This window comes from Bufo bufo, chromosome 4 (assembly GCF_905171765.1).
Source record: "Bufo bufo chromosome 4, aBufBuf1.1, whole genome shotgun sequence".
NCBI classification, from domain to species: Eukaryota; Metazoa; Chordata; class Amphibia; order Anura; family Bufonidae; genus Bufo; species Bufo bufo.
The window spans coordinates 2,101,171-2,245,349 of record NC_053392.1 but is presented as its reverse complement, the minus strand read 5'-3'; the positions used below and the strand labels follow the sequence as shown (position 1 = coordinate 2,245,349).

The following is a 144,179-nucleotide window of genomic DNA, read 5'->3' as shown; positions in this document are numbered from 1 at the left end:
CTGAACCGGCAGACGTACAGGGAGCAGATTCTGCAGATATTACCGAACAGAGTGTAAGACCCAAACGTACAATAAAACCAACACAGAAACTCAGAGAAAACTATGAAGCCACTAGAGATGAGTTCTCCAGTAATGTGTCAGAGCTCTGGGACAGAACCTCACACCGCATGTCAGTTTTGTCACACTAATGATCAACCAGCTGAAATAAGAGACTCTATAAATCACCTATTTGCTGTGTATGTACGCTACCATCAGCTGTCTGCAAAATACTCAGCCTTCTTGCAGGACACTAATATAGAGGATTCTTCAGCAGAACTGACCAGGACTGATGCACTGAACCAACAAAGGGATCTCGCAGTGCAAAATGCTAAGCTTAAGGCAGAACTCCGCATTACTCAACTGCAGGAGACCAGATCTCACAGATCCACCACAACCAAGCGCACTGCACTTTCTTCCAGATCCTCTTGTTCCAGAAGATCAACATTAAGCAACAAGTTAATAGAGGCCGCCCGCGCTGATGCAGAATCAAAAAAGGCGCAAAGCTCCTTTACCAGAAAGCAATCAGAGATGGAAGCTCAAATGGCAGCTCAGCATGCAGAGATAGAAGCTCAAAGGGCAGCTTAGCAAGCAGAAATGGAAGCTCAAAGGGCAGCTTAGCAAGCAGAAATGGAAGCTCAAAGGGCAGCTCAGCAAGCAGAGATGGAAGCTCAAATGGCAGTTTATCAAGCCAAAATGGAAGCTCAAAGCAAAGCTCTCCAAGCAGAGGCAGATTCACAAATAAAGATTCTGCAAATGGAAGGGGAGGAAGCAGCTTCCCTAGCAAGGCTGAAAGTCCTTGAACAAGCAATGGGACAAAGTACTAATTCAGACTGCCTTATCCCAGTAGAACTGGAAGATCCAGCTGAACGCACCAGTGAATACGTTCTAAAGCATAACATCTGCAAAGATACAGAGTCATCTCCTGTACCTCCTACTAACGACACTCTTCTGACTCCAAACACAGAGACCTCTCAGCTCTATATGCCTAAGCCTCTTCAAGTCTACAACGCAAGTACATCTATGCAGCAAACCGGATCAACTCATGTCAACAACAATATGACTTCCGGTAATAAGCCGCAGCTGAAACCAAAGCCAGCACAAGCCTTAGAGACTACACCACAGTTAAACGCTCATGCAACATCATTTTACCCTGGTAAACCTCACCCTACATCACCAGAGAACTTTCACACCCAAGGGGTTCCATAAGTTACTTTGACACCAAGGAGTGAGAGACCAGACATGAATGACTTTGCCAGATACATGGTACGCCGTGAGCTCATTAACACCAGCCTCTCAAGGTTTGACGACTGTCCAGAGAGCTACAGGGCCTGGAGATCAACCTTCAAGGCTACTATTGCCGATCTCAACCTTATTGCTAAGGAAGAACTTGATTTGCTCATAAAGTGGCTGGGACCAGAATATGCAGGTCGTGTTAAAAGACTCAGAAGAGTACATGTTGACCACCCAGATGCAGGTCTTGCTGCATGGGCAAGACTTGAGCAAGCCTATGGTAGCTCTGAAGCCATAGAAAGCGCTCTATTCAAGAGACTGCAAAACTTCCCAAAAATAGGGAACAAAGACTATCGCAAGCTCCAAGATCTAAGTGATCTCCTTATGGAGCTAGAATTGGCAAAGAATGACCCATGTCTACCTGGACTAACCTTCCTGGACACCGCTCATGGTGTCAACCCAGTGGTGTCTAAACTGCCATACGGCCTACAAGAGAAATGGGCACAACAGGGCTCCAGATACAAAATAGACAATAATGTATCCTTTCCTCCATTCTCATACTTCTGTAGGTTCATCAGTGATCAAGCCTGGATGAGAAACGATTTCAGCTTCAGTGAACCCAACCTGCCTGCTTCATCCTCACTATCATCAATGTATGATAACACAGCAGCTAAAAGTAGAGACTTAAATAGAGCTATATCTGTTGAAAGGACAGACATCTCACCCTCCACAACCTCAACTACTGATCAGGGCATTGTGGACGCCAGAGATAAAGACCCTAATTATCAGTGTCCTATTCACAAGAAGCCTCACCAAATGTAGTGGGCTTAGGGCAAAGACTTTACAAGAGCGCAGGGAGATTCTCCGGAAACTTGGCATATGCTACAAGTGCTGTGCTTCTTATAGCAATTTTGCTAAAGACTGTAAAGTTGTCATCAAGTGCACAGAATGCGGTAGCGACAGACATGTTACAGCCATGCATCCTACTCCACTTCCAGACAACCCACAGCAGCTTCCTACCTCCACTCCCGTCTCAAATCATGGCGGGGAGCATCAAGGTCATGCTCCTACCAAAGATAATGTCTTTTCTTCATGTACAGAAGTCTGTGGAGAAGGCAAGGACCACAAATGCTGTGCCAAGATATGCCTAGTCAAGATATACCCAAAGAGTCATCCTGAGAAAGCTGCAAGGATGTATGCCATAATAGATGAACAGAGCAATAGATCCCTGGTTAAGCCTAAATTTTTTGAGATCTTTGGCATAGAGGGTCATGCAACACCATATACTCTCAGAAGCTGTTCTGGTCGTATAGAGACCTTCGGCAGAAGGGTAGATGGGTTCATGGTCTCTCATATCAACGAGGAAGAGGGCATACCCCTACCAACGTTTGTCGAGTGCGACCAGATACCAGATGAAAGGGAAGAGATTCCCACTCCAAAGCTGCGTATCAACATCCTCATTTAAGGCACCTCGTAGATGAGATTCCTGCAATGGACAAGAATGCTGAAATCTTAGTCCTGTTAGGAAGGAACATTCTCAGAGTACATAAAGTACGCGGTCAGTGCGATGGGCCTGACGACGCCCCTTATGCACAAAGACTTGACCTAGGCTGGGTAATAGTGGGCGATGTATGCTTGGACAGGATGTGTACGCCATCTGAGATCCACTCCTTCAAGACTTAGGTGTTGGGAAACAGACATGCATCCCACTTCAAACAGTGCCCTCACCATTATGAAGTAAAGGAGAAGCTTCTTGACATCATCCAAGTACCTGATGTTACTCCTGTCCATTGTGATGACAACCTAGGTACCACAGTGTTTTGTACTACAAGTGAGGACAACAAAATAGCCTTGTCAGTTGAAGACAGAGAATTCATCAAAATAATGGATAAGGAATTCTTTCAGGATGAGTCTAATAGTTGGGTTGCACCATTACCTCTTCGTGCTACAAGAAGGGCCAAACTACCAACCAATCGTGAACAGGCTTTATCCAGATTCAACTCACTTCAACGAACACTAAGGAACAGGCCTGAAATGAAGGATCATTTAATCGCCTTTATGAAAAGGATCTTTTGACAATGATCACGCCGAACCAGCGCCACCACTTCAAAGACACGATGAGTGCTGGTATCTACCTTTCTTCGGAGTGTATCATCCACGTAAGCCAAAACAAATCAGGATAGTATTTGAATCCAGTGCCAAGCATTAAGGTGTATCCCTAAACAATGTTCTTCTCCCTGGCCTGAGTCTAACCAACAACCTTGTAGGCGTACTTATGAGATTTAGAAGAGAACCAGTTGCCATAACTGCTGATATTGAACAGATGTTTCATTGCTTCATTGTACGTGAAGACCATAGGAACTTCCTAAGGTTTCTGTGGCACCGCGACAACTACATGGACAATGAGATTATTAAATACTGCATGAAAGTGCATGTTTTCGGAAATAGTCCCTCACCCGCTGTTGCAACATACGGTTTACGAAGGACTGCCATTGATGGAGAAAAGGAGTATGGCACGGATGCTCTACACTTCATTGAGAGAGACTTTTATGTTGACAATGGACTTAAGTCTTTACCTACAGACGAAGAAGCCATAGACCTGCTCCAAAGGACACAAGGTATGCTTTCTGAGGCTAACCTGAGACCACACAAAATTGCCTCAAATAGTGTTGCTGTTATGAAAGCCTTTCAACGGGGTGATCATGCCACAGGGTTTAAGGACTTAAATCTGGGAATAGACATGCCACTTCTACAGAGAAGTCTGGGCCTACAGTGGGACTTATTAAAAGACACTTTCAGCTTTCAATTCAGCTCTACAAACAAGCCATTCACCAAGCGTGGTGTTCTGTCAGTGGTAAACAGCCTATACGATCCAATGGGATTTGTGGCTCCCATCACCATACAAGGTAAAGCCTTACTTAGGCAGCTCTCAGAGTCTATTAAAGATTGGGATGCTCCACTGCCATCTGACAAGCTTTCAAAGTGGGAGTCCTGGAAGCAATCTCTACACGCCTTAGATGGAATCCATATACCCCGCTGCTACACCTCAGCTTCCCTTGCTACGAGCCAGAGAAAAGAGCTTCACATCTTCTCAGATGCATCTACTGAGGCCATAGCGGCTGTTGCCTACCTCAAGGTGAGAGACTCTTCTAATCAAACCCACATAGGGATTCTGTTTGGGAAAGCTAAGTTAGCACCTAAGCCTGAGCACACAATTCTTAGGCTTGAACTTTGTGGGACTGTGCTAGACATTCAGATAGATGACACCAAATTCTACACAGACAGTAAGGTTGTTCTGGGCTACATATACAACCAGACTAAACGTTTCTATGTCTACGTCAGCAGCCGTGTAGAAAGAATCAGGAAATCATCTAAACCTGAACAATGGCATTATGTCCCATCTGAAATTAATCCTGCAGATCATGCTACTAGGCCTGTGTCTGCAAGTGTATTTGCCAATTCTTCCTCGTTAACAGGTCCGTAATTCCTGCTGCATCACACAGAAGAGACCACGGCTGACATCTTCGGTTTTCTAGAACCTGACAAGGATCCAGAGATTCGTCCTAAAGTTACAACCCTCGCCACCAGAACTGAACAAAGACTCTTCTTGGGCTGTCAATGCTTTCAACGATTTTCCAAGTGGATAAGGCTTGTACGCACCATCGCAAGGTTAGTCCATATCGCACACTGCTTTCACACAAAGCCCACGGATGTTCAATGTCAAGGTTGGCACGCGTGTCAAACGCCTCTTTCTGCAAAGGAGAAGGTGAAATGATCATAATACGCAGTGTACAACAGGATGTCTTTGGCTCTGAAATGAAATGTATCCGTGACAAGAGGAACATTCCAAAAAACAGTCCAATTGCTAACCTGAACCCATTCATTGACAATGATGAGATGTTAAGAGTTGGTGGACGTTTAAACAAGGCTGAATTGGGAGAACAAGAACAGAATCCTCTCGTCATACCTGCTCGCCACCATATCACCACACTGCTCATACGGCAATACCATGAAAGGGGCAAGGAACGCAAGGTGGAGGTGAAAGTTGCAAGACAAGGGACTGTAAAGACTTTCATCAGGCCTATCACGGAGCTTGTTCTGCTCTTGCCCTTTGGAGAGTGAACTTATTGCCTAGGCTGCTGAATCCTGCCTGAAACTTCAAGGAAGAAGTGTTTGAACTTTACTTGTTACACTTGAAGCCTTAATGTTAGTTGTTGCATTATATGCCTGTTCTCTTTATGTTTTTCAGGTCCTCGGACATCAAGCAATTACTGTTGTTTATTTGCAATTATGTAACTACCGTTATGTTTAAATAGTGGCATTTCCGATGCCAGACGGGGAGTGTGCTGCTACGCAGATAAATCTATATAGTTTTGTTTTGTTGAACTATTCATATATTCTATATGTTGTCATATGCTCCCTTCTAGTGGCCATTTTTGGTAATGCACTTGTTTTTCTTGTTGGTGATATATCTGTCATTCCTTTCCTTGCTCCACCCCTTCTTCTGTGACCTCACTTCCTGTCTTCTCATTCTGCTCCTGGGATTCACAGGTACACTTGTACTTCATGCTAGCTTGCAAAAGCATCATCTTTGGACCACATACAACACCGCACAACTACAAAAATCCATCTGTTTCTGCTGTAATCTGTATCTGGGCTACAGAATAAAGCAACCTACTTGGATAAACTCGGTGTTGGCGAGTTCAAGCTATCTGATAAGGATTGTCCGCAGTGATTATATCTGCTCATACAGGCCAGGCATAGAGGTCTTACAAGGGATAAATCGCTATTACAACAATCTGGGTCAGAATAGCCCAGTTGCTTTAAGACTTCCAGGCATCATTGAAGCCCTAGAAAAAGTAATTTCACCCCAAAGACTTTCAGGTGAGGATCATTCTAAAGCGATGGGACTGAAAGATTATTTTTTTTATCTTTTAAGGCTATGATACTTGCAACTTACTGGTTAAAAGTTCGGCAGCGTTTCGAAGAGAGAAACAAGATTCTCCAAGCCAGATCTATTTCAATAGATATCGGAAGAGAAAATATGAAATCCCTTTCCCTGGAAATGCAGGCACTTCGTGAGATCGGTGGACAGATCTACTTTCTGTGGCAGAAGAAATGGGGATACCGAAGATCCTGACAGCACCAAGGCGGCTGAATAGGTCAAGAAAGCAGCAGCCAGATGTACAGTACAGACCAAAAGTTTGGACACACCTTCTCATTCAAAGAGTTTTCTTTATTTTCATGACTATGAAGGCATCAAAACTATGAATTAACACATGTGGAATTATATACATAACAAACAAGTGTGAAACAACTGAAAATATGTCATATTCTAGGTTCTTCAAAGTAGCCACCTTTTGCTTTGATTACTGCTTTGCACACTCTTGGCATTCTCTTGATGAGCTTCAAGAGGTAGTCCCCTGAAATGGTCTTCCAACAGTCTTGAAGGAGTTCCCAGAGATGCTTAGCACTTGTTGGCCCTTTTGCCTTCACTCTGCGGTCCAGCTCACCCCAAACCATCTCGATTGGGTTCAGGTCCGGTGACTGTGGAGGCCAGGTCATCTGGCGCAGCACCCCATCACTCTCCTTCATGGTCAAATAGCCCTTACTTTCAAGGTTTTCCCAATTTTTCGGCTGACTGACTGACCTTCATTTCTTAGCGTAATTATGGCCACTCGTTTTTTTTTACTTAGCTGCTTTTTTCTTGCCATAATACAAATTCTAACATTCTATTCAGTAGGACTATCAGCTGTGTATCCACCTGACTTCTCCTCAACGCCACTGATGGTCCCAACCCCATTTATAAGGCAAGAAATCCCACTTATTAAACCTGACAGGGCACACCTGTGAAGTGAAAACCATTTCAGGGGACTACCTCTTGAAGCTCATCAAGAGAATGCCAAGAGTGTGCAAAGCAGTAATCAAAGCAAAAGGTGGCTACTTTGAAGAACCTAGAATATGACATATTTTCAGTTGTTTCACACTTGTTTGTTATGTATATAATTCCACATGTGTTAATTCATAGTTTTGATGTCTTCATAGTCATGAAAATAAAGAAAACTCTTTGAATGAGAAGGTGTGTCCAAACTTTTGGTCTGTACTGTATGTATTGAACCAGAAGAAGCTGAAATGGAATTCAAGATCAACGTTTTCTTTGTGGCACTTGATTCTATAATTAGTGGGTTGAACCAGCGGTTTCAATCAATGGAAAAGGTTTGCTGCCTGTTTACTCCCATTTTGAAATGAAGAACCCTTTCAGATGCGGAATTGGCAAGCTCCACAGAAAACCTGATCTCTTACTGCTCTGACGATCTCTCAACTCTCTAGTAGGCGAACTTCAGCATCTTCGCAAGGTATATGATGCCACATTTACAAGAGACTTAGCCCCTCTTGACTTGCTGAACTCCACACATAAATTACAGCTTGAAGGAATATTTGGAGAAATATCTATTGCTCTCAGAATTGTCACCACAATTCCACTCTCTGTTGCTGAAGGAGAGCATTTAGCAAGCTATCTTTAATTAAAAACTATCTGCGGCCAACAATGAGTGAGCAACGTCTGAAAAGTCTTGCACTTCTCTCCATTGAGCATGAACTTGCACGTAAACTGAGTTTTAAGGATTTGATTGAAGACTTTGCAAGCCTATAACTGAGGAGATGGTCAACTCACCCTAGTTAAAGGGGTTCTGCACTTTGTTTTAACTGATGATCTATCCTCTGGATAGATCATCAGCATCTGATCGGCGGGGGTCCGACACCCGGGACCCCCGCCAATCAGCTGTTTGAGAAGACAGTTTACCGCTGGGCCAGTGATGTCACGACTAGTATCAACTTGCCTGGGCGGGGCTAATCTCTGTTCACTTGAATGGAGCTCAGCCCCTCCCAGGCCAGTAATGCCAGTCGGTGTTCCGTTAGATTTCCCTACACTCGTCACTTCCGGCGCACAACGACGGGGTAGGGAAATTTCACAGCAGAGTTAGCTGGACACCGGCTGACACTGTGCATGCGCCGGGAGCCTCTCCAGCGGTTAGGGTAGGGAAAAAGCACTGGCCCGTAATTTTTCCCTTCCCTAACCACAGGTGAGGCTCCCAGCGCATGCGCAGTGTTGGCCGGTGTCCAGCTGAGAACATCCATCCGATCACCGCGCCTTCGCACTAGCCCGTAATTTTTCCCTACCCTAACCGCTTGTGAGGCTCCCGGCACATGCGCAGTGTCGGCCGGTGTCCAGCTAACTCTGCTGTGAAATTTCCCTACCCCATCATTGTGCGCCTGCACGGCGCGGCACACCTCCGGCTCACCTCCTCATGTCATGTCCTGTGCGGCCGGAAGTGACGAGGGTAGGGAAATCTAATGGTACACCGGCGGTAAACAGTGAGAAGGCCGCAGCGCTGCTGGAGCGCCGCAGCCTTCTCAAACAGCTGATCAGGACCCCCGCCGGTCAGATGCGGATAGATCATCAGTTTAAACAAAGTGCAGAACCCCTTTAACCTCTTCAGGACACATGACGTACCGGTGCGTCATGTGTTGTTCCGATCACTGCCGCCCGGCCGGCGGTGATCGGAACAAGGTGCCTGCTCAAATCATTGAGCAGGCACCTCGGCTAAATGCGCGGGGGGGTCCCGTGACCCCCCCGTGTCGGCGATCACAGCAAAGCGCAGGTCAATTCAGACCTGCTGCTTTGCTGAGCTTTCTGCAGTTTCTGATCCGCAGGGCTCAGAAACTTTACCATGCCCAAAATGTAGATTTTCACCCCCCCTGCACCCCTGAGTGATTTTATGGCAGCGGGTGGTGCAGGTGGGGTTGCGGGCGGTGCGGCAGGCGGGATTGCGATCCCCCGCCTGCCTCCTCTTGAATATTCATTGGTGGCCAGTGGGTATACCAGGGTGCAAGCACATTGCTGACACTCTGTTATAAACGGCTGACATCTGTGATGTGATGCCAGCCGTTTAACCCTTTCCATACGGACCGCGGTATGGAAGAGCAGAGGTTAACAGTCGGGAGCTCCCTCCCTCTCCCATCGGGGGGCTGCTGTGCCTTTGCAGCCCCCCGACAGGATGGGGTGACAGAGGGAGGGAGCCCCAGTCCTTACCCTTCCCCGTCTGCGCAGTTGTGGCCAGTACTGAGCAGATGGGAAAGGTTCCCATGGAAACAGGACGCCTTCTCAGGCATCCTGCTGTCCATGGTGCTGAACAGATCTGTGCTGAAGGCACAAATACCCATCTTTTCAGGCAAAAACCGACTATTCCCCGAGAAACCTCTCCCCCGCCCGCTAACTCCTCGGCCTGAACTCCATCTGAGTCCGACAGCCGGCATCACTGCTTTTAGTACAAAGATGGCTTGACTACCTGATGTGTCTCCCCCAATTCTTCATAGATTGTAAGCTCTTGTGAGCAGGGCCCCGACTCCTAGTGTCTCAGTTGTATATTAGCCGGTTACGTTATGATGTCTTTTGTTTTGTACATGAAGCCCCCGACTGTACAGCGCCGCGGAATATGGTGGCGGCATAGAAATAATGATTATTATTAGAGGACATTACAGGAGGAGGTAGGAGAGGACTACAACTCCCAGCATGTCCAGCCTGTTACTATGTGATATCAGAGGACATTACAGGAGGAGGTAGGAGAGGATTACAACTCCCAGCATGTCCAGCCCGTTATTATGTGATATCAGAGGACATTACAGGAGGAGGTAGGAGAGGACTACAACTCCCAGCATGTCCAGCCTGTTATTATGTGATATCAGAGGACATTACAGGAGGAGGGAGGAGAGGACTACAACTCCCAGCATGTCCAGCCTGTTATTATGTGATATTAGAGGACATTACAGGAGGAGGTAGGAGAGGACTACAACTCCCAGCATGTCCAGCCTGTTATTATGTGATATCAGAGGACATTACAGGAGGAGGTAGGAGAGGACTACAACTCCCAGCATGTCCAGCCTGTTATTATGTGATACCAGAGGACATTACAGGAGGAGGTAGGAGAGGACTACAACTCCCAGCATGTCCAGCCTGTTATTATGTGATATCAGAGGACATTACAGGAGGAGGTAGGAGAGGACTACAACTCCCAGCATGTCCAGCCTGTTATTATGTGATACCAGAGGACATTACAGGAGGAGGTAGGAGAGGACTACAACTCCCAGCATGTCCAGCCTGTTATTATGTGATATCAGAGGACATTACAGGAGGAGGTAGGAGAGGACTACAACTCCCAGCATGTCCAGCCTGTTATTATGTGATATCAGAGGACATTACAGGAGAAGGTAGGAGAGGACTACAACTCCCAGCATGTCCAGCCTGTTATTATGTGATATCAGAGGACATTACAGGAGGAGGTAGGAGAGGACTACAACTCCCAGCATGTCCAGCCTGTTATTATGTGATATCAGAGGACATTACAGGAGGAGGTAGGAGAGGACTACAACTCCCAGCATGTCCAGCCTGTTATTAGTGATACCAGAGGACATTACAGGAGGAGGTAGGAGAGGACTACAACTCCCAGCATGTCCAGCCTGTTATTATGTGATATCAGAGGACATTACAGGAGGAGGTAGGAGAGGACTACAACTCCCAGCATGTCCAGCCTGTTATTAGTGATATCAGAGGACATTACAGGAGGAGGTAGGAGAGGACTACAACTCCCAGCATGTCCAGCCTGTTATTATGTGATATCAGAGGACATTACAGGAGGAGGTAGGAGAGGACTACAACTCCCAGCATGTCCAGCCTGTTATTATGTGATATCAGAGGACATTACAGGAGGAGGTAGGAGAGGACTACAACTCCCAGCATGTCCAGCCTGTTATTATGTGATACCAGAGGACATTACAGGAGGAGGGAGGAGAGGACTACAACTCCCAGCATGTCCAGCCTGTTATTATGTGATATCAGAGGACATTACAGGAGGAGGTAGGAGAGGACTACAACTCCCAGCATGTCCAGCCTGTTATTAGTGATACCAGAGGACATTACAGGAGGAGGTAGGAGAGGACTACAACTCCCAGCATGTCCAGCCTGTTATTATGTGATATCAGAGGACATTACAGGAGGAGGTAGGAGAGGACTACAACTCCCAGCATGTCCAGCCTGTTATTATGTGATATCAGAGGACATTACAGGAGGAGGTAGGAGAGGACTACAACTCCCAGCATGTCCAGCCTGTTATTATGTGATACCAGAGGACATTACAGGAGGAGGGAGGAGAGGACTACAACTCCCAGCATGTCCAGCCTGTTATTATGTGATATCAGAGGACATTACAGGAGGAGGTAGGAGAGGACTACAACTCCCAGCATGTCCAGCCTGTTATTAGTGATACCAGAGGACATTACAGGAGGAGGTAGGAGAGGACTACAACTCCCAGCATGTCCAGCCTGTTATTATGTGATATCAGAGGACATTACAGGAGGAGGTAGGAGAGGACTACAACTCCCAGCATGTCCAGCCTGTTATTATGTGATACCAGAGGACATTACAGGAGGAGGGAGGAGAGGACTACAACTCCCAGCATGTCCAGCCTGTTATTATGTGATATCAGAGGACATTACAGGAGGAGGTAGGAGAGGACTACAACTCCCAGCATGTCCAGCCTGTTATTAGTGATACCAGAGGACATTACAGGAGGAGGTAGGAGAGGACTACAACTCCCAGCATGTCCAGCCTGTTATTATGTGATATCAGAGGACATTACAGGAGGAGGTAGGAGAGGACTACAACTCCCAGCATGTCCAGCCTGTTATTAGTGATATCAGAGGACATTACAGGAGGAGGTAGGAGAGGACTACAACTCCCAGCATGTCCAGCCTGTTATTATGTGATATCAGAGGACATTACAGGAGGAGGTAGGAGAGGACTACAACTCCCAGCATGTCCAGCCTGTTATTATGTGATATCAGAGGACATTACAGGAGGAGGTAGGAGAGGACTACAACTCCCAGCATGTCCAGCCTGTTATTATGTGATACCAGAGGACATTACAGGAGGAGGGAGGAGAGGACTACAACTCCCAGCATGTCCAGCCTGTTATTATGTGATATCAGAGGACATTACAGGAGGAGGTAGGAGAGGACTACAACTCCCAGCATGTCCAGCCTGTTATTAGTGATACCAGAGGACATTACAGGAGGAGGTAGGAGAGGACTACAACTCCCAGCATGTCCAGCCTGTTATTATGTGATATCAGAGGACATTACAGGAGGAGGTAGGAGAGGACTACAACTCCCAGCATGTCCAGCCTGTTATTATGTGATATCAGAGGACATTACAGGAGGAGGGAGGAGAGGACTACAACTCCCAGCATGTCCAGCCTGTTATTATGTGATATCAGAGGACATTACAGGAGGAGGTAGGAGAGGACTACAACTCCCAGCATGTCCAGCCTGTTATTATGTGATATCAGAGGACATTACAGGAGGAGGTAGAAGAGGACTACAACTCCCAGCATGTCCAGCCTGTTATTATGTGATATCAGAGGACATTACAGGAGGAGGTAGGAGAGGACTACAACTCCCAGCATGTCCAGCCTGTTATTATGTGATATCAGAGGACATTACAGGAGGAGGTAGAAGAGGACTACAACTCCCAGCATGTCCAGCCTGTTATTATGTGACATCAGAGGACATTACAGGAGGAGGTAGGAGAGGACTACAACTCCCAGCATGTCCAGCCTGTTATTATATAATATCAGAGGACATTACAGGAGGAGGTAGGAGAGGACTACAACTCCCAGCATGTCCAGCCTGTTATTAGGTGATATCAGAGGACATTACAGGAGGAGGTAGGAGAGGACTACAACTCCCAGCATGTCCAGCCTGTTATTATGTGATATCAGAGGACATTACAGGAGGAGGTAGAAGAGGACTACAACTCCCAGCATGTCCAGCCTGTTATTATGTGACATCAGAGGACATTACAGGAGGAGGTAGGAGAGGACTACAACTCCCAGCATGTCCAGCCTGTTATTAGGTGATATCAGAGGACATTACAGGAGGAGGTAGGAGAGGACTACAACTCCCAGCATGTCCAGCCTGTTATTATGTGATATCAGAGGACATTACAGGAGGAGGTAGGAGAGGACTACAACTCCCAGCATGTCCAGCCTGTTATTAGTGATATCAGAGGACATTACAGGGGGAGGTAGGAGAGGACTACAACTCCCAGCATGTCCAGCCCGTTATTATGTGATATCAGAGGACATTACAGGAGGAGGTAGGAGAGGACTACAACTCCCAGCATGTCCAGCCTGTTATTATGTGATATCAGAGGACATTACAGAGGAGGTAGGAGAGGACTACAACTCCCAGCATGTCCAGCCTGTTATTATGTGATATCAGAGGACATTACAGGAGGAGGTAGGAGAGGACTACAACTCCCAGCATGTCCAGCCTGTTATTATGTGATACCAGAGGACATTACAGGAGGAGGTAGGAGAGGACTACAACTCCCAGCATGTCCAGCCTGTTATTATGTGATATCAGAGGACATTACAGGAGGAGGTAGGAGAGGACTACAACTCCCAGCATGTCCAGCCTGTTATTATGTGATACCAGAGGACATTACAGGAGGAGGTAGGAGAGGACTACAACTCCCAGCATGTCCAGCCTGTTATTATGTGATACCAGAGGACATTACAGGAGGAGGTAGGAGAGGACTACAACTCCCAGCATGTCCAGCCTGTTATTATGTGATATCAGAGGACATTACAGGAGGAGGTAGGAGAGGACTACAACTCCCAGCATGTCCAGCCTGTTATTATGTGATACCAGAGGACATTACAGGAGGAGGTAGGAGAGGACTACAACTCCCAGCATGTCCAGCCTGTTATTATGTGATATCAGAGGACATTACAGGAGGAGGTAGAAGAGGACTACAACTCCCAGCATGTCCAGCCTGTTATTATGTGATATCAGAGGACATTACAGGAGGAGGTAGGAGAGGACTACAACTCCCAGCATGTCCAGCCTGTTATTATGTGATACCAGAGGACATTACAGGAGGAGGGAGGAGAGGACTACAACTCCCAGCATGTCCAGCCTGTTATTATGTGATATCAGAGGACATTACAGGAGGAGGTAGGAGAGGACTACAACTCCCAGCATGTCCAGCCTGTTATTAGTGATACCAGAGGACATTACAGGAGGAGGTAGGAGAGGACTACAACTCCCAGCATGTCCAGCCTGTTATTATGTGATATCAGAGGACATTACAGGAGGAGGTAGGAGAGGACTACAACTCCCAGCATGTCCAGCCTGTTATTAGTGATATCAGAGGACATTACAGGAGGAGGTAGGAGAGGACTACAACTCCCAGCATGTCCAGCCTGTTATTATGTGATATCAGAGGACATTACAGGAGGAGGGAGGAGAGGACTACAACTCCCAGCATGTCCAGCCTGTTATTATGTGATATCAGAGGACATTACAGGAGGAGGTAGGAGAGGACTACAACTCCCAGCATGTCCAGCCTGTTATTATGTGATATCAGAGGACATTACAGGAGGAGGTAGAAGAGGACTACAACTCCCAGCATGTCCAGCCTGTTATTATGTGATATCAGAGGACATTACAGGAGGAGGTAGGAGAGGACTACAACTCCCAGCATGTCCAGCCTGTTATTATGTGATATCAGAGGACATTACAGGAGGAGGTAGAAGAGGACTACAACTCCCAGCATGTCCAGCCTGTTATTATGTGACATCAGAGGACATTACAGGAGGAGGTAGGAGAGGACTACAACTCCCAGCATGTCCAGCCTGTTATTAGGTGATATCAGAGGACATTACAGGAGGAGGTAGGAGAGGACTACAACTCCCAGCATGTCCAGCCTGTTATTATGTGATATCAGAGGACATTACAGGAGGAGGTAGAAGAGGACTACAACTCCCAGCATGTCCAGCCTGTTATTATGTGACATCAGAGGACATTACAGGAGGAGGTAGGAGAGGACTACAACTCCCAGCATGTCCAGCCTGTTATTAGGTGATATCAGAGGACATTACAGGAGGAGGTAGGAGAGGACTACAACTCCCAGCATGTCCAGCCTGTTATTATGTGATATCAGAGGACATTACAGGAGGAGGTAGAAGAGGACTACAACTCCCAGCATGTCCAGCCTGTTATTATGTGATATCAGAGGACATTACAGGAGGAGGTAGGAGAGGACTACAACTCCCAGCATGTCCAGCCTGTTATTAGGTGATATCAGAGGACATTACAGGAGGAGGTAGGAGAGGACTACAACTCCCAGCATGTCCAGCCTGTTATTATGTGATATCAGAGGACATTACAGGAGGAGGTAGGAGAGGACTACAACTCCCAGCATGTCCAGCCTGTTATTAGGTGATATCAGAGGACATTACAGGAGGAGGTAGGAGAGGACTACAACTCCCAGCATGTCCAGCCTGTTATTATGTGATATCAGAGGACATTACAGGAGGAGGTAGGAGAGGACTACAACTCCCAGCATGTCCAGCCTGTTATTATGTGATATCAGAGGACATTACAGGAGGAGGTAGGAGAGGACTACAACTCTCAGCATGTCCAGCCTGTTATTATGTGATATCAGAGGACATTACAGGAGGAGGTAGGAGAGGACTACAACTCCCAGCATGTCCAGCCTGTTATTATGTGATATCAGAGGACATTACAGGAGGAGGTAGGAGAGGACTACAACTCCCAGCATGTCCAGCCTGTTATTATGTGATATCAGAGGACATTACAGGAGGAGGTAGGAGAGGACTACAACTCCCAGCATGTCCAGCCTGTTATTATGTGATATCAGAGGACATTACAGGAGGAGGTAGGAGAGGACTACAACTCCCAGCATGTCCAGCCTGTTATTATGTGATATCAGAGGACATTACAGGAGGAGGGAGGAGAGGACTACAACTCCCAGCATGTCCAGCCTGTTATTATGTGATATCAGAGGACATTACAGGAGGAGGTAGGAGAGGACTACAACTCCCAGCATGTCCAGCCTGTTATTATGTGATATCAGAGGACATTACAGGAGGAGGTAGAAGAGGACTACAACTCCCAGCATGTCCAGCCTGTTATTATGGGATATCAGAGGACATTACAGGAGGAGGTAGGAGAGGACTACAACTCCCAGCATGTCCAGCCTGTTATTATGGGATATCAGAGGACATTACAGGAGGAGGTAGGAGAGGACTACAACTCCCAGCATGTCCAGCCTGTTATTATGTGATATCAGAGGACATTACAGGAGGAGGTAGGAGAGGAGAGGACTACAACTCCCAGCATTTCTTTGTAAGTCAAGCAGTCCATCACTTCCACAGGTTCTCATCCTCTATGATAGGGGTCAGAAAACTTCGGCACTCCAACTGTTGTGAAACTACAACCCCCAGCATGCCCCGTTCACTTCTATGGGAGTTCTGAGAACAGTCAAGCAAGTGTGCATGCTGGGAGTTGTAGTTTCACCACACCTGAAGCGGCAAAGTTTTCTGATCCCTGTTCTTTTAGAAGCTCAGCCCCTCCCCATTGATCACATGGCTGTGACGTCATTACAGGTCTTTCCTCCCATGTCTACACTGCTGAGCTCCGCCCTCTTCTCCATTGATCACATGACTGTGACGTCATCACAGGTCTTTCCTCCCTCGTTTACTCTGCTGAGCTCCGCCCCCTACTCCATTGGTCACATGACTGTGACGTCATCATAGGTCTTTCCTCATGTCTACTCTTCTGAGCTCCGCCCCTTCTCCATTGGTCACATGACTGTGACGTCATCACAGGGCTTTCTGCCCTCGTTTACTCTGCTAAGCTCCGCCCCTTTCTCCATTGATCACATGACTGTGACGTCATCACAGGTCTTTCCTCCCACGTCTACTCTTCTGAGCTCCGCCCCCTACTCCATGATCACATGACTGTGACGTCATCACATGTCTTTCCTCTCATGTCTTCTCTTCTGAGCTCCGCCCCTTCTCCATTGATCACATGACTGTGACGTCATCACAGGTCTTTCCTCTCATGTCTTCTCTTCTGAGCTCCGCCCCCTTCTCCATTGATCACATGACTGTGACGTCATCATAGGTCTTTCCTCTAATGTCTTCCCTTCTGAGCTCCGCCCCCTTCTCCATTGATCACATGATTGTGACGTCATCACAGGTCTTTCCTCTCATGTCTTCCCTTCTGAGCTCCGCCCCTACTCCATTGATCACATGATTGTGACGTCATCACAGGTCTTTCCTCTCATGTCTTCCCTTCTGAGCTCCGCCCCTACTCCATTGATCACATGATTGTGACGTCATCACAGGTCTTTCCTCTCATGTCTTCCCTTCTGAGCTCCGCCCCTTCTCCATTGATCACATGACTGTGACGTCATCACAGGTCCTTCCACAAGGTGTTCTGCTCTCGGGGCTGTGGCTGGGGTGAGGTTCTCTCCCTACATTGTAGGTACCAGCAGCCCATGGAGCGCCGCAGAGGAGAAGAGGAGGAGCTGCCCCCGGCCGCCAAGATGGAGGCGCCTCTCCCAGGTAACAGGAGCTGTGGATGTGAATGTAATGCGAGTGAGTGGAGACTGACACAGTATAAGCGGCTCATGGTGCTCGGTCACAGATCACTCGTGTTGAGCGCGAATATTCGAATAACGATTTTTAGTTGCGAATATCAGCACTTCGAGAATCTATGTTTTCGTTTTTTAGAATAGTCGTCATTTTTCCCACCTGACCAGCTGACTCCTCCCCGCTTCTTGCTTGTGGCTGATGACGTCATCACGTGTTCACTTCAGATGGAAAAAAGGACGAATATTCTAAAACACGAATACATAGCGCTATATTCTACATTGCTATATATTAATTTCTGACCCGCGCCTGTATTGAGCGCCTAATATTCACATATTGCGCGATCATTACCTTGACGATTTCTGCGGAAAAAACAAATAATGTAGAAGCCTAGAATGTGTCGGCAGATAAGAACCATTTGGCCCATCTAGTCTGCCCAATATACTGAATACTATGGATAGCCCCCGGCCCTATCTTATATGAAGGATGGCCTTATGCCTATCCCATGCATGCTTAACCTCCTCCACTGTATTTGCAGCTACCACTTCTGCAGGAAGGCTATTCCATGCATCCACTACTCTCTCAGTAAAGTAATACTTCCTTATATTACTGTTAAACCTTTGCCCCTCTAATTTAACCCTATGTCCTCTTGTAGCAGTTTTCCTTCTTGTAAATCTTCTCTCCTCTTTTACCTTGTTGATTCCCTTTATGTATTTAGCAGTTTCTCTCATCTCCCCTCTGTCTCGTCTTTCTTCCAAGCTATACATGTTAATCTTTCCTGGTAAGTTTTATCCTGCAATCCATGGACCAGTTTAGTAGCTCTTCTCTGAACTCTCTCCAAAGTATCAATATCCTTCTGGAGATATGGTCTCCAGTACTGCGCACAATACTCCAGATGAGGTCTCATTAGTGCTCTGTAGAGCGGCATGAGCGCCTCCCTCTGTCTACTGGTAATGCCTCTCCCTATACACCCCAGCATTCTGCTAGCATCTCCTGCTGCTCTATGACATGGTCTGCCTACCTTTAAGTCTTCTGTAATAATGACCCCTAAACCCCTTTCCTCAGATACTGAGGTTAGGACTGTATCACTGATTGTATATTCTGCTCTTGGGTTTTTACGCCCCAGGTGCATTATCTTGCACTTATCAACATTACATTTCAGTTGCCAGAGTTCTGACCATTCCTCTAGTTTTCCTAAGGCTGGGTTCACACTTGAGCGTTTTACAGCGCGTTCAAACGCGCTGTAAAACGTTCAACACATGAAAACCAATGCTTCCCTATGGCCCTGGTTCTCACTTGAGCGTTTTACAGCGCGTTTGAACGCGCTTAAAAAACGCCCTACGCTTAAACAAGTTCTTGAGCTTCTTTGGGGCGTTTTGACGCGCGTTTGTGGCCATAGGACACTGCAGTCAATCACACAAACGCGTGTCAAATGCGCGTTTACTATTGCAAAAAACGCACATAAAAACGCGCGACAAAAACGCGCGTTAAACGCGCATATCAAATACGCTCAGGTCTGAACCCAGCCTAAATCCTTTTCCATTTGGCGTTTCCCTCCAGGAACATCAACCCTGTTACATATCTTTGTGTCATCAGCAAAAAGACAAACCTTACCAGCGAGGCCTTTTGCAATATCACTTATGAAGATATTAAACAAAATCGGTCCCAGTACAGATCCCTGTTGAACCCCACTGGTAACATGACCTTGTTTTGAATGTTCTCCATTGACTACAACCCTCTGTTGTCTGTCACTCAGCCACTGCCTAATCCACTCAACAATATGGGAGTCCATGCTCAATGACTGCAGTTTATTGATAAGTCTTCTATGTGGGACAGTGTCAAAAGCCTTACTAAGGTCTAGATATGCGATGTCTACTGCACCTCCGCCATCTATTATTTTATTCACCCAATCAAAAAAATCTATAAGATTAGTTTGACATGATCTCCCTGAAGTAAACCCATGTTGTTTTTCATCTTTCAATCCATGGGATTTTAGATGTTCCACAATCCTATCCTTTAATATTCGAATGCGTGAAAATATGATGAATATTCTACAAAATATTTGTGAAATATTACGAATTCTAATCTGAGCCCCTCCCCAGTACTGGTCACACGAGGTGGGGCCCCTTTTCTGTTCTGCAGCAGGGTGTCCGGGGGGGGGGCACATTAATACTGGGGGGCACAGGGCACGTTACTACTGGGGGGCACGTTACTACTGGGGGGCACGTTACTACTGGGGGGCACGTTACTACTGAAGGGCACATTAATACTGGAGGGCACGTTAATACTGGGGGGCACGTTAATACTAGGGGGCACGTTAATACTGGGGGGGCACGTTACTACTGGGGGGGCACGTTACTACTGGGGGGCACGTTACTACTGGGGGGCACGTTACTACTGGGGGGCACGTTACTACTGGGGGGCATGTTAATACTGGAGGGCACGTTAATACTGGGGGGCACGTTAATACTGGGGGGCACGTTAATACTGGGGGGCACGTTACTACTGGGGGGCACGTTACTACTGGGGGGCACGTTACTACTGAAGGGCACATTAATACTGGAGGGCACAGGGCACGTTAATACTGGGGGGCACGTTAATACTGGGGGGCACGTTAATACTGGGGGGGCACGTTAATACTGGGGGGGCACGTTACTACTGGGGGGCACGTTACTACTGGGGGGCACGTTAATACTGGGGGGCACGTTAATACTGGGGGGCACGTTAATACTGGGGGGGCACGTTAATACTGGGGGGGCACGTTACTACTGGGGGGCACGTTACTACTGGGGGGCACGTTACTACTGGGGGGCACATTAATACTGGGGGGCACGTTAATACTGGGGGGCACGTTAATACTGGAGGGCACAGGGCACATTAATACTGGGGGGCACATTAATACTGGGGGGCACGTTAACACTGGAGGGCACGTTAATACTGGAGGGCACAGGGCACATTAATACTGGGGGGCACGTTACTACTGGGGGGCACGTTACTACTGGGGGGCACGTTACTACTGGAGGGCACGTTAATACTGGGGGGCACGTTAATACTGGGGGGCACGTTAATACTGGGGGGCACGTTAATACTGGGGGGCTTCTCCCCCCTTCTCTATGACGATGCGGATGGACGAGCGCCCGGAGAGCGGACACAGACACTGAATCAGACTCTCAGACATCTTTATAACACTACAGATAATCCTATCCGGCCTCCGCCAAAGGGGTGAAGAAACGAGTGATTTGATTGGTTATTCTTAGAAGGCAATACTTCCGCACCATAGTAACAGGATTTTTAATGGTTAAAACCTTCTGCAGCGTCTTATCTTCTTTGGCAGCGCATCCCGAAGCAAAGAGAGAACATCACTCTCTTCCATGTCAGACTCTGATGAGGGAGCGGCTATCTTGGCCTTGTAGATAGATCTCCCCACATCCTGCCAACTGGTTTAGTAATGGTCCACATATGCACAAGATGGAGGAAATACTTATACAAAATGGATTCTCATCCCTCACACCCCTATGGCATGGTGGAGGTCCTACAGATGCTGGATATCCTCCTGTGGTGGAGGTCCTACAGATGCTGGATATCCTCCTGTGGTGGAGGTCATACAGATGCTTGATATCCTCCTGTGGTGGAGGTCATACAGATGCTGGATATCCTCCTGTGGAGGAGGTCATACAGATGCTGGATATCCTCCTGTGGTGGAGGTCATACAGATGCTGGATATCCTCCTGTGGTGGAGGTCATACAGATGCTGGATATCCTCCTGTGGTGGTGGTGGTCATACCCATGCTGGATATCCTCCTGTGGTGGTGGTGGTCATACCCATGCTGGATATCCTCCTGTGGTGGTGGTCATACCCATGCTGGATATCCTCCTGTGGTGGTGGTGGTGGTCATACCCATGCTGGATATCCTCCTGTGGTGGTGGTGGTGGTCATATCCATGCTGGATATCCTCCTGTGGTGGTGGTGGTGGTCATATCCATGCTGGATATCCTCCTGTGGTGGTGGTGGTGGTCATATCCATGCTGGATATCCTCCTGTGGTGGTGGTGGTGGTGGTGGTGGTGGTGGTGGTCATATCCATGCTGGATATCCTCCTGTGGTGGTGGTGGTGGTCATATCCATGCTGGATATCCTCCTGTGGTGGTGGTGGTGGTGGTCATATCCATGCTGGATATCCTCCTGTGGTGGTGGTGGTGGTGGTGGTGGTCATATCCATGCTGGATATCCTCCTGTGGTGGTGGTCATATCCATGCTGGATATCCTCCTGTGGTGGTGGTGGTGGTGGTGGTGGTGGTGGTCATATCCATTCAGGTGTCTTCCCTGTCCATCTTAGCCTGAAGCGTTCAGATGTCTTCTCTGTCCATTTTAGCCTGAAGCGTTCAGGTGTCTTCCCTGTCCATCTTAGCCTGAAACGTTCAGATGTCTTCTCTGTCCATTTTAGCCTGAAGCGTTCAGGTGTCTTCCCTGTCCTTCTTAGCCTAAAGTATTCAGACGACGTTGCTATCTTTAGCCTGAAGCGTTCAGGTAACATAACTCATCCTCTCAACCTGAAGCGTTCAGGTAAAACCTCTCTACTCGGCCTGAAACGTCCAGGTCTCCTTCTCGCCTCTGTAACCATGACTCCTCCTCCTGGCACCCTAGACACCCTTCTGCACCTTACTTTCCTCCCTAGCTGTGTGTCCGCTCTGCTCACGGGAGCCTCTTCTGGGTTTCCTGCCTTACTCATCTAACGTCACTCTGCTTCTCATGTCAAACCAGCACGTCGGTGCGTCCATCCTCTCGTCCATCAACGTCTCAACTGGTTGTTATATCCTGCCCCGCATAAATCACTCACGTCGGCTCCTAACTTTTCCAGTCCCCAGGGCGAGTCGGGTCTGATCCGTCTAGCTTCAAGCTGTAAGGCAAGGGTATCGGGTCCACAGACACAGGTCTTACGTAAGGTCACTTCAAGGTCTTCCGAGCCATGTCGCAGGTATCGGACGTGGGCGACGCATTGTCCCTCCCGGGTACCTCGGTCTCTCTGGTCAAGGCGGCCCAGAATCCCTCAGGAGGTGGACCGTACCAAGGCTCGTCGCGGAATTGAACAGAAGGGGCATCAGGCATCCAGCGTCAGCAAGAAAGGCCGAACTATACAGGCTGTTAATGTCGGAACCCGGTCCTTCAGAAGGGGAAGATTCGTCCCCATCCATTCAGCAATCTCTGGTGCAGTTGCAGGCCACCATGGATTCCCTCGCCTCTTCCGTGGCTGACATCAGGGCCAGGGTGGTGGACTTGGAATCTAGAACCCTCTCGTCATCCCAGGCGGTGGTCCCACTCACCGACCCCTCTTCATATCAGCTACCGGCACCAGGTACGGCTCCAGCAGTTCCAGTGGTAGCACCAGCACACTTCGTGCCGGACAATATTAAAAAAGACATCTTGGCAGGAAAGGATGTGAACCTGGCTTCTATTCTTATAGCATCCCATGATGCTGCTGACAACAAGACCTTTGATTGCGGGGAAATCTCGGTTGTTCTTAGGGCCAAGGATGCCCGTCTTAACCGCAAGCTCTCCGTCCCGGAGTTCGTTTTGGCCTTTAGCCTGTATAGAGACGTGATCTGCTCCGCCTACCCATTCCGGAGGGAGGAGCTGGATACGTATCTTTACAGAGTCACTGATCTTGGGCACAAGTACGGCGGTACGGCCTTCTACGATTACCACCGCTCCTTCTCAGCTAAGGCCGCCGCTGCGCTGACTCAATTTCAGTTTTCCGTTAACTGGGCCACTCTTGATATGGAGTTGTTCTGCCGGCATTTCGCCGGCCTCCGGGCTCCCTCCTGTTTGACTTGCCAGTCGATCTTTCATTCCACGGAGTGGTGCCCCCAAGCAGCCACGGCTCAACCAGACAGGGTCACCCCCGGCCCCTCCGGGGTCTCCCGCAGCCCCTCCTCCACAGACAAGTTAGGTAGACCCATTGTCTATCTTGGCAACAGCCAAGTCTGTAATAATTTTAACTTTGGCACTTGTCTCTTCAGTGGCTTCAGGGCCCTGCACATCTGCACCATTTGCTTCCGGGCTCACCCCAGGTCCACATGTCCGAAGAGCTTTTCCAAACAGCCGTGACTAGCCGACTGTAATATTGATCTCCTGGCTTTTCTGTTGTGGGAACATCCGGTTCCGGGATTTGTGGACTCCCTGATTTCCGGCCTCTGCTTTGGCTTTGACACTGGTATGGTGGCGCTCCCCCACTCTAACTGGGTGTGCGACAATCTTCAGTCGGCCAGGTCGGATCCCGCCGCTGTCCAGGAGCTCCTGAACTCAGAGGTTGAGAAAGGGTTCCTTTTGGGCCCTTTCAACCTTATTCCATTTTCTCGTTGGCGGATCAGCCCCATAGGAGTTGTATCAAAAAAAGAATCCAATAAAAAACGCTTGATCTACGACCTCTCAGCCCCTCATGATTCCGTCATCCCTAGTATCAACTCATTAATTCCATCCGAAGAGTTTGCCATGAGGTATGCGTCCATTGATGAGGCCATTGCTCTCATCCTCAGGGCTGGGAAAGGCGCCTGGTTGTCTAAAACCGACATCGCAGACGCATTCAAGCTACTACCAATCGCACCACATTTATGGCAATTCTATGGCATACAATGGGAGAGCAGGTTTTATTTTGCTAATCGTTTGACCTTCTGCTCAAAAAGCAGCCCATGGTTGTTCGACCAACTGGCTCAGGCGTTACACTCTGATCCAACACTGCAGTACTCCATGGGTCATCCACTACTTGGACGACTTTCTCCTCATAGAATAACCACAATGCCACCCGTCAGGGCTTCACTCCCTCCTGGAGCTTTTTTCCTCCTTACGCATTCCTATATCGCAGGGCAAGACCTCTGGTCCTGCCACCTCCATCACCTTCCTGGGCATTATCCTGGATTCCGACAGGATGGAAGCCAGGCTACCGGAAGTCAAGTTGGCCCAAATCCGCGAAGTCGTTTCCGGGGCTCTAGCATCTTCCCAGTTGACCAAGGTAGAGTTACAGTCCCTCCTGGGTAGATTAAATTTCGCTTTAAGGGTGATGCCCCAGGGTAGGGCCTTCATTTCACGTCTGCTCTCGCTCCTCCCAGCAGCCCCAGAACCCAATAGCATTGTTTACTTAGACAGGGCAGCCATGGCAGACTTACGCATGTGGAACAACTTCCTTTCAGCATGGAACGGGGTTAGCCTGTTCGTCCCATCCTGGACCCAATCTTCAGCTAGGGTGTTTTCCGATGCCGCGGCTTCCCAGGGGTTCGCAGCAATCTTCGGGTCCCACTGGTTAGCTGGACCATGGCCGCCTCAGATCAGTACTGACCCTCAGGCCCTCAGTTCTTCCCCGTTTCTGGAATTTTATCCCATCGTGGCAGCACCCACGACCTGGGGTCACCTATGGGCCAATTCCAGTGTCATGTTCATATCAGACAGTCAAGACTTGGTGGACATCATTACCAAGGGTCGAGCCAAGTCTTCAAAAATCATGTCCCTTCTGCGCAAACTGGTCTGGCTGTCCATGATTAACAACTTTCACTTTTCATGTTCCCACATTTCAGGTGTTAGCAACACTGCGGCCGATGCATTATCTCGCTTTAATTTTCACACGTTTTTTCAGGCATGTCCAGAAGCCGACCAGACCGGGGCACGGATTCCCAGATTCAGCGACCTAATGTTGGATTAGGGTCACTACTGGCAACGGCCAAGGACCTCATGCACCGATCCCTCTCCGTCAACACGGCCCGCAATTATCGCACCGGTTGGAATCTTTTTTCAAAATTCACCATAGATCATCCCCAACTGGATACAGCTTTTACACCCTATATCATGGCTTTCATGGCCCATTGTCATGTCAATCTTAAACTGGCTCCCAACACCATCCGCTTGTACCTTGCCGGGGCGCAGCATTTCTTGGTACTACAGAATCCGGAACATCGCTCTGCGTTCACGTCTCAAGCCGTCAAAGCCACACTCAGGGGCATTGAGAAGAGCAGTAGGGACACGACTCCTTCTCGACGGCCGGTCTCCGGCGAACTTTTTAGGCAGCTATCAGCAATCCTAGATGGAAACCCTTTTGGCCCTTCCTTCAGTCTGGTTATCAAGGCCGCAATGTATTTAAGCTTCTACGGCTTCCTGCGCCCCGGAGAGTTCTCCGTTACTTCCCTAAGGGCGACCTTAGGGAAGTAACAAGAGGAAACAACTATCCTGGAACCAGGATCACCTCGTTTTAAGCCTTCCTTCCACGAAGACGTCTCAGACCGGACCCCCAACACAGATTCGCTTCTTTGAGTCCAAGAACGCCTGGTGTCCGGTTCTTGTACTCCGGCATTTCTTGAACACCATACTATCTCCGGACCCTGAATCACCTCTACTTCCGTTCCAAGGGAAACCCCTATCCACGCTGCAGTTCGTATCCCACATCAGATCCCTGGTCGCAGGGTTGGGGGTAGACCCCAAAAGGATATCCGGTCATTCTTTCCGCATCGGAGCGGCATCTGCAGCCTCCAAGCACGGGACACCTCCGCACATCATACGTCATATGGGTAGGTGGAGATCTGCCTGTTTTTCCCGGTACATTCCGGAAATGCAATCAGAAACTCGTGAAGTGTTCCGTTCTTTGGCTTTGTAAGGTATATTAAATAACTTTTGTTTTCCCTACTCAGTGTCTTTTTGGCCCTCTTTTAGGCCTGCCCACGTGCCGTGGCTCCTGGCACACATCAGCCATTGTTAGGGTCTCTTCCCTTCATGCTACGGACCGTGGCCCGGGACACAAGTGGTTAAGTCTGCGTGCAGCCTGTATTTGTGGGCGGGGCCAGGTCACCCCTTTTAAACCCCGCTCCTTGGCTATTCTCGCCACGTACGCTGTTTCTACCACCCCTCCCCCCCTTTTTTCTTTCCTGTCCTTTTTACTCTACCTAGGGTGGGCCCTCTTTTAGGCCTGCCCACGTGCCGTGGCTCCTGGCACACATCAGCCATTGTTAGGGTCTCTTCCCTTCATGCTACGGACCGTGGCCCCGGACACAACTTGTAATATGCAAGTAGATGAAGATGTTTAGAATAACAACTTTTCCTATTAGTTTGATTCGGTTGATTCTGTATTCATAGGTTTGTAGAAGTTCGGATTAAGGTCTTTTTCTCCGCTCTGTTCATGTTCTAACATTTTTGCTGTGAAGAAGAGGCCTGTGATCTCTGCTGAGTCAAATTCAGTTTTGAGAACTGCAAAAGTAAACCAAGCATCTGTGATAATATCTTGTAGGCAGAGAAACTGCCCAATAATCTTACAAAAACCTCTGGAAGAGCCGGACATTGTGAATGGATTCATGGAATTTATTTACCCAAAAAATGACACATATACAGTGGTCCCTCAAGTTATAATATTGATTGGTTCCAGGACGACCATTGTATGTTGAAACCATTGTAAGTTGAGTAATCGGTTCCACAGCCCCAAAATGTCATCCAAGATAAGAGAAAATGAAGATTTAAGAAAAATAAGCAGATAACTGAGACAGATAGAACAAGTCTTTACATATAACAGTCTGGAATAGCTGCTAACTAGCTTCTAATCCAGCTATGTACCAGAGAAGTGGACAGGATTCGTTGGGTCCGAGTCTGAGACATTGTATGTTGGTTTCACCTTCCGATGGGTCAGAAAAGACCATTGTATGTTGAAAATATTGTATCCTGAGGTCATTGTATCCTGAGGGATCACTGCACAGCCTTATTCTACATAATTAAAAAACTCATCTTTATTTCATGATGGAATAACCTTTGGATGGTAATATGTTTTCCTCAAAAAGCAAAAAGCATTTTATATTAAAAAAAAATCTGATTTAAATAAAAAAAAAATTTTTTTTAAATCATTGATTTTTATCCACTCTGTTTATGACAGACCCTTGTGTCCCACCAGACAGGGAGGATCTGTTATCTGAGGACCTTCCCCATCCAGAATGTTCTCCTTACAGCTTGGAATTGGAGCAGCCAGTCTAAAGGGAGGATTGTCTGATATGGTGATATCTACTTTGCTAACTACCAGAAAGAAGGGAGCGTCACACAGTACCTTAGAATTAGAGATGTCTTCAGCTTCTCCAAAGAGTTCAGATCTTGAGTTGTTCTGTTATCCAGAATATTCTAGATTATTGTACAGAAAGATCTGTAAAGCCAGTCGTATTAATGTTCAGATTAGATTTTCCTGATGAAGGAGTGAAAGTCAAGTCTCTGGATGGAAGAACAGCTCCAAACCTTGGATTTCCATGTGGGTGACTGGATTAGCTTGAGGTTCAGCTGGTGAGCAACAACGTTTATTTAGGCCCTGATCACTAACCCTAGAAGTGATGGAGCTGAGAGAAGTGTCTGATCTATAGACAGATCTACAGGAGGCCATGTATTCAGTCACTGTGTGCTTGTGTCTCCACAGATGGATCCAGGAGGAGAAGTCCCCCCGAGAGATGTCCCCGTCCTCTGTATTCCCAGGACTGTCCAGAGGAGAAGCCCCCAGAGAACCATCAGGTAGATGGAGCTGAAGTCTCCCCAGAATCTGACCAGAAAGGGACTGAACCAAAGACCATTTTACATTTCTCTTCTTCAGGATGAAAATCTGATGGATATTAAGATTGAGGTTAAAGATGAAGAAGAAGAGGAGACGGATTTATGGGGCGATCAGCAGGGTAAGGAGGGGGGCTGTAGAGGGATTTATGGGGCGATCAGCAGGGTAAGGAGGGGGGCTGTAGAGGGATTTATGGGGCGATCAGCAGAGTAAGGAGGGGGGCTGTAGAGGGATTTATGGGGGGATCAGCAGGGTAAGGAGGGGGGCTGTAGAGGGATTTATGGGGCGATCAGCAGGGTAAGGAGGGGGGCTGTAGAGGGATTTATGGGGCGATCAGCAGGGTAAGGAGGGGGGCTGTAGAGGGATTTATGGGGCGATCAGCAGAGTAAGGAGGGGGGCTGTAGAGGGATTTATGGGGGGATCAGCAGGGTAAGGAGGGGGGCTGTAGAGGGATTTATGGGGCGATCAGCAGGGTAAGGAGGTGGCTGTAGAGGGATTTATGGGGCGATCAGCAGGGTAAGGAGGGGGGGCTGTAGATGGATTTATGGGGCGATCAGCAGTGTAAGGAGGAGGGCTGTAGATGGATTTATGGGGCGATCAGCAGGGTAAGGAGGGGGGCTGTAGATGGATTTATGGGGCGATCAGCAGGGTAAGGAGGGGGGCTGTAGATGGATTTATGGGGCGATCAGCAGGGTAAGGAGGGGGGGCTGTAGAGGTATTTATGGGGCGATCAGCAGGGTAAGGAGGGGGGCTGTAGATGGATTTATGGGGCGATCAGCAGGGTAAGGAGGGGGGGCTGTAGAGGTATTTATGGGGCGATCAGCAGGGTAAGGAGGGGGGCTGTAGAGGTATTTATAAGGGGATCAGCAGGGTAAGGAGGGGGGGCTGTAGAGGGATTTATGGGGCGATCAGCAGGGTAAGGAGGGGGCTGTAGATGGATTTATGGGGCGATCAGCAGGGTAAGGAGGGGGGCTGTAGAGGGATTTATGGGGCGATCAGCAGGGTAAGGAGGGGGGCTGTAGATGGATTTATGGGGCGATCAGCAGGGTAAGGAGGAGGCTGTAGAGGGATTTATGGGGCGATCAGCAGGGTAAGGAGGGGGGGCTGTAGAGGGATTTATGGGGCGATCAGCAGGGTAAGGAGGAGGGGCTGTAGATGGATTTATGGGGCGATCAGCAGGGTAAGGAGGAGGCTGTAGAGGGATTTATGGGGCGATCAGCAGGGTAAGGAGGGGGGCTGTAGAGGGATTTATGGGGCGATCAGCAGGGTAAGGAGGGGGCTGTAGATGGATTTATGGAGCGATCAGCAGGGTAAGGAGGGGGGCTGTAGAGGGATTTATGGGGCGATCAGCAGGGTAAGGAGGGGGCTGTAGAGGGATTTATGGGGCGATCAGCAGGGTAAGGAGGGGGGGGCTGTAGAGGGATTTATGGGGCGATCAGCAGGGTAAGGAGGGGGCTGTAGATGGATTTATGGGGCGATCAGCAGGGTAAGGAGGAGGCTGTAGAGGGATTTATGGGGCGATCAGCAGGGTAAGGAGGGGGGGCTATAGAGGGATTTATGGGGCGATCAGCAGGGTAAGGAGGGGGGCTGTAGAGGGATTTATGGGGCGATCAGCAGGGTAAGGAGGGGGGCTGTAGATGGATTTATGGGGCGATCAGGGTAAGGAGGGGGGGCTGTAGATGGATTTATGGGGCGATCAGCAGGCTAAGGAGGGGGGGCTGTAGAGGGATTTATGGGGTGATCAGCAGGGTAAGGAGGAGGCTGTAGAGGGATTTATGGGGCGATCAGCAGGGTAAGGAGGGGGGGCTGTAGAGGGATTTATGGGGCGATCAGCAGGGTAAGGAGGGGGCTGTAGATGGATTTATGGAGCAATCAGCAGTGTAAGGAGGGGGGGCTGTAGAGGGATTTATGGGGCGATCAGCAGGGTAAGGAGGGGGGGCTGTAGAGGGATTTATGGAGCAATCAGCAGTGTAAGGAGGGGGGGCTGTAGATGGATTTATGGGGCGATCAGCAGGGTAAGGAGGGGGGCTGTAGATGGATTTATGGGGCGATCAGGGTAAGGAGGGGGGCTGTAGAGAGATTTATGGGGCGATCAGCAGGGTAAGGAGGGGGGCTGTAGATGGATTTATGGGGCGATCAGGGTAAGGAGGGGGGGGGGTGTAGATGGATTTATGGGGCGATCAGCAGGGTAAGGAGGGGGGGCTGTAGAGGGATTTATGGGGCGATCAGCAGGGTAAGGAGGGGGGGCTGTAGATGGATTTATGGGGCGATCAGCAGGTAAGAAGGGGGGGCTGTAGAGGGATTTATGGGGCGATCAGCAGGGTAAGGAGGGGGCTGTAGATGGATTTATGGTGCGATCAGCAGGGTAAGGAGGGGGGGGCTGTAGAGGGATTTATGGGGCGATCAGCAGGGTAAGGGGGGGGCTGTAGAGGGATTTATGGGGCGATCAGCAGGGTAAGGAGGGGGGCTGTAGATGGATTTATGGGGCGATCAGGGTAAGGAGGGGGGCTGTAGAGGGATTTATGGGGCGATCAGCAGGGTAAGGGGGGGGGCTGTAGATGGATTTATGGGGCGATCAGCAGGGTAAGGAGGGGGGGGCTGTAGATAGATTTATGGGGCGATCAGCAGGGTAAGGAGGGGGGGGCTGTAGAGGGATTTATGGGGCGATCAGCAGGGTAAGGAGGGGGCTGTAGAGGGATTTATGGGGCGATCAGCAGGGTAAGGAGGGGGGGCTGTAGAGGGATTTATGGGGCGATCAGCAGGGTAAGGAGGGGGGCTGTAGAGGGATTTATGGTGCGATCAGCAGGGTAAGGAGGGGGGGCTGTAGATGGATTTATGGGGCGATCAGCAGGGTAAGGGGGAAGAGGCTGTCATGGCTGTTTTGATGGACGCCTGGATACTACTCTCATCATCACATGCAAACAATTTTTCTCATTCATGTCTTGGGGGGGGGGGGCAGCCATAAGTCTAGGTATAGCAGCTGCCATTAGGAGGCGGGCACTAAGTAAATCAGATTAGCTCCTCCCACCATCAGTATCCTTCCTGCAGTGACTATGCTAAACAGTTGTAGGTTATTGTCTGTAGGAGGCAGGAGACATACCTGCTTGTCGGGTCTGCAAAACCGTTTTTGCTTTTGTTGCTTGTTCTTTACCTCTGGAAGGTAAGGAGGGATGGCTGGTCACCAAATCTGCTGTCACCCCCCAGTGATCTTTATTACCAATTGGTGGCTTTTCCCTTTCAGTTGGCCACTTCCCCAAATATCTTCATCAAGGTGTTTGCTTTGTTCAGGCTCTCCTTCATTCTTGGGGGGGGGGGGGGGGGGGGAATAGTGGTTATTGCTTTTCGGGACATTTTTTAACATTTTTATTAATAAAACCAAAATGTACATAACTTAAACAATGTACAAAGAGGGTAAAGAGATGGGTAAAGCTGGTGGGTTAAAGGAAAATATCCCTAAGGACATCAAGTTATTGATGTCCAATGTTAAGGGCTGATTCTCCGACCATATCTTCCATTTGTAATAAAAAAAAAATCATAAATACCTCTAGGGAATATTAACGATTAACCCTTCTGATTAATTCCTCTGTTGAGGGAATTCTGTCTCTCTTCCAGTTGCTTTGCTACTAAAGTCCTGGCAGCAACAAAAATCTTATTAATTGCCCATCTGTATCTTCGAGAAATACTCTCCATGAAGAGATCTAGCAGAGCTAGCTCAGCGCTATGGAAGACTGGCCACTTGAGTGTTGGGCGGTGGTACCAGATATGTATCTCACGACCTTCTGAGCCGCCCTTCCGCCAGCATCAATCTATATTGTTTGAGTCATATCTATTTGGTCTAGATGGGGTAATATACATCCCCTCTCAGTATGGTTTATGCAGTGGCAGTATTGCATGGCTCTATGCCATTCTGGTCTCGAAATGTCCTTCCCCAAACCCTGATCCCATCTACACATATGAGGAGGCTTACCACTAACTAGAGACAGAAGCTCCCGCTATATAATAGATCTCCCCCTCGCAGGGGTTTATCTGAGAGCAGAAACCTACCTATCTTTGGGACCCGTTGTGGAAGTGCTCCCAAAGTATTTAGTAATTTATGGGTATTAATAAAGGACTGAACCCTAATATACTGGAAGAGTAAGTTCTTTGGTAGACAAAATTCCTCTACTAAGGCATCAAAAGATTTCAGCTTCTCTCCAGTACATGAATCTTCCAGAGCCGATATACCAACCTGTTTCAGAGGCAGTGATCCGTGATCCGGATACCTTTCATCTTGATGACCCTTTGTTTTCCTTCTAGAAGGGAGCTCTTGACTGAACCTAATGACGGAGCTTGAGGCTCATCCCACCCCGGAGCAGACAAAAATCTCTTTCATTAATTTAATACCAAAAATAATGGCAAAAAGTGCATATATAATGTGTCCTAAGGAATCCATGTCTATAGTCCATATGTAAGGACCGCATACTTGGCGCATCCTAGCACCAATGCTCTTATCCTCCATTTGATGTAATACATAAATATAATCTATCTATTTAGATGTGAACCCAAAGGCTCGTCCCAGTCAAACAGCCATAAAAAAACAATACCCCACAAAAATTAAAAAACACATTACAGAAAAGATTTGAAGCTTACCGCCTCATTACTCATTAGTCCCAATGTATTAGACATCTCAATGTCTCAATAGAAATTGATGAATCTACATGTTTGACATAGACCCCCAATCCCTGATACTATAGGCCTCCCGGGTGGACAAGAAGAAGAATTATTTTTTGCACTTTTGGGAGCAGATGGAATGTGGGAATAACAGGCCATTCAGTGATCAATCCATCTAATGTTTTCAAACTGCTAATTTCTTCAGCCTTCTTCAACATGTCATCCAGCTCATTCTTCTACTGTTCCAGAGGGTTACTTGCCAATTGAGAAGAAGATTGTTTATCCTTCAGTTGATGGAAGGCCTCCTCCTCGTACATATGAAATCACAACATTGCCCCCCTTATCCGCTGGTTTGTGAACCATCTGTTATAGATTTCTCAGTTCCTTGAGGGCTTTCTTCTGATCCTTGTCAAGGTTATCATTAAACTTACCCTCCCTTATTCTCTTAACATTATCTTCGACTAACCTTACAAAAATATCCACAGCTGGACGAAGTGACAATAGGGGACGATGCTGTGAGCAACGGGGCAGATGTGCAGGGAAACTGGAGGCACTCTCCACCTCTCTCCATAGAATGTGATATCGATACTGATCTGGACCAATTCCTTACATGGTTCCACCAACAGATCTTGTTAGCTTTGAAATCCAACCAAATCTCTTTGGAATTTCTTGACCTTAAGACCCTGAATTTCCTTTCCCACTTCAATAATTCCACCTCCAACTCCCCATCGAAGCTCCCACGAGCCTCTGGAGATAGAGATTGTGCAATCTGTTCTCTAATACGATCAATTTCCTTTTCAATCTGCTCAAGTGATTTCTGATCAGCACCAATACAGAATTAAATCCAAGTATGAGGCATTTATGTCACCACCAGGATTTAGGATTTGGCATCGTTCACCTTCTAATGCGGCACTAGAGAGTTTTCACGTATTGTTATATTTAAATCTTCTAATGATAACCGGAAGATTTTGTGTGACTATAATATCATCTGCATACCTGATGGTCATGTTCCTTCCATCATTAATACCCTGTGTCCTCTCATTAGGTCAGGTTAAATAACAGGGGAGACAAGGGACATCCCTGTCCAGTGCCATTAGCCAGCTTAATCTCCCTGCAGCTAATACCCGTGCTCCCAGTACAAGCTGTCGGGTGCGAATACCCCTACAAGCCGTCTGTATTAAGTGTGGTCGACAGGAACCCCGGTGGAACTGATGAAAAGCAGGCACAAGAAATGCTGCAGGGGAACCTACCACTTGTAATAAGTCCATAATCCAGCGAGTAGCATCACGGGTTTGCTTAAATGGCATAAAGCCCAGTTGGTCAGTTAAGGCCAGATCTTCCATGACTAATCCTAGTCTATCAGCAAGGATTGCTGCAGATATCTTCATATCCATACTGATAAGAGTTCTATAGCCAGATCACAGTGAAGAATCCGTCCCCGGTTTTATCTTGGCTTCTAACATTTCTTTCGTCGGTTCTGTCGGCCGTTACAATACTGATTAAATAAGGGCTAAAATATCTGCGAATTGCTGGAAGGATTCTGCCAGGAAACCATCTGGCCCGAAGCCGTCCTGGTGCATAGCCGTTTATGATCGGCAGATTGAGTTGGCATCTCTGGCTGTTGTTTACTGTAGGTAAATTGATTTAGATTTACATAATTATTACTAGAACTTTTATAGACGGTTAATAAGTCCCTTGGTCTTTGATCAGATTGTGAATCTTGTAGAAATACTGTAATCATTAGACATCTCAGTGATCCTATTCTGAGAAGCACATGTACCTAACCTGTGATGAAGCACTCTACCCGCTTTGTCTCCTGGGACGTAAATCAATGCTTTATCTTTCTTGAAATGGGACCAGCACATTGCTGATTAAATACAAGCCTTAGCTGAGATCAAGATCCTGGATTTGTGTGAGTGTCGAGCACTAAGGGTTTCTCTTATGTTCTTGTTCCAGAGTTTTTAGGTGAGATAATAATGTCTCCACATTCTGCTCCTCCTGCCTCTTTAAATTAGTTTGGGGCTTTATGAAGAACCCCCTCAGAACCGCTTCACGAGTTTACCATGATACCCAGGGTGAAATATTCTCTGAATAATTACATTGAAAAAAAAAGTCAATCAAGGTTCTCCTAGCTTCTTGTAGGCAAAATCTCAACTGATCTTTACTTCCGAAAGTAGGATCCAGTCAGTAAAAAAATAAAATAAATCTATACGGAAATCTGACTGATGTGGAATAGAAAAAAATAGAAATCCCGTTCACCCCATGTATATAATGTCATCATTTTGATCAAGCCCCCAAGCATGAGGATCGTCTTGGATACTCTGTGCCATTTTGGATAGCTCCTCATTTGGTCCAAAATGCCTTTCTCCATTTCAAAGTCTCATTTTTCTGGGAATGTTTTTGGACACCCGTCAGGCCAGTGTCCTTCTTCTGGCAGAAAACCATTGCTTTTTTAACAAAATCTTTGCCTTCTTTTGTGACTGCTCCCAACTCCAATCCAACTGTATATTAGATCCAGGGTCTTATGGTCTCAGTCATCGTGTTGGTTCTCTACCCTCCGTTTCACACCCGTCCTCTTCAATGGTCCATTTTATCCATGTGGAAAAATACTCTAGCACCCCTAGAGTATTCAGTTTGTCCGTCTCAGAGATGGTAGATCTCCTTCTCCTTGTTGATGATGGGACATTTCTTTGTTCTTGTCCATTGGTTGGCTGTCATAACGGATGCCATTCTCTGCATATCTGACAGAGAAATATGACAATAAAGGAGGAGATGTCCCTTGAAGAATCCTCTCTTATGATCAACATTCTGGAATTGAAAGTCTTGGTTTGCTGTGCATCATTAGACAAATTGTCTAATCAGATCAGCCTATTCAGATGCAAACAGACAGTTCAACGATGGTGGCGTACCTCCATCATCAGGGCAGAAACCAGAGTCTGGCAGTTATGGCGGAGATAACTTGCATTCCCTAGTGGGCAGAACAAAAAGTTCCAGCACTATCGGGTGACCCCACTGTCCCTATGTGGACAACTGGCTTGCACATTTCCTCAGCAGGGAGTGAATAGACTCTGGCGAATGAGCCCTTCATACCCAGGTTCTTCAGGACATCTGCAACCGATGGAGGCCAGATAGATATGGCCCTTATGGTGTCTCATGTCAATCGGAAACTTCAGTCATTTGTCACTTGGTCCCAGATTCCGCTAGCTCTAGCAGTCTTAGTCATTTTGTAGAGTAATTTCATGTTTCCTTACTTGTTCCCTCGTCCTGCCATGTCTCCTCATGAATATAAGGGCTGAGGACCTGCCCATGATTCCCATAGCCACAAGTTGGCCTCATTGATTTTGGTACACCTCTCTGATCGCTCTACTCACTGGTGACCTTCAGGAGGATCTACTCTCTCAGACCCCTCTTTTTCACCCGAATGCATATGGGCATGGCTGTTGAAGAAGCCATTCTAAGGGCTTGTGGTTTTTTGGAGTCTGTGATTCAGACGGAAGCTGTCTTCCTCAGAAATATTACAGAATGCAGAAATCCTTTTTTCGTTCGTTGTTTTCACCTATGTTCTCACCAGGATTTCGTCTTTTCTTCAATCTGGCTCTGAAATGGGCCTAGGTCTCAGTTTCCTTGAAGGCAAGTTTTAGTGCTTTCTATACTCTTTCAGTGCACTCTAGCTTCAAACTCTGCAGTTTGCACTTTTTTGACGGGGGTAGCCCCTTACCAACTCCTTTAACGCCTTGAGATTTCAATCTCGTGCTTGATGCCCATCAACCTTACCCCTCTGTGCCTTGGCAAGATGTTTGCCTATGTTTTCTTTCCTACAAAGTGGTCCTTTTGGTGACGGTTACTTCCATTTGCAGGGTTTCGGAGTTTGCTTTCCTGCCGAATTCATCAGGATAAGGCAGTCCTTTGGCCGGTTCTTACTTGTTGCCATCATCCCCTGCCCATTGTTAGAAGCGAGTTCTTCATAAACGGGGGTTTCAAGTCTTCAGTTGTTTAGAGGACCTGTCACCAAAGCACAAAAACTGCTAGTTAGTATATTCTAACTAGCCCCTTCAAACCCGGGCCTGTTTTCACCTTCCTGCCCAGGCCATTATTTGCAAATCTGACCAGTGTCACTTTATGTGGTAATAACTTTAAAACGCTTTTACTTATCCAGGCCGTTCTGAGACTGTTTTCTTGTCACATATCGTACTTCATGACAGTAGTAAAAATGAGTAAAAAAAAAAATCATTTATTTGTAAAAACAAAATACCAAATTTACCCAAAATTTTGAAAAATTAGGACATTTACAAATTTCTATTTCTCTACTTTTATAATAGATAGTAAAACCTCAAAAAATAGTTAATGTTAAATAATAATAGTTAATAATAGTTAATAGTTAAATTAATTTACATTCCCCATATGTCTACTTCATGTTTGGATCATTTTGAAAATTACATTTAATTTTTTGGGACGTTAGAAGGCTTCGAAGTTTGGAAGCAAATCTTGAAATTTTTTTGAAAATTTCCAAAACCCACTTTTTAAGGGCCAGTTCATGTGATATAGAGCTAGTTGTTACGGACGTGGCGATACCTAATATGTATATATATATTTTTTTTATGCGTCTTATGGGGCGAATGCTGCCATTCTGCAATGTATCAGCTGGAGGGGGAGGGAGGATGGGCCGGTGTCATGCAAATGCGGCGGGGTGGTGCAGTCACTGTTCTCCGGCCCCGCCTCTCACTCTTTTCCTTAATGCCTAAACCTTTTATAATAATAACTTTAATTGAAGTTCCGATTCCCAGCCCCATCTGTACTACTTACTAAATGTCCTGTAGCAGGCAGAGCAAGGCGGGCGGCCGGCCGTAACTCACTGACGTCACGTGCCTGCGCCGCCTACTTCATTCATAAAGTAGGCGGCACAGGCACGTGACGTCAGTGAGTTACGGCCGGCTGGCCGGCCGCCCTGTTCTGCCTGCTCCAGGACATTTATTAATGTACAGATGGGGTTGGGGATCGGAACTTCAATTAAAGTTATTATTATAAAAGGTTTAGGCATTAAGGAAGGGAGTGAGCGGTGGGACCGTAGTACAGTGACCGCACCGGCCCCGCTGCATTTGCATGCCCCCGGCCCATCCTCCCTCCCACAGGTTTAGCTCCGGTATATTAGGGCATCTGTGGATGCCACTATTATGGGGTGGGGGATATGTGGATTGCACTGTTATGGGGTGGGGGATCTGTGGGTGACACATATATAGCAGTGCCATCCACAGATCTCCCCCCCCCCTCCATAACAGTGCCATCCACAGATCTCCCCCCCCCATAACAGTGCCATCCACAGATCACCCCCCCCATAACAGTGCCATCCACAGATCACCCCCCCCCCCCAAAAAAACAGTGCCATCCACAGATCCCCCCATAACAGTGCCATCCACAGATCCCCCCAATAACAGTGCCATCCACAGATCCCCCCAATAACAGTGCCATCCACAGATCCCCCCAATAACAGTGCCATCCACAGATCCCCCCAATAACAGTGCCATCCACAGATCCCCCCAATAACAGTGCCATCCACAGATCCCCCCAATAACAGTGCCATCCACAGATCCCCCCAATAACAGTGCCATCCACAGATCCCCCCAATAACAGTGCCATCCACAGATCCCCCCAATAACAGTGCCATCCACAGATCCCCCCAATAACAGTGCCATCCACAGATCCCCCCAATAACAGTGCCATCCACAGATCCCCCCAATAACAGTGCCATCCGCAGATCCCCCCAATAACAGTGCCATCCGCAGATCCCCCCCAATAAAAGTGCCATCCGCAGATCCCCCCAATAACAGTGCCATCCGCAGATCCCCCCAATAACAGTGCCATCCACAGATCCCCCCAATAACAGTGGGTGACACATATATAGATCCCCCCCAGTAACAGTGCCATCCACAGATCCCCCCCCATAACAGTGCCATCCACAGATCCCCCCATAACAGTGCCATCCACAGATCCCCCCATAACAGTGCCATCCACAGATCCCCCCATCACAGTGCCATCCACAGATCCCCCCATAACAGTGCCATCCGCAGACCCCCCCCCCATAACAGTGCCATCCACAGATCCCCCCATACCAGTGCCATCCACAGATCCCCCAATAACAGTGCCATCCACAGATCCCCCCCAATAACAGTGCCACCCACAGATCCCCCCCAATAACAGTGCCACCCACAGATCCCCCCCATAACAGTGCCATCCACAGATCCCCCCTATAACAGTGCCATCCACAGATCCCCCCATCACAGTGCCATCCACAGATCCCCCCATCACAGTGCCATCCACAGATCCCCCCATAACAGTGCCATCCGCAGACCCCCCCCCCATAACAGTGCCATCCACAGATCCCCCCATACCAGTGCCATCCACAGATCCCCCCATACCAGTGCCATCCACAGATCCCCCCCAATAACAGTGCCATCCACAGATCCCCCCCAATAACAGTGCCATCCACAGATCCCTCATAGTAGTGTCATGCACAGACCACCATTAGTTCAAAACCCACCAAAACACACCTTTTGGTTAAAAATATTTTTTTTCTTATTTTCCTCCTCAAAAACCTAGGTGCGTCTTATCGGGCGTAAAATACGTTATTTCACTTTAGCACAATAATAGCAGTTTTGAAACAAAAAAAATGATGTTTTAGGCGCAGACCGCGGCATAGAAGGGGTTAATCCGCCGGCATTGGTTTTTACAGCTTTGCTGGCGGACACAGCAGGAGCCCAGCTACTAGGGACTGCTGGGCCCCTGCAGTGATCGTGTGCGCACCACTCCGGTGCCCGCGCGATCACTATTACGTCAAACTGTGGGAACGCAGTGGTTTCTATGACGTAGTAGTACGTCAAAGGTCGGGAAGGGGTTAACCACAGTTCTTTGAGTATGGCATACTTTACTCTAAGTTCCTGCACCCCCAGTTCTTCAGTTATACCCCCACCCCATAATTTCCAGCACCACACATGTTAATCTGGTGTGACTGACCACTTTGCTTCTTCCCGCTGTGACACTCTCCATTACACACAGCCTCCAGCTGCAGGGTGATCTCTTGGCGGCGACATCTCACTCTGACCGAAGTCTCCTCTCGTTGGCACTGGCTCTGGCCTTCTCTCAGTGGTGACATCTCACTCTGGCCAATGAGACGCTGTCTCGGTGGGAGATAGTATGCAGCATAGTGAGAATTAGCAAGTCTCACAACATCACGCTTCTTGTTATTTAGTTCTGGGGCCTTACGTGGTAACTTTAATGATCTGTTCCTGTGATTGTGCTTCTTCAACTGCCCTTATACAAACTGTTTGGTCCTTGGTCCCTCTAGGAAGGTATAGATGGTGGCAGGAGCTAATACTTTTTACTTGGTGTCCACCTTCAGGTGTATCCAATAATGAAAGCAAGAGAATAAAATATCTGTTTATTCCATCCCTGTGTGTTTTCTACAGATGGACTTATAGAAAGAAGTCCCCCTGAGAGATGTCCCCGTCCTCTGTATTCCCAGGACTGTCCAGAGGAGAAGCTCCCAGAGAACCATCAGGTAGATGGAGCTGAGGTCTCACCAGAATCTGACCAGAAAGGGATTGAACCAAAGACCATTTTACATTTCTCTTCTTTAGGATGAAAATCTGATGGATATTAAGATTGAGGTTAAAGATGAAGCAGAAGAGGAGACGGATTTATGGGGCGATCAGCAGGGTAAGGAGGGGGCTGTCATGGGTCACCTGGATACTACTCCCATCATCTCATCATCACATGTAATAATCTCTCCTGTCCCTGTGTGTTTCCTACAGATGGACTCATAGAAGGAAATCCCCCCGAGAGATGTCCCCGGCCTCTGTATTCCCAGGACTGTCCAGATGAGAAGCTCCCAGAGAACCATCAGGTAGATGGAGCTGAGCCCTATACACATCTATATAGGGGGGTCCTGCAGTCATAGAGGGGTCATAGATGGTGGGGGTCTCTTATGTGGATCTGTTAGATTTCCCACCTGTCTGCTGTATTGTCCTGAATTGTTACAGATGACAAATCAGGGGGAAGATCTGACTGATATTAAAGTGGAGGATGAAGAAGAGCGGATGATGGGCGATCCCCCGTGTAAGAGTGAGGTGGAGGAGGACATTCCAGTCCATGTGACCACAGGTATGGAATCATGAATAGAGGAAGGGAATTGGGAGGTTTCTTCAGGTGAGGCTCCACCTTAGAGCTGCAGTAAAGGAGCACTCCGGGCAGTGACCCCTGTGTTATGTGCAGGAGCGGAGGAAGATGTGACTGCACATAGACATCCTCTCCAGGATCTTCTCTCCATCCTCTCATGGTCCAGGCTGGACACTCGGCTCAGCACCAGATTTTGGGGGGCACCCGCTACGATGATCGGCCGCTCTAATGGCTGAGGTGTGAGAAAACTCAGTTTAACCATTTAAGCTCCACATTCCATGGTGATAGGGGGCCGCCTGTGACACCTGTCTTCGAGCCCTAACCCTCCAGGCCCCTGATCAGTTTAGTCGCTCTCCTCTGTACTCTCTCCAGCTCCAGGGCATCCTTTCTATGGACTGGTGTCCAGAACTGATCTGCATATTCCAGATGAGGCCGCACCGGCGCTTTGTAATATTACATCCCTGCCCCGCAAGTCCATGTGACAAAATGCCTCTTTATAGCGGTCACTAAGAGGCCTTAGGCTAGCCCACCGCCGTTATATGGTGGCCAAGGCTAAGTGCTGCACGGATCTCAGCTCTCATATGTGAGCTGGGCTCCTGCTCTATAGACTCTGTAGAAAGAAAAAGAAAAAAAAGTTATGGGTCTTGGGATGTGGCGATGCAAAAATATATATATATTTGTTTTAAAGGTTTATATTGCGTAAAAATAGTAATTATAAAAAACGATATATATTTGGTATCGCTATAATCGTACTGACCCAGGAAATCAAATTATCAATTTATGCCAAAAAATGAGCACCACAAAATATACAACTTAAAAACAGTGGCGGTGTTGCCGTTTTCTCCCTATCCACCCCCCACAGAGTTAAAAGTTAAAGGGGTATTCCGGTAAGTGCCAACAAACAGTGGATCCAGCGAAAAAAAGTAATAAAGTCTTTATTTCTTCAGTGTAAAATGTATAAACAAAGGAGATCCCTCCTGTAAAAAAGCTGCCGCGCTTCAAGCCATACAAGTCGTATGAATGCATGACCAAACTGGCCTGCCCCGCAAATCCCGCGTCTGCGCCGTCCATTTTAGTATCAGGCGCAGCGCAGTGAGTGAAGGACGGCAGCAGACGAGCGTCCTTCACTCACTGCCGCCTAATACTAAAATGGACGGCGCGGTATTTGCGGGGCTCGCAGGAGACCGAGGATGTCAATCATCTTTACAAGGGCGTGCCAAACGGTGAGAGGACGGAGCCTCTAGGTGCCGCAGCGACGCCCCACTGGCACCTGGAGGCTCATTTGCATATTATTAAAGTCATTATTTAGCGCGGCCGGCAGGGCGTTATAAGTCAGACAGTTCTGTTCTGCTGACATCGGCACACCGCAAATCTCGGCCAGATACAGAACCATTTGTCTGATGACAGAAACCCTTTAATCTCTAGTCCTTTCCGTTTCTTGTATTACTTACACATTTGTGCTTTTTATGATCCCGCATGGCCAGCTGTGGCATTGTAATAGTTGGCTGCACTGGGGGAGGGGATTATTGAGATTCTGCACCCCACATCTCATCTACGGACAGTTTGGTCATGCATTCATACGACTTGTATGGCTTGAAACGCGGCAGCTTTTTTACATGAGGGATCTCATTTGTTTATATTTTTTACACTGACGAAATAAAGACTTTATTGCTTTTATTCGCTGGATCCACTTAGTTTTTTGGCATGTTTGGAGGGTGTGAATACAGGCCGGATCCGTGCTGAATTGGTCAACTGACCTCTCACAAGGTATCCACAGCTGGGACCCCCATTGATCACGAGAACCCCCTGCAGGCCCCCTGCTGCTCCCCTGAAATGACCGGCCGCTCCATTCATCTTTATGGGAGTTCCGGAGGTAGGTGAGCGCTCTACTCGCCTATCTCTGGAGCTCCCACAGAAATGAATGGAGCGACCGCGCACTTGTGCAACCAGCAAGGGGCCTGCAGGGTGTACAGGTCCCCCGTTCTGGTGATCGGTGGGGGTCCCAGCAGTAGGATCCCCACTGATCCTGTGGATAGGGGATAACTTGTACCTACCAGAATACCCCTTTAAGTAAGTTACCTGTACCCCAATTTAGTGCCATTAAAAACTACAAATTGTCCCAAAAAAAAACTGTCCCCCATGCAGCTACATCAACGGAAAAAATTATATAAAAGGTAAAGCTCTTGGAATAAGACATTTAAAAAAGCAGCTGATTGACACTGCGTGCTCTTATTTAACCCCTTCCTGACGCAGCAATTTTCCGTTTTCATATTCTGACCCCACATAACTTTTTTTATAGTTATGTCTACAAGATGTGTGAGGGCTCATATTTTGCTTATTAAATTCTTTTGGGAAGTAAAATGATGAAAGAACGGCAAATCGGCCATTTTAGTTTTTTTCCATTCCGCCATTCACAGAATAGAATAAAATATTTTAATAATGTTTTCACAGTTGGTGATGCCCTTGATTATTTTGATATTGGGTGATTTGAATATATATACAGTACAGACCAAAAGTTTGGACACACCTTCTTATTCAAAGAGTTTTCTTTATTTTCATGACTATGAAGGCATCAAAACTATGAATTAACACATGTGGAATTATATACATAACAAACAAGTGTGAAACAGCTGAAAATATGTCATATTCTAGGTTCTTCAAAGTAGCCACCTTTTGCTTTGATTACTGCTTTGCACACTCTTGGCATTCTCTTGATGAGCTTCAAGAGGTAGTCCCCTGAAATGGTCTTCCAACAGTCTTGAAGGAGTTCCCAGAGATGCTTAGCACTTGTTGGCCCTTTTGCCTTCACTCTGCGGTCCAGCTCACCCCAAACCATCTCGATTGGGTTCAGGTCCGGTGACTGTGGAGGCCAGGTCATCTGGCGCAGCACCCCATCACTCTCCTTCATGGTCAAATAGCCCTTACTTTCAAAGTTTTCCCAATTTTTCGGCTGACTGACTGACCTTCATTTCTTAAAGTAATGATGGCCACTCGTTTTTCTTTACTTAGCTGCTTTTTTCTTGCCATAATACAAATTCTAACAGTCTATTCAGTAGGACTATCAGCTGTGTATCCACCTGACTTCTCCTCAACGCCACTGATGGTCCCAACCCCATTTATAAGGCAAGAAATCCCACTTATTAAACCTGACAGGGCACACCTGTGAAGTGAAGACCATTTCAGGGGTCTACCTCTTGAAGCTAATCAAGAGAATGCCAAGAGTGTGCAAAGCAGTAATCAAAGCAAAAGGTGGCTACTTTGAAGAACCTAGAATATGACATATTTTCAGTTGTTTCACACTTGTTTGTTATGTATATAATTCCACATGTGTTAATTCATAGTTTTGATGCCTTCATAGTCATGAAAATAAAGAAAACTCTTTGAATGAGAAGGTGTGTCTAAACTTTTGGTCTGTACTGTATATATAATGTGTATATATATTATTAACGGTATTATATTATATATAGTTTTTTTTTTAGGTCTCCAAATGGACCACGCCTTGCAATTTTCTCCATTATTCTATATAGAAATCGCTATATTACAGTTCAGTGCTGCCACCTGCTGACCTGAACTGGGATATTCTAATAATGAGCCTGGAAGCCTAGTATAGGTTCAGGCTCATTTCTGTAAAGGAACGTCTTCCCCGATCTCAGCCAGGGAAAGGTGGTCCTGACCCAGAAGCATGCGCTTCCGGGTGTTAGCCCTCTCAGACGTTGTGGTCACATTTGACCACGGCATCTGAGGGCTTAAATGTCCACAGGCAAAATTACTGCCGATTGCGGACATTAGCTGCGGGTGTCTGCTGTATGAAACAGCAGGCACTCGCTAGCTATGGCATTGCTCTGCTTTGCAGCAAACGTCATCTTTAAAGGCCCGACATATGCCGTATATGTTCGGCGCGTTTCGGTAAGGGGTTAATCAGTGATCACCCAAATCCTTTTAATAGAAGTTATCACTAAGTGTAGAGCAATGGATTTGGCTCAAAAACTGCATGTGCGATTCCACCATAAAATGACTGTTCTAAATCTATGGCTTGAAAAAAAAAAAAATCACGAAATCTATTTTTAATCCTAACAGGAAATCCCAGAAAGAAGTCTGAGGGAAACGTCATGTTATCACGATATTATAAAGAAGAAAATAAAGATATCATGCAGCGCTCTTCAGGAGGAAACCTCATTACCTGTAATGCACATCCAGGACCTCACAGTGCAGATCTATCAAATAATCTGCCTAATCATGAAGAACCTCCTCTTGACCGATCACAGATTGTTACCACAACTACTGGGCAGAAAAGGGGTAAAAGGTTTCAGTGTGAGGAATGTGGTAAAGAGTTTACAAAAAACTTAGGCCTTGTTATACATAGGAGAATTCACACAGGAGAGAAGCCATACTCATGTTCAGAATGTGGGAAATCCTTTACAAACAAATCACATCTTGTGAGACATCAGAGAAGTCACACAGGAGAGAAGCCGTATTCGTGTTCAGTATGTGGGAAATATTTTATCCAGAAATCATGTCTTGTACAACATGAGAGAGTTCACACAGGAGAGAAGCCGTATTCCTGTTCAGAATGTGGAAAATGTTTTACTCAAAAATCAAGCCTTGATCAGCATAAAAGAAATCACACAGGGGAGAAGCCATATTCCTGTTCAGAATGTGGGAAAAGCTTTACCCAAAAATCAGTCCTTGATCAACATAAGCGAAGTCACACAGGAGAGAGGCCGTATTCATGTTCACAATGTGGGAAATGCTTCATAGAGAAATCACATCTCGTTACACATCAGAGAATTCACACAGGAGAGAAGCCGTATTCATGTTCAGAATGTGGGAAATGTTTTACAAATAAATCACATCTTGCTATGCACAAGAGCAGTCACACAGAGGAGAAGCCATATTCATGTTCAGAATGTGGGAAATGTTTTAAAGATAAATCACATCTTGCTGTGCACCAGAGAAGACACACAAAGGAGAAACCTTATTCATGTTCAGAATGTGGGAAATGTTTTAAACATAAATCATATCTTGGAAAACATGAGAGAATTCACACAGGAGTGAAGCCGTATTCATGTTCAGTATGTGGGAAATGCTTCACCGATCAATCAAATCTTATTGTACATCAGAGAATTCACACAGGAGAGAGGCCGTATTCATGTTCACAATGTGAAAAGTGTTTTACAAATAGATCAGAACTAGTTACACATGAGAGAATTCACACTGGAGAGAGGCCATATTCTTGTGCAGAATGTAGAAAATGTTTTAGAAGTAAATCAGATCTAATTAAACATGAAAGGAGCCGTATTCATGTTCAGAATTTAGGAAATGCTTTAGAAGTAAATCAAATATAATTAAACATGAGAGAAACCAAATTCATGTTCAGAGTGTAGGAAATGTGGACATAAATCATATTTTGTTAAGCACTGGAGAATTTTCACAAGAGAAAAGTGGTATTCATATTCAGAATGTGGGAAGTGGAGACCGTGCTCCTGTTGGGAATGTGAGAAATGCTATGCCTCTAGTCACAGACATTAAATAGCCAATAAGGTGTTATTTTTTTCGGTGGAATCAGACTAGATCTGAAAAACACAGGAGATAAACAGTGACCAAGATCCAAGGAGGAAAAGTATTGTGGAAATGAGGAATAAAAGTAGAACCTTGTGCAGTGATAATGGATTGTCCCCATGAACCTTCCTCGTATGGCGGATTTATGTGGGACTATTATCAGGCTGATTATCAGAAACGAATGTTCCTTCATTGCTGATCGCCGAATGAACGAGCAAACACTTGTTTATCCGGAGAATTAATCCTTCATACAGCACCATGAATCATCGTTCATGAGCAGCAGATCCCGCTGGGTAAATGGTGACCTGCTGCCCAGAAACAATCAGTATGGAGTCATTGCTGGTCCTCATCCAGTGGAGTAAATGCAGCTCTCACCTCCAGTTAATTACCTGCCCAGTCGGCACATTCCGCAGGAGAATCCAAACTGATTATAGTGGGACAGGAGAGAACATCCCAGGGAAACTTTTATGTAACAAATGCTGGAAGAAATTTTCCAAAGTTCGTAACGAATCGGTTTTCTCATCTCTAATACACAGTGATTGCCATAGGGAGAGAAGCCAGATACGGATGGATATGAGCTCAGCTTCTCTGTGTAATAGCTCGCAATAGCTCATTTATTTTATGAAAATATTATACAAAAAGTAACCAGACCTCATTATACCCTTTTTGTGGCAGAACTATAGCCAATCACAATGACATGGTTAATTTAACATGCAGATATTTCAGCTACATATGAATATATATATATAGTGATATGAATAGACTGAAGAGCAGGCCTTTGTGTGCTTTATCTTTTACTCATGCCCCCTCCATTGGATACCAAAATAAACTAGTGTTTTCTGAGCCGATCTGTCCCTTTCCTCTGACAAAATGTACTAAAGTGACCTAACTTTTTTACAGGCACAGTCACTTTAAAAAAACTCCTTCTGGTAAATTGGAAACACCCTGTAGTTCAGCATAATATCACTCCACCGTCACCTATGAGCGGTATTATTGTAAAGTGGAAGGAACCACAGCAGCTCAGCCATGAAGTGGAGTTACAGAGTAGGGTCGCCGAGTTCATAAAAGTCACCAACGCTCTGCTGACTCCATAACTGCAGAGTCCAGACCTCCTCTGCCATTAACATCAGCACAAAAACTGTGCCAGGAGCTTCATGGCATGGGTGCCCATGGCCACTGCATGCCAGCCTTTCATCAGCAAGCACAAGGCCAGTGGCTGGGTTTGTTGCGGCCCCAACGCTACACTAGGTCCCCCGGACACCGTCGTGGTGTCACCATATGTTGCTGCTCTCGATAGTAGGACAAGATGAAGGAGCAAGTGGTTGTTGTTTTTAATCACCCACAAGTCAGAAAAGATGCAGAAAGTGGTCCCCGTTCAAGTCCCTGCATCTTTGGACAGGTCGGACTCTGTCAGCTGATACTGCTTGCAGCTCTTCAGCAGTGACTCTGCGGATGGTGTTTGTGATGTTCTCCTTGAGTTCATCCAGGGAATGTGGATTGTTAGCGGACACTCTCTTCTCCCATGTAGACAAATCTGGGGAACGTGGCGGCCATAACCTCTCGCTCACAGTTCACTCCTCTGTAAACAGTTCATGAACCCGTCCAGTGAGCTCCGTGAGGTGCGACATGTCGCCCCATCTTGTTGGAAAAAAGCAGGACATTTTTTCTTCTGCAACATCGCTACTGTAGAGTTGTAGGCATTATCAGCCAACAGAATCCGACCTGCCCAAAGACACAGAGACCAGAACGGGGATCACTTCCTCCAGAATTTCTGATTTAAAAATAAACAATCCACGTGCTCGTTCATCTTGTCATACTGTCGCTGGAGGTGGGCTGCTTTGTCGTGGGCCACTCTGTACATTGTAACACTTTCTGTCTTTCATAGACTCAGATCAGAGCTTCAGTGATACTCAATGGCAATGACACAGCAGGTTTTCCAGACAAAAACAAGTTTCCAGACATAAAAAAAAAAAATATCAAAGGGACCCCGCGCTGCCTTATTTATTGAAACAGAATGTAATATAAGGTACACTGAATGACACTCCTGGGAGTGTGCCGCTGCAGGTCTATAATAGGGGGAAAAAAATGCCTAAACCCTAAAGAAAGTGAGTCAAGTCAAAAAACAATGTAATGAATAGACCGCGTTGACTGTCCAGTGTACAATCGTAACTGGTGATCAATCTGTCAATACGTAGAGCATAAGGTGGTTGCTATGTCCACCTTAGCTTACAAGATAGTGATCGGAGTTACTATCAGTAGAATATCCCAGTATGTCTTCAATTTCTATAGATGAAGAGGAGTATGTGTGTATATAGTAACTTGCCTGTATTACGCTGGCTTTAAGAACTCCTTCCTGATCTTCCTGGTGCTTGTATTGGAGGGTGGTTGTGACGGCTGTATCTTCAGGTTTCCTCTTACAAACGCGCGCGGTCCTGGCCGGTGACTCGTGCACGTGAGGGAAACCCAGGCTGGTGATCCACGAGGACGCTGCTTCCGTGTGACGTCACACTGAGTATGGATGCTCTCTCGGACCAAAACACTACCAACGCGTTTCGAAATTACAGAATTTCTTCATCAGGGATGAGTATTGGTTGATCTCTCGTCGAGTAAATAGGTGTCCGTCTCCATGGTCACCAGTTAACCCATCACTCCCCACATCATAGTGTACCAGCACGTACAAAAACTTTCATTTTGACATCTCTACTGTTAGAGTCAGTTAGGGGCTTCAAAGAATAAGATGATATACTGTATTATAAATGAAGATGCAATTTCAGAAAGTGTAGATTATATTAACCCTAGAGTTATCATTATAAATTATTATATATATTTTCAATGATTATTATATAATCGTGAGTACTATGAAAAGGCAAACAATTCAATCTCTTGATTGAGTCCCGCTGGTGCGAGGGTGTTCAAATTGAAAATCCACTTCGTTTAATTTCTGGACATTGTTTTAATGTAATCTCCGCCTCGTTGGTCAGGCTTAATGTGTTCCAACGCACCAAACGTAGATCCTCTAAAAATTCCTCCATGTTTTTCAGCAAAATGTCGGGATAATGGGTGACCGTCAAATTTTTTCTTTATATTGGCAATATATTCCTTTATCCTGGTTTGCAAGGTCCTTTTGGTCCTCCCCACATATAATTTTGTGCATGGACATTTGATAAAGTAGATCACCCCACTGGTGTGACAGGTGAGGTGACCCTCTATCCCAAATGTCCTCTGCGCACCCTTTATGGTGTTTATTGGTTTGGTCTGACTTGTTATGTGGCAGGCTTTACAAATTTTGCATGGAAAGAAACCAGAATTAGGGTTGTGAGTCGTTATTATGGTGTTCTTAATCCTAGATGTTATTTTTGTGTTTTTCTTTATTGTTTTGACAGACGGGGCTAATAAATTACCCAAATTTTTGGCCTTCTTGAATACAAAGCATGGGTATTTGGATATTTTTTCCCCTATTACTTTGTCTTGTTTGAGGATATCCCAATGACATTTGACAATTCTTTTAAAAGCGTTCTCTTTTTCGCTATATTGTGTTATAATAGGGATTTTAATGGAGTCGATTTCATTCTCTGGTTGATCTTTTTTTATGTTGTCCTCCCTTTTAGCCTTTTTATGTATAAGTGACTTCCTGTCAATTAATGCTATTTCTGACTTTATTTTCTCCAATTCGGCAGTCTTATAGCCCTTCTCCTCAAATTTACTTAATAATACCTTGGCCTCCTTATCAAACTGCTCTAGCAGTGTGCAGTTTCTTCTTAATCTGATAAATTGGCTCCGTGGCACGTTGGTTAGCCAAGTTGGTAGATGGCAGCTCTCCAATGAGATGTAGCTGTTACTGTCGGTGGGTTTTGAATAGGTTTCAGTCAGTATTGAATCATTCTGGATGGTAATGGTGAGATCTAGGAAGTGTATCCGATCTGTACTGGAAGTTGGGGTAAATTTTAGATAAAACTCATTTTTATAAATTTCCATAAAAAAATTTTGGAGTGACTCTTGCCCACCCTTCCAAATACAATGAAACGATGCCAGAGGACCAGATTCGCGCGGAGTTCGCCACCTGGGTAGATGGTAAGCTCCTCCCACCTTCCCATATATAAATTAGCGAAACTCGGCGCGAATCTGGTCCCCATGGCGGTGCCCCACGTTTGTAGGAAAAAGCTGTCTTCAAATTAAAAATAATTATGTTTTAAGATAAATAAAATACATTCCCCAATGAACTCGATTTGTTCCAATGGTAGTGTGTTATCTTTCTTTAAAAAATATTCGGCAGCTTCTCTACCCTTCTCGTTTTCGATAATGGTATAGAGTGAGGAAACATCAAGGGTACCTAGAATATATCCTGGTTTCCATTATACTCTCTCCAAAATTTCCAAAATATGCTGTGTATCTTTCAAATACGCTGGAAGTTTTTGGACATGCTGCTGTAAAATCACATCAACATATTTGGACAGGTTTGATGTAAGGCTTCCTATACCTGATATTATGGGCCTCCCTGGTGGATCAGTGGTGCTCTTATGAATTTTGGGCAGGTAATAAAATATGGCTATACGTGGGAATCGGATATTAATAAATTCAGCTTCCTCTTTGGTGATAATACACTTTTTTCTCCCTCTTTGTATCAGCCTAGTCATCTCTTGTTTATATTGAAAAATGGGATTAAAGTTAAGTAATTGATAAGTTTTTGTATCCCCCAAAAGTCTCATAGATTCATTATAGTATTGTGAATAGTCCAATACAACGATGCCCCCGCCCTTGTCAGCCGGGCGGATGATGATGGCATTGTTACTTTGAAGTGATTTTATACTCGCTTGTTCGTCGCGACTTAGATTGTGTTTGTGTCTTTTTCGATTTGGGTTTATTTTTCGCAAATCTCTTAAACGCTTCAGAATATTCATTCAGGGGATTAAAGTTGGACTTGTTCTTTAAAAAAGTGTTAAGATACACCACTTTGTTATTTGGTGAGACTTCATCTATCAGTTGAGTTTCGATGTTATCCTCATTCTCCACTATTGTGGTTTTTCCTATATTTGTTTTATTAGCTTTCATATATACTTTCTTATTATTTATATAATTCTTCGTGGTGATGCTTTTGATTTTATTTTTGCTTTTATTTTTCATGGTTGATGTAGTCATATCATTCATTGTATTTTGGTGATCCTTTTTCCAAAAATATTTTTTGAGGGCCAGATTGCGTAAAAAAATTTTTAAACCCACAAAAGCATTAAAGGGGTTAAAAAGAGAAGATGGTGCATATTTCAGACCCTTTTGTAATAATTTTTGGTCACCGGTAGTAAGATCATATTTACTCAAATTGTATATTTCTTTGTCCATTTGGTTTACTTATTTTCTTGGAGAATTTCTTCCCCCTTTTTCCCCTTTTGGTTTGTTGTTTTCTTTTTGTTGTTTTCATGACGGACGTGCTTGAAAAAAATCCTTTTTGACACTTTTCCTCATTGTTTTGTTTTTAGTTATAGTTGTGTTTTGTATTAGCTTCTGATATTGGTGTGTTTTTTGGTGCATTTTTTGTATATTTTGTAGATCTAGTATTTTTTGGAGTATGATTTCTAGATAATGATATACAATCCTTCTTTGTAGTGTTGCTTTTAACTGCAGCACTATAGCTTCTATTGTAGTTTCCTAATGAGGAGGGTTCCGTGCAGTCTTGTATACCTGTCTAGGAGTCCTCCAGTGGACTAAATCTATTAGACACGGACAGGGGGCTGGTTTCTGGTCTATTTAGATGTTTCTCCTTTGGATCTATATAATGGTGAGATTTAATCTGTACCATTGGAGTGAGGGGCACCTGGTTCCTGGGTGAATTGTGCATAGGGGAAATATCAGGACTTGTTTCATGGGTTGTAAAATTTCTGCTATCGAGCATATTGTCATCACAGACATAACAACCGCCAGACATAACAACAGAGCTAAAAGCAGACATTCAGAAGGTCAGTCTGTCTGGTTTTGGTGGTAAACAGCGTCTGGATTTTTCCCTCCAAAACATGTTCTTCTTTAAACTCTGTCAGCTGTGGAAAATTACCAACTTCTTATTCAAAGTCCCAAAAGTCTATGTGTTCATTTACCCTTTTCTTTGTTTTTTATTATTTTTTATTCATATACAAAGAGACAGAAAATACATGCTTATATAAAACAACCAAACATTTTCAAATTTTTCCTGTTTTTAACCTACCTCCCCACACCCACCCTATCCCTAAGAGAGAGAGAGAGAGAGAGAAAAAAAACTTTCTTAATCATTTTCACACTCATAATCTATTATCTCATACATAATTATTTAACCAACTTTCCAAAAATTATCAAAATAATCCTTCTTTCCCCTATTATTATGAATTATACTCTATCTTTATCATATTCTCTACGATCTCTTCCAATCTGCTACCAAGGGTGGGTCCTTTTCAATCCACTTTTTAGTTATAATAACTCTTGCCTGAAATAGGAGTTTACAGAGTGCCCTCATCCATTTTTGAAAGTCGAAATTGTACTGTGCCTCCTAGTACACACGCCACTGGATCTCCTTCTATTTGTACTCTCATAATTTTTTTTATAATATCCGCTATCCCTGACCAATAACGAAACAATCTCGGACATCTCCAAACTAAATGGTAGAGTCCTGTTTGTTCCGTACCACATCTAGGACATTCATCCTTTTGAGCAGCACTGGAGAGTGGTCCAATCTATGAATAAAGAAAAACTGGGAAACCCCATGAGAGGCCCTCATTGAGACAAAAGACCTATTCCTTAACACATCTTCCCCTTGTTCCTCCAATAACCCTCCAATATCTTTCTTCCATTTCTCTTTAGCCAGTATTTTAATCTTGCGTTGTTTCATTTTCAATAACCTATACGTCTTGAAATGCTACCTCGCTCTTTTCTACTATCCAATAAATGCTTTATATTTTCCATAGGCGTCATTTTATATTTTTTAGAATCTTCCTGAGATGAACTAATTGCATCTCTCAACTGCAAGTATTTAAAAAAATGTTTATTCACAATCCCAAACTCTTGCCTCTGTGTTCCAAAATCTTTCAACACATCCCCTTCAAACAATTGTGACAACAAACAAAGTCCCTTACTTTCCCAGTTCACATAATACTTAATTTTCTGAACTTCTCTCAAATTAATATTACTCCATATAGGTGTAAAATCCATATATCCCTCTCATATTTCTCTCCAAATGTGATACATTAAATTAAGAATACAATTCTTATTTCTTGTGATCCCCAATACTCCAGACTCTAAACCCTCTATCAAACCAGAATAATAACCATATTTTCCAATTATGCCCACTACTCTGGCCAACTGTAAACCTGTATCAGCCAAAAACAATAAGATATCATCTGCATACAACATTATTTTCTCCCTTACATTTCCATATTGAAAACCCTTAATGCTTTCATTCTCTCTTATTCCCACTCCATGCAATCAAATGCTTTGGTTGCATCCAGCGACAATATTGCTTTTTTAAGGTTTTTACTTTTATTTCCTTCTATATTCATAAAGAGTCTCCTAACATTAGAGTATATCAATCGCCCAGGAATAAAGCCGTTCTGATCTTCATTAATTATTGTTTTTATTACTTTTGTAACCCTATCTGCCAATACCCTGGCCAACTACTTAATATCAGTATTTAACAAAGAAAAGGGTCTATATGACTCTGGCTTTAGTAAATCCTTGTCAGCTTCAGGAATCAGGACAATGATGGCCTCCTCCATAAAAGCAGGCAGTTTTTTGACTGTCTTGGCCACCATCAGGGTCTCCATTAATTCCGGAAGTAGCTCCTGGCCAAACTCCTTATATATTTAAAATTGTAACCCATCCTCTTACGGGGATTTTTTGTCGTTAGTTGAATTCAAAGCTCTCACCAATTTCTCCAATTGTATATTTTCCTCAAGATAATTTTTTTGCTCCTCAGTAAGTCTCCTAAAGGGAATACCACCCAAGTATTGACACAGAACTTTGGGTTTATACAGCTCCTGATAATATTCCCCAAATGCATTCCTGATCTGTTCTGGAGACCTGACTATATGTCCTCATTCTGTATTGCATTTATCCAGTTTCACTTTTTTTGTTGATTTATATACTATATTTGCCAGAAGCTTACCCTCTCTCTCCCCCTCAGCAAAACGCCTAGCTCCCTGAAAAAGCAGTGATGTTTGAGATCTCTCCATTTATATTTCATCAACTCTTCCATGTTCTTCTTCCCACTTTCTCAGATTTTCTGATGAGGGGTCTTCTACACACTGTTTTTTAACTTCTTTTAACCTCTGTTCTTCAAGCTGACTTTTACTATTTACCTGTTTTTTCCAGTTACTCACTTGCTTGTATAGTATTCCCCTCAAAAATGCCTTTGCTGCATCCCACACCACGTTTCTATTAGCGGAATCTCTATTAACAGAAAAAAAAATATTCAATTCTTCCGTAACATATTCCTGACCTTTTGGCCTCTTTCACACAGGCGTGTGCGCCCCGTGGTCGTGCTGCGGGCCGCAATGCACAAGCACAGTCCGTGGGGCAGCTGCATCGGATTGCGTACCCAGTCACTTGAATGGGTTTGGGATCTGGCCGTTCCGCAAAAAGATAGGACATGTTCTATCTTTTTGCGAAACTGAAGTACTCTGTAGTGTTCCGTTCCGCACCATTCAGCATCTCCGGATTTGCAGACCCATTGAAGTGAATGGGTCCGCATCCATGATGCGGAATGCCCACTGAACGGCGCCCGTGTATTGCAGATCCGCAAATGCGGTCCGCAATACGGCAACGGGGCACACACACCGTTGGGAAAGAGGCCTTAAGCAATTTGAACCAATGGGGATTAAATCTGAATACCATAGGAGCCTGTTTAATCAAGGACGCCATCTCCAATACCACTGCACTGTGATCCGTCATAACCATAGGTACATCCTTCATACATGTTATATTTTTATCTTACAACTTCCTGTTACCAAAAATCATATCAATCCTTGACCATGTTTGGTGTTTCTTTGAGTAACAAGAAAAAACCTTATCATCAGGATTATATAGCCGCCAGACATCCACCCAACCAAACTCGGTTATCAACCTAGCCAAACTCGTATTGCAATACCTTGTCTTACTCTTGGACTTTCTTTCTCTACTTGGGTCCATCACTGCGTTATAATCCCCAACCGCAATCAATATACATTCTTGTCTCTCCATCATATATTCCTGTAACTCATAAAGTACATCGGGTTTATACGGAGGTGGAATGTATATTATTTGCTATTACCATCGCTATATCATTCATTCTACACTGGAGGAAGAGATACCTGCCGCAGTCATCCGCCTTAAGTGCGACATACTCGGATTTGATTTCATTATGCACTAGAATAGACGCCCCTCTTGAGTATGACGTATATATTGAGTGATAACGTGCACCTTTCCATCTTTTTTCTACACAATTTAAAAATTCCCTATCTAAATGTGTTTCCTGTGGGCAGACGATAGCGGGCAAGTACCTCCCCATCCAGTCTCTCTCTTAACCCTCGTACATTAATTGAAACAATTCTTAACATTTAATGGACAATATGAACACCTCCAGACTGGGAAGAGGGGGAAAAAAACAAAACCCTTTTTCTCACAAGGGAACCCTATCCGCCCCCCCCCCCCCCCAAAAAAAAACCCCACCATGTTGTTCCCTATTCTATATTAATAGAGAGCCCTCTAGCCATGCCTGACAAGCTCCTCACCCGCCGCCTTCAATTACTACAGGCCCTTCAACTCTGCCCATTTGTTTACTTATTTTGGGGACTAAAACAACAACAACACTTTTTCTTGATATACCTCACGCAATTTAGCTGGAAAAACCAAATGATATTTAACCCCGGCCTGCCTCAACCTCCTTTTTATATCATCATATTTCTTCCTTTGAACACTAGTTGCCACTGAATAGTCCGGATAAGCTCTTATTTTTGTCCCATCAATTACAAATTTCTCAGAGGCTCTGACTTCTTTGAGGACTGTCTCCAGGTCTCTATTACATGCAAACTTGGTCAAGATTGTCCTTGGATACTCTCCTGGTTTTCTTTTTTGAGTTGGAACCCTATGCGCTCTCTCTATTGCGAAAGAATTGGACAGTATCCTGGATTTACAGTTCTCCATAATCCATTTTTCCATGAAATCAACACAGTCCAATCCCTCCTTTTCCTCAGGTATTCCATCCCATCTCAAGTTCACTCTTCTGGACCTATCCTCCAGGTCCATTATTTTATTCTCCATATTTAGGCTAGTCTGTTTAATAATTGCAATATCTTTCTCAAGTTTACTTAGTAAATCCTCTAGTGGTGATATTCTATCCTCCATCTCTTGCATACGATCCCGCAATTTCACCAAAACATCTCTGATTAGACTCACATCTGTTTGGATCCCTTCTATCTGATTTACCACCTTCCCCAACATACCTTCCAACCTTGTAACTGCACCCAAAATTTATTTCACCATTCTTGGCTCAAAATCACGTTTCTCTTCAAGGGTGCCCACTTTTCCTTCTAGACATGCTTCCATCCCCTCCTCCACCTCTTTTCCTTGATTAAGGGTTCTTGATGGAGAGGTTGTAGATGTTAAACATTTACTCCACACATTTTATTTTTGTCTTGTTTCCAAACCAGCACCCCCAGCTGAGCGTCTATCGACATTGGAACCGTGCTGCTTGTCTCTTTTTTTCTTTGGCATTGTAACAGATATGGTTAATTACTGAGATCACAGATTATACAAGAGTTCCTTAGTTAATAGCTTGTCTAATAGGAGCTTTTTGGATAGAAGTGAGTCTCTGTTAGGCACTGTTAGTGTTAATATGATGACACAAACTGTTGGTTAGAGAGGAGCAGTCCAAAATCCAGTTTAATGGATCCAGAATTAGAAAGAGTTTGAGATGTTACACAATCCAAACACATGAATTGATTAGAGGACGCTGAGTAGTTTAGTGCAATAAGAATCTTATAAACCTTATAAAGGGTATCTTTCAGAAGTACTTCTTCTCCAGTAATACCTCCAGTACTCTCCTCTTCCAGACTTCTACTCCTTCTCCAAAACTTCCTCTCTGCCCCTCTCAGAAATTACACCAACAACAGACAGAGCGTGCCAAGCGCCACCGACCCGCTCTTACCGGGTCCAAGCTCACGTCATACATACAGTGCAGCTTCGTTTTAACTGGCAAATTCCTTCCCCACATCGCCTTCAGCGCGAGCGTGCCACAAATTGATAGCCACCTTACTTTACCACTGCGTGAGTGGGCTCCAGGAAGCAGAGCCAGTCAGGGGAAGCGAGGAACGCCAAACCGGACTCCACGTGTGGTGTCTCTTCCAGCCACAGCTCCAAAGCCTGCACACATGGGGCCGTCGGCTCCGGATCAAGCACCACGTCCGTTATTTTATTCTCCATATTTAGGTTAGTCTGTTTAAGATCGGCTCCGGATCAGGAAGGGGGGGGGGGGGGGCGGAGCTCAGCATTACGCATCCGACGATCGCATGCTCATTCCCCTGCTCTAGATGTTCATTAACCCTTTTCACAGAGCCTCACAAATACAGTGATAATGAACAGGATATTTATCACAACATACATATAACATGAAGTTACGCCGTAATAAACAGTATACGTCAATGCAAGTTACCCTTTTAAAGTGAAATAAAGTGAGAAGTTGATGAATTTGTATAGGGGAAACTCCAGGGCACTACACCAGGCGTGGGATGGAGGGTGTAAAGCACACGACCACTGGACTCTGGAGCAGTGGAGATGTCTTCTGTGCAGTGACCAATCACACATCTGATGGACGAGTCTGGTGAATGCCAGGAGAACGTTACCTGCCTGCATTGTGCCAGCTGTAAAATTCGGTGGAGGAGGGTAATACTATGGGGGTCTTCAGGGGTCAGTGGAGGACGGTAATGCTATGGGGGGTCTTGAGTCGGGTGGAGGAGGGTAATGCTATGGGGGGTCTTCATAGGTCAGTGGAGGAGGGTAATACTATTTGTCTTGAGTCGGTGGAGTTGGGTAATGCTATGGGGGGTCTTCAGGGGTCAGTGGAAAGGGTAATGCTATAGGGTCTTCAGGGGTCAGTGGAGGAGGGTAAAGCTATGAGGGTCTTCAGGGGTCAGTGGAGGAGGGTAATGCTATGGGGGTCTTCAGGGGTCAGTGGAGGAGGGTAGTACTATGGGAGTCTTCGGGGTCAGTAGAGAAGGGTAATGATATGGGGGGGTCTTCATAGGTCAGTGGAGGAGGGTAATACTATTTGTCTTGAGTCGGTGGAGTTGGGTAAAGCTATGGGGGGTCTTCAGGTGTCAGTGGAAAGGGTAATGCTATAGGGTCTTCAGGGGTCAGTGGAGTAAGGTAATGCTATGGGGGGTCTTCAGGGGTCAGTGGAGGAGGGTAATGTTATGGGGTGTCTTCAGGGGTCAGTGAAGGAGGGTAATGCTATGGGGGTCTTCAGGGGTCAGTGGAGGAGGGTAATGCTATGGGGGGGTCTTCAGGGGTCAGTGGAGGAGGGTAATACTATGGGGGTCTTCAGGGGTCAGTGGACGAGGGGTAATGCTATGGGGGTCTTCAGGGGTCAGTGGAGGAGGGTAATACTATGGGGGTCTTCAGGGGTCAGTGGAGGAGGGGTAATGCTGTGGGGGGTCTTCAGGGGTCAGTGGAGGAGAGTAATGCTATGGGGGGTCTTGAGTCGGTTGAGTAATGCTATGAGGGGGTTTTCAGTAGTCGGCCTCTTATTTCCAGTGAAGGGAAATCTTAATTCTTCAGCAGAAGAGACATTGTGGACAGATGTATGGTGACAGCTTTGTGGGAACAGTTTGTGGAATGCCCTTTCCTGCTCCTCCATGACGGCACCCCAGCGCACCAGCTCCATAAAGACAGACAAAGTTGAAGGAGCCTGGAAGAATCTGGGACCCGGGCCCTCTCCTCCAAGATGAGGGTCTGACCTCACCAATGATCTTCTAGAGGAAGGTACAAAAAATCCCCACAGACAACCTCCAAAATCTTATAGAGCCTTCCAGAAGGGCAGAGGGGAAGCAGCTCTATAATAATGTCTATGGATTAAGAATGAGACGTTATATATCATTGTTATTTTTAGAGAACTACAACTCCCAGTATGTCTAGGCCGTTACTGTGATATCAGAGGACATTACAGGAGGAGGAAGAAGAGAAGAGGACTACAACTCCCAGCATGTCCAGCCTGTTATTATATAATATCAGAGGACACTACAGGAGGAGGTAGGAGAGGACTACAACTCCCAGCATGTCCAGCCCGTTATTATATAATATCAGAGGACATTACAGGAGGAGGTAGGAGAGGACTACAACTCCCAGCATGTCCAGCCTGTTATTATGTGATATCACTGGACAATACAGGGGAGGTAGAAGAGGAGAGGACTACAACTCCCAGCATGTCCAGCCTGTTATTATGTGATATCAGAGGAAATTACAGGAGGAGGTAGGAGAGGAGAGGACTACAACTCCCAGCATGTCCAGCCTGTTATTATGTGATATCAGAGGACATTACAGGAGGAAGAGAAGAGGACTACAACTCCCAGTATGTCCAGCCTGCTATTATGTGATATCAGAGGACAATACAGGAGGAGTTAGAAGAGGAGAGGACTACAACTCCCAGTATGTCCAGCCTGTTATTATGTGATATCAGAGGACAATACAGGAGGAGGTAGAAGAGGAGAGGACCACAACTCCGAGCATGTCGAGCCCGTTATGTGATATCAGATGTATAATAGGAGAGGACTACAACTGCATTGAAGCTAACTGCTGCACCCAGCTTTTTCAGAGTCTGATATTGTCCACCAGTGATGGCCAGTTCGCCCACGAACACATGCGATCTGCCATCTTAACTGACAAGTCCGGCGATGCACAGGTAAGTCCTTACCTTTGCTGTGCGTGAGCCGGTCTGAAATGTAATGCCGTCTCCGGGTGCAGGCAGTTCCGAGAACAGCCCGATGAAGGCCCCGGGCCCGGTGACCACATTTCATTTCAGACCGGCTCGCGCACAGGCAAAGGTAAGGACTTACCTGTGCATCGCCAGACTTGTCAGTTAAGATGGCAGCTCGCATGTGTTCGTGGGCGAACGCGGCGAACTGGCCATCACTGTTGTCCACACCCCTCAACCTTCTTTCCTTCTCATTCCCTGGTATGTTTCCATTGAGCTTTAATGTCTCTTTCTCTGCTGGATTTATTGAGTATTTGTTTACATTGACTATTTCACCCCTGTATCTGGTCCTCCCTTGATTAGGCCAAATGTAGCCCCCTCCTCTCTTGGTCACACCTGACTGAACACCGAGTGGTATAAATCTAAGTCCTTAGGTCTTTCAGACCTTGGTCTTTCCAAATGCAGCTCTTTAAGTGCACATTCTGAATTATACCAGAAGGGGACTGTAGAGGGACGTCAGGTGGGTGTATATATATATATACACTCACCTAAAGAATTATTAGGAACACCTGTTCTATTTCTCATTAATGCAATTCTCTAGTCAACCAATCACATGGCAGTTGCTTCGATGCATTTAGGGGGGTGCTCCTGGTCAAGACAATCTCCTGAACTCCAAACTGAATGTCAGAATGGGAAAGAAAGGTGATTTAAGCAGTTTTGAGCGTGGCATGGTTGTTGGTGCCAGACGGGCCGGTCTGAGTATTTCACAATCTGCTCAGTTACTGGGATTTTCACGCACAACCATTTCTAGGGTTTACAAAGAATTGTGTGAAAAGGGAAAAACATCCAGTATGCGGCCGTCCTGTGGGCGACAATGCCTTGTGGATGCTAGAGGTCAGAGGAGAATGGGCCGACTGATTCAAGCTGATAGAAGAGCAACGTTGGCTGAAATAACCACTCGTTACCACTGAGGTCTGCAGCAAAGCATTTGTGAAGCCACAACACGCACAACCTTGAGGCGGATGGGCTACAACAGCAGAAGACCCCCCCGGGTACCACTCATCTCCACTACAAATAGGAACAAGAGGCTACAATTTGCACGAGCTCACCAACATTGGACTGTTGAAGACTGGAAAAATGTTGCCTGGTCTGATGAGTCTCGATTTCTGTTGAGACATTCAAATGGTAGAGTCCGAATTTGGGGTAAACAGAATGAGAACATGTCTCCATCCTCTGATGGCTACTTCCAGCAGGATAATGCACCATGTCACAAAGCTCCAATCATTTCACATTGGTTTCTTGAACATGACAATGAGTTCACTGCACTAAAATGGCCCCACAGTCACCAGATCTCAACCCAATAGAGCATCTTTGGGATGTGGTGGAACGGGAGCTTCGTGCCCTGGATGTGCATCCCTCAAATCTCCATCAACTGCAAGATGCTGTCCTATCACTATGGGCCAACATTTCTAAAGAATGCTATCAGCACCTTGTGGAATCAATGCCACGTAGAATGAAGGCAGTTCTGAAGGCAAAAGGGGGTCCAACACCGTATTAGTATGGGGGCACTAATAATTCTTTAGGTGAGTGTATGTATATATGTATCTGCCCCTTCATTGATATGTGTATAGATGTATATATATGGGCCCCTTTATATGGCCAATAGAGATATATATTCCCTGTATGGCCATGTATATATTGGCCATTATGGGCCCAGGTATGGGTAGATATATATATACAGTACACACCAAAAGTTTGGACACACCTTCTCATTCAAAGAGTTTTCTTTATTTTCATGACTATGAAAATTGTAGATTCACACTGAAGGCATCAAAACTATGAATTAACACATGTGGAATTATATACATAACAAACAAGTGTGAAACAACGGAAAATATGTCATATTCTAGGTTCTTCAAAGTAGCCACCTTTTGCTTTGATTACTTCTTTGCACACTCTTGGCATTCTCTTGATGAGCTTCAAGAGGTCGTCCCCTGAAATGGTTTTCACTTCACAGGTGTGCCCTGTCAGGTTTAATAAGTGGGATTTCTTGCCTTATAAATGGGGTTGGGACCATCAGTTGTGTTGAGGAGAAGTCAGGTGGATACACAGCTGATAGTCCTACTGAATAGACTGTTAGAATTTGTATTATGGCAAGAAAAAAGCAGCTAAGTAAAGAAAAACGAGTGGCCATCATTACTTTAAGAAATGAAGGTCAGTCAGTCAGCCGAAAAATTGGGAAAACGTTGAAAGTAAGGGCTATTTCACCATGAAGGAGAGTGATGGGGTGCTGCGCCAGATGACCTGGCCTCCACAGTCACCGGACCTGAACCCAATCGAGATGGTTTGGGGTGAGCTGGACCGCAGAGTGAAGGCAAAAGGGCCAACAAGTGCTAAGCATCTCTGGGAACTCCTTCAAGACTGTTGGAAGACCATTTCAGGGGACTACCTCTTAAAGCTCATCAAGAGAATGCCAAGAGTGTGCAAAGCAGTAATCAAAGCAAAAGGTGGCTACTTTGAAGAACCTAGAATATGACATATTTTCAGTTGTTTCACACTTGTTTGTTATGTATATAATTCCACATGTGTTAATTCATAGTTTTGATGCCTTCATAGTCATGAAAATAAAGAAAACTCTTTGAATGAGAAGGTGTGTCCAAACTTTTGGTCTGTACTGTATATATGTATGTGGATGTGCCCCAAGCATCTATATATATATACACACACACTCACCTAAAGAATTATTAGTGCCACCATATTAATACGGTGTTGGACCCCCTTTTGCCTTCAGAACTGCCTTAATTCTATGTGGCATTGATTCAACGTATCAAGTCTCCCACTACTCTTCATGGGTGTCTGACAACCTGATTAATTTGGCGACAACACCGCAGACGCGGTACGGCAGGAATCTGCCTCCATAGTCACAAGGGTGAGAGATTGTGCACATCTCTTTGCCCCCTCTAATTGACTAACAAACATGTTCACCAGTGGAGTGATGACTGTGTTTTTAACATTCCTGTAGCTTTTTTGTTTCCTTGTCTGTGATTATTCAAGTAGTGTATCACGTACACATTCAGTGTCAGGTTTTAATAATATTTTTCGTAATAAAAGTGAAGTAATAATTTTCACCTGGGCCAAGATAGGTTCTATAGCCTGTTCAGGCATCTGTAAATAAACTTGTGAAATAACCTTACCCAGGTTAGGTCCTGAATTTATATACTCTTATGCTGACGACACACAAATCTACCTCTCTGGTCCAGACATCACCACCTTACTATCCAGAATCCCACAATGTCTATCTTCCATATCATCCTTCTTCTCCTCTCGCTTTTTAAAACTTAACATGGATAAAACAGAATTCATCATCTTTCCCCCATCTTGTTTAACCCCCCCAACAGACCTATCTATCACGATCAATGGCTGCACACTCTCCCCGGTCAACCAAGTCCGCTGCCTCGGAGTGACCTTGGATTCTGCCCTCTCCTTCCGACCGCACATCCAAGCCCTTTCCACCGCCTCCAACTCAAAAACATCTCCCGCATCCACGCTTTCCTTAACTTTGAATCTGCGAAAACTCTTGTACATGTCCTCATCATCTCCCGCCTAGACTACTGCAACACTCTCCTCTGTGGCCTTCCATCTAGCACTCTCGCACCCCTCAAATCTATCCTCAACTCTGCTGCCCGACTAATCCACCTCTCACCCTGTTACTCCTCTGCCTCCCCCTCTGCCAATCCCTTCACTGACTCCCCATTTCCCAGCGAATTCAGTTCAAAATACTAACAAATACATACAAGGCCGTCCACAACCTGTCCCCCACTACATCTCTAAGCTACTTTCCCGATACACCCCCACACGCACTCTCCGATCCTCACAAAACCTGCTTCTCTGCTCTCCTCAACTCTTCCCACAATCTCCTCCAGGATTTCTCCTGTGCATCCCCCACACTCTGGAACTCTACCCCAACATATCAGACTCTCACCTACAGTGGAGACCATCAGGAAGAACCTGAAAACCCACCCCTTCAGACAAGCCTACAACCAGTGACCCTGCTGCCTCTATACCGCCATGACCAGCTTCACCCGCACCTACTGTGTCCTTCTCCCATACCTTGTAGATTGTAAGCCTTGCGGGCAGGGCCCTCTCTCCTTCTGTACCAGTCTGTAACTCGTCTTGTTTATGCTTATTACAGTTATCTGTATTATGTATGTGCACCGCTTATCATATGTACAGCGCTATGGAATGAATGGCGCTTTAATAATAAATAATAATAACTCCCAGCATTTCTCTGGCTTTTATCTCTCACTCTTCTCCCTTTTCGTCTCTCCTTAAAAAGCTCCATCCCCTTATGTCACATGATGGTGACGTCATCACAGGCCCTACGTCACCACTTCTCGCCTCTGCTGCGCTCCGCCTCTCCTGATCACATGGCAGTGATGTCACCACAGGTCCTACATTACCACTGCTCAGCTCCGCCCCTCCTAATCACATGGCGGTGATGTCATCACAGGTCCTACATTACCTCTTCTCCCCACTGCTGAGCACCGCCCCTCCTGATCACATGGCGGTGATGTCATCACAGGTCCTACATCACCTCTTCTCCCCACTGCTGAGCACCGCCCCTCCTGATCACATGATGGTGACGTCATCACAGGTCCTGCAGCCCTTGCAGTGCACAGATACAGAGCAGGTCCTGGTCTGTAGTCACTTCTGTGGGGTCTCTCTTCTTCTCTCCAGAATCCACCTTTATCCCCGGGCTCTCTCCTTGTCCTGGAGGATCTCCTCCAGCTCCTCCACCAAGGATGGACAGGAAGGAGATCAGCAGAAGAATATTAGACCTCACCTTGGAGATCATCTCCCTGCTGAGCGGAGAGGTAAACCTTTCTAGATTTCTCTCCTCTTTATTGTATTCTGGAGAATCCATCATAGGAAGTGATAGGAAGAGGCTCCTGGAGAACGGCCTCCAGACCTTCCAAGGGACGGAGAAGCTGAAGATCGGCCACCGCGGAGCCATGAGGAGGGAAGTAGGCAGGTTGTCCCCAGTGTGGCCTGGAGGGAGGATTTCTACCACTAGTCTGACATCTAGATGATACTAGAAGAAGGAGGCCTCCACTACGTCTAGAGGAAAGAAGCCTTCTCCACAACATAGAGGAGGAGTCTTTACTGTAAGAGCAGGGGGACTATGGAGCTCTCTGCCAGAGGAGGGGGATGGGGGATTCTCTAGAAGAGTCCAGAAGGGGCTGGAGGGGAAGGATATTCCAGCTTCTAGGGACTAGATTACTGGAGATGGGGCCATGATCCCGGGAGGGATTCTGAGGGGAGATCTGGAGTCAGTGTCTCTCTCCATCCACAGGATTACACCCTAGTGAAGAATACATTAGGGGGGGGGGGGCACTATAACTATAATAATAGATAATATATCCACAATAGTCACTGTTGATCACACATGGAGATTACACTTGAAGGTCTAGTCCTTCAGGCCTCATACACATTAAGCAGTAGTCCCTCAGTCCCAGGGTTTTCTGCCCTTTTTGTCCCTTTATTTGTAAGACTCATCTTCCGATATTCTGTGACCGGTTTTAGTTTAGTGAGTTTCAGAAATCCAGGTGTTTGTGGACTTTTCTATGGAGCGCTTCGCTTTTGAGGTCATTTTTCATATGGAGGGTCTCAGTGTGTGGAGGAGATAATACGTCTGGGGGGATAGTGTCTCCTGTGATTTATCTCCTGTTCTTCGTCATCTTCATTAATTTACTTTTATTGTCCTCTGTTGATAAATCAGGGCCATAATACATAAAAGGGGAGAATCACCCTGACCTGAGGGAGCTCCGACATTAGCTGGTTGCCTTCTTCAGGGGCCCTAAATGATCTGACATGTGTCTCCTATGTACCCCCATAACTCCTGTCTACAATTTCTCTAAACTTCCATTATCTGGGTGTTGTCTGAATATCTGGTACCTGTAGAAGACATGGCTACCACAACCCGGGACGCCAGACGTGTCACATGACATCACCCCTTGTGTGGCAGCGAAATTAGCAATGCCCTGTCCACACAACCGGGGGCCATAGTAACAAACTGCCGTATCGGACTCACGGTATCTCATCAGCCTCCACACAGGCAGTGCCCCCAACCCCCCCTCCATTATGGTATGTATATAAAATCATATTGAGAAATAACCTGACAACGAGAGTAACTGGAGCCCCGCACTGGAGCCCCGCACTGGAGCCCCGCACAGGAGCCCCGCACAGGAGCCCCACACAGGAGCCCCACACAGGAGCCCCACACAGGAGCCCCCGCACAGGAGCCCCCGCACTGGAGCCCCGCACTGGAGCCCCGCACTAGAGCCCCGCACAGGAGCCCCCGCACAGGAGCCCCCGCACAGGAGCCCCCGCACAGGAGCCCCCGCACAGGAGCCCCCGCACTGGAGCCCCGCACTGGAGTCCCCGCACTGAAGCCCCCACACTGAAGCCCCCGCACTGAAGCCCCCGCACTGAAGCCCCCGCACTGGAGCCCTGCACTGGAGCGTGTCTGCAGAGGAGAACGGACGCAGTCTAGGAATGAGCAGGATACCGGGAAACTGAGATATAAATACTGTAAATGTGCAGTGAAGGAAAACATATAAAAAATGCATGAAAAACGCCTGTGTGTGTGAATCGTGACTAGAAAGTTATATACAGTGCCTTAAATAGTATTCACACCCCTGGCCTTGACCTATTCCACATTTTTTCACGTTACACCCACAAACTTCAGTCTACAGTGGGGAAATAAGGATTTGATGCTCTGGAGATTTTGCAGGTTTTCCGACCTACAGAGAATGGAGAGGTCTGTAATTTGTATCGTAGGTTCACTTCAACTGGGAGAGGCAGAATAAAAAAAAATCCAGAAAATCACATTGTATGATTTGTAAATAATTAATTTGCATTTTATCACATGAAATAAGTATCTGATCACCTACCAACCAGCAGGAATTCTGCTCTCGCAGACCTGTTAGTGTTTCTTTAAGAAGTCCTCCTAGAAAATGGAAGAAACACAAGATGACTGTCAATCTTCCTCGGTCTGGGGGTCCATGCAAGATCTTGCCTCGTGGGGTAAGGATGATTTTGAGAAAGGTGAGGAATCAGCCCAGAACTACACGGGAGGACCTGGTCAATGACCTGAAGACTGGGACCACAGTCTGAAAGATTACCGTTAGTAACACACTACACCGTCATGGATAAAACTCCTGCAGGTCACACAAGGTCCTCCTGCTCACACCAGCACATGTCCAGGCCAGTACAATTAGTAATAGATGGTCGACTCTTTATCAAATATAAACGAAAAATACAAATGTGATAGCACTCTACATCCAGCACTCTGCCCTCCATGCTGGATGAGGCATTGGTGTACATTTTGGCCAAAGCGTAGTAAGCCACTCACCGCGTCAAGGTCGCCTCTATTTGAGTGGTCCCTAACTCTAGTTCCTACCTGTTCATGGGCCATGACAGCCACACAAAATCCAGGGAATGCAGGTCAGCGTGCACGCCAAGCACACTCTGCGTTTAACCCCGTCCGGTGCCATTACAGCTTTCATCGGATCCAGGGATGCAAGTACCAAATATATGTATCCACATTTATTGTTACCTTCTAGATTCATATAAAATATACATAAAACACAATATTCTGTATAGAAACACAATAAAAATATAATAAAAATAAGCCTAAAATAATATACAGTCACGGTCCCTCTATTAACAGACAGTGCGGAGCTCACCCACTACTCCAAAATAAATACGTTCCACAGCAGTGTTAGGAGGAGTTGGTAAAGTCTCCTGATGATACAAACTTTTTCGCTGTTCTTAATTAATTTGCAATCCAGACATTGTGGCCATTAGATGCATCCAAATGTAGTAATTCTGTATCCTCCCATGAAATCCATTCTTGTTTAGTGTTTTGCGTATCGTAGATTCGCTAACAGGGATGTCAGCATATGCCAGAGACTTCTGTAAGTCTTTAGCTGACACTGTAGGATTCTTCTTCACCTCATTGAGCAGTCTGCGCTGTGCTCTTGCAGTCATCTTTACAGGACGGCCGCTCCTAGGGAGAGTAGCAGCAGTGCTGAACCTTCTCCATTTATAGACAATTTGTCTTACCGTGGACTGATGAACAGCAAGGCTTTTGGAGATACTTTTATAACCCTTTCCAGCTTTATGCAAGTCAACAATTCTTAATCGTAGGTCTTCTGAGAGCTCTTTTGTGCGAGGCATCATTCACATCAGGCAATGCTTCTTGTGAAAAGCAAACCCAGAACTGGTGTGTGTTTTTTATAGGGCAGGGCAGCTGTAACCAACACCTCCAATCTCATCTCATTGATTGGACTCCAGTTGGCTGACACCTCACTCCAATTAGCTCTTGGAGATGTCATTAGTCTAGGGGTTCACATACTTTTTCCACCTGCACTGTGAACGTTTACATGGTGTGTTCAATAAAAACATGATAACATTTAACTCTTTGTGTGTTATTAGTTTAAGCAGACTGTGATTGTCTATTGTTGTGACTTAGATGAAGATCAGATCACATTTTATGACCAATTTGTGCAGAAATCCAGATCATTCCAAAGGGTTCACATACTTTTTCTTGCAACTGTATAGTATTTAAACCTAACGATTCATGTTTAAAACTTTATGTATATTCGTATAAACCACAAAGTTTGTATTCAGCAGCCTTCCATATGATGCACTCCCATATTACATGGGACCTATATTTAAATCTTGTTCAGACCTTGCCTTTTTCACTCTGTTACACATGATATAGATATAAAAAAATAGGAAACATCATATATATGAAGAAAAAATGCAAAAATTACAAGCGATAATAATAAACAATAAAAAATAAAGTAAAAATAAAAAAATAAAAATTAAAAGAATAAAAATAAGAAAAAGAAAACATGAACTGGGGATTAGTAGTGGCTTGGGTCGTTATAGGGCTAGTGGGAGGATGCAGGACATGTCGCCGCACTAGTCAAACAGCCGGGCAGCGACGTGTCGTGTAAGCCTGTCACCAACCCTATTCTAGGAAGCCAAAAATCTCCATTTCTGAATTGAGTCCTGAAGGTGCCATTGATCCAAGTTCATCAATCATCCTGGATTCATATCTTGACATTTTTGAGATGAAATATCCCCCCCCCCCCCCTCCAGTCTTTCCTTACTGATTGTATTGCTGCATATTTTAAGCCTGTTGGATTCCTGGTGAGATGTAATCTATAATGCTGTGATAAAGTATGCTTTTCATATCCTTTTTTAATATTGTTGATATGTTCTGAAATTCTAGTCTTCTATACTCTTCCCGTACGTCCTAGATATTGTTTAGCGCATGGGCACTCCACAATATATATTACTGCCTCACTATTACATGTTAGCGTTTCCTTCATTTCCCACTTAAATGTATTGGCCTTAGATATTACGGTAGTTGTTTTCCTGTCAAAACTTGGTAATTTTGCAATTACTACATAGTCCACACTGTAGAATCCTCTGCGATTCCCCCAAGGTGTGGTTATGGACCTCTCTCTTTGACTTCTTATTGTAGGGGCTATTTGTAAACCCAGATTGGGAGCCCCAGTATATACAATAGGTGGTCTGTTTGGGAGAGTTGTCGCCAGCACTTTGTCTTCTTGTAATAGCTGCCGGTGTTTGCTTAGAATATTAGATATTTTTTATACTCTACATTGAAGGGTATCATTAGTTTAGATGAGTGTTCCACTTCCTTACCTAGTTTCTCCGTTGTTTGAAAAAACATTTGTCTTTTTAGTTTTCTTTCTCCATTCAATGAATCATTTAAAAGAGATAAGGGTATTTTTTCTCAAAAAATTGGACCTTCATGGATTCTGCTTCGATTTCAAATTGGTCCTCCTGTGTACAGTTTATTTTAAGTCGATGAAACTGACTAAATGGCACATTTAGAAGCCAATGGAGCAGATGACAGCTGGTATTGAGTATAAAACTGTTTTTCGCTACTGATTTTGAATCCAGAGGGAAAAAAAAGTAGGCTGGTTTGAGATCTGCAGTTCTACAAGCCGGCAAACAACGCGAGTTTGTGAGCTTTCACGTGTTTCATTTCTAAGTGTGTGTTTGTATTAAGTGTGTGACTGTAGATTACGTGACTTCAGATTGAGGGACTTTAGGAGGGTCTACAGTCAGTTAGATTCTTATCACTGCACTGTATTGTATTTTTCTCTTTTCTTGTGTTCCCCCATTAGTCTGTGTCCGTTATTGACAGCACCGTCCAGTGCACGTCTTGTCTGATGTCTACAGTCCTGGAGCAGACATTTTCATATCTGTGTTCAAAATGTGAGCAAATTACCAGTTTGGAATCGTACATCGAGTATCTAACCGGATGAGTTTCTACACTGAGAAGCGTTGACAATTTGGAAAAGAGTTTGCTGCTCACTGAGCAAGCGCTCTATGGGGTAGAAGTGGGGGAGGGTGGAAGCGAGGAGGCTGAAGAAAGTGAAGTAGCTAGCTGGGTAACAGAAAGCAGGGTAGAGGGAGGAGTGCATGGAGGCTAGCCCTGATCTGATACAAGGTTGTCAGATTAGAGGGATGTCAGTCCAGGGACAGCACTGCTGCAGCCGGACCCTTCCTCTGCCAGTCAGGGGAATGTCAGCTCCAGTAAGCAGGGGACCAGGAGAGCAGGGCAGACCAGACGGGTGCTGGTAGTAGGAGACTACATTAGGGCTGTGACTAAAAAGCAGTTTGATTATTTTCATCTAATTTCCATGTATTTTGGTGTTTGGGTTTTTAACCAAATTTAAAGTCCAAATTTATATTAAATAATTCACATATAAGTGCATTTAAGATATAAAATGCCAAAAAAAACTTAAAGGGGTTGTCTGAGTTATGTAAAAAAAAAATATAGCACTGTAAATCTGATAATCAGCAATATATACATAACCTAAGCAAGTTTTAGGAAAAAAAAAATCTATTTCCTCATTTCCCTAGTTCTCTTTTTGGCCCTTTGTTGTTATTTGCAGGTAAACAATCTCTGCCCCCCCCCCCCCCCCCCCCCCCCCCGCAAAGGGGGTGAATACAAGTGCTGCTCTGAGTAACATGTCTGACTACTGGGATACTCAGCAGCATGCTGTATGTGTAAGCCTCAGCCCTAATGGTAGAAAGGGTTAATCTTTCCTGAAGAATCCAGTGGGAGGGAGACACAGGGCAGATAGCAGCAGCTCCGGTCAGTGCAGGGGGCAGCACTGTGACGTCTCGTGTACAGACACAGAGCTGCTCTCTCCTGCAATAATCAAACAGCTTTTTAGTCACAGCCCTAATGTAGTCTCCTACTACCAGCACTTGTGCACAAATCATCATCAGGTTCCTGGTTCTAGGCTGTTCACACTTTTTCGCCGCAGTTCGTGTTAGCTCGTCATTCTTCAACCGTTATGGCTCCGCGAAAGTGTATTAATTCGCCAGACAGTTTCTGTTTCATCTGTGGTGAATATACAGAGTTGAAGCAACAGCAGAATATTACAGACTTTGGAGATCAAGATATAGTTTGGGCACCTCATATAGTGTGCAAACGGTGTGTTGAGGACCTCCGAAACTGGTTCAAGGGTAAGAAAAAATCTTTCCGTTATGGGGTTCCTATGGTATGGCGAGAGCAAAAGAACCATAGTGACAACTGTTACTTTTGTTCATGCGATGTGAAAGGGTTTAATTCCAAATGGAAGCATTCCATTTCATACCCCAATCTTCACTCAATTCGTCCCATCCCCCATGGCACAGATATACCAGTACCCATGCCCCCTGCTACCTTGAAAGAGATACCTAGCTCCGATGAAGGTGAAGTCATACCTGAACCAGATGACGAATAAAGTTCTGACTTTGAAGATAATACAAGACCAAAATTGTTTTCTCAGGAGGAGATGAATTATTTGGTAAGAGACTTGAATATTCCCAAAGTTGCCGCTGAGTTACTCGGATCAAGGCTGAAAAGCAGGAATTTTTTGTTGCCAGGAGTGTCATCTTCATGGTTCAGACATTGTGAAATGGAGTTCGTTCCTTACTTCGCCCAGGAAGACAAGTTGGTTTATTGCATCGATGTCGAAGGTCTGATGGGTCAATTTAAAATCCAATATGATTGAAAGCAATGGCGTCTTCTTATAGATTCCACCACAATGGTGGTTTTTACACTTCCATACCTGTAGGTCATTCCGTACACTTGAAGGAAACCTACGAGAACTTGGAATTGGTTCTTCGTAAACTTAAATACTGTATGAAGACCATGGTTGGCAAGTGTGTGGGGACTTGAAGGTCTTGTGCATGCTGCTCGGGCAACAAGCTGGGTATACCAAATACCCTTGTTTTCTGTGTCTATGGGACAGTCGAGACCGACAAAATCACTGGACCAAGAGGAGTTGGCAGCCGAGGGTGCTAACAGTCGGTGAAAAAAATGTCCTCCGAGAAACTTTGGTACTTTCCCATAAAGTTCTTCTACCACCTCTCCACATAATATTGGGATTGATGAAGCAATTTGTAAAATCACTTCCAAGAGATGGAGAATGCTTCAAATTCTTGGTCACCAAGTTTCCAGGCTGGTCGGAGGCAAAATTGAAGGAAGGTGTGTTCGTCGGACCAGACATTAGAAGGCTTATAGTTGATCAAGAGTTTGTCAATACCATGACGGATCCTCAAAAAGAAGGGTGGATTGCATTTAAAGAAGTCGTACAGAAATATTTAGGCAATAACAAAGATCCTCACTACAAAAAGATCGTCAGACTAATGCTGAAAGCATTTCAAGCTTTAGGTTGCCGGATGAGTTTGAAAGTGCATTTCCTCCAGTCCCACCTTGACTACTTTTCTGAAAATTTGGAAGCTGTGAGTGAGGAACAAGGTGAACGATTCCACCAAGACATTAAAGAGATGTAAAGGAGATACCATGAAAAATGGAGCATTACAATGATGGCAGACTACTGTTGGATGCTTCAGAGAGACATTCCAGATACTACTCACAAGCGTAAATGCACCAAGAGGAGCCTCACAGGGAAAAATAATCGAGTTTAGTGTGAAAAAAGGATTTTCATGAAAAAATCTTCCTGGCGCTCGAGTTTGATATATTGCGGATCGGGTTGACAGATTACTGGGAAGGGCTGGAGAAGATCCAGCGGTCATGGTCCATATCGGAACCATTGAGAAAGTTAGAGGAAGATGGAGCTTCCTTAAAAATGATTTTAGGGATTTAGATCAAAAGCTTAGGGCAAGGAGCTCAAAGGTAGTGTTTTCCGAAATACTGCCTGTACCACGAGCCACACAAGAAAGGCAGCGGGAGATTAGGGAGGGGAACTGTAATGGGGTGCCGAAGGCACACTCGGTCTCCCATCAGCCGCAGACCTGCTGCTTAGCTTCGGGAGCGAGGATCTGTGTGTGACCTAGTTCCCAGGGGGGCTTTGCTAGCTGGGAGGCTTTGAGCGCCGAGCTGATCACTCGGTGCTCGACTGGTCGGTCTGTCGGTCATGTGACGCTGGCCACGTCACATGACCCTCACTCCCCACTATAAATACAGGCAGCCTGCTGGCCACAGGTTGCCTGTTAATTTAGGTTCCTGGCAGTTGTTGGATACCTGTGTACTTACCTGATCCTGTTCCCTGACGATCCTTTGCCTGCTCCTCCTGTACTGCGCATCCTTCCTGGTATATTGACCTCGGCTTCCACCTGACTATTCTTTGCGGACTCCTTTGGTACTTCTCGACTCTCCTGGTATTTATGACCCCGGCTTCTCCTGACCTTTCTTTGCTTATCCCTCTGTACTGCGTTGTCCTCTTGGTTTTGACCCGGTCTGTTCACTATCCTTTATTTGTCTTGTCTGTCCTTCCCGCACGTATACTAAGTTAGGGACTGCCGTCCAGTTGTCCCCTGTCATCAAGACTCGTGAGGCAAGTAGGCAGGGACAGGGGTGAGGGTGGAGCGCAGTGGTCACTATCCTCCCCCTGTGTGTGTGTGTGTACAGTACAGACCAAAAGTTTGGACACACCTTCTCATTCAAAGAGTTTTCTTTATTTTCATGACTATGAAGGCATCAAAACTATGAATTAACACATGTGGAATTATATACATAACAAACAAGTGTGAAACAACTGAAAATATGTCATATTCTAGGTTCTTCAAAGTAGCCACCTTTTGCTTTGATTACTGCTTTGCACACTCTTGGCATTCTCTTGATGAGCTTCAAGAGGTAGTCACCTGAAATGGTCTTCCAACAGTCTTGAAGGAGTTCCCAGAGATGCTTAGCACTTGTTGGTCCTTTTGCCTTCACTCTGTGGTCCAGCTCACCCTAAACCATCTCGATTGGGTTCAGGTCCGGTGACTGTGGAGGCCAGGTCATCTGGCGCAGCACCCCATCACTCTCCTTCATGGTCAAATAGCCCTTACTTTCAAAGTTTTCCCAATTTTTCGCCTGACTGACTGACCTTCATTTCTTAAAGTAATGATGGCCACTCGTTTTTCTTTACTTAGCTGCTTTTTTCTTGCCATAATACAAATTCTAACAGTCTATTCAGTAGGACTATCAGCTGTGTATCCACCTGACTTCTCCTCAACGCCACTGATGGTCCCAACCCCATTTATAAGGCAAGAAATCCCACTTATTAAACCTGACAGGGCACACCTGTGAAGTGAAAACCATTTCAGGGGACTACCTCTTGAAGCTCATCAAGAGAATGCCAAGAGTGTGCAAAGCAGTAATCAAAGCAAAAGGTGGCTACTTTGAAGAACCTAGAATATGACATATTTTCAGTTGTATCACATTTGTTTGTTATGTACAGTACAGACCAAAAGTTTGGACACACCTTCTCATTCAAAGAGTTTTCTTTATTTTCATGACTATGAAGGCATCAAAACTATGAATTAACAGGTGGAATTATATACATAACAAACAAGTGTGAAACAACTGAAAATATGTCATATTCTAGGTTCTTCAAAGTAGCCACCTTTTGCTTGATTACTGCTTTGCACACTCTTGGCATTCTCTTGATGAGCTTCAAGAGGTAGTCACCTGAAATGGTCTTCCAACAGTCTTGAAGGAGTTCCCAGAGATGCTTAGCACTTGTTGGTCCTTTTGCCTTCACTCTGTGGTCCAGCTCACCCTAAACCATCTCGATTGGGTTCAGGTCCGGTGACTGTGGAGGCCAGGTCATCTGGCGCAGCACCCCATCACTCTCCTTCATGGTCAAATAGCCCTTACTTTCAAAGTTTTCCCAATTTTTCGCCTGACTGACTGACCTTCATTTCTTAAAGTAATGATGGCCACTCGTTTTTCTTTACTTAGCTGCTTTTTTCTTGCCATAATACAAATTCTAACAGTCTATTCAGTAGGACTATCAGCTGTGTATCCACCTGACTTCTCCTCAACGCCACTGATGGTCCCAACCCCATTTATAAGGCAAGAAATCCCACTTATTAAACCTGACAGGGCACACCTGTGAAGTGAAAACCATTTCAGGGGACTACCTCTTGAAGCTCATCAAGAGAATGCCAAGAGTGTGCAAAGCAGTAATCAAAGCAAAAGGTGGCTACTTTGAAGAATCTAGAATATGAAATATTTTCAGTTGTTTCACACTTGTTTGTTATGTATATAATTCCACATCTGTTAATTCATAGTTTTGATGCCTTCAGTGTGAATCTACAATTTTCATAGTCATGAAAATAAAGAAAACTCTTTGAATGAGAAGGTGTGTCCAAACTTTTGGTCTGTACTGTACGTGACCGTTACAGGAACAAGTGGCTCCAGAACTGGTGTGACTTGTAGTATTGCCGCAGGTGACGTCACCGACCCGGTTTCTAGGACAACCAAAGTAACCAGCCACCTCGCAGAGCGCTTGCTTCCGGCCGGGGCAGCGCTCACGCTAGAAGGTGAAAGAAGAACCCACGCCAACTCAGAAGGAAGTTTTCTACCTAGAACACTCCGCAGAAGCAGGATAGGAAAGAAGGTTCCATTAACCGCAAGCAGTACGCACACCAGAGCCAACCCCCTTTTCAGGTAGGAATTATACTGGTATCATTCACATGCTCCCAACCTTAGTAGTCTCACCTCATACCCCTTTATTGAGACAGCCGGTGGACGCTGCACTTTGCCGGTAACTGTCTCTCCTCCCCCCACTCTGATCGCGTCCTCAGTCCATCTAGTTCTCTCACCCAGCATCAGTAGCCGCTTAGACTGTATTTCCTGCGCTTGTGTCCAGTACCACCCACGGGTTACACATTGATTTTCACTCTTAATGTACAGGGTTACAGTCTGTTTATAAAGGATCGCAAAAATCGGAGAGGGGAGGTCTGCCTTTATTTAAAGTCCTGTCTAAAGCCCACAGTCCGAGAAGATATAAGTGAGGGACATGAACATGTGGAGTCTCTGTGGGTAGAAATACATGGAGGCAAAAACAACAATAAATTACTAATAGGAGTTTACTATAAACCACCTAATATACCAGAGTCCACAGAATATCTACTACTAGACGAGATAGACGAGGCGGCAAATCATAATGAGGTGGTTATTATGGGGGAACTCCGCAGATATAGACTGGGAAACTGAGACCTGCACATCTCATAAAGGAAACATGTCTTGGCAATAACCAAAGACAATTACCTTTCTCAACTGGTTCAGGACCCGACTAGAGGGACGGCCATACTGGACTTAGTATTAACCAATAGGCCTGACAGAACAACAGACGTGCAGGTTGGGGGACACTGGGGAAATAGTGACCATAAAGTAATAACCTTCCAATTATCATTCAAAAGAGCATTTCAACAGGGAGGAACAAAAATACCAAACTTCAAAAAAGCTAAATTTAGCCAACTAAGAGAGGCCATAGGCCTAACTAACTGGGACAAAGTCCTCAAAAATAAAAATACAGCCACAAAATAGGATCCTAAAATCTAATTGTGAAAGGTACATACCTTATAGGAATAAAAGGTTAAAGAACAAGAAGAAACCAATGTGGATAAATAGAACTGTAAAGAAAGCAATAAATCTCAAAAAGAAAACATTTAAATCACTAAAACAGGAGGGAGGTGAGGAAGCACTGAAAAACTATAAGGAAAAAATAGAATATGTAAAAAACTAATAAAAGCAGCCAAACTACAGTCGTGGCCAAAAGTTTGGAGAATGACACAAATATTAGTTTTCACAAAGTTTGCTGCTAAACTGCTTTTAGATCTTTGTTTCAGTTGTTTCTGTGATGTAGTGAAATATAATTACACGCACTTCATACGTTTCAAAGGCTTTTATCGACAATTACATGACATTCATGCAAAGAGTCAGTATTTGCAGTGTTGGCCCTTCTTTTTCAGGACCTCTGCAATTTGACTGGGCATGCTCTCAATCAACTTCTGGGCCAATTCCTGACTGATAGCAATCCATTCTTTCATCATCACTTCTTGGAGTTTGTCAGAATTAGTGGGTTTTTGTTTGTCCACTCGCCTCTTGAGGATTGACCACAAGTTCTCAATGGGATTAAGATCTGGGGAGTTTCCAGGCCATGGACCCAAAATGTCAACGTTTTGGTCCCCGAGCCACTTAGTTATCACTTTTGCCTTATGGCACGGTGCTCCATCGTGCTGGAAAATGCATTGTTCTTCACCAAACTGTTGTTGGATTGTTGGAAGAAGTTGCTGTTAGAGGGTGTTTTGGTACCATTCTTATGGCTGTGTTTTTGGGCAAAATTGTGAGTGAGCCCACTCCTTTGGATGAGAAGCAACCCCACACATGAATGGTCTCAGGATGCTTTACTGTTGGCATGACACAGGACTGATGGGAGCGCTCACCTTTTCTTCTCCGGACAAGCCTTTTTCCAGATGTCCCAAACAATCGGAAAGAGGCTTCATCGGAGAATATGACTTTGCCCCAGTCTTCAGCAGTCCATTCACCAAATTTTCTGCAGAAGATCAATCTGTCCCTGATGTTTTTTTTGGAGATAAGTGGCTTCTTTGCTGCCCTTCTTGACACCAGGCCATCTTCCAAAAGTCTTCGCCTCACTGTGCGAGCATATGCGCTCACACCTGCCTGCTGCCATTCCTGAGCAAGCTCTGCACTGGTGGCACTCCGATCCCGCAGCTGAATCCTCTTTAGGAAATCATCCTGGCGCTTGCTGGACTTTCTTGGACGCCCTGAAGCCTTCTTAACTAGAATTGAACCTCTTTCCTTGAAGTTCTTGATGATCTATAAATTGTTGATTGAGGTGCAATCTTAGTAGCCACAATATCCTTGCCTGTGAAGCCATTTTTATGCAACGCAATGATGGCTGCACGCCTTTCTTTGCAGGTCACCATGGTTAACAATGGAAGAACAATGATTTCAAGCATCACCCTCCTTTTAACATGTCAAGTCTGCCATTTTAACCCAATCAGCCTGACATAATGATCTCCATCCTTGTGCTCGTCAACATTCTCACCTGAGTTAACAAGACGATTACTGAAATGATCTCAGCAGGTCCTTTAATGACAGCAATGAAATGCAGTGGAAAGGTTTTTGTGGATTAAGTTAATTTTCATGGCAAAGAAGGACTATGCAATTCATCTGATCACTCTTCATAACATGCTGGAGTATATGCAAATTGCTATTATAAAAACTTAAGCAGCAACTTTTCCAATTTCCAATATTTATGTAATTCTCAAAACTTTTGGCCACGACTGTAGAGACCGAGAGATTAATTGCCAAAGAGAGCAAAACTAACCCTAAAATGTTCTTCAATTATATAAATGGTAAAAAGTATAAATCTGAAGGTGTCGGCCCTTTACAGAGTGATGAGGGGGGTGCTGCAGAGAGCGATGAGGAGAAAGCAAAGCTATTTAATATTTTTTTCTCCACTCTATTCACTGAGGAAAATAAACTGTCAGATGAAATGCAGAATATAAGTAAATTCACCATTAAAAGTGCCCTGTCTGACCCAGGAAGAAGTACAGCGACGTCTTAAAAAAATTAAAATAGACAAATCACCGGGACCAGGTGGCATACATTCCTGTGTCCTAAGAGAATTAAGTAATGTCATAGCCAGACCCTTATTTCTGATATTTAAGGACTCTATACTGACAGGGTTGTGTTCCACAGGATTGGCGCATAGCAAATGTGGTGCCAATATTCAAAAAGGGTCCAAAAACAGAGCCCGGAAACTATAGGTCGGTAAGTTTAACATCTGTTGTGGGTAAACTGTTTGAAGGTTTTATGAGAGATGCTATCTTAGAGCATCTCAACGGAAATAAGCAAATAACGCCATATCAGCATGGCTTCATGAGGGATCGGTCATGTCAGACTAATTTAATTAGTTTCTATGAGGAGGTAAGTTCTAGACTTGACAGCGGCGAATCAATGGATGTCGTATATCTGGACTTCTCCAAAGCATTTTGACACTGTACCACATAAAAGGTTAGTATATAAAAAGAGAATGCTCGGACTGGGAGAAAACATCTGTATGTGGGTAAGTAACTGGCTGAGGGATAGATAACAGAGGGTGGTTATTAACGGTACACACTCAGATTGGGTCACTGTCACTAGTGGGGTACCTCAGGGGTCAGTACTGGAGGGGTCACTGTCACTAGTGGAGTACCACAGGGATCAGTACTGGAGGGGTCACTGTCACTAGTGGAGTACCACAGGGATCAGTACTGGAGGGGTCACTGTCACTAGGGGGGTACCTCAGGGGTCAGTACTGGAGGGGGTCACTCACTAGTGGGGTACCTCAGGGGTCAGTACTGGAGGGGTCACTGTCACTAGTGGAGTACCACAGGGGTCAGTACTGGAGGGGTTACTGTCACTAGTGGGGTACCTCAGGGGTCAGCATTGGGCCCTATTCTCTTCAATATATTTATTAATGATCTTGTAGAAGGCTTGCATAGTAAAGTATCAATTTTTGCAGATGACACTAAACTGTGTAAAGTAATTGACACGGAAGAGGACAGTATACTGTATATATACTACAGAGGACAGTATACTGTATATATACTACAGAGGACAGTATACTGTATATATATACTACAGAGGACAGTATACTGTATATATACTACAGAGGACAGTATACTGTATATATATACTACAGAGGACAGTATACTGTATATACACTACAGAGGACAGTATACTGTATATATAATACAGAGGACAGTATACTGTATATACACTACAGAGGACAGTATACTGTATATATACTACAGAGGACAGTATACTGTATATATACTACAGAGGACAGTATACTGTATATATATACTACAGAGGACAGTATACTGTATATATACTACAGAGGACAGTATACTGTATATATATACTACAGAGGACAGTATACTGTATATATACTACAGAGGACAGTATACTGTATATATACACTACAGATGACAGTATACTGTATATATACTATAGAGGACAGCATACTGTATATATATACTACAGAGGACAGTATACTGTATATATATACTACAGAGGACAGTATACTGTATATACACTACAGAGGACAGTATACTGTATATACACTACAGAGGACAGTTTACTGTATATATACTACAGAGGACAGTATACTGTATATATACTACAGAGGACAGTATACTGTATATATACACTACAGAGAACAGTATACTGTATATATATACTACAGAGGGCAGTATACTGTATATATATATACTACAGAGGACAGTATACTGTATATATACTACAGAGGACAGTGTACTGTATATACACTACAAAGGACAGTATACTGTATATATATACTACAGAGGACAGTATACTGTATATATATACTACAGAGGACAGTATACTGTATATACACTACAGAGGACAGTATACTGTATATATATACTACAGAGGACAGTATACTGTATATACACTACAGAGGACAGTATACTGTATATATACTACAGAGGACAGTATACTGTATATACACTACAGAGGACAGTATACTGTATATATATACTACAGAGGACAGTATACTGTATATATACTACAGAGGACAGTATACTGTATATATATACTACAGAGGACAGTATACTGTATATATATACTACAGAGGACAGTATACTGTATATACACTACAGAGGACAGTATACTGTATATATATACTACAGAGGACAGTATACTGTATATATATACTACAGAGGACAGTATACTGTATATATACTACAGAGGACAGTATACTGTATATATATATATATACTACAGAGGACAGTATACTGTATATATACTACAGAGGACAGTATACTGTATATATACCACAGAGGACAGTATACTGTATATATACCACAGAGGACAGTATACTATATATATACTACAGAGGACAGTATACTGTATATATATACTACAGAGGACAGTATACTGTATATACACTACAGAGGACAGTATACTGTATATATATATACTACAGAGGACAGTATACTGTATATACACTACAGAGGACAGTATACTGTATATATACACACTACAGAGGACAGTATACTGTGTATATATACACTACAGAGGACAGTATACTGTATATACACTACAGAGGACAGTATACTGTATATATACACACTACAGAGGACAGTATACTGTATATACACTACAGAGGACAGTATACTGTATATACACTACAGAGGACAGTATACTGTATATATACACTACAGAGGACAGTATACTGTATATATACTACAGAGGACAGTATACTGTATATACACTACAGAGGACAGTATACTGTATATATACACACTACAGAGGACAGTATACTGTATATACACTACAGAGGACAGTATACTGTATATACACTACAGAGGACAGTATACTGTATATATACTACAGAGGACAGTATACTGTATATATACTACAGAGGACAGTATACTGTATATATATACTACAGAGGACAGTATACTGTATATACACTACAGAGGATAGTATACTGTATATATACTATAGAGGACAGTATACTGTATATATATATACTACAGAGGACAGTATACTGTATATATACTACAGAGGACAGTATACTGTATATATATATATATACTACAGAGGACAGTATACTGTATATATACACTACAGAGGACAGTATACTGTATATACACTACAGAGGACAGTATACTGTATATATACTACAGAGGACAGTATACTGTATATACACTACAGAGGACAGTATACTGTATATATACACTACAGAGGACAGTATACTGTATATATACTACAGAGGACAGTATACTGTATATATATACTACAGAGGACAGTATACTGTATATACACTACAGAGGATAGTATACTGTATATATACTATAGAGGACAGTATACTGTATATATATATACTACAGAGGACAGTATACTGTATATATACTACAGAGGACAGTATACTGTATATATATATATATACTACAGAGGACAGTATACTGTGTACAAACTGGATTCCAAAAAAGTTGGGACACTATACAAATCGTGAATAAAAACTGAATGCAATGATGTGGAGGTGCCAACTTCTAATATTTTATTCAGAATAGAACATAAATCACGGAACAAAAGTTTAAACTGAGAAAATGTACCATTTTAAGGGAAAAATATGTTGAATCAGAATTTCATGGTGTCAACAAATCCCCAAAAAGTTGGGACAAGGCCATTTTCACCACTGTGTGGCATCTCCCCTTCTTCTTACAACACTCCACAGACGTCTGGGGACCGAGGAGACCAGTTTCTCAAGTTTAGAAATAGGAATGCTCTCCCATTCTTGTCTAATACAGGCCTCTAACTGTTCAATCGTCTTGGGCCTTCTTTGTTGCACCTTCCTCTTTATGATGCGCCAAATGTTCTCTATAGGTGAAAGATCTGGACTGCAGACCGGCCATTTCAGTACCCGGACCCTTCTCCTACGCAGCCATGATGTTGTGATTGATGCAGAATGTGGTCTGGCATTATCTTGTTGAAAAATGCAGGGTCTTCCCTGAAAGAGACGACGTCTGGATGGGAGCATATGTTGTTCTAGAACCTGAATATATTTTTCTGCATTGATGGGGCCTTTCCAGACATGCAAGCTGCCCATACCACACGCACTCATGCCACCCCATACCATCAGAGATGCAGGCTTCTGAACTGAGCGTTGATAACAACTTGGGTTGTCCTTGTCCTCTTTGGTCCGGATGACATGGCGTCCCAGATTTCCAAAAAGAACTTCGAATCGTGACTCGTCTGACCACAGAACAGTCTTCCATTTTTCCACACTTCATTTTAAATGATCCCTGGCCCAGTGAAAACGCCTGAGCTTGTGGATCTTGCTTAGAAATGGCTTCTTCTTTGCACTGTAGAGTTTCAGCTGGCAACGGCGGATGGCCCGGTGGATTGTGTTCACTGACAATGGTTTCTGGAAGTATTCCTGAGCCCATTCTGTGATTTCCTTTACAGTAGCATTCCTGTTTGTGGTGCAGTGTCGTTTAAGGGCCCGGAGATCACGGGCATCCAGTATGGTTTTACGGCCTTGACCCTTACGCACAGAGATTGCTCCAGATTCTCTGAATCTTCGGATGATGTTATGCACAGTTGATGATGATAGATGCAAAGTCTTTGCAATGTTTCGCTGGGTAACACCTTTCTGATATTGCTCCACTATCTTTCTGCACAACATTGTGGGAATTGGTGATCCTCTCCCCATCTTGGCTTCTGAGAGACACGGCCACTCTGAGAAGCTCTTTTTATACCCAATCATGTTGCCAATTGACCTAATTAGTGTTAATTGGTCTTCCAGCTCTTCGTTATGCTCAAATTTACTTTTTCCAGCCTCTTATTGCTAATTGTCCCAACTTTTTGGGGATTTGTTGACACCGTGAAAATTGGAATCAACGTATTTTTTCCTTTAAAATGATACATTTACTCGGATTAAACGTTTGATCTGTCATCTACGTTCTATTACAAATAAAATATTGACATTTGCCATCTCCACATCATTGCATTCAGTTTTTATTCAGAATTTGTTTAGTGTCCCAACTTTTTTGGAATCCGGTTTGTATATATACTACAGAGAACAGTATTCTGTATATATACACTACAGAGGACAGTATACTGTATATATACTACAGAGGACAGTATACTGTATATATACTACAGAGGACAGTATACTGTATATATACTACAGAGAACAGTATTCTGTATATATACACTACAGAGGACAGTATACTGTATATATACTACAGAGGACAGTATACTGTATATATACTACAGAGGACAGTATACTGTATATACTACAGAGGACAGTATACTGTATATATACTAGAGAGGACAGTATACTGTATATATACTACAGAGGGCAGTATACTGTATATACTACAGAGGACAGTATAATGTATATATACACTACAGAGGACAGTATACTGTATATATACTACAGAGAACAGTATTCTGTATATATACACTACAGAGGACAGTATACTGTATATATACTACAGAGGACAGTATACTGTGTATATACTACAGAGGACAGTATACTATATATATACTACAGAGGACAGTATACTGTATATACACTACAGAGGACAGTATACTGTATATACACTACAGAGGACAGTATACTGTATATATACTACAGAGGACAGTATACTGTATATATATACTACAGAGGACAGTATACTGTATATATACTACAGAGGACAGTATACTGTATATATACTACAGAGGACAGTATACTGTATATATACTACAAAGGACAGTATACTGTATATACACTACAGAGGACAGTATACTGTATATATACTACAGAGGACATTATACTGTATATATACACTACAGAGGACAGTATACTGTATATACACTACAGAGGACAGTATACTGTATATATACTACAGAGGACAGTATACTGTATATATACTACAGAGGACAGTATACTGTATATATATACTACAGAGGACAGTATACTATATATATATATACTACAGAGGACAGTATACTGTATATATATACTACAGAGGACAGTATACTGTATATATATACTACAGAGGACAGTATACTGTATATATACACTACAGAGGACAGTATACTGTATATATACTACAGAGGACAGTATACTGTATATATACTACAGAGGACAGTATACTGTATATACTACAGAGGACAGTATAATGTATATATACTACAGAGGACAGTATACTGTATATATACTACAGAGGACAGTATACTGTATATATACTACAGAGGACAGTATACTGTATACTATAGAGGACAGTATAATATATATATATAATACAGAGGATATTATACTGTATATATACACTACAGAGGACATTATACTGTATATATATACTACAGAGGACAGTATACTGTATATATATAATACAGAGGACAGTATACTGTATATACACTACAGAGAACAGTATTCTGTATATATATATACTACAGAGGACAGTATACTGTATATATACTACAGAGGACAGTATACTGTATATACACTACAGAGGACAGTATACTGTATATATACTACAGAGGACAGTATACTGTATATATACTACAGAGGACAGTATACTGTATATATAATACAGAGGAAAGTATACTGTGTATATATACTACAGAGGACAGTATACTGTATATATACTACAGAGGACAGTATAATGTATATATACTACAGAGGACAGTATACTGTATATACACTACAGAGGACAGTATACTGTATATATACTACAGAGGACAGTATACTGTATATATACAACAGAGGACAGTATACTGTATATATACTACAGAGGACAGTATACTGTATATATATACTACAGAGGACAGTATACTGTATATATATACTACAGAGGACAGTATACTGTATATACACTACAGAGGACAGTATACTGTATATATACACTACAGAGGACAGTATACTGTATATATACTACAGAGGACAGTATACTGCATATATACACTACAGAGAACAGTATACTGTATATATACACTACAGAGGACAGTATACTGTATATACACTACAGAGGACAGTATACTGTATATATACTACAGAGGACAGTATACTGTATATATACTACAGAGGACAGTATACTGTATATATACTACAGAGACAGTATACTGTATACTATAGAGGACAGTATAATATATATATATATAATACAGAGGACAGTATACTGTATATATACACTACAGAGGACATTATACTGTATATATACACTACAGAGAACAGTATTCTGTATATATACTACAGAGGACAGTATACTGTATATATACTACAGAGGACAGTATACTGTATATATACTACAGAGACAGTATACTGTATACTATAGAGGACAGTATAATATATATATATATATAATACAGAGGATATTATACTGTATATATACAGTATACTGTATATATACACTACAGAGGACAGTATACTGTATATATACTACAGAGGACAGTATACTGTATATATACTATAGAGGACAGTATACTGTATATATACTACAGAGGACAGTATACTGTATACTATAGAGGACAGTATAATATATATATATATATATATAATACAGAGGATATTATACTGTATATATACACTACAGAGGACAGTATACTATATATATATATTCACACACTACAGAGGACAGTATACTGTATATACTACAAAGGACAGTATACTGTGTATATACACTACAGAGGACAGTATACTGTATATATACTACAGAGGACAGTATACTGTATATACACTACAGAGGACAGTATACTGTATATATACTACAGAGGACAGTATACTGTATATATACTACAGAGGACAGTATACTGTATATATAATACAGAGGAAAGTATACTGTATATATACTACAGAGGACAGTATACTGTATATATACTACAGAGGACAGTATAATGTATATATACTACAGAGGACAGTATACTGTATATACACTACAGAGGACAGTATACTGTATATATACTACAGAGGACAGTATACTGTATATATACAACAGAGGACAGTATACTGTATATATACTACAGAGGACAGTATACTGTATATATACTACAGAGGACAGTATACTGTATATATACTACAGAGGAGAGTATACTGTATATACACTACAGAGGGCAATATACTGTATATATATACTACAGAGGACAGTATACTGTATATATATATACTACAGAGGACAGTATACTGTATATACACTACAGAGGACAGTATACTGTATATATATACTACAGAGGACAGTATACTGTATATATACTACAGAGGACAGTATACTGTATATACACTACAGAGGACAGTATACTGTATATATACTACAGAGGACAGTATACTGTATATATACTACAGAGGACAGTATACTGTATATATACTACAGAGACAGTATACTGTATACTATAGAGGACAGTATAATATATATATATAATACAGAGGATATTATACTGTATATATACACTACAGAGGACATTATACTGTATATATACACTACAGAGGACATTATACTGTATATATACACTACAGAGAACAGTATTCTGTATATATACTACAGAGGACAGTATACTGTATATATACTACAGAGGACAGTATACTGTATATATACTACAGAGACAGTATACTGTATACTATAGAGGACAGTATAATATATATATATATAATACAGAGGATATTATACTGTATATATACAGTATACTGTATATATACACTACACCGGACAGTATACTGTATATATACTACAGAGGACAGTATACTGTATATATACTATAGAGGACAGTATACTGTATATATACTACAGAGGACAGTATACTGTATACTATAGAGGACAGTATAATATATATATATATATATATAATACAGAGGATATTATACTGTATATATACACTACAGAGGACAGTATACTATATATATATATTCACACACTACAGAGGACAGTATACTGTATATACTACAAAGGACAGTACACTGTATGAGCAGTGAGACTATGGATTCTTTCCGGTAAGAGCAGTGAAACTATGGACTCTTTACTGTAAGAGCAGTGAGACTATGGACTCTTTACTGTAAGAGCAGTGAGACTATGGACTCTTTACTGTAAGAGCAGTGAGACTATGGACTCTATACTGTAAGAGCAGTGAGACTATGGACTCTCTACTGTAAGAGCAGTGAGACTATGGACTCTTTACTGTAAGAGCAGTGAGACTATGGACTCTTTACTGTAAGAGCAGTGAGACTATGGACTCTTTACTGTAAGAGCAGTGAGACTATGGACTCTTTACTGTAAGAGCGGTGAGACTATGGACTCTTTACTGTAAGAGCGGTGAGACTATGGACTCTTTACTGTAAGAGCAGTGAGACTATGGACTCTATACTGTAAGAGCGGTGAGACTATGGACTCTGTACTGTAAGAGCGGTGAGACTATGGACTCTTTACTGTAAGAGCAGTGAGACTATGGACTCTATACTGTAAGAGCAGTGAGACTATGGACTCTATACTGTAACAGCAGTGAGACTATGGACTCTATACTGTAAGAGCAGTGAGACTATGGACTCTATACTGTAAGAGCAGTGAGACTATGGACTCTTTACTGTAAGAGCAGTGAGACTATGGACTCTTTACTGTAAGAGCAGTGAGACTATGGGCTCTTTACTGTAAGAGCAGTGAGACTATGGACTCTTTACTGTAAGAGCAGTGAGACTATGGACTCTTTACTGTAAGAGAAGTGAGACTATGGACTCTTTACTGTAAGAGCAGTGAGACTATGGACTCTATACTGTAAGAGCAGTGAGACTATGGACTCTGTACTGTAAGAGCAGTGAGACTATGGACTCTTTACTGTAAGAGCAGTGAGACTATGGACACTTTACTGTAAGAGCAGTGAGACTATGGACTCTATACTGTAAGAGCAGTGAGACTATGGACTCTTTACTGTAAGAGCAGTGAGACTATGGACTCTTTACAGTAAGAGCAGCGAGACTATGGACTCTATACTGTAAGAGCAGTGAGACTATGGACTCTTTACTGTAAGAGCAGTGAGACTATGGACACTTTACTGTAAAAGCAGTGAGACTATGGACTCTTTACTGTAAGAGCAGTGAGACTATGGACTCTTTACTGTAAGAGCAGTGAGACTATGGACTCTATACTGTAAGAGCAGTGAGACTATGGACTCTATACTGTAAGAGCAGTGAGACTATGGACTCTTTACTGTAAGAGCAGTGAGACTATGGACTCTTTACTGTAAGAGCGGTGAGACTATGGACTCTTTACTGTAAGAGCAGTGAGACTATGGACTCTTTACTGTAAGAGCAGTGAGACTATGGACTCTATACTGTAAGAGCAGTGAGACTATGGACTCTTTACTGTAAGAGCAGTGAGACTATGGACTCTTTACTGTAAGAGCAGTGAGACTATGGACTCTTTACTGTAAGAGCGGTGAGACTATGGACTCTTTACTGTAAGAGCAGTGAGACTATGGACTCTTTACTGTAAGAGCAGTGAGACTATGGACTCTATACTGTAAGAGCAGTGAGACTATGGACTCTTTACTGTAAGAGCAGTGAGACTATGGACTCTCTACTGTAAGAGCAGTGAGACTATGGACTCTTTACTGTTTGAAATCTCTTTTTATTAGACAGACAAAGATCATAGTTCAGTATAGAAGTACAATGTTGAATGAATCACATCGCAATAAAATCAAGGCATAAATCAGCGAAGGCATAGCCTAACAATACAGGTAATTACGAGGCAACCACTAATCTAGGACCAAGGCGTCCCTAAGATAAATGATCTTACAATCACAGAGAAAGAACAAAAAATGATCCACGTAACAAATTAACAGAGCTGTCAGCCCCAACATTGTGTCACACAATGTTACAGTCTAGATTCGGCTTAGGATTAGAAATGAAGATATGGTTAACTACGTCTACCAGGTCTTTACCTATGTTGTTTTGATCAGTACTCCCTTGCGAGATGCGGGGACAGTTGGGTGGGGGGGGGGGGGGACTTAATGGGTTCACGAGAAGGCATTTCACATCCCTTAGCTCTAACTTGTTCCTGGTTGCAGGGAATTCAGGTAGTTTGTTCTGTAATGTATCCAGGGACGCCAAAGCTGCAGATAACGGTCCCTGCTATGGTATGTCCAACCGATCAGTTCCTCCATTTGGCACATCTGGTGGACCCTATCCCTCCACATATCTAAGGTCGGAGGATCCATTGATCTCCATTTTACCGGAATTAGAAGTTTAGCAGCCATTAGCAGGTGCGTGATCATTTTTCCCCGGACGAAAGGCTGGGGTGGGCAACCAAAGCAATATTAACTGGGCTGTGAGCTCCAGGGTCGTGCCACATATTGTATTGATGGTACGTTCCACCTCTGCCCAGAAGGGACGAATGACTGGACAGGACCACCAGATATGCGAAATGGAGCCGGTAGCGATATTACATCGCCAACACAGATCTGTGGGGATTAACTGAATTTTGTAAAGAAATTCAGGGGTCCTATACCACCCGAATGCTACCTTTACAGAGTTTTCTTGTATTTTTATACATTTAAAAAAGCTGTGTGAGCACTTTTGGATCCATTTCCTGTCAGCTTCATTCAATGTGAGGTGTAGTTCCCTCTCCCAGTCGGCAACCCATGGCGGCGAATTGGAGTCCCTGGCATTGAGAATTTGTCTATATATAAGGGTGGAGCATTTGTATGGCAAACGTGGGAGTAGAACAAAGTTCTCTAGCCACGTCGGATCTGCTAAAGGGACATACTCGGAGGACCTGAACTGTCTGCAGATGGGCTCAAAATCATTCCTCTGGATAAAATTGTTCCCAGGAACTGTATCACCCGAGAAGGTATTGAAAAAAATCAGCAGTAGCCTCCAATCCCACCAAGCTCCCTAGCCTGTGATTTGACATTGAGAGCCATACATCGGAGGGGTATTTGATTTGGGGGCATATCAGGACGGGTAAAACTGAGATAGGGGCCAGAGGAGAGACTCTAGTCTGTCCCGAATTAAGTTCCTTTGATTTGTGGCAGGCCTGTAGCATTCCCCTAGTTAATTCACAAATTCGAGTTTGGTCCCTTCTCCGGCTTTCCCAGGTAGCCACAACCTATGAAATGAGTCTTTGCCCAAGAGGGACAATTCTAAGTCAACATGCATACAGTGAGACTCCTGTCTGGTCAGTGTAAGCCATCTTTCTAAATTAATGGCCTGTATATAGGTTGGAATATCTGGGAGAGAAATGCCTCCTTGTTTTTTCCTGCGAGAAAGCAAGCGGAAGGACATTCTAGGGTGACCTCCATTCAATAGATATTTACTCATAATGGATTGTAATTTATTTATAAAGTTACCAGGGATTGAAATGGGGAGGACTCTAAGGGTGTACATAAGCAATGGAAGAATATAGGTGGTCAAAACATTCTTCCTGCCTAGCCAGGTGAGGAACGGCGAGGAACTTTTCGAGAGAATGGAGGTGATTTTTGAGAGTAAAGGAGGGAAATTGAGCTTGAATAAGAGTTTGGGATCTGTTGGGATCATGACACCCAGATATTTGATTAAGCAAGGCAGGCGATAAAGAAATACCCAAGGCTTCCGAATTATCAAAGTTTATCTTGAAGTTTGAGAGTTGCCCAAAAGATTCAAATATCTGCATAACCTCCGGTAAAGCCTCCTCAGGGTTGGACATCAAAAGTAAAAGGTCATCCGCGAAGGCCGCCATCCTATGTGTAAACTTCCCCAACCTCACTCCTTTGATCATAGGGGACTGGCAAAATTTTAAAAGTAACGTCTCTAGGACAAGGACAAACAAGATAGGGGAAGGCGGGCAATCCTGGCGAGTGCCATTTTTGATATGGAAGGCGTCCGATAGGGTCCCATTGACCATAACTCTCGCGGAAGGTGCCAAGTATAAAGTAAAGATGGCTCTGATAAAGTCATCAGGAATGCCAAAAGCACTCAGAGCCCTTTCCATATAGCTCCAACTGACCCTATCGAACGCCTTCTCAGCATCTGTGCCTAGGAGTACAAGGGGGGACTTGGTTTTGATAGCATGTGTAATCACGTGCACCACTCTACTGATGTTGTGTCTGCCCTCTCTGCCTGTAACAAAACCTACTTGCTCTTCACCCACAAGCCCAGGAAGTAACTTCGAGATTCTCTTGTTAAGCAATTTGGCCCACCATTTCAGGTCGGTGTTCAGCAGCGAAATTGGCCTATAGTTACCACAGGCCTCTCTATCCTTCCCTTCTTTATGAATAATTGTTATGTGTGCCTCCTGGGCTTGCGGGGTCAGAGAACCACCCTTGAGGAGGGTATTGCAAACATCTACAAAGTGGGAGATAAGAATTTCCCTAAACTTTTTGTAGTAGGAAATTGGGAACCCATCTGGCCCCAGACTCTTACCCGAAGGAATAGAGGATAGGACCTGGTCTACTTCTTCCACCGTAAAAGGCAAAAGCAGTCCTCGTACATCATTTGCGTAAGCTTCGGGATGTCAATGGAGCCTAAGAACTCTGCAATATGTTCATCAAGCTGCTGACCATTGAGGGGCGGTCGGGAGGTTATACAGAGTTGAATAGAAGGAGTGAAACTCCTGAGCTATCACGGGGGTATTGATAAGTCGGGAGCCCGAGGACGATTTGATCGCTGAAATAAAGGATCTGTATCTTTGGCCCTTCAGAAGGTTAGAGACTAATTTAGAGCCCCTGTTTCCATGCAAATATTGCTTGAAGCGTAACGTCTTCAGCGCTCTAGCCGTTCGCACATTCAGTAAGTCGGTAACCTCGTACCTCAATCGTCTAAGTGAATCTAAGACCTCGTCTGGTCTCGCCCGTTTATGCAAGATTTCAAGTGCGGAGATCTGTTGAAGGAGGGAGTCTAGTTGCTTCTGCCTACTTCTCTTAACTCTGGAGCCCAAACTAAGGAGCTCTCCCCTAACCACCACCTTATGTGCTTCCCATAAGGTTGACCCTCTAGCTAGACCTCTGGCATTTTCCCTAAAGTAATTTTTGAGGCATTGTTCTACCACTCGCTTGTGCGAGTCGTCCTCCAGAAGCGTCTCGTTCAATCTTCAGACCCAGGATCTCGGAGGGACATTGTAACGAATCCGCTTCCGTTAATGGACGCTTCCTAGCTTGCGCCGAGGACCACAAGCACCGCACTGGACACCACAAGCACCACAGACTCCACAACCGCCGTAGCTTAACTGGAGCCGCGCCGTCTTCCTTCCACCCTGAATGAACCTCCAGCATTCAGGACCGTGTGGGAAAGATCTCTCCTCCAGGGAATATGCAGAGCATAGCAATCCCCAGCGTGATACAGCAATTCCCTCCAATAACGAGACGAGGCTGCGTTTTGAAGGGTTCCAAAAACATGAACTGAACATGAACTCTTTATTGAGGGCTACCCGCCCGTATTTATGCAGGTCCCCACAATGCATCATGGTCTCCTCCTCTCTGCCCTAGAGACACCCGAAGTGCAATTCAATTATCTCCTAGGACAAAGGGATATCACCAATACACATGCGGGAACAATAGGAGAGGAATCCCCACCCGAATACACAAAATCCTCCCTTCTGTCTGTGATATAATTATGGATTAACATAACTATCACAGACAGTAAAAATACAGTTTTTAAACATACACGGTAACTTTAAAACCATACATTCCATCTCCATAAAAATTACATATTTAAACTCTGCATACATCAAACATAAACACTTCCAAAAATCACACAAATCCCTCCAGCGGATCAAAAGTTTAGTGGAAGTCCTTTATGACCGACGGCAAGCACAACTTCCTGCCCAAAACAGTTCCATAGATTTGGGCTGTGCGGTCGGTCAATTCCATGCAGAAAAATGACTAAGTCCCATCTTCGAATGGGACTTAGTCTCTGGAGCTGAAAGTTCAGTATGGCAGAAGGTAAGGGTCAGCGGCGTTCGTGTATCCGCGCATCCGATTCCAGCTCCACAGAATCCCCAGCATACACCGCTGACCGCGTTCGGTCCCACCAACAGTCCAGACATGCGGCACAGTTCTGTCACTGTTCCTGAAGGGCAACATGTCCCGGGGCCATAGTCGTAGGGCAGTAGGCTAGCCATAAGTCCTCTACAATGCCCAGTGGCAAATGGCAGTTTGTCACAGACATCATGCAATCTCACCTTCACACTCACTGGCGCATGATCGGAAACAACTATGTTCCCAATGCTAGCCTTTGAAACTGAGGGTAGCAATTGGTTAGTTAAAAAAAGGTAATCAAGACGTTGATATGTGTTATGCGTCCGTGAGTGGAAGGTGTAGTCCTTATCCTCTGGGTGTAGAATCCGCCAGACATCCGAGACCCCGAGATCTGTGAGAGCGAGAAGAAGTCTTCTCATTTGCTTTTTGGAGGGGGGACGGCCTATAGAGGTCGAGTCTTTAGAAGAATCCAGTGTGAGATTGAGGTCTCCTCCTAGGACAAGGTGTCCTTCCCTAAAGGTCTTCAGAACCTCAAGAGTGCGGAGTAACCATGTGAACTGGCCACTATTCGGGGCGTAAAGATTAACTAGTGTGAACATAGTATTCGCTACCTTGCCTTTCAAAAATAGGTAACGGCCATCAGGATCTACCAATTTAGATACTAGAGTGAAGGGGAAATTCTGCCCAAAGCCTATGGAGACCCCTCTGGCTGCTGAAGAGTACGCGGCATGATGCCACATAGGGAAGGATTTACTTATTACGTTAGGCACGTGTAGATGCCTGAAGTGGGTCTCTTGTAGAAAAACCAAGTCAGCCCCTTCTTTACGGAGCAGATGGTAAATTTGACTCCTCTTTTGCGGGGTGTTCATGCCATTCACATTAAATGAGACAACCTTTAAATCAGACATGGTGACATCTTGTAAGTCTGCTCTGGTGGACTGATCAGAGGGTGACACAGGGCAACAGAAAAACAAAAATACATAAAATGAAATATAAACATTGTGCTCTGCAGTATATTCAAACTACAGTAGCTACCTAGGAGGTAGAAGACCTCGGTAGGGGAGGGGGAATTAGTGTGGAAGCGCCTAAAGAACCGGGCCCCCCACACCAACCCCAACAAAGTGAAGGCACATAGTGGACATATAAATGGAGCCATAAGGAGCAAAAACATGAAACCGCAGTCAGGGTAAGCGCTCCGTAATTACAACATACTTCTACTGCTTTAAACTCCAATCCCATCTGGCTGGGGTAAATCTTGTGAGCGGCCGCCAGCATATGATTAAATGAAAAGCCGCACAAGAGTGATGAGGAGAGTGTAGGAGAAGAATCGGGCACGGGAGAGGCATGTAGGAGGGGGGGGGGGAGGAGGATGCAGAGGCAGAGGGAAAAAGAGGAAATAGGGTGAGTTGAGTAAGGGTGGTAGCGGCAGTAAATCGAAGCCAGGCGGCCATCAGAAGTAACAGAGACAGAAAAGGGGTTAACCTCATAAGAAGGCACTGGGTTAGATAGAACCTGAGTCCCGATGAAGGTGCGGCCGTGCGGTCTCAACGACGACGAACCTCAAAGTCTCCTTTCATTGCAAAGAACGCTTCCTTATCTTCGGATGGAAGCATTTCAATAGGCCCTTTTTTTCGGCGATTTTTTTATTCTGCACCAGACGCGAATCCTCCGGCTGTGGTAAACTAGGGAGGTCCGGTGACGGATTGCAGGGGAGCCAAGACGGAATGTCCAGGGCCTCGGTTCCCAAGGCCTCCCACACAGGCGGTAAGTCCTCAGGGGTTCGCACCGTATATTGCTTCTCCCCGATTGAAGTGCACAGACCGAAAGGAAAGAGCCATCTGACCGGCAGCTTTTTATCTCTCAACAGCGAGGTCAACGGGCGCAAGTTCCTGCTAGACATGGCCTGAATAGTTCGCCGGCGAATAGTTCCCGGCGAACATAGCTTGTTCGCGTTCACCGCGGCCGGCGAACATATGCGATGTTCGGTCCGCCCCCGTATACATCATCATTGAGTAAACTTTGACCCTGTACCTCACAGTCAGCAGACACATTCCAGCCAATCAGCAGCAGACCCTCCCTCCCAGACCCTCCCACCTCCCGGACAGCATCCATTTTAGATTCATTCAGAATCTGCATTCTCAGTGAGAGGAGGGACAGTGCTGCTGCTGCTGCTGCTGATCTAATAGGGAAAGCGTTAGCTAGGGCAGTGTTCTATGTCCACAGACTCATCTGCTGTAAGGACAGCGTCCAGACAGCACCCCAAAAAGCCCTTTTCAGGGCTGGTAAATCAGTCTGCTTTTTTTTTATATATACATATATTGCAGTTGCCTGCCCGTGTGTGAGAGGCTGCAGGCTCAGTCACAGACAGCACTGTGTGCACACCATTCATACAGGGGGGGACAGAAAATACCTCGCAGATAAAAAAAAATTATATTAAATATTTTTCTGTGATATAATCACAGTTGCAAGCCCGTGTGTGTCTGGCCCACACAGACTGTACTGTGCCCACTGCCCACCACTTATATAGGGTGGCACAGTACCTTGCACGCATAGTAACACTTATCTAATAAAAAATGACAGGCAGAGGCAGGCCACCCCGCAGGGGCCGTCGTGGTCGTGGTGCTGTGATTTCCACTGGCCCTGGAATAATGCCCAGTGTTCAGAGGCCACGTACCCTGAACCCCAAAATATTCAGAGAAAATAGTTGACTGGCTAACACAGGACACCCAATCTTCAACAGCTTCCACTAAGAACCTTGACGCACCATCCTCCTCCAGCTCAGCTTTGGTCACCTGCTCTCAAGTTACCACTCTCCCGCCCGCCGCCACCACCACCACAGCCACCACAGCCGCTTCACTTGATCCGTCAGATGAGTTATTTACACATCAGTTGGATGAAATTAGTGATGCGCAATCATTATTGCCAGAGGATGTAGATAACAGGGATATGTCTCAGTCAGGCAGCATTACACACATGGACGTACAGTGTGATGATGATGATGATGATGATGATGTTGTACCCGCTGCTGCTTCCTTTGCTGAGGTGTCAGATACAAGTGAAGCAGTTGATAATGACGATGTGTCCGTGGATGCCACGTGGGTGCCTGCTCGAAGAGAAGAAGAAGGGGAAAGTTCAGATGGGGAGACAGAGAGAAGGAGGACTCGAGTTGGAAGCAGGGGGAGGTCGTCGCAAGGAGCTAGTGGCACAGTCAGACAGCATGTATCGGCACCCGGGGTCAGACAGACAGCACGCCAATCAACGCATGCTGCTGCCACCACCAGAATGCCGTCATTGCAAAGCTCAGCAGTGTGGCATTTTTTTTGTGTGTCTGCCTCTGACAACAGCGATGCCATTTGCAACCTGTGCCAAAAGAAACTGAGTCGTGGGAAATCCAACACCCACCTAGGTACAACTGCTTTGCAAAGGCACATGATGGGATCAGCACATGATGACGAGTAGAAGCAGCACACAATCTCAAAGCCACCATCCTCCTCCTGGTCCAGCATCTTCAGCCACGTCAACCACTGCTGTCCTCCTTGCCCCCTCTCAACCACCCGCCACTCCGCCTCTCACCTTCAGCAGTTCCATCTCATCTGCCCACAGTCAGGTGTCTGTAAAGGAAATGTTTGAGCGTAGGAAGCCAATGTCCCAGAGTCACCCCCTTGCCCGGCATCTGACAGCTGGCTTGATGGAACTCTTAGCCCACCAGCTTTTACCATACCAGCTGGTGGAGTCTGAGGCCTTCAAAAAATTTGTCGCTATTGGGACACCACAGTGGAAGGTACCCGGACGAATTTTTTTTAAAAAAAAGGCAATCCCAAACCTCTACTCAGTAATTGAAAAGGAAGTCATGGCATCTCTGGCATACAGTGTTGGGGCAAGGGTCCATCTGACGACTGATACCTGGTCTGCAAAGCACGGTCAGGGCAGGTATATCACCTACACTGCGCATTGGGTCAACCCGCTGACAAGCATGGAATGCGTGTCTCTGCAGCGGAGTTGGTGACACTACTGCCACCTCCTCTACTCCTCCTACTCCATCCTCTTCCATAACCTCCTTGGCTGAGTCCTCTTCTGCTGCGGCATCTGGCTGCACATCAACTCCCTTGTCACTCTCATTTACTCCCCCCCTCCCTTGTCACTCTCATTTACTCCCCCCCTCCCTTGTCACTCTCATTTACTCCCCCCTGCCTTGTCACTCTCATTTATCCCCTCCCTTGTCACTCTCATTTATTCCCCCCCTCCCTTGTCACTCTCATTTACTCCCCCCCTCCCTTGTCACTCTCATTTACTCCCCCCTCCCTTGTCACTCTCATTTACTCCCCCCTTGTCACTCTCATTTACTCCCCCCTCCCTTGTCACTCTCATTTACTCCCCCCTTGTCACTCTCATTTACTCCCCCCCTCCCTTGTCACTCTCATTTACTCCCCCCCTCCCTTGTCACTCTCATTTACTCCCCCGCTCCCTTGTCACTCTCATTTACTCCCCCGCTCCCTTGTCACTCTCATTTACTCCCCCCTCCCTTGTCACTCTCATTTACTCCCTCCCTCCCTTGTCACTCTCATTTACTCTCCCCCTCCCTTGTCACTCTCATTTACTTCCCCCCTCCCTTGTCACTCTCATTTACCCCCCTCCCTTGTCACTCTCATTTATTCCCCCCTCCCTTGTCACTCTCATTTACTCCCCCCTCCCTTGTCACTTTCATTTACTCCCCCGCTCCCTTGTCACTCTCATTTACTCCCCCCCTCCCTTGTCACTCTCATTTACTCCCCCCCTTGTCACTCTCATTTACTCCCTCCCTTGTCACTCTCATTTACTCCCCCCCTCCCTTGTCACTCTCATTTACTCCCCCCCTCCCTTGTCACTCTCATTTACTCCCCCCTCCCTTGTCACTCTCATTTACTCCCCCCTCCCTTGTCACTCTCATTTACTCCCCCCCTCCCTTGTCACTCTCATTTACCCCCCCTCCCTTGTCACTCTCATTTACTCCCCCCTCCCTTGTCACTCTCATTTACTCCCCCCCTCCCTTGTCACTCTCATTTACTCCCCCCTCCCTTGTCACTCTCATTTACTCCCCCTCCCTTGTCACTCTCATTTACTCCCCCCTCACTTGTCACTCTCATTTACTCCCTCCCCTTGTCACTCTCATTTACTCCCCCCCTCCCTTGTCACTCTCATTTACTCCCTCCCCTTGTCACTCTCATTTACTCCCCCCCTCCCTTGTCACTCTCATTTACTCCCTCCCCTTGTCACTCTCATTTACTCCCCCCCCTCCCTTGTCATTCTCATTTACTCCCCCCCTCCCTTGTCACTCTCATTTACTCCCCCCCTCCCTTGTCACTCTCATTTACTCCCCCCCTCCCTTGTCACTCTCATTTACTCCCTCCCTTGTCACTCTCATTTACTCCCTCCCTTGTCACTCTCATTTACTCCCCCCTCCCTTGTCACTCTCATTTACTCCCCCCTCCCTTGTCACTCTCATTTCCTCCCCCCTCCCTTGTCACTCTCATTTACTCCCCCCTCCCTTGTCACTCTCATTTCCTCCCCCCCTCCCTTGTCACTCTCATTTACTCCCCCCCTCCCTTGTCACTCTCATTTACTCCCCCCCTCCCTTGTCACTCTCATTTACTCCCGCCTCCCTTGTCACTCTTATTTACTCCCCCCTCCCTTGTCACTCTCATTTACTCCCCCTCCCTTGTCACTCTCATTTACTCCCCCCCTCCCTTGTCACTCTCATTTACTCCCCCCTCCCTTGTCACTCTCATTTACTCCCCCCTCCCTTGTCACTCTCATTTACTCCCCCCCTCCCTTGTCACTCTCATTTACTCCCCCCTCCCTTGTCACTCTCATTTACTCCCCCCCTCCCTTGTCACGCTCATTTACTCCCCCCTCCCTTGTCACTCTCATTTACTCCCCCCTCCCTTGTCACTCTCATTTACTCCCCCTCCCTTGTCACTCTCATTTACTCCCCCCCTCCCTTGTCACTCTCATTTACTCCCCCCTCCCTTGTCACTCTCATTTACTCCCCCCTCCCTTGTCACTCTCATTTACTCCCCCCCTCCCTTGTCACTCTCATTTACTCCCCCCTCCCTTGTCACTCTCATTTACTCCCCCCCTCCCTTGTCACTCTCATTTACTCCCCCCTCCCTTGTCACTCTCATTTACTCCCTCCCCTTGTCACTCTCATTTACTCCCCCCCTCCCTTGTCACTCTTATTTACTCCCTCCCTTGTCACTCTCATTTACTCCCTCCCTTGTCACTCTCATTTACTCCCCCTCCCTTGTCACTCTCATTTACTCCCCCCTCCCTTGTCACTCTCATTTACTCCCCCCCTCCCTTGTCACTCTCATTTACTCCCCCCCTCCCTTGTCACTCTCATTTACTCCCCCCCTCTCTTGTCACTCTCATTTACTCCCCCCCTCCCTTGTCACTCTCATTTACTCCCCCCCTCCCTTGTCACTCTCATTTACTCCCCCCCTCCCTTGTCACTCTCATTTACTCCCCCCTCTCTTGTCACTCTCATTTACTCCCCCCCTCCCTTGTCACTCTCATTTACTCCCCCCTCCCTTGTCACTCTCATTTACTCCCCCCCTCCCTTGTCACTCTCATTTACTCCCCCCCTCCCTTGTCACTCTCATTTACTCCCCCCCTCTCTTGTCACTCTCATTTACTCCCTCCCTCCCTTGTCACTCTCATTTACTCTCCCCCTCCCTTGTCACTCTCATTTACTTCCCCCCTCCCTTGTCACTCTCATTTACCCCCCTCCCTTGTCACTCTCATTTATTCCCCCCTCCCTTGTCACTCTCATTTACTCCCCCCTCCCTTGTCACTTTCATTTACTCCCCCGCTCCCTTGTCACTCTCATTTACTCCCCCCCTCCCTTGTCACTCTCATTTACTCCCCCCCTTGTCACTCTCATTTACTCCCTCCCTTGTCACTCTCATTTACTCCCCCCCTCCCTTGTCACTCTCATTTACTCCCCCCCTCCCTTGTCACTCTCATTTACTCCCCCCTCCCTTGTCACTCTCATTTACTCCCCCCTCCCTTGTCACTCTCATTTACTCCCCCCCTCCCTTGTCACTCTCATTTACCCCCCCTCCCTTGTCACTCTCATTTACTCCCCCCTCCCTTGTCACTCTCATTTACTCCCCCCCTCCCTTGTCACTCTCATTTACTCCCCCCTCCCTTGTCACTCTCATTTACTCCCCCTCCCTTGTCACTCTCATTTACTCCCCCCTCACTTGTCACTCTCATTTACTCCCTCCCCTTGTCACTCTCATTTACTCCCCCCCTCCCTTGTCACTCTCATTTACTCCCTCCCCTTGTCACTCTCATTTACTCCCCCCCCTCCCTTGTCATTCTCATTTACTCCCCCCTCCCTTGTCACTCTCATTTACTCCCCCCCCTCCCTTGTCACTCTCATTTACTCCCCCCCTCCCTTGTCACTCTCATTTACTCCCTCCCTTGTCACTCTCATTTACTCCCTCCCTTGTCACTCTCATTTACTCCCCCCTCCCTTGTCACTCTCATTTACTCCCCCCTCCCTTGTCACTCTCATTTCCTCCCCCCTCCCTTGTCACTCTCATTTACTCCCCCCTCCCTTGTCACTCTCATTTCCTCCCCCCCCTCCCTTGTCACTCTCATTTACTCCCCCCCTCCCTTGTCACTCTCATTTACTCCCCCCCCTCCCTTGTCACTCTCATTTACTCCCGCCTCCCTTGTCACTCTTATTTACTCCCCCCTCCCTTGTCACTCTCATTTACTCCCCCTCCCTTGTCACTCTCATTTACTCCCCCCCTCCCTTGTCACTCTCATTTACTCCCCCCTCCCTTGTCACTCTCATTTACTCCCCCCTCCCTTGTCACTCTCATTTACTCCCCCCCTCCCTTGTCACTCTCATTTACTCCCCCCTCCCTTGTCACTCTCATTTACTCCCCCCCTCCCTTGTCACGCTCATTTACTCCCCCCTCCCTTGTCACTCTCATTTCCTCCCCCCTCCCTTGTCACTCTCATTTACTCCCCCCTCCCTTGTCACTCTCATTTACTCCCCCTCCCTTGTCACTCTCATTTACTCCCCCCCTCCCTTGTCACTCTCATTTACTCCCCCCTCCCTTGTCACTCTCATTTACTCCCCCCTCCCTTGTCACTCTCATTTACTCCCCCCCTCCCTTGTCACTCTCATTTACTCCCCCCTCCCTTGTCACTCTCATTTACTCCCCCCCTCCCTTGTCACTCTCATTTACTCCCCCCTCCCTTGTCACTCTCATTTACTCCCTCCCCTTGTCACTCTCATTTACTCCCCCCCTCCCTTGTCACTCTTATTTACTCCCTCCCTTGTCACTCTCATTTACTCCCTCCCTTGTCACTCTCATTTACTCCCCCTCCCTTGTCACTCTCATTTACTCCCCCCTCCCTTGTCACTCTCATTTACTCCCCCCCTCCCTTGTCACTCTCATTTACTCCCCCCCTCCCTTGTCACTCTCATTTACTCCCCCCCTCTCTTGTCACTCTCATTTACTCCCCCCCTCCCTTGTCACTCTCATTTACTCCCCCCCTCCCTTGTCACTCTCATTTACTCGCCCCCTCCCTTGTCACTCTCATTTACTCCCCCCTCTCTTGTCACTCTCATTTACTCCCCCCCTCCCTTGTCACTCTCATTTACTCCCCCCTCCCTTGTCACTCTCATTTACTCCCCCCCTCCCTTGTCACTCTCATTTACTCCCCCCCTCCCTTGTCACTCTCATTTACTCCCCCCCTCTCTTGTCACTCTCATTTACTCCCCCCCTCTCTTGTCACTCTCATTTACTCCCTCCCTTGTCACTCTCATTTACTCCCTCCCTTGTCACTCTCATTTACTCCCCCCTCCCTTGTCACTCTCATTTACTCCCCCCTCCCTTGTCACTCTCATTTACTCCCCCCCTCCCTTGTCACTCTCATTTACTCCCCCCTCCCTTGTCACTCTCATTTACTCCCCCCCTCCCTTGTCACTCTCATTTACTCCCCCCTCCCTTGTCACTCTCATTTACTCCCTCCCCTTGTCACTCTCATTTACTCCCCCCCTCCCTTGTCACTCTTATTTACTCCCTCCCTTGTCACTCTCATTTACTCCCTCCCTTGTCACTCTCATTTACTCCCCCTCCCTTGTCACTCTCATTTACTCCCCCCTCCCTTGTCACTCTCATTTACTCCCCCCCTCCCTTGTCACTCTCATTTACTCCCCCCCTCCCTTGTCACTCTCATTTACTCCCCCCCTCTCTTGTCACTCTCATTTACTCCCCCCCTCCCTTGTCACTCTCATTTACTCCCCCCCTCCCTTGTCACTCTCATTTACTCCCCCCCTCCCTTGTCACTCTCATTTACTCCCCCCTCTCTTGTCACTCTCATTTACTCCCCCCCTCCCTTGTCACTCTCATTTACTCCCCCCCTCCCTTGTCACTCTCATTTACTCCCCCCCTCCCTTGTCACTCTTATTTACTCCCTCCCTTGTCACTCTCATTTACTCCCTCCCTTGTCACTCTCATTTACTCCCCCTCCCTTGTCACTCTTATTTACTCCCCCCTCCCTTGTCACTCTCATTTACTCCCCCCCTCCCTTGTCACTCTCATTTACTCCCCCCCTCCCTTGTCACTCTCATTTACTCCCCCCCTCTCTTGTCACTCTCATTTACTCCCCCCCTCCCTTGTCACTCTCATTTACTCCCCCCCTCCCTTGTCACTCTCATTTACTCCCTCCCTTGTCACTCTCATTTACTCCCTCCCTTGTCACTCTCATTTCCTCCCCCCTCCCTTGTCACTCTCATTTCCTCCCCCCTCCCTTGTCACTCTCATTTCCTCCCCCCTCCCTTGTCACTCTCATTTACTCCCCCCTCCCTTGTCACTCTCATTTACTCCCCCCTCCCTTGTCACTCTCATTTACTCCCCCCCTCCCTTGTCACTCTCATTTACTCCCCCCCTCCCTTGTCACTCTCATTTACTCCCCCCCTCCCTTGTCACTCTCATTTACTCCCCCCCTCCCTTGTCACTCTCATTTACTCCCCCCTCCCTTGTCACTCTCATTTATTCCCCCCTCCCTTGTCACTCTCATTTACTCCCCCCTCCCTTGTCACTCTCATTTACTCCCCCCCTCCCTTGTCACTCTCATTTACTCCCCCCCTCCCTTGTCACTCTCATTTACTCCCCCCCTCTCTTGTCACTCTCATTTACTCCCCCCCTCTCTTGTCACTCTCATTTACTCCCTCCCTTGTCACTCTCATTTACTCCCTCCCTTGTCACTCTCATTTACTCCCCCCTCCCTTGTCACTCTCATTTACTCCCCCCTCCCTTGTCACTCTCATTTACTCCCCCCCTCCCTTGTCACTCTCATTTACTCCCCCCTCCCTTGTCACTCTCATTTACTCCCCCCCTCCCTTGTCACTCTCATTTACTCCCCCCTCCCTTGTCACTCTCATTTACTCCCTCCCCTTGTCACTCTCATTTACTCCCCCCCTCCCTTGTCACTCTTATTTACTCCCTCCCTTGTCACTCTCATTTACTCCCTCCCTTGTCACTCTCATTTACTCCCCCTCCCTTGTCACTCTCATTTACTCCCCCCTCCCTTGTCACTCTCATTTACTCCCCCCCTCCCTTGTCACTCTCATTTACTCCCCCCCTCCCTTGTCACTCTCATTTACTCCCCCCCTCTCTTGTCACTCTCATTACTCCCCCCCTCCCTTGTCACTCTCATTTACTCCCCCCCTCCCTTGTCACTCTCATTTACTCCCCCCCTCCCTTGTCACTCTCATTTACTCCCCCCTCTCTTGTCACTCTCATTTACTCCCCCCCTCCCTTGTCACTCTCATTTACTCCCCCCCCTCCCTTGTCACTCTCATTTACTCCCCCCCTCCCTTGTCACTCTCATTTACTCCCTCCCTTGTCACTCTCATTTACTCCCCCTCCCTTGTCACTCTCATTTACTCCCCCCTCCCTTGTCACTCTCATTTACTCCCCCCTCCCTTGTCACTCTCATTTACTCCCCCCCTCCCTTGTCACTCTCATTTACTCCCCCCCTCCCTTGTCACTCTCATTTACTCCCCCCCTCTCTTGTCACTCTCATTTACTCCCCCCCTCCCTTGTCACTCTCATTTACTCCCCCCCTCCCTTGTCACTCTCATTTACTCCCTCCCTTGTCACTCTCATTTACTCCCTCCCTTGTCACTCTCATTTCCTCCCCCCTCCCTTGTCACTCTCATTTCCTCCCCCCTCCCTTGTCACTCTCATTTCCTCCCCCCTCCCTTGTCACTCTCATTTCCTCCCCCCTCCCTTGTCACTCTCATTTACTCCCCCCTCCCTTGTCACTCTCATTTACTCCCCCCCTCCCTTGTCACTCTCATTTACTCCCCCCCTCCCTTGTCACTCTCATTTACTCCCCCCCTCCCTTGTCACTCTCATTTACTCCCCCCCTCCCTTGTCACTCTCATTTACTCCCCCCTCCCTTGTCACTCTCATTTATTCCCCCCTCCCTTGTCACTCTCATTTACTCCCCCCTCCCTTGTCACTCTCATTTACTCCCCCCTCCCTTGTCACTCTCATTTACTCCCCCCTCCCTTGTCACTCTCATTTATTCCCCCCTCCCTTGTCACTCTCATTTACTCCCCCCTCCCTTGTCACTCTCATTTACTCCCCCCCTCCCTTGTCACTCTCATTTACTCCCCCCCTCCCTTGTCACTCTCATTTACTCCCCCCTCCCTTGTCACTCTCATTTACTCCCCCCCTCCCTTGTCACTCTCATTTACTCCCCCCCTCCCTTGTCACTCTCATTTACTCCCCCCCTCCCTTGTCACTCTCATTTACTCCCCCCCTCCCTTGTCACTCTCATTTACTCCCTCCCTTGTCACTCTCATTTACTCCACCCTCCCTTGTCACTCTCATTTACTCCCCCCTCCCTTGTCACTCTCATTTCCTCCCCCCTCCCTTGTCACTCTCATTTACTCCCCCCTCCCTTGTCACTCTCATTTACTCCCCCCTCCCTTGTCACTCTCATTTACTCCCCCCCTCCCTTGTCACTCTCATTTACTCCCCCCCTCCTTGTCACTCTCATTTACTCCCCCCCTCCCTTGTCACTCTCATTTACTCCCCCCCTCCCTTGTCACTCTCATTTACTCCCCCCTCCCTTGTCACTCTCATTTACTCCCCCCTCCTTGTCACTCTCATTTACTCCCCCCTCCCTTGTCACTCTCATTTACTCCCCCTCCCTTGTCACTCTCATTTACTCCCCCCCTCCCTTGTCACTCTCATTTACTCCCCCCCTCCCTTGTCACTCTCATTTACTCCCCCCCTCCCTTGTCACTCTCATTTACTCCCCCCCTCCCTTGTCACTCTCATTTACTCCCCCCCTCCCTTGTCACTCTCATTTACTGCCCCCCTCCCTTGTCACTCTCATTTACTCCCCCCTCCCTTGTCACTCTCATTTACTCCCCCCCTCCTTGTCACTCTCATTTACTCCCCCCTCCCTTGTCACTCTCATTTACTCCCCCCCTCCCTTGTCACTCTCATTTACTCCCCCCCTCCCTTGTCACTCTCATTTACTCCCCCCTCCCTTGTCACTCTCATTTACTCCCCCCCTCCCTTGTCACTCTCATTTACTCCCCCCCTCCCTTGTCACTCTCATTTACTCCCCCTCCCTTGTCACTCTCATTTACTCCCCCCTCCCTTGTCACTCTCATTTACTCCCCTCCCTTGTCACTCTCTTCTCCCCCCTCCCTTGTCACTCTCATTTACTCCCCCCTCCCTTGTCACTCTCATTTACCCCCCCTCCCTTGTCACTCTCATTTACTCCCCCTCCCTTGTCACTCTCATTTACTCCCCCCTCCCTTGTCACTCTCATTTACTCCCCCCTCCCTTGTCACTCTCATTACTCCCCCCCTCCCTTGTCACTCTCATTTACTCCCCCCTCCCTTGTCACTCTCATTTACTCCCCCCCTTGTCACTCTCATTTACTCCCCCCCTCCCTTGTCACTCTCATTTACTCCCTTCCTTGTCACTCTCATTTACTCCCCCCTCCCTTGTCACTCTCATTTACTCCCTCCCTTGTCACTCTCATTTACTCCCTCCCTCCCTTGTCACTCTCATTTACTCCCCCCTCCCTTGTCACTCTCATTTCCTCCCCCCCTCCCTTGTCACTCTTATTTACTCCCCCCTCCCTGTCACTCTCATTTACTCCCCCCCTCCCTTGTCACTCTCATTTACTCCCCCCCTCCCTTGTCACTCTTATTTACTCCCCCTCCCTTGTCACTCTCATTTACTCCCCCCTCCCTTGTCACTCTCATTTACCCCCCCTCCCTTGTCACTCTCATTTACTCCCCCCCTCCCTTGTCACGCTCATTTACTCCCCCCTCACTTGTCACTCTCATTTACTCCCCCCCTCCCTTGTCACTCTCATTTACTCCCTCCCTTGTCACTCTCATTTACTCCCTCCCTTGTCACTCTCATTTACTCCCCCCTCCCTTGTCACTCTCATTTACTCCCCCCCTCCCTTGTCACTCTCATTTACTCCCCCCCTCCCTTGTCACTCTCATTTACTCCCCCCCTCTCTTGTCACTCTCATTTACTCCCCCCCTCTCTTGTCACTCTCATTTACTCCCTCCCTTGTCACTCTCATTTACTCCCTCCCTTGTCACTCTCATTTACTCCCCCCTCCCTTGTCACTCTCATTTACTCCCCCCTCCCTTGTCACTCTCATTTCCTCCCCCCCTCCCTTGTCACTCTCATTTACTCCCCCCTCCCTTGTCACTCTCATTTACTCCCCCCTCCCTTGTCACTCTCATTTACTCCCCCCATCCCTTGTCACTCTCATTTACTCCCCCCCTCCCTTGTCACTCTCATTTACTCCCCCCCTCCCTTGTCACTCTCATTTACTCCCCCCCTCCCTTGTCACTCTCATTTACTCCCTCCCTTGTCACTCTCATTTACTCCCCCCTCCCTTGTCACTCTCATTTACTCCCCCCCTCCCTTGTCACTCTCATTTACTCCCTCCCTTGTCACTCTCATTTACTCCCCCCTCCCTTGTCACTCTCATTTACTCCCCCCCTCCCTCGTCACTCTCATTTACTCCCACCCTCCCTTGTCACTCTCATTTACTCCCCCCCACCCTTGTCACTCTCATTTAGTCCCCCCCTCCCTTGTCACTCTCATTTACTCCCCCCCTCCCTTGTCACTCTCATTTACTCCCCCCCACCCTTGTCACTCTCATTTAGTCCCCCCCCTCCCTTGTCACTCTCATTCCCCCCCACCTGCTCACTAAGTGAGCACTTCCCGTCAGTCCGGCCGGGTACAGGAAACAAAAGCTCCTGTACCGCGGACCGAACAGAGCTCGGCCACGCTACATTAGAGGCGCTTCCCTCCTGTGACTGTGAGTCCCTCTCTTCAGGCTGCGCCCGGGTGGTGGACAATCATAGACGCACCAGCCTGAGCAGTGCGGCAGCCGGGCCCGCCGCCGTACTTAAAAAAAATAAACTTGCGGCAACGCTTTTTTTTTTTAACCGCACGGGCCCGGCGCCCCCTGCTAAATTGCGCCCTAGGCGGCTGCCTAGGTCGCCTTACAGGTGGCGCCGGCCCTGTATAGCAGGCCGTGCCATATTCCAGTAAGCTCCCATTTTGATATTGTTATTCTTTATACATGTCCAGGCAAAGTTTGAAGTTCGCCAATGACCATCTGGATGATCTAGATTAGGCATGGGAGAAGGGCATGTGGTCAGATGAGACCAAAATATAACTTTTTGGTATCAACTCCAGTCGCCGTGTCTGGAGAAAGAAGAAGGATGAGTACAACCCCAAGAACACCGTCCCAACCGTAAGCATGGGGGTGGAAACATCCTACTTTGGGGGTGCTTTTCTGCAAAAGTGGCTGGACGACTGCAGCCTATTGAAGGGAGGATGGATGGGGCCATGTATCGTGAGATTTTGGCCAACAACCTCCTTCCCTCAGTCAGAGCATTGAAGATGGGTCGTGGCTGGGTCTTTCAGCATGGCAACGACCCAAAGCACACAGCCAGGATAACCAAGGAGCGGCTCCGTAAGAAGCATTTCAAGGTTCTGGGGTGGCCTAGCCAGTCTCCAGACCTGAACCCAATCAAAAATCTTTGGAGGGAGCTGAAACTTAATGTAGCCCAGCAACAGCCCCGAAACCTGAAAGGTCTGGAGAAGATCTGTGTGGAGGAGTGGGACAAAATCCCTGCTGCAGTGTGTGCAAACCTGGTCAAGAACTACAGGAAACGTCCGACCTCTGTAACTGCAAAGGTTTCTGGACCAAATATTAAGTTCTGTTTTTCTATTGTATCAAATACTTATTTCCTGCAACAAAATGCTAATTAATTATTTACAAATTATATAATGTGATTTTCTGGATTTTTTAGATTCTGTCTCTCACAGTTGAAGTGTACCTACGATAAAAATTACAGACCTCTCCATGCTCTGTAGGTGGGAAAACCTGTAAAATTGCCAGAGCATCAAATACTTATATTCCCTACTGTATTTTATTGGGATTTTATGTGATCTACCAACACAAAGTCCAAGTCTGTGTGAGGAGAGAAGATGAGACGAGGTTTTCACAATGTTTAACGAATAAGAATCTGGACTGTGCGGCATGCATTTATTTTTGGTCTGCTGAGTTAGTACTTTGTAGGACCACCTTTCACTGCAGTTACACCTGCCAGTCTTTTGGGGTCTGTCTCTACCAGCTTTGCACATCTAGAGGCCGACAGTTCTGCCCATTCTTCTTTGCAGAAGAGCTCACGCTCAGTCAGATTGGTTGGAGAGTGTCACGGATCAGCGGGTGTGAACCCACTGTGCCACTGACTGGCTATACTCTGAAGGGGCATGTCTAAGTAACTACCTGGTTTTCACTAGAGCCTCTGATGGTGAGGATAGACTTGAGCCGTTAGGGTAGTTGCCTGGGGCTACTCCAGAGCAATCCCAGAGTCAGTGGTAGCTGGTCCGGAGGACCAGGAGATACCCGAGTAGTTACCTGAAGTACAAGCGTAGTCAGGCGGGCAGAGACGTTACCAGGAGCAACAGTGCAGTACCAAAGGATGAGGTTGAGACGTGGTCAGACAGGCAATAGGTCAGGGGAGGCGGCACAGGTCAGGCAATCCAGGTTGGCAACAGGAGAGTCAAAGCAAGCAGTCAGGGATCAGACGATAAGCAGAGTCCAGGAATGAAGTATAGATCAGGAGCACACATGAGTATCAGGAACCAGCAAACACAAGGACCTTGACACTTAGGCATCTGGGAAGGGGGCTGAGCCACTTATATATGTGCAGGAGGGCTAGGATTTGTCAGCGAGGTCATCTGACCTAACCCACACAGCCCAGGTTGTGATGTGCTTCGCCCCTAGAGCAGTGTAACACGAAACTAGCCAAACTCATGCGGTGTCCAGGGCTGAGTGGAAGCTGTGGAGCAAGCTGAGTGGAAGCAATAACACCTACAGAAACAGAGCCCAGGACCGCAGCGGTAAAATGGGAAGCCCCGGCCACAGGTCAGCGCTAAACGCGGAGCCCGGGACCGCAGCGATAAGTGGGGGAACAGCGCCAAGTTTTGCTCCAGATTCTCAATGGGATTTAGGTCTGGACTGTGACTGGACCATTATAACACATGAAGATGCTTTGATCTAAACCCCTTCCATTGTCGCTCAGGCTGGATGTTGAGGGTCGTCGTACTGCTGGAAGGTGAACCTCTGCCCCACTCTCAAGTCTTTTTCAGACTCTACCAGGGTTTTCTCCAGGATTGCCGTGTATTTAGCTCCATCCATCTTCCCATCATCTCTGACCAGCCCCCCTGTCCCTGCTGAAGATAAGCCTCATCTCAGCATGATGCTGCCACCACCATGTGACACAGTGGGGATGGTGTGTTCAGGGTGATGTGCAGGGTTAGTTATCCACCACAAGTTGCGTTTTGCATTTAGAGCAAAAAGTTTCACTTTAAACTCCTCTGAGCAGAGCATCTTCTTCCAAATGTTTGCTGTGTCTCGACATGGCTTGTGGCAAACTGGACTTCTTATGGCTGCTTTCAGAAATGGCTTTGTTCTTGCCACTCTTCCATAAAGGGCAGATTTGTAGAGTAGACGACCAATAATTGTCCTGTGGACAGATTCTCCCACCTGAGCTGTGGATCTCTGCAGCTCCTCCAGACTGACCATGGGCCTCTTGGCTGCTTCTCTAATTAGTGTTCTCCTTGCCTGGACAGCCACGTCTTGGTAGATTTCCAGTTGTGCCATACTCCTTCCATTTTTGGTTGATGGATTGAACAGTGATCTATGAGATCTTCAGAGCTTGGGATATTTTTTTTATAACCTAACCCTGCTTTATACGTCTTCAGAACTTTATCCCTGACCTGTCTGGTGTGTTCCTTGGTTTTCATGTTCTCTAACAAACCGCTACAGCCTTCACAGAACATCTGGAGTTATACTGAGAAGACATTACACACAGGTGGACTCAATGTACTAATGAGGTGACTTCTGAAGGTGACTGGTCACACTGAGAGTCGCCCAAGGAGACAGAACTTGTTTGGAGAGAGCCACCTGAGAAGACGGAACATGTCTGGAGAGAGCTGTCCAAAGAGATGAAACCTGTCTGGAGAGAAAGCTGTCGGAAGAGACGTAACCTGTCTGGTCAGAGAGACGCCTGAGGAGACGGAACCTGTCTAGAGAGAGAGATGCCGAGAAGATGGATCCTGTTTGGAGAGAGACGCCCGAGGAGACGGAACCATTCTGGAGAGAGAGACACCTGAGGAGACAGAAACTTCCTTGAGTGAGAGACGCCCGAGGAGACGGAACCTGTCTGGAGAAAGAGACGCCCGAGGATACGGAACCTGTCTGGAGAGAGAACCTCCTGAGGAGACGGAACCAGTCTGAAGAGAGAGCCCTCCACAAAGACGAAACCTGTCTGGAGATACTGTTTCTGGGATGGCTATTGTTATGGTTCCCCCGATTGGCACTGCCTCAGTGCAGCAGCAGCCTCCAGTTGCCAGGGGAACCAAATTAGCTGTGTGGCCCTCTCATAGATCAGAGCTCTGGGTCAATGACAGAGTGCATTGGGGCTCCAGAGCATAAGTGCGCTCAGCTGACATCTCCGCCTGGCATGTAGTGACTCCTGCATGAAGTCGTTCTATTTAAGGCCGGCTCATGTATGTCCGGGTGGTGGTGAATTTCTTGTCCTCTGGCTCCACCTGTTGTTCCAGTGCAGTATTACTGGAGATTCCTCTGGCTTGTACCTTACGAGACTGGTTTGTGACTACGCTCTGCTTCTAGTGATTTGGTTCTGTATTGATTTCCTGACTGTTTGACTTTTTGGCATGAAGGTTTCCCTGTTTGCTTCTGGCATTTTGGTACTACTTTGTCCGTCTGTCTTTTGACCTTTTTCCGCACGACTACTCTTTGCCTGTGTGTCTATTTGTGTGTTGTATGCACATGTATCCCAGTGTAGGGACCGCCGCCCAGTTGTGGGAGACTGTACATATAGGTAGGAACAGTGAGTCTGGGAGGTTTAGGGCTGAGTGTGGTGTACGTTGCCTTATCCTGAGGTCACACATGGTAATGTTGTTGGAGTGGTGGGCAGGAAGCCGCTGGTACAGTCAGGAGGACTTGTATGTGTCGTTAGCGCTCAGCTATACGTGTACTGTGTGCAGCCAGATAAAGAACAGGCAAAGCACAGTGTGAGATGGATGTACGGGCTCTGACTTCATGTCATCCCATATTTCATTAGGGCTCATTCACACCAGCGGGTGCAGTCCAGAAATCAGGCTCCGTGTGTGTCATCCTCCGTGCTGGACACTGCTCATCTTATAGGAGCGCACAGCATTATACTGATTTATAATGCTGTGTGTCTCTGCAAAACCTTACTGCTACAGGATCACACTGACAGCTTTATGTCAGAGACACACAGCTTTATGTCAGTATGATCCTGTGGAAGGAAGGTCAGGCAGAGACACACAGCATTATAAATCAGTATAATGCCGTGCGCTATAAGACGAGCAGTGTCCAGAAGGGAGGAGAACACCCCGTGGAGCGTGATTTCTGGACTGCACACGCTGGTGTGAATGAGTCCGGACAAAGCTAATTCCCTCATTATACGTCATTTTTTTAGTTGCCATTCACACTTAGGTGCGTTTTCCATGTATTTGTTTTCATTTACACTATTTACATCTATTGACATTCAGATTTGTGTCCATTCTGCTCTGCAGACAAGATTCAGTGCGGGGCTCCAGTGCGAGACTCCAGTAGGGGGGTCCAGTGCGGGGCTCCTGTGCGGGGCTCCTGTGCGAGACTCCAGTAGGGGGCTCCAGTGCGGGGCTCCTGTGCGGGGCTCCAGTGCGAGACTCCAGTAGGGGGCTCCAGTGCGGGGCTCCAGTGCGAGACTCCAGTAGGGGGGTCCTGTGTGGGGCTCCAGTGCGGGTCTCCAGTTAGGGTCTCCAGTGCGGGGCTCCAGTGCGGGGCTTCAGTGCGGGGCTCCTGTGCGGGGCTCCTGTGCGGGGCTCCTCTGCTGGGTTCCTGCGAGGGACTCCTGTTACTCTCATTGCTGGTTTATTTCTCTATATGATTTTATATACATACCATAATGGAGGGGGGTTGGGGGCACTGCCTGTGTGGAGGCTGATGAGATACCGTCAGCCCGATACGGCAGTTTATTACTATGGCCACCGGTTGTGAGGACACGGCTTTGCGGATTATGCTGCCACATGTGGGGTGATGTCACGTGACACGTCAGGAATCTTTTAACTAAACTGATCCCGCCAATGTCTACTGATCGGGTGGAAAGCAGAGGTTAGTTCCGCGCTCAGATAAAATTCTGCATCGTACGTAATATGTACTCGGTCAAACAGGAAACATGGAAAACAGGAGAAGGAGAAAATGTGCTATGGCTCCGTAAAGGGATGCTCTGCGAGATGCTTAACAGATATGCATGCAGGAACAATGTTCTGCAGAGCGGTTATGTTAATATGGAGACAGAAGTAATGCTCTGCAGGATGCTCAGAGCTGAACATATCCCATTCTTTCCCCCTCCGGCCCTCCTGACATGAGCATCGGTGCATTCCATGTTGAATCGTGCAGGATAAGGGCTCTTTGTGGCGGTCTCTAGCGCTGCCCTAGCCATTTACAGTCCGCCTAGCTTACCCAAGGAGAGCCTGGTACGTCCCCGGATCTCCAGAGAAAGCCCTTGCCCTGTGCGATACATGAAAAGCTCTGATGCTCATCCCAGAGGGTCGAAGGGGTGAAAATGGGGACATGTCAGCTCTTAACCCAGACAACCCCTTTAAGGCAGGTTTACACTGCATGATATTACATCCGATTGTCAGGAAGGAAGTGTTCCTTCCCGACAGTCGGCTGCTCGTCAGTGGAGGAGACACTTTTACATGCAGCAATCTCCTCTATAGTATGAGGAGCAGTGATCACTAATGCCATCGCTCATCTCCATACAGACGCGTTCCTTCCCAACAGTCGGCTGCTCGTCAGTGGAGGAGACACTTTTACATGCAGCAATCTCCTCTATAGTATAGGGAGCAGTGATCACTAATGCCATCGCTCATCTCCATACAGACGTGTTCCTTCCCAACAGTCGGCTGCTCGTCAGTGGAGGAGACACTTTTACATGCAGCAATCTCCTCTATAGTATAGGGAGCAGTGATCACTAATGCCATCGCTCATCTCCATACAGACGTGTTCCTTCCCAACAGTCGGCTGCTCGTCAGTGGAGGAGACACTTTTACATGCAGCAATCTCCTCTATAGTATAGGGAGCAGTGATCACTAATGCCATCGCTCATCTCCATACAGACGTGTTCCTTCCCAACAGTCGGCTGCTCGTCAGTGGAGGAGACACATTTACATGCAGCAATCTCCTCTATAGTATAGGGAGCAGTGATCACTAATGCCATCGCTCATCTCCATACAGACGCGTTCCTTCCCGACAGTCGGCTGCTCGTCAGTGGAGGAGACACTTTTACATGCAGCAATCTCCTCTATAGTATAGGGAGCAGTGATCACTAATGCCATCGCTCATCTCCATACAGACGCGTTCCTTCCCAACAGTCGGCTGCTCGTCAGTGGAGGAGACACTTTTACATGCAGCAATCTCCTCTATAGTATAGGGAGCAGTGATCACTAATGCCATCGCTCATCTCCATACAGACGTGTTCCTTCCCAACAGTCGGCTGCTCGTCAGTGGAGGAGACACTTTTACATGCAGCGATCTCCTCCACAGTATAGGGAGCAGTGATCACTAATGCCATCGCTCATCTCCATACAGACGCGTTCCTTCCCAACAGTCGGCTGCTCGTCAGTGGAGGAGACACTTTTACATGCAGCAATCTCCTCTATAGTATAGGGAGCAGTGATCACTAATGCCATCGCTCATCTCCATACAGACGTGTTCCTTCCCAACAGTCGGCTGCTCGTCAGTGGAGGAGACACTTTTACATGCAGCAATCTCCTCTATAGTATAGGGAGCAGTGATCACTAATGCCATCGCTCATCTCCATACAGACGTGTTCCTTCCCAACAGTCGGCTGCTCGTCAGTGGAGGAGACACTTTTACATGCAGCAATCTCCTCTATAGTATAGGGAGCAGTGATCACTAATGCCATCGCTCATCTCCATACAGACGTGTTCCTTCCCAACAGTCGGCTGCTCGTCAGTGGAGGAGACACATTTACATGCAGCAATCTCCTCTATAGTATAGGGAGCAGTGATCACTAATGCCATCGCTCATCTCCATACAGACGCGTTCCTTCCCAACAGTCGGCTGCTCGTCAGTGGAGGAGACACTTTTACATGCAGCAATCTCCTCTATAGTATAGGGAGCAGTGATCACTAATGCCATCGCTCATCTCCATACAGACGCGTTCCTTCCCAACAGTCGGCTGCTCGTCAGTGGAGGAGACACTTTTACATGCAGCAATCTCCTCTATAGTATAGGGAGCAGTGATCACTAATGCCATCGCTCATCTCCATACAGACGCGTTCCTTCCCAACAGTCGGCTGCTCGTCAGTGGAGGAGACACTTTTACATGCAGCAATCTCCTCTATAGTATAGGGAGCAGTGATCACTAATGCCATCGCTCATCTCCATACAGACGCGTTCCTTCCCAACAGTCGGCTGCTCGTCAGTGGAGGAGACACATTTACATGCAGCAATCTCCTCTATAGTATAGGGAGCAGTGATCACTAATGCCATCGCTCATCTCCATACAGACGCGTTCCTTCCCAACAGTCGGCTGCTCGTCAGTGGAGGAGACACATTTACATGCAGCAATCTCCTCTATAGTATAGGGAGCAGTGATCACTAATGCCATCGCTCATCTCCATACAGACGTGTTCCTTCCCGACAGTCGGCTGCTCGTCAGTGGAGGAGACACTTTTACATGCAGCGATCTCCTCCACAGTATAGGGAGCAGTGATCACTAATGCCATCGCTCATCTCCATACAGACGTGTTCCTTCCCAACAGTCGGCTGCTCGTCAGTGGAGGAGACACTTTTACATGCAGCAATCTCCTCTATAGTATAGGGAGCAGTGATCACTAATGTCATCACTCATCTCCATACAGACGCGTTCCTTCCCAACAGTCGTCTGCTCGTCAGTGGAGGAGACACTTTTACATGCAGCAATCTCCTCTATAGTATAGGGAGCAGTGATCACTAATGCCATCGCTCATCTCCATACAGACGTGTTCCTTCCCAACAGTCGGCTGCTCGTCAGTGGAGGAGACACTTTTACATGCAGCAATCTCCTCTATAGTATAGGGAGCAGTGATCACTAATGCCATCGCTCATCTCCATACAGACGCGTTCCTTCCCAACAGTCGGCTGCTCGTCAGTGGAGGAGACACTTTTACATGCAGCAATCTCCTCTATAGTATAGGGAGCAGTGATCACTAATGCCATCGCTCATCTCCATACAGACGCGTTCCTTCCCAACAGTCGGCTGCTCGTCAGTGGAGGAGACACATTTACATGCAGTGATCTCCTCCACAGTATGAGGAGCAGTGATCACCCGAGTGTTTCCCTTGTTCATCGGGGGATTGGCGACACATTTAGACGGGCAGATTGTTGGTTACAGTCGTTCCCGATAATCTGGCCGTGTAAATCAACCTCTAGCTGATATGCATGCAGGAGCAATGCTCTGCAGGGTGGACATATCCACAAGTGATGTTCTGCAGGGTGATCTGGTGATATGTATGTAAGAATAATGCTCCATGTGGTGATCAGCTGTTTGCCTGAATCTGCAGAGCATTACATCAGCTGACCAGCCTGCAGCGGAGTATATTGCATGTATATCATCTGGCCACTCTGCAGAGCATTGCTCCTGCATGCATATCAGTTAAGCGTCCTGCAGAGCATCACTTTACAGAGCCATACCACATTTCTCATGTTTTCTGTTTGCTCGGGTACATTTTACGCCCGATGTACGGTATGACGAAGGGTGAATGTCCACCAGAGACAAGTAAGGAGCGATGGATTTTCTCTGGGTGCTCCATGTATCAGCTTAGAGCACCTGTGTCCACCAACATAGTGGACCAGACGAGCTGACGGGGAGGGAAACGTCCAGAGATACCGGGGGCAGCTGATGGAGACGGAGCCAAGATCAGGGTCCTGGTTGTAGATCTGGAGTCAGTGTCTCTCTCCATCCACAGGATTACACAATAGTCAAGACATTGGGGAGGACTCCCATCATCCATGTCCATAGATCAGGAAGATGGAACAGGGCCACCAACACAGAGCCTCCCCCCCTGATACATGAGGAGAAGGTCCTAGAACTCACCCACAAGATGATGGAGCTGCTGACTGGAGAGGTGACCCTGCTGGGAATACTGGGAGGTTCTCCAGTAACAGCACTGGAGGGGTCTGGGTGATGACGGTGTCATTGTGTTGTCAGGTTCCTATAAAGTGTCAGGATGTGGCGGTGTATTTCTCCATGGAGGAGTGGGAGTATTTAGAAGGACAGGAGGATCTGTACGATGAGTCCATGATGGAGGAGCAACAGCCTCTGACATCTCCAGGTGAGAGGAGACCTTCCTGATGATAGAGGTGAAAGTTTCTTCTGGATACTACTCCCATCATCTCATCATCACATGTAGTAATCTCTCCTGTCCCTGTGTGTTTCCTACAGATGGACTCATAGAAGGAAATCCCCCCGAGAGATGTCCCCGTCCTCTGTATTCCCAGGACTGTCCAGAGGAGAAGCTCCCAGAGAACCCTCAGGTAGATGGAGCTGAGCCCTATACACATCTATATAGGGGGGTCCTGCAGTCATAGAGGGGTCATAGATGGTGGGGGTCTCTTATGTGGATCTGTTAGATTTCCCACCTGTCTGCTGTATTGTCCTGAATTGTTACAGATGACAAATCAGGGGGAAGATGTGACTGATATTAAAGTGGAGGATGAAGAAGAGCGGATGATAGGCAATCCCCCGTGTAGGAGTGAGGTGGAGGAGGACATTCCAGGAGATGTGACCACAGGTATGGAATCATGAATGGAGGAAGGGAATTGGTAGGTTTCTTTAGGTGAGGCTCCACCTCAGAGCTGCAGTAAAGGAGCACTCCGGGCAGTGACCCCTGTGTTATGTGCAGGAGCGGAGGGAGCTGTGACTGCACATAGACATCCTCTCCAGGATCTTCTCTCCATCCTCTCATGATCCAGGCTGGACACTCGGCTTAGCATCAGGTTTTGGGGGCACTGGCTGTGATGAAAGCTGCAGTATAACCAATATAATCCTGCAGATACTAAGGGTTCCTGCAGTCACAGGGACCTGTGCAGATTATTGTGTAAAAGATAAAAATCCTATAGCAATGTGGAGTTGTCGTCATCACATGGCCCAGAGAATACCGCCATCCGGTCAGTTATACTGCGCTGAATGCCGGGAAACCAAAACCCAGAAAGAATCGGGGAATTACTGATTTCTTCCGTCTCTTCCCTACAAGAAATAATAAAGATGATACGATTTGTGCAGAGTGTCAGACATCACCAAGATCTTCTTGTCCTGTGAGTGGTAAACGTGGCTCTTGAAGATGGCGGAAGGAATATGGTGGACACAGCTGGAAATGACACCGGTCTCACGTAGGACCACCAGCTTGATGCTTAGAGTCTCACATAATACACAATGGGATCTTCATGCCATAACAGTTGCATATTTTGATGCTCGGGATATTTGCCCATAATTTGTGACTGTTAGAGGTTCTCACCACTTTTTAAAAGTGGCAATAAAATGGGTGGGGCTTACTGGGAGGGGCGTGTCTTAGTAGTCCATCAGATTTTTTATAACTTGCGACAGAAAGTTTTAGCTCGTGGCTGGCGGAGACGTGGGTTTCTGGTGTGCGGAGTGCCAGAGAGCCGCCCAATAAAACGGACTCATCTTACTCCAGCTCCGGGAAATTACGATTTGCGTATGGGAGGAGCAGCCTGGATAAATCTCCATGGTCTTTAATACGGCTTACTCTCTGTCTCCGCGGGCATTACACCTGACTTTCTTTGGCGTCCTTACTCCTGATTGCAGCCAAGAGAGTGATGGTCGGCCTGTTTGAGAATGGTCATAGGGCATCCCCCCCAAAAATCTGAGTCTCTCAGGTCGCCAGCTGATCTCTGAGAGCCAGACATGGTAGAACAATTACGGCGCACCTATATGTACTGTCCTTTAGTGATACCATTCCTCAAAGAGTAAGGATGACATCTCCCCCAGTTAGTGGCGGTCTTTACGAAAGAGGCGGGTACTGATGTTGCCCAAAGTCCAAAAAATGTTATTTGTGTGCGGTTGATTTCCGACGTAAAAAAGAGGCCTATGGAGTTAATATTAAGTGCTGCCACTAAGTCGTGAAATCTGTCCGTAGATCCCTTCCCAAAGATGAGCATGTTGTCTATGAACCGGACCCACAGCACGATGTGCGGTGACCATTCTTCCATGTCTTCCCCGAACACTATCACCTTTCCCAACAGCCTAGATATAAATTGGCGTACGATGGGGCACAGGGGCTTCCCATCACCACGCCTTTTAGCTGCGGCGATCAAAGACAAAAATATTGTGTTTGAGGATAAATCTAAGAAGACGTATTACCAGAGCATTGTGGGCCCTATATTGGATGCCTCGTTCTTGTAGGAAAAACCCTACTGCATCACCACCCTTATCATCGAGGATTGAGCTATACAATGTCTCCACGTCCAGACTGGCTAAGAGGACTTCTTCATCAACCTGCATTCCATCCAGTTTTTTCACGATCACCATGGAGTCTCAATGATTTGGTGTGTGAAACTCCCAGTGCCTGAGACAATCAGTCTCTGCCTTTCAGTGGGTTCAAGCCTTTGTGTACCTTCGGGAGGCTGTAAAAACAAGCCAGCTGGGGATGTCGGGGGCGCATCAAATTTAATTCTGATTTGGTAATGAGTTTGGATTCCAGTGCCTCCTGTAGGATGTCTTGTAATTCCTCACAAAAAGATGTATGAGGATTAATCGCACAAAACACTCCATACAGGAGCTAGTAGGGAATTTCTCCTACCCCTTTATGTGTTTTATCTGTATAACAACAAAGAGTTTTTGTTTTGTTTTAGTGTTTCTCCGGGCAGTGAAGTTTTCCACCTAAAAGATTCCTTAAAGTTTAGAGCAAACGGACCATTCCCCATAGATCCTGGGCAACGGTCCCTTTGCCCAGAAGTTAGACTTGGGCCGCTTTCAGACGAGCGTATTGAAATCCGTCAGTATTCTGGCTCAGGATCCTGATGATATACCATCAGTGTTGTCATCAGGATTGCTTCAGGATTTCATCAAGATTTCCATGCGTATTTCTTCCTTCCTTCATTATTTATGCACTTCACAGACTGTACAAAACTCGAACCGCACAAAACTCGGACATGCTGCGGATTTCAAATACTGACGGAAATGATACGCCCATGTGAACAGCTCTATTTATTAACATTAGCAGCTGATTCCAGAACATAGCATCCAGACTATATACGCATTGCAAATACGCTCGTCTGAAAGCGGCCTTAAACTTCTTCCCGCTGGATCCATTTCTGGATTTGGGTACAAAAGCTCTATAAAACTGCATGTTTCCAGCCTAATAGGAATGTTACAACTTTTATCTAGTTTTTTATTTGAATGACAAATCATGAAAATGATTTTTTAATCCTAATAGGAAATCCCAGTAAGAATTCGGAAGAAAACATCATGTTATCACTAAATTATAAAGAAGAAGATGAAGATACCATGCAGCGCTCTTCAGGAGAAAACTGCATTACCTGTAATGTACATCCAGGACCTCACAGTACAGAATCAGATCCATCAAATAATCCTCCTAATCATAAGGAACCTTCTTCTGATCGATCACAGATTGGTACCACAAGTAATGGGCAGAAAGGAGGTAAAAGGTTTCAAAGTGGGGAATATGGAAAACAGTTTACAAAAAGCGTAGGTCTTTTTAGACACAGAAGAATTCACACAGGAGAGAAGCCGCATTCATGTTCAGAATGTGAGAAATGTTTTACCCAGAAATCCGATCTTGTTTACCATGAGAGAATTCATACAGGGGAGAAGCCATATTCATGTTCACCAAGTGAGAAATTTTTTACAAATCAATCAGATATTGTAAATCATGAGAGCATTCACTCAGACGAGAAACCATATTCATGTTCACAATGTGGGAAATGCTTTACAAACAAACCAAGTCTTGTTAAACATGAGAGAATTCACACAGGAGAGAAGCCGTATTCATGTTCAGAATGTGGGAAGTGTTTTACAGCAAAATCATATCTTGTTATACATGAGAGAGTTCACACAGGAGAGAAGCCATATTCATGTTCTGTATGTGGGAAATGCTTTACAGTTAAATCAAGTCTCGGCAAACATGAGAGAATTCACACAGGAGAGAAGCCGTATTCATGTTCAGAATGTGGGAAGTGTTTTACAGCAAAATCATATCTTGTTATACATGAGAGAGTTCACACAGGAGAGAAGCCATATTCATGTTCTGTATGTGGGAAATGCTTTACAGTTAAATCAAGTCTCGGCAAACATGAGAGAATTCACACAGGAGAAAAGCCATATTCATGTTCAGAATGTGGGAAAAGTTTCATAGAACAAGCAAAACTTCGTTATCATCAGAGAATTCACACAGGAGAGAATCCGTATTCATGTTCAGTATGTGGGAAATGTTTTACACATAAATCTGTTCTTGATAGACATAAAAAAATTCACACAGCAAAGAAGCCATTCTGATATTTTGTATGGCATCGTTTTTAAAGCACGGGCTTAAATGCGTTGCGCTATAAAGTGTTTTAGACTTTCCATACTGAAGAAAAGAATTGTACAGCCTAACTGTATAAACAGCATTACTCGAAGCCACTACTAACATTGGTGCTGGCATAAATTAGCTGCCACATTCACATGCATACAACAACCATACAAAAAATTAGTGTAAAGGAAACAAAAATATTCATATGAACCATATAGTTAAATATCTATAATGTATGGAATGAATACGAATGAGTGACACAATGCAGAGATCCAGGGAACCGACCCAGAAACGACCATCTGAAGGCTGTGTGTCTCTGCACAGTATCTAGCCCTACTAATCACTAATGCTACAGTGCGAGACGCAGGTTGAGCATCCCTGGCTTAGCGGGACCAGAGCAGCTGGGGAATAATGTACTGCAGGTTGAACGCACACGACCGTGGTCTCGCAGGTTGTCAGGCCGACGTTTCGGCATCCAAGCCTTCGTCTGGGGTTAGCACTGTATATATACAGGCAATGCATTACTGCACCTATACCGGAGCTCAGATGAGCGAGCAGAAAAGTGGGAAAACATGAAAACAGTGAAAGTATAAAAATGACAATATAATATATATATGTGAAGAAATGTGAGCAAAAACAAAGTAAAAATTTTAAAAATTCAATAAGAAAACATTCGCTCTGGAAAATGAAACGTGTAAGAAAATGTGTTGTTATTGCCAAATTATATGAAAAAATGTAAATCATAAGAAAAAGGACTAGTGAATCCAGAGAAGTGTGTGCTAGTGACGCCTGACCTCCGCAAATAAAGTGCTGAATAACCGAACATGTGTGCACCGTGTGATCACGTCCTAAAAACTGCACAAAAATAGAAGAGTAACAACCTGTGATAACATACAATATCACAGGAGGGATGTGTGTGGGATCACGTGATCACTGCTCCCTATACTGTAGAGGAGATCGCTGCATGTCAATGTGTCTCCTCCACTGAGGAGCAGGAGATTGTCAGGAAGGAACGCTTCTATATGGGGACAAGCGATGGCATTAGTGATCACTGCTCCACATACTGTGGAGGAGATCGCTGCATGTAAATGTGTCTCCTCCACTGACGAGCGAGTCATTGTCAGGAAGGAACGCTTCCGTATGGGGACGAATGATGGCATTAGTGATCACTGCTCCCCATACTGTGGAGGAGATCACTGCATGTAAATGTGTCTCCTCCACTGACAAGGAAGCGATTGTCAGGAAGGAACGCTTCTGTATGGGGACGAGCGATGGCATTAGTGATCACTGCTCCCTATACTGTGGAGAAGATTATCAGAAACGAATGTTCCTTCATTGCTGATCACCCAATGAACGAGCAAACGCTTGTTTATCCGGAGAATTAATCCTTCATACAGCACCAAGAATCATCGTTCATGAGCAGCAGATCCCGCTGGGTAAATGGTGACCTGCTGCCCAGAAACAATCAGTATGGAGTCATTGCTGGTCCTCCTACAGTGGAGTAAGTGCAGCTCTCATCTCCAGTTATTGGGAATGAGCGGTTCCTTCCTGATAATTACCTGTCCAATCGGCACATTCTGCAGGAGAATCCAAACTGATTATAGTGGGACAGGAGAGGACATCCCAGGGAGACTTTTATATAACAGATGCTGGAAGGAATTTTCCAAAGTTCTTAACGAATCGGTTCGTTGTGAACTGGTTTTCTCATCTCTAATACACAGTCACGGACGTACCGAGACATACGGAAGTCCTGGCGACAGTGAGTGGCAGAAGATCTGTGAGACTGGCAACACGTGGCTTGATCTGACAGGTTTTCCTTGTGGATCCATAGCTGTCTGTGTTGTTTTTGGTAATGGCCACACCCCTTGCCTCCAGGTGTTGCTTATGTGGTCATTTATCCTTCCTTATATATAGTTGTTTCTCCCACAATGCTGTGCGGTTTATAGCTTCTGTTGGACCTGTAGATTGTTTGTGGTTGGATCTCGGCTGAGTTCCTGGTGTTTCCATTGATACTTTGAAGTTAAGTCTTTCCTTTCCCTTTTGTATTTTGTTTGGGTTCTGTGTGTTGCATTTATCTATTGTTTGTATTAGGCCTGGAGTAGACTCCTGTTCGTCCTTCCTTTTGGACTCACCTACCTCTGGGATCTGTTCATACTGGTAGTCAATCAGGATTTTGGTTAGGGTTTTCACTAGGAGGTGTCCATCTTCCTTCCCTAGTTCTCAGTCCTGATTCCCTATTCCCCCGTTCCCTCCTATGCTCGTTGTGGTGTTTCCCTCCCACACCGAAGCGTGACACACGGTGATTGCCATAGGGAGTGAGAAGCCAGATATGGATGGATTTGAGCTCAGCTTCTCTGTGTAATAGCTCGCAATCCGTTTATTTTATGAAAATATACAAAAATTCCTCATTATACCCTTTTTGTGGCAGAACTGTAGCCAATCACAATGACATGGTTAATTTCACATGCAGATATTTCAGCTACATATGAATATATATATAGTGATATGAACAGACTGAAGAACAGGCCTTTGTGGGCTTTATCTTTTACTCATGCCCCCTCCATTGGATACCAAAATAAACTGGTGTTTTCTGACCCGATCTGTCCCTTCCCTCTAATAAAATGTACTAAAGTGACCTGACTTTATTACAGGCACAGTGACTTTGAAAAACTCCTTATGGTAAATTGGAAACACCGTCTAGTTCGGCATAATATCACTCCACCGTCACCTATGAGCGGTATTATTGTAAAGTGGAAGGAACCACAGCAGGTCAGCCATGAAGTGGAGTTACAGAGTAGGGTCGCCGAGTTCATAAAAGTCACCAACGCTCTGCTGACTCCATAACTGCAGAGTCCAAACCATTAACTGTCACGGTCCCTCAGGTGACTGATGTCAGGATATCAAGGAGACTGGCTGAGCATGGAGGAATCTAACAGCCTCTGTCACGGGAAGGAAAGGTAGAAGGAAGTGCACCCCCTAGACTGCCACCCTCAATCCTGTCCGTGCCTACTTGCACCACCCGCCCTAGGTGACGGGGCGCAACTGGGCGACAGTCTCTAACCTCCGTAAGTGCCAGGTAGGAGAGGAAGGAACAGAGAGGGTACCGGACAGCTAGGCAGAGAACGGTACGCGAGATGCAGGCAGACAAATGGACAAGGAAGTGGACAAAAGAGAGGTACCCTGTGAAGGAGAAGGCGGGCCAGCTAGCCGAGGTCAGTCCGGGAGGTCACGTTAATACAAAGCGAAGAGGCAGGTGGCAAATCCGAGAACGAGCCGAGGTCAGAATCCGAGATGTAGCGTCAAAACCAAGGGAGCAGGCAAAGGGAGGTCAGGAAATGGTCAAGGTCAAATTCCAGAGGTCAATCAATATAGTAGCTAACAATACACACTGCCTAAGAGACTAAAATCACAGGCAGCCTGTAGCCAGCAGGCTGCCTGTATTTATAGTGGGGAGTGAGGTTCATGTGACGTGGCCAGCGTCACATGATCGACAGACAGACAAGTCGAGCACCGAGTGATCAGCTCGGCGCTCAAGGCAGACCTAGGAGCAGGGAGCCTCTGATGGGAGACCGAGTGCGCCTTACAGTACCCCCCCTCTTCCACGAGGGGCCTCTGGACCCAACAATCACGGAGAGGGCTTCTCAGGGTGTTCCCGGTGAAATTTAGCAATTAACTTGGAGGCATGCATCCTAGACACAGGAACCCAGGACCTTTCTTCAGGTCCAAAACCTTTCCAGTGGACCAGGTATTGAAAGGAGTTCCTAACCTTTTTAACATCAATAATTTTAGAGATGATGAATTCCTCCTGACCTTCAACCTCCACAGGTAGGGGAGTTTTTTTGGAAGGAACCACTGTTGACACATATTTCTTGAGTAAAGACTTATGAAACACATTATGTATACGAAGGGAGTCGGGTAGTTTCACTCTAAAAGACACCGGATTAATAACCTCAATAATATTATATGGTCCTATGAAACGCGGAGAGAATTTCCTAGAACAATGTTTCAAAGAAAAATTTTTAGTCGACAACCACACTTTATAGCCGAGTACAAAATTTACTCCCTTAGAGTGTTTCTTATTGGCCTGTCTATGCTGAATCTCCTGGGCCTTTTCCAGGTTCGCTTGAACCTGTGCCCAGACTGTGCACAGTCTAGAGGTAAAAGAATCTGCCTGTGGGTTGAGTGAGAACACAGAAGAATTAGAGCAAAAACGAGGATGAAAACCACCATTACAAAAAAAGGAGATACCCCCGTGGATGAATTAACCCGATTGTTGATGGCAAACTCTGCCAACGGGAGGTATCTCACCCACAAGAGCTGATTGTGCGATACATAACACCTTAGAAAAAGCTCCACTGCCTTGTTTAACCGTTCCGTCTGCCCATTAGTCTCAGGATGGAAGGCGGACGCAAAAGGATAAAGTGATGTCGCATCTTTGGCAAAAGGCTCTCCAAAATCCAGAGACAAACTGAACGATATTTTCAGGAACACCATGCAGGCGTACCACGTGTTCAATAAACAAGGATGCTAAGGTTTTCGCATCAGGGAGCTGACTTAAGGGAACAAAGTGCACCATCTTGTTAAAACGGTCAACCACCACCCAAACCACTGACCTCCCCTCAGAGGGGGGCAGGTCAGAGATAAAATCCATGGAAATGTGTGACCATGGCCTGACGGGAATGGGTAGTGGTTGTAGTTCACCAGCGGGATGTGACCTCAGGGTTTGAGATCTGGCACATACCCCAAGCCAAAACATAAGATCGCACATCCTTAGATAAAGTGGGCCACCAGAAAGACCTCAACAGTAATTCTTTAGTGGCAGCGATGCCTGGATGACCACAGAGAACGGAGTCATGACACTCACCCAATAGTCGAAAATGAAAATGATCGGGAACGAACAACGTATCTGAAGGTGTTTGTGGAGGAGCAAGTTGCTGAGCCTGTTGAATCTCTGAGGAAAGATCCGAAGAAATCACTACCACAAAGATGCTTGCCGGCAAGATGGGTTCAGGAGGGGTGTCAGGAGGTTGGATGGCATTAAAACTTCGGGACAAGGCATCTGCTTTAATATTTTTACTTCCTGGTCTGAAAGTAACAGAGAAGTTAAAACGAGTAAAAAAAACAGGGCCCACCTAGCTTGTCTAGGATTAAGGCGTTTGGCCACCTCAAGAAACACTAAATTCTTATGATCTGTGAGAACAGTAACACAGTGTTTAGCCCCTTCTAGAAAATGTCTCCATTCCTCGAATGCCTATTTAATGGCCAGTAACTCACGGTTTCCAATATCATAATTTCTTTCCTAGGGAGAGAACTTGTGAGAAAAGAAGGCACACGGTCTTAAATTTGTGAAGTTGGAAGACCCCTGGGAGAGGATGGCCCCCACGCCATCCTCCGAGGCATCCACCTCCACCACAAAAGGTTCCTCTGGATTAGGCTGAACCAAGACTGGGGCCTTTTAATAACAAATTTTTAGAGTCTCAAAGGCCTGGCAGGCCTCCAACGACCAGTTGACAAGGTCAGACCCTTTCTTAGTCAAATCAGTAAGGGGTTTGGTAATGACTGAATTTTTTTTTAAGAATTTACAATAAAAGTTAAAGAATCCTAAAAAGCGTTGAAGTGCCTTTAAGGAGGATGGTCTTACCCAGTCTTGGATAGCCTGAACCTTACTGGGATCCATTTTAAATGAATGAGGAGTAAGAATATACCCGAGATAGGGAATCTCTTGAACTCCAAATACACATTTTTCCAATTTAACAGATAGATGATTCTCTCTGAGGATTTTAAGAACCAATCTGACGTGCGAAACATGGGTCTTCCAATCCGATGAAAAGACAAGAATATCATCAAGATAAACAATCAAAACCTTGCCGATAAGCTCTCTGAAAATGTCGTTCATAAAGTTCTGAAACACAGCTGGGGCATTGCAGAGACCAAATGGCATAACAAGATACTCAAAGTGTCCCTCTGGAGTGTTAAAGGCAGTCTTCCATTCATCACCCTCATTAATACGAATCAGGTTATAATCCCCCTCAGATCGAGTTTAGAAAACCAAGAAGCACCTGGTTGAATAAATCAGGAATCAACGGGATGGAATATTGATTCCTACTAGTGATTTTATTCAAGTTTCTATAATCAATGCAGGGTCTGAGACCACCGTCCTTCTTCTTAACGAAAAAGAACCCTGCTCCCAGAGGAGAGGTGGAGGGCCTAATATGCCCCTTTTTAAGACTTTCCTGGATATAATCTCTCATGGCACTGCGTTCAGGGCCAGAAAGATTGTAAATCCGCCCCTTAGGAAATTGAGACTCAGGAACCAACTCAATGGCGCAGTCATAAGACCTATGGGAGGAAGAAAATCTGTCTCAGCAGTGGAAAAAACATCATGAAAGTCAGCAATAAAGTGAGTAATGACATCTAAACAAACCCCAGCTTGAATTACAGTTAAGCAAGAACTACAGTTGGAACCCCATTTCTATAACTCACCCGAACTCCAGTTGATGACCGGGTTATGTTGCTGAAGCGAGGGCATGCCAAGTACTACCTGAACAGGAAGATTCTCTAGAACAAAAAAGGAACATTTCTCTGAGTGGCAGACCCCAACAGACAGGATTATCTCGGGAGTACAGAGCTTTACCGTGCCCCCCAGCAGGGGGGTAGAGTCGATGGCGACCACCTGAATCGGGGTGGACAATTTTAGTATTGGGATCCCTACCCGTTCAACAAATTTGAGATCAATAAAACTAAATGCTGACCCTGAATCTACAAAAGCACTTCCTGACCCCTTTAAGACCCCAAAGGCAATTGAGACAGGCAGCAATAGTTTGCTTCTTACCACCTCCGGGAGTACCTTGTCCTTGGATCCCTCTGACTTGGAAGATCTTCCGGAAGGAGGAGCCTTGGGACACTGACGGACCCAGTGGTCGGAATCGCCACAATAAAAACAAGAGCCCCGGCGACGGCGTAGTTCTCTTCGTGTCATCTCGAGCTGCATTGGTTCATCCATCTGAGTCTCCACCTTGGGTTCGATAGGAGAAACCTCAGACCTTGGAAGGCTATGAGGAGAAAACAAATGCTCCCTCTGTCTCTCTCTAATCCGTCTGTCTAGTCTGATGGCTAACGTCATGGTTTTCTCTAAATCAGGACTAGGGTAACAGACCAGCATATCCTTTAACCTCTCTGTCAACCCTGCCCTAAACTGCCATTTAAGGGCTGGTTCGTTCCAACCCGAAGGAACGCACCACTTGTGGAACTGGGTGCAATAATCCTCCACGGGACGATCCCCCTAGGTAAGGGCCTTTAGATTAGATTCGGTCAGGCTCATCGTAAAGGACCCCTAGGGCCTGGAAAAAAGGTCAACAGAATTAAGACACGGGGAATCTGGCGGCAAGGAAAAGGCCCATTCCTGGGGGTCCCCTTGAAGTAGAGAGATGATTATCCCAACCCTTTGTCGGTCAGGACCAGAGGAGTGAGGTCGTAGTCGGAAATAGAGCTTGCAAATTTCTTTGAAAGCTAAAAAACTCCTGCGGTCACCTGAGAACCAATTGGGTAATTTAATATGCGGTTCCACCTGAAAGGGGGCGGGAGTGAGAACAGGGGGGTGTACGGGCGGTCTCCTGTGCCTGTAACCTTTCCCCTAATTCATGCACAATTTGAGCAAGACCCTGCACATGCTCGGTAAGACTCTGTAGAGGGTCCATGGTAATTTGGCCTATGATTCGGTCACGGGAAGGGAAGGTAGAAGGAAGTGCACCCCCTAGACTGCCACCCTCAACCCTGTCCCTGCCTACTTGCACCACCCGCCCTAGGTGACGGTGCGCAACTGGGAGATGGTCCTAACCTCCGTAAGTGCCGGGTAGGAGAGGAAGGAACAGAGAGGGTACCGGACAGCTAGGCAGAGAACGGTACGCGAGATGCAGGCAGACAAATGGACAAGGAAGTGGACAAAAGAGAGGTACCCTGTGAAGGAGAAGGCGGGCCAGCTAGCCGAGGTCAGTCCGGGAGGTCACGTCAATACAAAGCGAAGAGGCAGGTGGCAAATCCGAGAATGAGCCGAGGTCAGAATCCGAGATGTAGCGTCAAAACCAAGGGAGCAGGCAAAGGGAGGTCAGGAAACAGTCAAGGTCAAATTCCAGAGGTCAATCAATATAGTAGCTAACAATACACACAGCCTAAGAGACTAAAATCACAGGCAACCTGTAGCCAGCAGGCTGCCTGTATTTATAGTGGGGAGTGAGGTTCAATTGACGTGGCAAGCGTCACATGACCGACAGACAGACAAGTCGAGCACCGAGTGATCAGCTCGGCGCTCAAGGCCGACCTAGGAGCAGGGAGCCTCCCAGCTACCAAACACAGATCCTCGCTCCCGAAGCTAAGCAGCAGGTCTGCGGCTGATGGGAGACCGAGTGCGCCTTCGGCGCCCCGTTACAGCCTCCTTGATTTCTCTTGATTCAGTGTTGATAGGGTTAATGACCACTTCCCTTTTCTCAGCTGTTGCTCAGTGGTCATCACTTCTACACTTTATAGATTCACCCCACCCTTCTGACTATGTGGTAGATAGCTTCATTTGGGTTTGGCTGAGCTGGTGTGAGGACATCTCTGGTGTTCCTGTTCATCCATCTCTAAAGAAGTTAAGTGTCGTGTTTGTTTGTGTTTGTTATATTCTCTGTTGTTGTATCTGGGCCTGAGACAGAGACTTCCATTCGTCCATCTGGGGAGGAACGGGTTTTCTCTAGTCCTAACCTTATTCCAGGGCCTTATAGGGAAATCAGGGCCTAGGTATACTGCATATGTATATTCCTACCTTCAAGGTCTATTCCTATTGATAGGTCGTTAGGGCCCGGATTAGGGTTGTTTAGGAGGTGACTTGTTCCTTCCCTAGTTTCCAGACCCAGTTATTGTTCCCCTTCCCTCCTGTGTTCTCTGTGGAGTTTCCCCCCCACACTGATCGTGACATTAACATCAGCACAAAAACTGTGCCAGGAGCTTCATGACATGGGTGCCCATGGCCACTGCATGCCAGCCTTCCATCAGCAAGCACAGGGCCAGTGGCTGGGTTTGTCGTGGTCCCAAAGCTACACTGGGTCCCCCGGACAACTTCGAGGTGTCACCATATGTTGCTGCTCTGGATAGTAGGACAAGATGAAGGAGCAAGTGGTTGTTTTTTTTAATCACCCACAAGTCAGAAAAGATGCAGAAAGTGGTCCCCGTTCAGGTCCCTGCATCTTTGGACAGGTCGGACTCTGTCAGCTGATACTTCTTGCAGCTCTTCAGCAGTGACGCTGCGGATGATATTTGTGATGTTCTCCTTGAGTTCATCCAGGGAATGTGGATTGTTAGTGGACACTTTCTGCTCGCATGTGGACAAGTCTGGGGAACGTGGCGGCCATAACCTCTCGCTCACAGTTCACTCCTCTGTAAACCGTTCATGAACCCGTCCAGTGAGCTCCGTGAGGTGCGGCATGTCGCCCCATCTTGTTGGAAAAAAGCAGGACATTTTTTCTTCTGCAACATCGCTGCTGAAGAGCTGCAGGCATTATCAGCCAACAGAATCCGACCTGCCCAAAGACACAGAGACCAGAACGGGGATCACTTCCTCCAGATTTTCAGACTTAAAAATAAACAATCCACGTGCTCGTTCATCTTGTCATACTGTCGCTGGAGGTGGGCTGCTTTGTCATGGGCCACTCTGTACATTGTAACACTTTCTGTCTTTCATAGACTCAGATCAGAGCTTCAGTGATACTCAATGGCAATGACACAGCAGTATTTCCAGACAAAAACAAGTTTCCAGACATAAAAACAGAGCTAAAAGCAGACATTCAGAAGGTCAGTCTGTCTGGTTTTGGTGGTAAACTGCGTCTGGGTTTTTCCCTCCAAAACATGTTCTTTTTAAACCCTTTGGCAGCTGTGGAAAATTACCGGCTTCTTATTCAAAGTCCCAAAAGTCTCTAAGTGTTCATTAACCCTTTTCACAGAGCCTCACAAATACAGTGATAATGAACAGGATACATATCACTCCTTATTTTTGTTACACAGACGCTTACACTTTCAGTTGCCAACGCTGCTGTTCACAAGTGACAAGCATATTCTATACTCAGGTACTGCGCGATGCACTTCCTGTCCACCTTCACTGTTAGTCAGTATACAGTAGCTCTACAATATATATCCCAACATACATACTACATGAAGTTACGCAGTAATAAACAGTATAAGTCAATGTAAGTTACCCTTTTAAAGTGAGAAGTTGATGAATTTCTATAGTGGAAACAGTGACAAATTTCCAGCCTTCACAGTACCCCTGCTCCAGGGCACTACACCAGGCGTGGGATGGAGGGTGTAAAGCACACGACCACTGGACTCTGGAGCAGTGGAGATGTCTTCTGTGCAATCACACATCTGATGGTCGAGTCTGGTGAATGCCAGGAGAACGTTACCTGCCTGCATTGTGCCAGCTGTAAAATTGGGTGGAGGAGGGTAATACTATGGGGGGTCTTCAGGGGTCAGTGGAGGAGGGTAATACTATGGTGAGTCTTCAGGGGTCAATGGAGGAGGGTAATGCTATGGGGGTGGTCTTCTGAGGTCAGTGGAGGCGGGTAATGCTATAAGTGATCTTCAGCAGTCAGTGGAGGATGATAATGCTATGGGGGTCTTTAGGGGTCAGTGGAGGAGGGTAATACTATGGGGGGTCTTCAGGGGTCAGTGGAGGAGGGTAATGCTATGGGGGGTCTTCAGGGGTCAGTGGAGGAGTGTATTGCTTTGGGGGGTCTTCAGGGGTCAGTGGAGGAGGGTAATGCTATGGGGGGTCTTCAGGGGTCAGTGGAGGAGTGTATTGCTTTGGGGGGTCTTCAGGGGTCAGTGGAGTAGGGTAATGCTATGGGGGTCTTGAGTCGGTGGAGTAAGGTAATGCTATGGGGGGTCTTCAGGGGTCAGTGGAGTAGGGTAATGCTATGGGGGGTCTTAAGGGGTCAGTGGAGTAAGGTAATGCTATGGGGGTACTCAGGGGTCAGTGGAGGCAGGTAATGCTATGGGGGTCTTGAGTCGGTGGAGTAAGGTAATGCTATGGGGGGTCTTCAGGGGTCAGTGGAGGCAGGTAATGCTATGAGGGGGTCTTCAGCAGTCAGCCTCTTAGTTCCAGTGAAGGGAAATCTTAATTCTTCAGCAGAGGAGACATTGTGGACAGATGTATGGTGACAGCTTTGTGGGAACAGTTTGGGGAACGCCCTTTTCTGCTCCTCCATGACTGCACCCCAGCGCACCAGCTCCATAAAGACAGACAAAGTTGAAGGAGCCTGGAAGAATCTGGGACCCGGGCCCTCTCCTCCAAGATCAAGGTCTGACCTCACCAATGATCTTCTAGAAGAAGGTACAAAAATCCCCACAGACTGTAACGATTCGCGATCTCAGCAACACAAAGAAATCGCGAATGCATCCGGTTTTAAAATCACCAGAGCCTTTTCCTGCACACAAAGAGTTAAAATCTTGTTTCAACCCAAAGTAATTCACCTTGCTAGCACAGCTCACAGATCAGAGGTACAATTAGCACCTCCTTGCCAAAGACTCTTCCTGCCCCCATGCCAGGTTAAGTACCCATCAATCTGGTATTCTCCTGACAGAACCTTTCTGTAGTCGGGGCGGCTCCAACCCAGGAGGAAGCCTCACACCTGAAGCCTGGTCAGAGAGCTTCAGAAGAAAAGGACAGATCTGTAGCAGACAGCTGGATGAGACAGGGAGAAAGGTCACCTTGCAGTCTCCCTCCATTCCATAGATCTCAGATTTTCCCATATTTCATAGGATAGAAAAATACAAAATGAATAATATCTTCAGGAATTGTTCAGATCATTATAACCCACCTTCCAGGAAACCCGCGGGCAAATCAGAGATTCCCGCTCTGAGATATAAAGGTTCTAAGGCACCCTGTATTATCTTCTAGTCGTATTTGGTATCAGATGATGCGTAAAATTGTACTGATTATAAATATCAACTATATTTCCTGATTGGACTTACGGGATATGGAGAAACGGGCAAAGCAAAGATTCTGCCAGATTTTCTCCCTATGGGGCAAAGGACTGCCCCTGTTCCAATTACACAAGGCTGGACCTGTACGTGTCATAACCACTCCCCACTTCAGAGGGGGTAAATACAGTGACCCACTCCGGTCCGGGTCCTTCACCTACCATCTGACGTCGACTACATCACGACCGCCCGCTGGACACGGGCACCCGCCATCTTGGATTATTCCTTACAAAGACTTTACCTTTTACTGGACTCTACCGCGGTAATTCTGAACTTACAGACCTTCTGTTCCCTTCCATCTCTTACTTATTTCTATCCAACCAATCTGTTTGGCCGGTAGATTTATCTGTCAGTTATAATGTATATATTTTGTGTGTAGTTTTTAGAATAAAACTAACGATTTCATCGTTCCAGTTCTGCCCTTGTTCCCTGATGATCTGGTCTATGCTGAGAGCTCTGTCCTCGGAGGAGACATCCTACCGCATTGTCTGATTTCTATACATTGCTGATTGGTTAGCTGGGCTGCAAATAACCGTTCCTTCCCTTTAGTAGCCCTTTAGTTAGCCGGGGTCTCTACCCCCCGATTCAATACGAAGAGGGGTGGCAGCAAATTAATCGGATTTCCAACGTGAAATCGATCATTTTATTTTTCCCGATTGTATCATGTGTGGGCAGTTTGGGCACACCAACCAATCAAAAGTCTGCTGTGCTCACCGTGGATTCAGCTCCAGAAGTCTCCAGTGGACGGTGGCCTAGTACGACGGGATCGGCGGGGGGTTGTCACACAACCTCCACCATCTTATAGAGAGGGGAAGCGGCTCCATATTAATGTCTAGGGACTAAAGAGGTTCTGCAGTTTGTTTAAACTGATGATGTGTCCTCTGAATAGATCAGCATCTGACCGGCGGGGGTCCGACACCCGGGACCCCCGCCGGTCAGCTGTTTGTGAAGGCAGCGGCGCTGCGGCCTTCTCATTGTTTACCGCCGGCCCAGTGACGTAACGACTAGTATCACTGGCCTGGGCTGAACTCCATTCAAGTGAACAGAGCTTAGCCCCGGCCAGACCAGTGATACTAGTGGTGACGTCACTGCGCCGGCGGTAAACAGTGAGAAGGCCGCGGCGCTGCCTTCTGGAACAGCTGACCGGCGGGGGTCCCGGGTGTCGGACCCCCGCCGGTCAGATGCTGATCTATCCAGAGGACACATCATCAGTTAAAACAAAGTGCAGAACCTCTTTAAGAATGAGATGTTATATATCATTGTTATTTGTAGAGAACTACAACTCCCAGCATGTCCAGCCCGTTATTATGTGATATCAGAGGACATTACAGGAGGAGGTAGGAGAGGACTACAACTCCCAGCATGTCCAGCCTGTTATTATGTGATATCAGAGGACATTACAGGAGGAGGTAGGAGAGGACTACAACTCCCAGCATGTCCAGCCTGTTATTATGTGATATCAGAGGACATTACAGGAGGAGGTAGGAGAGGAGAGGACTACAACTCCCAGCATGTCCAGCCTGTTATTATGTGATATCAGAGGACATTACAGGAGGAGGTAGAAGAGGAGAGGACTACAACTCCCAGCATGTCCAGCCTGTTATTATGTGATATCAGAGGACATTACAGGAGGAGGGAGGAGAGGACTACAACTCCCAGCATGTCCAGCCTGTTATTATGTGATATCAGAGGACATTACAGGAGGAGGTAGGAGAGGACTACAACTCCCAGCATATCCAGCCTGTTATTATGTGATATCAGAGGACATTACAGGAGGAGGTAGGAGAGGACTACAACTCCCAGCATGTCCAGCCTGTTATTATGTGATATCAGAGGACATTACAGGAGGAGGTAGGAGAGGACTACAACTCCCAGCATGTCCAGCCTGTTATTATGTGATATCAGAGGACATTACAGGAGGAGGTAGGAGAGGACTACAACTCCCAGCATGTCCAGCCTGTTATTATGTGATATCAGAGGACATTACAGGAGGAGGTAGGAGAGGACTACAACTCCCAGCATGTCCAGCCTGTTATTATGTGATATCAGAGGACATTACAGGAGGAGGGAGGAGAGGACTACAACTCCCAGCATGTCCAGCCTGTTACTATATGATATCAGAGGACATTACAGGAGGAGGTAGGAGAGGACTACAACTCCCAGCATGTCCAGCCTGTTATTATGTGATATCAGAGGACATTACAGGAGGAGGTAGAAGAGGAGAGGACTACAACTCCCAGCATGTCCAGCCTGTTATTATGTGATATCAGAGGACATTACAGGAGGAGGTAGAAGAGGACTACAACTCCCAGCATGTCCAGCCTGTTATTATGTGATATCAGAGGACATTACAGGAGGAGGTAGGAGAGGACTACAACTCCCAGCATGTCCAGCCTGTTATTATGTGATATCAGAGGACATTACAGGAGGAGGTAGAAGAGGAGAGGACTACAACTCCCAGCATGTCCAGCCTGTTATTATGTGATATCAGAGGATATTACAGGAGGAGGTAGGAGAGGACTACAACTCCCAGCATGTCCAGCCTGTTATTATGTGATATCAGAGGACATTACAGGAGGAGGTAGGAGAGGACTACAACTCCCAGCATGTCCAGCCTGTTATTATGTGATATCAGAGGACATTACAGGAGGAGGTAGGAGAGGACTACAACTCCCAGCATGTCCAGCCTGTTATTATGTGATATCAGAGGACATTACAGGAGGAGGTAGGAGAGGACTACAACTCCCAGCATGTCCAGCCTGTTATTATGTGATATCAGGGGACATTACAGGAGGAGGTAGGAGAGGACTACAACTCCCAGCATGTCCAGCCTGTTATTATGTGATATCAGAGGACATTACAGGAGGAGGTAGGAGAGGACTACAACTCCCAGCATGTCCAGCCTGTTATTATGTGATATCAGAGGACATTACAGGAGGAGGTAGGAGACGACTACAACTCCCAGCATGTCCAGCCTGTTATTATGTGATATCAGAGGACATTACAGGAGGAGGTAGGAGAGGACTACAACTCCCAGCATGTCCAGCCTGTTATTATGTGATATCAGAGGACATTACAGGAGGAGGTAGGAGAGGACTACAACTCCCAGCATGTCCAGCCTGTTATTATGTGATATCAGAGGACATTACAGGAGGAGGTAGGAGAGGACTACAACTCCCAGCATGTCCAGCCTGTTATTATGTGATATCAGAGGACATTACAGGAGGAGGGAGGAGAGGACTACAACTCCCAGCATGTCCAGACTGTTATTATGTGATATCAGAGGACATTACAGGAGGAGGGAGGAGAGGACTACAACTCCCAGCATGTCCAGCCTGTTATTATGTGATATCAGAGGACATTACAGGAGGAGGTAGGAGAGGACTACAACTCCCAGCATGTCCAGCCTGTTATTATGTGATATCAGAGGACATTACAGGAGGAGGTAGGAGAGGACTACAACTCCCAGCATGTCCAGCCTGTTATTATGTGATATCAGAGGACATTACAGGAGGAGGGAGGAGAGGACTACAACTCCCAGCATGTCCAGCCTGTTATTATATGATATCAGAGGACATTACAGGAGGAGGTAGGAGAGGACTACAACTCCCAGCATGTCCAGCCTGTTATTATGTGATATCAGAGGACATTACAGGAGGAGGTAGAAGAGGACTACAACTCCCAGCATGTCCAGCCTGTTATTATGTGATATCAGAGGACATTACAGGAGGAGGTAGGAGAGGACTACAACTCCCAGCATGTCCAGCCTGTTATTATGTGATATCAGAGGACATTACAGGAGGAGTTAGGAGAGGACTACAACTCCCAGCATGTCCAGCCTGTTATTATGTGATATCAGAGGACATTACAGGCGGAGGTAGGAGAGGACTACAACTCCCAGCATGTCCAGCCTGTTATTATGTGATATCAGAGGACATTACAGGAGGAGGTAGGAGAGGACTACAACTCCCAGCATGTCCAGCCTGTTATTATGTGATATCAGAGGACATTACAGGAGGAGGTAGGAGAGGACTACAACTCCCAGCATGTCCAGCCTGTTATTATGTGATATCAGAGGACATTACAGGAGGAGGTAGGAGAGGACTACAACTCCCAGCATGTCCAGCCTGTTATTATGTGATATCAGAGGACATTACAGGAGGAGGTAGGAGAGGACTACAACTCCCAGCATGTCCAGCCTGTTATTATGTGATATCAGAGGACATTACAGGAGGAGGGAGGAGAGGACTACAACTCCCAGCATGTCCAGCCTGTTATTATGTGATATCAGAGGACATTACAGGAGGAGGTAGGAGAGGACTACAACTCCCAGCATATCCAGCCTGTTATTATGTGATATCAGAGGACATTACAGGAGGAGGTAGGAGAGGACTACAACTCCCAGCATGTCCAGCCTGTTATTATGTGATATCAGAGGACATTACAGGAGGAGGGAGGAGAGGACTACAACTCCCAGCATGTCCAGCCTGTTATTATATGATATCAGAGGACATTACAGGAGGAGGTAGGAGAGGACTACAACTCCCAGCATGTCCAGCCTGTTATTATGTGATATCAGAGGACATTACAGGAGGAGGTAGAAGAGGACTACAACTCCCAGCATGTCCAGCCTGTTATTATGTGATATCAGAGGACATTACAGGAGGAGGTAGGAGAGGACTACAACTCCCAGCATGTCCAGCCTGTTATTATGTGATATCAGAGGACATTACAGGAGGAGGTAGAAGAGGAGAGGACTACAACTCCCAGCATGTCCAGCCTGTTATTATGTGATATCAGAGGATATTACAGGAGGAGGTAGGAGAGGACTACAACTCCCAGCATGTCCAGCCTGTTATTATGTGATATCAGAGGACATTACAGGAGGAGGTAGGAGAGGACTACAACTCCCAGCATGTCCAGCCTGTTATTATGTGATATCAGAGGACATTACAGGAGGAGGTAGGAGAGGACTACAACTCCCAGCATGTCCAGCCTGTTATTATGTGATATCAGAGGACATTACAGGAGGAGGTAGGAGAGGACTACAACTCCCAGCATGTCCAGCCTGTTATTATGTGATATCAGGGGACATTACAGGAGGAGGTAGGAGAGGACTACAACTCCCAGCATGTCCAGCCTGTTATTATGTGATATCAGAGGACATTACAGGAGGAGGTAGGAGAGGACTACAACTCCCAGCATGTCCAGCCTGTTATTATGTGATATCAGAGGACATTACAGGAGGAGGTAGGAGAGGACTACAACTCCCAGCATGTCCAGCCTGTTATTATGTGATATCAGAGGACATTACAGGAGGAGGTAGGAGAGGACTACAACTCCCAGCATGTCCAGCCTGATATTATGTGATATCAGAGGACATTACAGGAGGAGGGAGGAGAGGACTACAACTCCCAGCATGTCCAGACTGTTATTATGTGATATCAGAGGACATTACAGGAGGAGGGAGGAGAGGACTACAACTCCCAGCATGTCCAGCCTGTTATTATGTGATATCAGAGGACATTACAGGAGGAGGTAGGAGAGGACTACAACTCCCAGCATGTCCAGCCTGTTATTATGTGATATCAGAGGACATTACAGGAGGAGGTAGGAGAGGACTACAACTCCCAGCATGTCCAGCCTGTTATTATGTGATATCAGAGGACATTACAGGAGGAGGTAGGAGAGGACTACAACTCCCAGCATGTCCAGCCTGTTATTATGTGATACCAGAGGACATTATAGGAGGAGGTAGGAGAGGACTACAACTCCCAGCATGTCCAGCCTGTTATTATGTGATATCAGAGGACATTACAGGAGGAGGGAGGAGAGGACTACAACTCCCAGCATGTCCAGCCTGTTATTATGTGATATCAGAGGACATTACAGGAGGAGGTAGGAGAGGACTACAACTCCCAGCATGTCCAGCCTGTTATTATGTGATACCAGAGGACATTATAGGAGGAGGTAGGAGAGGACTACAACTCCCAGCATGTCCAGCCTGGTATTATGTGATATCAGAGGACAGTACAGGAGGAGGTAGGAGAGGACTACAACTCCCAGCATGTCCAGCCTGTTATTATGTGATATCAGAGGACATTACAGGAGGAGGGAGGAGAGGACTACAACTCCCAGCATGTCCAGCCTGTTATTATGTGATATCAGAGGACATTACAGGAGGAGGTAGGAGAGGACTACAACACCCAGCATGTCCAGCCTGTTATTATGTGATACCAGAGGACATTATAGGAGGAGGTAGGAGAGGACTACAACTCCCAGCATGTCCAGCCTGTTATTATGTGATATCAGAGGACATTACAGGAGGAGGTAGGAGAGGACTACAACTCCCAGCATGTCCAGCCTGTTATTATGTGATATCAGAGGACATTACAGGAGGAGGTAGGAGAGGACTACAACTCCCAGCATGTCCAGCCTGTTATTATGTGATATCAGAGGACATTACAGGAGGAGGTAGGAGAGGACTACAACTCCCAGCATGTCCAGCCTGTTATTATGTGATATCAGAGGACATTACAGGAGGAGGTAGGAGAGGACTACAACTCCCAGCATGTCCAGCCTGTTATTATGTGATATCAGAGGACATTACAGGAGGAGGTAGGAGAGGACTACAACTCCCAGCATGTCCAGCCTGTTATTATGTGATATCAGAGGACATTACAGGAGGAGGTAGGAGAGGACTACAACTCCCAGCATGTCCAGCCTGTTATTATGTGATATCAGAGGACATTACAGGAGGAGGGAGGAGAGGACTACAACTCCCAGCATGTCCAGCCTGTTATTATGTGATATCAGAGGACATTACAGGAGGAGGTAGGAGAGGACTACAACTCCCAGCATGTCCAGCCTGTTATTATGTGATATCAGAGGACATTACAGGAGGAGGTAGGAGAGGACTACAACTCCCAGCATGTCCAGCCTGTTATTATGTGATACCAGAGGACATTACAGAAGGAGGTAGGAGAGGACTACAACTCCCAGCATGTCCAGCCTGTTATTATGTGATATCAGAGGACATTACAGGAGGAGGTAGGAGAGGACTACAACTCCCAGCATGTCCAGCCTGTTATTATGTGATATCAGAGGACATTACAGGAGGAGGGAGGAGAGGACTACAACTCCCAGCATGTCCAGCCCGTTATTATGTAATATCAGAGGACATTACAGGAGGAGGTAGGAGAGGACTACAACTCCCAGCATGTCCAGCCTGTTATTATGTGATATCAGAGGACATTACAGGAGGAGGTAGGAGAGGACTACAACTCCCAGCATGTCCAGCCTGTTATTATGTGATATCAGAGGACATTACAGGAGGAGGTAGGAGAGGACTACAACTCCCAGCATGTCCAGCCTGTTATTATGTGATATCAGAGGACATTACAGGAGGAGGTAGGAGAGGACTACAACTCCCAGCATGTCCAGCCTGTTATTATGTGATATCAGAGGACATTACAGGAGGAGGGAGGAGAGGACTACAACTCCCAGCATGTCCAGCCTGTTATTATGTGATATCAGAGGACATTACAGGAGGAGGTAGGAGAGGACTACAACACCCAGCATGTCCAGCCTGTTATTATGTGATACCAGAGGACATTATAGGAGGAGGTAGGAGAGGACTACAACTCCCAGCATGTCCAGCCTGTTATTATGTGATATCAGAGGACATTACAGGAGGAGGTAGGAGAGGACTACAACTCCCAGCATGTCCAGCCTGTTATTATGTGATATCAGAGGACATTACAGGAGGAGGTAGGAGAGGAGAGGACTACAACTCCCAGCATGTCAAGCCTGTTATTATGTGATATCAGAGGACATTACAGGAGGAGGTAGGAGAGGACTACAACTCCCAGCATGTCCAGCCTGTTATTATGTGATATCAGAGGACATTACAGGAGGAGGTAGGAGAGGACTACAACTCCCAGCATGTCCAGCCTGTTATTATGTGATATCAGAGGACATTACAGGAGGAGGTAGGAGAGGACTACAACTCCCAGCATGTCCAGCCTGTTATTATGTGATATCAGAGTACATTACAGGAGGAGGTAGGAGAGGACTACAACTCCCAGCATGTCCAGCCTGTTATTATGTGATATCAGAGGACATTACAGGAGGAGGTAGGAGAGGACTACAACTCCCAGCATGTCCAGCCTGTTATTATGTGATATCAGAGGACATTACAGGAGGAGGGAGGAGAGGACTACAACTCCCAGCATGTCCAGCCTGTTATTATGTGATATCAGAGGACATTACAGGAGGAGGTAGGAGAGGACTACAACACCCAGCATGTCCAGCCTGTTATTATGTGATACCAGAGGACATTATAGGAGGAGGTAGGAGAGGACTACAACTCCCAGCATGTCCAGCCTGTTATTAGTGATATCAGAGGACATTACAGGAGGAGGTAGGAGAGGACTACAACTCCCAGCATGTCCAGCCTGTTATTATGTGATATCAGAGGACATTACAGGAGGAGGTAGGAGAGGACTACAACTCCCAGCATGTCCAGCCTGTTATTATGTGATATCAGAGGACATTACAGGAGGAGGTAGGAGAGGACTACAACTCCCAGCATGTCCAGCCTGTTATTATGTGATATCAGAGGACATTACAGGAGGAGGTAGGAGAGGACTACAACACCCAGCATGTCCAGCCTGTTATTATGTGATATCAGAGGACATTACAGGAGGAGGGAGGAGAGGACTTCAACTCCCAGCATGTCCAGCCTGTTATTATGTGATACCAGAGGACATTATAGGAGGAGGTAGGAGAGGACTACAACTCCCAGCATGTCCAGCCTGTTATTATGTGATATCAGAGGACATTACAGGAGGAGGTAGGAGAGGACTACAACTCCCAGCATGTCCAGCCTGTTATTATGTGATATCAGAGGACATTACAGGAGGAGGTAGGAGAGGACTACAACTCCCAGCATGTCCAGCCTGTTATTATGTGATATCAGAGGACATTACAGGAGGAGGTAGGAGAGGACTACAACTCCCAGCATGTCCAGCCTGTTATTATGTGATATCAGAGGACATTACAGGAGGAGGTAGGAGAGGACTACAACTCCCAGCATGTCCAGCCCGTTATTATGTGATATCAGAGGACATTACAGGAGGAGGTAGGAGAGGACTACAACTCCCAGCATGTCCAGCCTGTTATTATGTGATATCAGAGTACATTACAGGAGGAGGTAGGAGAGGACTACAACTCCCAGCATGTCCAGCCTGTTATTATGTGATATCAGAGGACATTACAGGAGGAGGTAGGAGAGGACTACAACTCCCAGCATGTCCAGCCTGTTATTATGTGATATCAGAGGACATTACAGGAGGAGGTAGGAGAGGACTACAACTCCCAGCATGTCCAGCCTGTTATGTGATATCAGAGGACATTACAGGAGGAGGGAGGAGAGGACTACAACTCCCAGCATGTCCAGCCTGTTATTATGTGATATCAGAGGACATTACAGGAGGAGGTAGGAGAG

The 144,179-nt window shown here is 46.1% G+C and overlaps 2 protein-coding genes and 1 long non-coding RNA gene across 3 annotated transcripts; 2 read left to right on the top strand and 1 right to left on the bottom strand.

Annotated features, from left to right (window-relative positions):
* The first annotated feature begins 28,267 nt into the window (after window positions 1-28,267).
* On the top strand, window positions 28,268-47,695 carry LOC120998334 (zinc finger protein 501-like). The gene is made up of 5 exons (XM_040428996.1): window positions 28,268-28,301; window positions 28,381-28,459; window positions 40,449-40,540; window positions 41,022-41,142; window positions 45,235-47,695. Exons 2-5 carry the CDS (start codon window positions 28,393-28,395, stop codon window positions 46,500-46,502), a joined length of 1,548 nt encoding a protein of 515 aa, XP_040284930.1. The 5' UTR covers window positions 28,268-28,301; window positions 28,381-28,392; the 3' UTR covers window positions 46,503-47,695.
* LOC120998443 lies at window positions 34,032-34,896 on the bottom strand. The gene is made up of 3 exons (XR_005778388.1): window positions 34,450-34,896; window positions 34,154-34,370; window positions 34,032-34,089 (listed from the first exon to the last, which is right to left on the bottom strand). It is a non-coding gene; the product is annotated as an uncharacterized LOC120998443 (long non-coding RNA).
* Window positions 47,696-65,369: 17,674 nt separating the features above from the next.
* Window positions 65,370-128,758, top strand: LOC120997533 (oocyte zinc finger protein XlCOF7.1-like). Its single transcript, XM_040427617.1, has 7 exons — window positions 65,370-65,487; window positions 118,076-118,234; window positions 118,318-118,441; window positions 118,552-118,643; window positions 118,780-118,900; window positions 121,565-121,836; window positions 128,693-128,758. The coding sequence occupies exons 1-7, from the start codon at window positions 65,416-65,418 to the stop codon at window positions 128,756-128,758; spliced, it is 906 nt and encodes a 301-aa protein (XP_040283551.1). The 5' UTR covers window positions 65,370-65,415.
* The last annotated feature ends 15,421 nt before the right edge of the window (window positions 128,759-144,179 follow it).

Coding starts and splice junctions, on each gene's coding strand:
- LOC120997533 (XM_040427617.1), top strand. CDS start 65,416: ATGGACAGGAAGGAGATCAGCAGAAGAATATTAGACCTCACCTTGGAG. Junction 65,488..118,075: donor TCTCCCTGCTGAGCGGAGAG/GTAAACCTTTCT, acceptor CTCCATCCACAG/GATTACACAATAGTCAAGAC. Junction 118,442..118,551: donor ACAGCCTCTGACATCTCCAG/GTGAGAGGAGAC, acceptor TGTTTCCTACAG/ATGGACTCATAGAAGGAAAT.
- LOC120998334 (XM_040428996.1), top strand. CDS start 28,393: ATGGATATTAAGATTGAGGTTAAAGATGAAGAAGAAGAGGAGACGGAT. Junction 40,541..41,021: donor AGCTCCCAGAGAACCATCAG/GTAGATGGAGCT, acceptor GAATTGTTACAG/ATGACAAATCAGGGGGAAGA. Junction 41,143..45,234: donor TCCAGTCCATGTGACCACAG/GTATGGAATCAT, acceptor TAATCCTAACAG/GAAATCCCAGAAAGAAGTCT.